At 36.0% G+C, this 144,179-nt stretch overlaps 1 long non-coding RNA gene across 1 annotated transcript; it reads right to left on the reverse strand.

Annotated features, from left to right (window-relative positions):
• Window positions 1-21,446: 21,446 nt before the first annotated feature.
• LOC107651463 (uncharacterized) lies at window positions 21,447-81,679 on the reverse strand. The gene is made up of 3 exons (XR_001628402.2): window positions 81,448-81,679; window positions 75,549-75,656; window positions 21,447-21,655 (listed from the first exon to the last, which is right to left on the reverse strand). It is a non-coding gene; the product is annotated as an uncharacterized LOC107651463 (long non-coding RNA).
• Between the last annotated feature and the right edge of the window lie 62,500 nt (window positions 81,680-144,179).

Here is a 144,179-nt window from a genome sequence, read left to right on the forward strand (position 1 = left end):
TAATTCAAATTTAAACTGGTGCCTTCTTTAGGGAGTTTCTGAGTTACCGATTTGTGTAATTGATTCACTAAGGCATACTGAAACTTGATGTACTTGTACTTATTGTAAGGGCCTCTATGATTGATTTGTATGCTGGTTTCATGAGAATAAGTCTCTGTGAGTGGGAAAGTTTTTTGGGCTTGGCCTGTAGCTGCAGTTTTGCTGAGAATTATGTACCTAAATAAAAGTTAACCCATGATAGTCTTTTTGGGTTTGGGTTTAAGGGTCTGATCTTTTGGTGATGTTTTAGAAAATTAGGGTACAGGTGTTTTGCTCTTGCATTATTTCTTTTGAGACTAGGGGTAATAATAATCATGTCAATTCATAGGTAAAGGGCATTGATGAAAGAGGTCATGCAAGGGGGATAGAGTGGGCAGTCACATCTCACCAAGGACCACTCTGTGGTATCCCCAGCTACCACAAGTGACTCTGTCAAGGCGTCGTGGTCTGATGGCTTCCAGCAATATATTACAGTATAAATAACTCCCAAATCAGTATCTCTAGTGCTGACCTCTCTTCTGAGCTTCAGATGTGTATCTTCTCTTATGAAATATCATTAGTTAAATGTTCCTCAAGCATCACTAGTTCAACATGTGCCAACTAAATGACATAGTGGGTGAAAGTAAGAATTGGAACTGAAGATCTGAGTTAAAAATCTCTCTTGGATATTTATTAGCTGTGTGACCTTGAGAAGTATTTCTTTGATTCCTGCTAAGGAGTAACCTGGGCTTGCAGAAAAATTTGATTCTGACTCATCTGCTTTTTTTCTCTTAAAGTTGCTATTCCATTCCCCCCCCCCCCCCCGTCCCCCCAAGGGAACTACTTGGGCATTAGGGAAAGTAAAGCTCAGTGTTGTTATCTGGGCCCCACTGGTCTCCTGTCCACAGCCTTGGGGGATGAATAATTTTATAAAGAAGAGGATGAAGAATTCCTTAGAGTGCTAGACAGTCTGTAAACTCCTAAGGTCATTTGATAATAGATTTAGAGTTTTAAGGGATCCCTTATATCTTCTTGGGATGGAGGTGCCAATTTAGTAGATCCTTCAATTTGTTTCAACATACTTTCAAGAACCCACTGTGTGCAAAGCACTCTGTTTGGCATGATAGAGGATACAAAAGTGAATGAGATATAGTACTTCCTTTAGGAAGTTTCAATAAAGTAGGAATGGCAAAAAAAAAAAATCTTAGAGTTAAAAGGAATTTTAGAGGTCATCTAGTCCAGTCTCCCTTAAAGGATTTTTTTTTTTACAAGATCACTAACAAAGAGTTTCCAGCCTCTGCATATTTTCCGTGATAGAAAGATCAATACTTTTCAAGACAGCTCATTTAATTGTTATTAACTTCTTTGCTACTTTGATGAAACTGTGGACTGTTCTAATTGCTCCACAAGTCTTCCTTATGTTGAAAGTTACCAAAGATCTCTTAATTGCCAAATCTAATGACCTTTTAAAAGTCTCATCCTTCTTGACTTCTCTATAGCCTTTTATACTGCTACCAAATCCTCTGTTCCTGGATACTTTTTACTGGCCATACTGGCCAGTATCCAGTTGACCATTCATGTCACTGTTCTCCCCTAATACTTCTTTTATATTTCTGATTATTTCTGTGTCTTTGTGATTTCATGTCATTCCCTTTGGGGAATGACCTGAGAATATTCCAGAACTCTGTCCCAGACAGTCCCCCCCCTTTTACTTTCTCTCTCTCTCCATTCTCTTCCTCATGACTTAATCAGCACCTATGTATCCAATTACCACCTTTATATGGATGACTCAAGACCTATACATTCATCTTTGTCTTTTTCATGAGTTCCTTTACCTTATCACCAACTGCCCACTGAACAATTCTAATACTGTGTCTTTCAGGCATCTCAAATTCAATGCAGGGAGTTTCAAAACAGAACTTATTATCTCCTTCCCCTTTGTCCCACCAATCTTCTTTTCAGAACTGCCCTGTGGGCAACTGGATGGCTCAGTGGATTGAGAGTCAGGCCTAGAGATGGGAGGTCCTGGGTTCAAATCTGACCTCAGACACTTCCCAGCTGTGTGACCCTGGGCAAGTCACTTGACCCCCATTGCCTAGCCCTTACCACTCTTCTGCCTTGGAACCAACACACAGTATTGACTCCAATTGCCCTGTTACTTTTATGGAAAACACTATTATCCGAATCACTGTGGTTCATGACCTCAGTGTTATTCTTGACTCTCCCTTCTTTCTCTCCACATATCCAATCATTTGCCGAATCTTGTTTCCACCTCTGCATTTCCGCTATATATTCTCCCTTTATACAGCCTCTACCCTAGGTCAGATTCTTACCTGAACTACTCTGATTTTTTCTCCCTACTTCAAGACTCTCTCTAACTCTAATCCACAGAGCCACTAGAGTGACTGTCTAAAAGCACAGGTCTGACTATGTAACCTCCTACTCAGTAAACAACAGAAGTTTTCTATTATCTCTGAGATTAACTATAAATTCTATTTGGCATTTAAATCTCATTATCTTCCTTCTCAGTAATACTCTAAAATGCTAAAGTCTCTCTTAGAGAGAGCACAAATCATAGCTATTGTCTAACCATTGCAGAAGAATTTTACCAGAAGGAAGGAAGGCTCTACTACCTTTGTGAAACTGGTCTCTGGCTCTATATTTCTTTTAATGTCACCCAAGATTACATTAGGTATTTTTTTTTTTTGAATTTACATTGGATTATGGCTCTAGGTGGAGGTCCATTTAAATGCCCAAACTTTTCCACACAAATGGTTGCGTTATTAATGTTACCTGCCACTTGCAAGTGTTAATGATAGGAAGTAAGCTTTGAATACATGAATGAGGTCTTTTTAGTCATCAAACCATACTAGTCATAGTGGTAGTCTCTCGGTGATCGAGAATGACTATTATCTTTGTGCAGTTTCATCTACGGTGTACCCTCATGTGGCTTTGGAGTCCATAGACTGAGGCGCACAGTTTGTGGCACATGGGACATGGGACACCAGTTGTTACGGGAGGTGCAGTTGTGGCCTGGTGTCGGCGTTCATGCGCAGCGGCAAGACGTCGACGTCGCTCATCTTCACAGGTGGTGGCGGCATGGTGAATGTGGGTTCACCAGCTGCTTCTGTCAGAGGCAGCAAATTCTAGTTGCTTTGGTGTAATGCCAGCCCACTTCAAGTTGAACTTTAGCTGATCCTTGTATCTTTTCTTTGGTCGGCCTTGTTTCCTGAGTCCAGCTGACAGTTCACCATAGAATACCTGTCCTGGTATTCGCTGTGGGTCCGTGTGGATGACGTGTCCAGACCATCGTAGCTGGGTTTGGAGGACCAGGACTTCGATGCTGGTGGAGTTGGCTCTGTCGAGGACTTCCTGGTTGGTGATTCGGTCCTGCCATCGGATCCTCATGATTGACCGGAGAGAGCATTGGTGGAATTGTTCCAGCTATTTCATGTGCTGTCAGTACAGTGTCCATGTCTCACAACCGTAGAGGAGCGAGCTGAGGACCACTGAGTTGTACACTTTGAGCTTCGTCGCAGTGCTTACACCTCTGTGTTGGAGGACTTTGCAGCGCAGCCACCCAAGTGCCTGGCTGGCCTTTTGGATCCTGGCATTGATCTCGTGGTCTAGGGACCCGTCGTTGGTGATGGTGCTGCCCAGGTACTTGAAAGTGTTGATGTTAGAAAGCTGCGTGCCGTCAATTGTAATGCACGGCTGGTTAGTTGGCCTCCCTGGTGCAGGTTGGAACAGCACCTCTGTTTTGCTGAGGCTGATAGTCAGGCCAAACAGTTTTGTTGCGGTGGAGAACCTGTCCACAATGGTTTGGAGATGATTTTCTTGGTGGGCCATGAGAGCACAGTCATCTGCAAAGAGAGCTTCCGGGATGAGTCTCTCTGTTGTCTTTGTTTTTGCAGTCAGGCGGCGAAGGTCGAATAGTGAGTCATTCAGTCGGTATTTGATGTAGATGCCCAGGTCTAGATCCATCACAGCATGTCGTAATACTTGGGTGAAAAATAGGTTGAATAGTACTGGAGTGAGGACACAGCCTTGTTTCACACCATTGGAGAAGTTGAAGCGGTAGGAAGTCTCTCCACCAGATAGGACTTCCCCTGTCATGTCGACATGAAAGAGCTGGATCAGTTTGACGAATTTTGCTGGGCAACCGAGCTTGCTGAGGATCATCCACAATGCGTCCCTGTTCACTGTGTTGAATGCCTTTGTCAGGTCTATGAAGACAATGTAGAGACTCAGGTTCTGCTCAAGGCATTTTTCCTGCATTTGCCTCATTGTGAAGACCATGTCGATGGTACTGCGATATGGTCGGAAGCCACATTGTGATTCAGGCAGGTTCTGCTCTGAAACAGATGACAGGAGTCTGTTGAGTATAACATGGGCAAGGATCTTTCCGGCAGTGGAGGGTAGTGAGATGCCTCTGTAGTTGTCACAGGCTGCTCGTGAGTCTTTGTTCTTGTATAGGGCTACGATGGAGGCATCTCTGAGTTCTGTGGCCATGTCTTCCTCTTCCCATATGCTGGTCAGCACTATGTGGAATGCCTGGAGTGCCTTTCCATTTAAGGCCTTGTACACCTCGGTTGGGATCCCATCTTTACCGGGTGCCTTGCCTGCACTCATTTGTTTAATGGCTTTTTGGACTTCCTCTATTGAAGGAGGGATGTCAAGTTGTTCAATGGAGCGGTTTTGGGGGATCTGGTCAAGGGCACTTTGGTTGACTGAAGAGGGTCGGTTGAGAAGCTGACTGAAGTGTTCTTTCCACCTGTTGCTGATGCCTTTTTTATATTTTATGAGAGTGTCACCATCAGAGGATAGCAAGGGAGTGGTGGTGGGTTTTAATGGCCCATAGACAGTCTTGAGGGCACTGAAAAATTGTTTGTAGTTTTTCATATCAGCAAACCGCTGGATTACTTCTGCCTTTTTTTCCCCACCATCAGTCTTGCATCTTCCTGATCTCATGCTGTGCCGTGGCTTGGAGAGACTTGAATCTGTCCATTTTAGGAGCAGAGTTTGGGTTATTTTGCCACTCCATAAAGGCTTTGTTCTTCTTGCTCAATAGGTCTTCAATAGCAGTGTTTTTCTCTTTGAACCAGTCCTGGTGGTTGTGTTATTTTGGCCCTAGGACTGCCTTTGATGTTTCCTTCACTGCGTCTCTGAACTGGTTCCATTTCTGGGTTGAGCTTCCAGTGAGTGGTCCCTTGGCAGACAGCTTGTTGTCCAGGCAGGACTGGAATGTTTGCAAATAAGATGGATCTCTAAGACGACTCACGTTGTAAAATGCGTGAACTGTCTGGACGCGTTTTGGATGTTGAGGCGCAATGTGCATTTGAAGAATGGCTTTAACCAATCGGTGGTCTGTCCAGCATTCAGCTCCTCTCATGGCTCTGGTGATCTTTACATCCTGGATGTCTCGCCGGCGTACAATGATGTAGTCAATGAGATGCCACTGTTTTGATCTTGGGTGCATTCACGTTGTTTTATATTTGTTCGCCATTCTGAACACAGTGTTTGTGATGGTGAGTTCAAACTCTGAGAATTTGCTGAGTAGCAGTAGGCTGTTGTTGTTCATTTTGCCTGCACCGTGTTTGCCGAGCACTCCTTTCCATCTTTCATGGTCCTGGCCAACGCGGGCGTTGAAGTCTCCCAGTAGTATCAGCTTGTCTTTCGTGGGCACTGAGTGCAGCACGGCACTCAGGTCAGAGTAGAACTGCTCGATGGTCTCCTCTGTGCTGGTCAGTGTTGGGGCATATGAGCTGATGATTGTGGCATACTGGTCTTTGCTGAGAGGCAAACGGGTCTTCATGAGCCTCTCGCTGATGCCCACAGGCAAGTCTGGCAGCTGTTTGAGCAAACTGGTCTTGATGGCCAGGACAACACCGTGAATTCTGTCTTCATTTGTGGCTCTACCTTTCCAGAAGAAGGTGTATCCAGTGGAGGGTTCACTGAGTGATCCCTCTTCTGGTAAGCGAATTTTGCTTAAGGCTGCGATGTCAATGTTATATAGCGCCAGTTCTTTACCGTTTAGAGCTGTTCTTCTCTCAGGTCTTGGGGTATTCTCTCTATCAAGTAATGTCCTGATGTTCCATGCTCCTAGTAGGAGTTTCTTTGTATTTTTTCTTTGATTTCGACCACTTAAAGGGGATGACCCACCAGCTGCGGTATGCTGACCGGGTGTTTGTAGGGCAGGCAATGTTTGGGACACCTTTTCTAGTCACCTCCCTTGATTAGGGTGAGCAGTGCTGTCCTAGAGAGGGCTGCTCAGTAGCCCAGGATGCTGCCGAACGTCCCTGCTGCCCACAGGGCCAAGAGACCACTGATCTGTGGGCCGCCTACGTGCAGGATCGTGGCTACAACTGCCAGTGGTCACCTCCACCTGTTTCGTCATCACTCCCCCATCGCCGCAGGTCTTGAAGAGGGTGGACAGGGTTAGGATAGATGAGTGTGCATAAAGACACTTGTTTGTAAAGGAGATTTAAGTGGAAAAGTCGATGCACAGAGACAGTCCCACTCTCTTGGCATTGGAAGCCTGGGTCCAGTGGCACGAAAAATTGTTACACCTGGAGACTTCCTCAGCTGCATTGGATGGCCATGTTGTCCTTTGTGCTCCAACATGCCCTAAGCACTCCACAGTGCTTTGCTGCGTCATCCTCTCAGCCGTTGAACCTTCTTATTGGTTTCTTCTGTCTGTTCAGCCAAAGCAGTCTTCACATGCTGGGTGAGCAAAGCCCTGGTTCACCAGGAGTCAATGACCCGATGGCTACCCTCACAAGGTTTGGCCGGCCTGTCAAAGCCATTACCCGGGGTGTGGCCGCTGCCGCATGCTAGCAGCTACTGGGAGCCACAAGTGAGAGCTGGGTGTCAGGTGGGGGTCAGAGGCTAGAGAGCTGCCCTGGGAGGGCATGACAAGCCCTCCATACCAGAGATACTACCCCTCCCTGAGCACCCCATACACCCCATATTGAGACCCCATCAAACCATACTACCAAGATGGTAATAGGACAGGCTCAAATTCTTGAGACATTTTCAGGACAACTTTAGATTGCTAGAGCAAGGTAGTGTCAACATAGAATCTAGAAGCCCACAAACTTGTAGCCTAGAAAGATTTAATGATTCCCCCTCCCCCCCAATTTACTTATCTTAAAGGTGAAAGCCCCAAGTTTGACCTTGTCACAGTAGAGTTTCTCCCTGAGGGAAAGTCCAGCTTCACTAGTTTCTGGCTAACAATAGACCTTAAAGTAGATTAAGTGGGGATGGCTAATCCCATTAGGTTTTAAGTGTCTCTTTTGCCCCAGTAGTTTCTACCCTTTGGCAAAAGTCCTTTATCTAGCTGGCCCAGCCTTTGGCTGGATCTTTCCCTTTTGTGACCATTGTAAAGCATCAACCCCTCACTGTTATTCCTGCCTGGAACTTATTTTCCTTTGTTACCATTGTAAAACCAATAAATTATCTCTCTCAACCACAGTCCCTATGTTCCACTAGAAAGATATTTAAGCTTCCCAACTTTAATGGCTCCTTGGAATTGTCCCATCTAGGGCAGTTTGCCTTCCCAGGGGTCAGTGACCAGACTAATCAGAGTTCAGTCCTTGGACTCTGCATGGGTTTGTGTTGCACAGCTCTCTGAGGAGGCTTAATTTAGCACTGTACCCCTTTCCTTAGTTAAACAGTGGTTTTTCTGACCATTTAATAGTTCTGTGTTTTTTTTTTCCAGTCAACAGTAGGAAGGTAGCTAGATGAAGAGAAAGGGAAAACATTATTAAGCACTTATTATGTTGCAGGCACTGTTCTAAGCAATGGAGATACAAATAACATAGAGACAGAGACACTGGCAAGATAAGGCAAAAACTCATTTAGACCCAGGGGAACCAAGGCAAGGATGATGGCCAGGGTGCAGAAAGCATGACGAGGACATGGCTGGCATGGTGGAAAGGACATTGGGCCAAGGATCAGATATTTCCATTTTTATTTCAATAAACATATAGTAAGTGCATATTATATTCTGAGCACTGTGCGGTATAGGGTAGGAATAAATCAAAGTTCATACAAGACGGGAGCCTTGCCTCTTGCCATTTAAAGTCTCGCTTTGAGTTTAGCACACAGTCAGCACTAATTCATAGAGAAGGTTAGTACATGAGATAAGTGTGGACAAAGTGCTGTGTAATATCTAAGGGACAATGCTTTGTTAATCTCTCATGAACTATGGAAGGCTTCATGGTGTAGGTGGCATGGGAGTTAAGTTTTAAAGCCCTGATGGCGAACCTGTGACACACGTGTCAGCACTGACATGCATAGCCATTTTCGATGATCAGCAGCTGCATGAGGCCTTATACAGAGACGTACGGGGCTGCATGCCAAGAAGGACGTTTCATCCTCAGCTCCTGCACAGCCAGGACAAAACAATAGAACTCTGGCACAGAGTATCTAGTCCTGGGACTTCAGGTTAGGCCATTAAGGGATCTTTGACTTCACTTCCAGCCAGTGGAGCAGGGAGCAGCAGAATGCTGCAGGGGACGCATCTCTGGGGGTCCTTGGATCACCATTACCACGAAACACATAACCACAGCAATCATCATCTAACCTACTGTTCTGGGGTGTCGTGTATTTCTGATTGACCATCATTACTGAGATAATTGAAGGGGAGGCTGGGAGAGGTGAGGGCCTGTGCTATGGGTACCTTTTATCCATCAGGAGGCTTTATGTGCCAAGGCAAGATTCACCTATTTAAACAACTTAATGTCAGTTATTACAAAAATAGTTAATTTAATACCTGCTCGCCCCCTTCACAAGCAAGAATTTTATGCACTTTTACTGGAGGTTGATTCCACCTATAGTGGACTGCTGATGTACAATAATGTAAGATGGCTGAGCTGAGGCTAAGTTCTTGAGCGCTTTGTGGAGTGCTTTGAAGAAATTAAGTTTTTTCTTGAGGATAAGGATCTGGGAAACTTTCCTCAGCTCAATGATGATAAGCCAGTCAACACCCTGATGTTTTTTTACAGACATGCATATTCTGTTCATATTAATAAATTGAACTTAAAGTTACAAGGTTTTGGCAAAAGTATTGATTGACATTATGTTTGGATACATAAAAGCTTTTGAAAGTAAACTTAAAATTTTCAAGCAATATGTAGAAACTAAAACTTTTAAGTATTTTCCTCAAGTAACTAAGTATTTTTAAAAGGCCAGTGCAGCTGTACAAAATGAAATTGACCCTTGCATATAAAGTACCAGCATGTTTTAGATTTGTTACTTGACCAGTTCAGTGATAGATTTAATCAATTTAGAAGCCTAGAATAGACCATGAAAATAATTAAGTATCCTGATGCAGTAGTCTACAGTAGTTTGGAATTAAATAGTTTCCAATAGATGCAAATTGATGATTTGGAGATGCAACATGCAGAATTTCAAGATAGCATCTGGGCTCAGATGTTTGTGGACTTGAAGTCAAAGCTTGAGAATCTGGAAAGGTGTGGCTTGGAGAATCAAAAGGAATGCCACTATGAACAGGAAATTTGGAGTGCCTGGAATCAATTACCAGACACTTTTAGCACCCTGAAAAATATAGCAATGACTTTATTCACAATTTTTCTCTCTACATACTTTTGTGAGATCTTATTCTCAGTGTTAAATAGTATCAAAACCAACAAAAGAAAGAGATTGACAGATGAAGTTAGTAGCTCTTGCTTGGACTTGAAGTATACAAAATACCAACCTTCAATTGAAGATTTAGCCAATGAAATTCAGCAACAAAAATATCACTAATAGGCAGGTTAGTTAAAGAATTCTCCCTCCTCCTCACTTATCTTAGTTCAGGGCACCCCACAAAAGTTAAATAATATAAAGAACAACAAAACAAACCGACAGATGAACAAAGAAGTCACTAAGCAGGTAAGTTAAATAATTAGTTTTTGATTTATTAAATACAGTTATATATTACAATTATACATTTTTGTTATTTAAACTATATATATTGCAAAATTATGTTTGTTTTTTTCTTGAAGTGACACACCACCCAAGTTATGCTCATTTTGGGGGTGAATTTGGACACCCCAATAAGTCTGAGTCTGAGAAGTAAAAACAAAAAATGAGGACATTCTCAGAATAGTACCTTGGAATACAGTAGACAATCAACATATTTTTGTTGAATTAAATAGAATTGTAGGCAAGGGAGCATCCTGAGTGAAGAGGTGGGGGAATAAATCCCAGCAATGTTAAAAGGAAAGGAAACATTCTAGCCTGGATGAATCATAAAGCATACATTCAGAAGTAAGTAGTATGAAATAAGATTGGCAAGGGCAAGTGGTTAAAAATTCTGAAGAGCCTTGAATGTCAAACAAAGGAGTCTAAACTTAGCTTGGTAGGCTTTGAAGAGGCAATGAATATTTTTGAGCAGAGGAGTGCTACAATATAAGCATAATAAATATTAGTCTAATGTATATATGAATGATGGATTTGAGGAGGGAAAGAATGGAAGCAGAAGAGCAATTAGGGCACTATTAATAATCCATAAGGGAAAATTTGAGGACCCCTACTATAGTTATAGTGATGATAATAAAAATGAAGAGAATGATGTGAAAGGCAATGTAGAAGTTCAATCTTATAAATATAGTCATTTAAAAATGGCTTCACAAAGGAGAAAGTTCAGAATGATGACAATCTTAAGGACACAAAAAAGTTTATTGTTGTTTTTTTTTAAATTATCATTTGTTATGGAGATAGAGGCTATACCTGTGTTATTCAATTGTTACCAGGAAGTTTCAGATGAAGAAATTCTATCAATGCACACTTTTATCTTCTCTTTAGCTAGCAGTCTTAAGAGAGTTGCCTAGAGCAATGAGAGATTAAATGACTTTTCTATAGCAGCAGGTAACATATACAGTGTATGCCAGAGGGAAGACTTGAACTGAGATTTTCCTGACAACAAGAATAGTTCTGTATTCACTCTTCTATAATGCCTTTCATATTTTTTCCCCCTACATTGAGTAAAAAAAGAGACTCAAAAAAAGAGATAAAAACTCTATTCAGTTGGATTGGGTAATGATAATGGATTACAAAGAGAAAACTAAATTACTCAACTCTTACTTTGTTTCTGTTCTCTTTTAATAGCAGATTAATCTTTAGACTAGAAAGAACAGGATAAACTGAAAAACCAAAATAGTAAGAGAACACCTATCTCTCTTTGGTAAATCCAATTTACTGGGGTCAGATGAACTATATATTTATGTATTGAAAGAATTGGTAAATGTGATTGCTTAGCTACTCTTTCAGTGACATTTGAATGAAGGATTGTGGAGAATGGGAGAGGTTCTACCAGATTAGAGAAGGAAAATGTTATCCTGATTTAAAAAAAAAGGATGAGAAAGAGATCTATCTGTAAACCATAGCCAATGAGCATGACTTAGTTTTCTGATTAATTTCTCAGTCTTTTTAATGTTATATTATTATTTAGTAGAATTTGAAAGATTTCTTTAAAATCAAGAGAAACCTCAGTGACTCTAGAACATTGTTAAGAGATAGTTGGTAAGAATTTAAATAATGAAATAATGATTCCATATGTGACTTCATCACAAACAGGTTAGGGGCCAAATTAACCTCCTTTTTTTAAAAAACAAGATTATATATACACTTTCAGACTAGAGGAATATTGTCAAGTCAATAAGTCTATAATCATTTATTAATTAATCAGTTAATTAAAACTTTTAAATGCCTACTATGTGCTAGGCATTGAGCTAAGTATTGGTAATATGAATAAGAGCAAAAAGAACACTGTCTCTGCCCTCAGGAAGCATACATTCTAGGGAGGGGGGCGATAATATATAAAAAAGAAACCGAAAAGAGAAAGGGAAAAGAGAGGGTAATCACAGGGGAATGGCTTAGAAAATCTGGAGAGTCAGAAGTGGTTCCTGGAGAGGAATAAAGATGAGGCTGGTTTGGGCACTTTGCTTAACATGGAGTTTCTGGGAAGAACAATAGAAGAAAGGAATTATGGAAGCAGAGTTTATTTCCATGGTAAGAAGGCCTTGGAGTCAGAGTGAACTTCCAGGGTAAGAATAACTGTGATATGGTAGAGAAAAACAAGAGAATTAGGAATGTGGCTTGGAGAGGAAAGTGGATGTTTATATTTAAGAAATCATTTGACAGAGTCTCTCAGCAGTGTAAAAAGGAAAATATGGAGAGATATGAATTAGATAAAAGTGTAGATGAGTGGATTTTGAGGTGTTGAATGCTGAGTTCCAATGAAGAGTCATTAATCTTTCAGTGTCAATTTGGGAGGAAGATTGTAGTGGAATAAATGGAGAAACTGTGTGTGACTGTGTTTTTCAGTTTTTTTTTCTTTTTATCAGTGCCTTGGATAGTCATTGGATAAAGGCTTACCAAATTTTCAGATGGCACAAAGCTGGTAGTAATAGTTAACACATTGGATTATAAAATCAAATTCCATAAAGATCTCAACATACCAGAATGTTGGCCTGAACTAAGTAAAATGGATTTTAATAGGAATAAATATAAAGTCTTACACTTAGGTTAAAAAAATCCAATTCCAAAAATCCAGTATGGGGAAGATGTGGCTTGATATCAATTGATCTGAAAAAGAACTGTTTTTAGTGGATTTCAAGCTCATTATGAGTCAAGAGTGTTATCCTAGTCAAGAAAACTGATGCAACTTTAGGCTACATTAAGAGATATTTAGAATTCTGGAATATAGAAGTGATAAAGAGGCAATATGGTACAGTGGATGGGATGCAGTATCTGCAGTCAGAAGACCTAGGTTCAAAACTTGACTCTGATACTAACTACCTTTGTGATGTTTGGTAAGTCATTTAGCCTCTCTCTGTCACAGTTTCACAATAAAAAAAAGGAGGCTATTGGACTAGATGGCTCTTACAACTCCAAATCTGTGATCCTTTTTTTCTGTTGGCCTACTATACTCTGCTCTGGTCAGGCTACTTCTGTAGTATTGTGCTCAGTTCTGTGTTCTACCTCTTAGAAAGGATACTGGTAAGCTGGATAATATTTAGAGGACAACTGTAATGATTAAGACATTGAATCCATTCCAGGTGAAGAATACTTGAAAGAACATGGAGTATATAGTTTACAGAAGAAAAGGTAATTACAAATTCATGTATCTGGAAGACTGTTATATATAGAAGAAATTAGATTTTTTACTTTTTTTTGGCCTGGAAGAAATTATTTACATTATTGGGTGGAAGTTGTAGAGGAAGACTTCAGCTCAATGTAGGGAAAATCAACAACTGGAGCTCTCCAAATTAGAATTGGTTTCCCTATAACCAGGGGTGTCCAAGCAAAGATTGGAAGACAACTTTATAGCAAGGGTTCTTGTTCAGGTTTGCATCTATTTCTTCTTATTCTAAGAGTTTGTGACTATTTTTCAGGTTGAATTAATAGGATTTGACAATCATTCAGGTGGTAGAAGATGAGGGAGAAGGGAAGAGTCAAAGACTAGTTTGAGTGAAGTTTTGAATGGGAGAACTTGAGTGAATGGAATGACCTTTCAAAAACAATTAATTATACTGTGCCCAACTTCATTCTTCTTCCAAATTTTCCTTTTTCTATGAAAGACATCACCATTTGCCTAATCTCCAAGATTCACATCCTTGATGTTATTCTTGATTTCTCATTCTCTTTAATCTCACAACTGATTTGGCAATCAGTTGCCAAATCTTTACAATCTTTCTCATTTTTCTCTTTATGAATACAGCAAAAAATCTTAGTCCAGTCCTTTTGCCTCTTTTACCTAGGTTATTGCAATGGCCTCCCTACCTCAAGGCTTATCCATTTTGGTCTATCCTCTACTTTCTGCCAAAGTGATTTTCTTGAAGCATAATTCTTTAACTCCTCACTCCCTCAAATCAGTCAACTCTAGTGGTTTTCTTCACCTCTGAGATAAAATATAAACTCCTCTGTTTAGCTTTAAAAACCCTATCCACAGGTCTCCAACCCATCCTTTCTAAACTCATTGGCATTCCTCTCCTTCTTACACTTTGTGATCCAACCAAACTGACCTCTCTGCTTTCTTTCTTTTTTTAATATATAACATTCTATCTTCTATTTTTGTGTCTTTGCACTAGTTGTCTGTCATGCCTGGAATACATTCTTTTTTCACCCGTATTTCATTGAAATCCTTTCTTTCTTCAAGATACAATTCAAGTACCAGCTTCTACATATATCCTTTTCTAGTCCTCCCAACTGCTAGAATACTCTCTGGCAAACACTCTAGTATTTAACTTTGTATTATTTCCTTCATATTTATTCTGCATATGCTTTCCTTTCACATAGGGATTATTTTGCTCATTGTAATTGTATTTGCAAAGCCTAGTATAGTGTTTACCACATAGTAGGTACTTAATGCATACTTGTTGATTGGTTAATATGTAGTCAAGTAAAAAAAGATCTGGTTGAAGGAGAAAGATAGTGAAGTCAGTTTTAGACATGTTGGTTTTGAGCTGCTTGTAGGGGGATCTATGTGAGTGATAGCCTTTCAGTAGTCTTCTGAAACTGAAAATTAGGGAATTAGACAGAAATCAAGTGTAGATTAACATATTATATCATATATAACAAGAAGCTCAAAATAGATATTTAACTAGAAAATTGAAAAGGATGCTACTCATAAAATTAGAAAATAATCAGATTAAGTATCATTCATAGCTATGGTTGGAAGGAGAATTACTAATGAAAGGAGGGAAAGAGGTAATGACAAAAGATGTTTCCTTCTCCCCATTCCCCTTTCCTTGATCTTTATCTTTGTAGTCTGGATCCAAAGCTTCTTTTGTGTAGAGAACTTTAAAAAAAGTCCTTTTCTTTCCATCTTAGAATCAATACCATGTATCAGTTTGAAGGCAGAAGAGAGGTAAAGACTAGGCAATTGATAGTGACTTTCTCAGGGTCACATAGCTAGGAAGTATCTGAAGCCTGATTTGAACCCAGGACTACCATCTCCAGACCTGGCTCTCTATCCAGTGAGCCACCTACTTGCCTCCTGGATAACTCTTTAAAGAGGCATGGAAAGGGGCTATTGCTTTAAGTAACAGAGAAAAAAATGACAGGGGAAAATAGAATTGGTTTCTATAACACAGGATGCAAAAGAAGGTAAGAGAAAGCATAGATTTGGGAGACAAACCAAAGAAAAAACCTTTCTTTGTTATGCCCCATTTCTTGGGTCACTTTTGATCCTTCTGTTTGTTACATGACTAACTTACAAAACTTGGCAAATATTTCCTCAGCCTCTGGAACAGAAGAAGCCATGACCACACTAGCATTTCTCACCCACGCTAGATGTCACTGTTGCATCCTACTAATTCCAGTCCTCTCCCAACCTGTGCTGTTGTACAGTAACTGTCAAATGTCGTCCTGACATTAAAATCCTACTCTTTCCTTTCCTCACTCTAGATCCTACCCCACATCAAAAGGAATGGCAGCATTCCAAAACCATTAGGGTGTAATGACTTAAGTTTAGACATACTCATTGTGCACATGGGCCAATATCTGTTAAGCAACTCGTGGGGATGCAGAACTCTGGCAAAACTCATTATTTATATATTTCTATGATTAGGAAAGGAAAAGGCCTCTCAGATAAGAGGTCTTCAGAAAAAAATCTCTAGTATTCTCCTTGATAATTTATAACTTCGCATTTAAATTCATTCTTTATTAATTCTTCTCCTCACTTTTCAAATCCACCCTTTTCCCATTCCAACTACCCTTGTGAGAATCAGATTGCTTAATGGGAAACTCACTGGTATATATGGAAACCTAGTGCTAGAGTCAGAAGAATTTTTAGGGGTCCTGTAGCTAAAACCTCTCATTTTACAGATAAGAAAGTTGAGGCCCAGAGAGGATGACTGACTGGCCTAATCTCAGAAATATAAAATAGTAGGAATAGGATTTGAAAGTTCCTCTGAAATACTTTATCTTTAAATTGGTCTAGGCAAGTTTAAGGTAGAAGTTCAAGGGTAGAAGGAATTTAAATGCTGAGGTTTTTCCTTCTCTGCTTTGGATAAAGTACAGAGACTAGGAAGGTTCAGTAACCAGAGGAAGAACCTTCTAGAACCTAGGAACTCCAAGGTCCTCATTCTGCTCCCTCAGTTACATAGTCTGCAAATCTGGTAAGCATACCATCTATTTTTTCCAAGTCAGTGACAAAAACAATAAATAATATAAAGTTGAGTTTATTTTTCTGGTATACTCTACTAGAGGTTCCCTCCCAGGTTAATATTGAAATATCAATGACTATTCTCTGGGACTGAAAATTCAACCAACTCAAAATCCACTCATCTACATTTTTTCTAGTCCACATTTCTCTCCCTCTCTGGTCCAAAAGGACAGCATGAAAGACTCTATTATTTACTTTGCTAAGATTAAAACTATATCTACAATATTCCTGGAACCAACCAGGCAAGTAATAGTGTCAAAAATAAAAATAAGATTAATCTAATATGACCTGTTCCTGTTCAAGCTGCTTTTGTGATCATTGTTTTCTTTTCTGCTTTCTCTGATTGCAGTTTAGAGTTATTTATGTTTCTCTTGATTTTGAATACATATTTCACCTTTTACTAAATAACATGTTCTAGAAATTTATCAAGAATGTAGGCCAGTACGATTTGCTGGAATTTACAGACTTCATTTTCTTCTACTTTTTGAAAATTAAGGAAATATTTATTGTCCTCCAGTCCCATTTTGTATTTCTCATTTTCTATAATCACTCAACAGTTACCAAGGATACAAGAGCAATTCCATCTATCAGTTTATTCATTATGTAAGGCTATAGTTCATCTTGTCTCCCTGACTTAAACTTATTGAAGGTATCTATGGACTTTCTATTATTGTTGTTGATCAGTTGTGTTCTATTATTTGTGACCCCATTTGGGATTTTCTTGGCAAAGATACTAGAGTGGTTTGCCATTTCCTTCTCAGCTCATTTTAGAGATGAGGAAATGAAGGCAAATAAGGTTAAATGATTTTACCAAGGTCACACAGCTAGTAAATGTCTTGGGTCAGATTTGAGCTCAGTAAAAGGGAGCATTCAGTAAGTATAGAAGAAAAAATAGGAATAAATAAAGAACCATGAAAATTCAGAGAAAGAAATCACTTCAGGTTGAAGAAGTCAGGAAAGTGCCATGGGGAAGATAATATTTAAGCTGGGTTTTGAAGGGGGTGACTAGGATTTCAATAGTTGGAGAAAGGCATTATAGGTTTAGACGAAAATACACCCAGTGTATTCTGGAAAATGGCAAATGATCAGGATTGTTAAGAGGTAGTGATTCAGAGACACCAACACACAAAATAATTGACCAATCTTGATCAGAGGTCAATTCAAAACAGGATCTTGAAAAATGCTAGGTGATGGATTCCATTAGAGCTATTCATTCCATTGCTCTTTACAGGCACTCAAACCAACTATCCCACCTTATGTTTTTTTATGTCTCTAACTTTCTATTCCTTTTAGCAAGTCTTTGCAAAGGAGACTAGCATGAAAGAAAGCTGGTAACTTGGGCTGGAGTTAGACCATGAAGAGTACTGAATTCTAGGCTAAAAGTTTGCAGTTTGTTATATAATTAAACGAAGTCTCTGAGGTTTTTGGAATTAGGGACTAGTTGATTAGACCTTTCCTTTAGGAAGATTAATCAGCCAACAACTTGTGGAATGGCCTGATAGAGGGCGGTTATAGTCAAAACAGAAAGGAAGGAATGTGAGAGAACTTAAAGAATAAAAAGAAAGGGGATAGAATAGATAACATAGGTGGAGAACTTAGCTTTGGAAAAGGGAAACAAAATTTTCTGTACTATCGTAGGGAAGAAGTAGCAGATGGGTGAATGTACAGTGAGTATCTGAAGTGTGGATATCAGTACTGTCAGTTCTGCTATCACTGGACATATGCGTTTCTACAAATCACCATATTACACAAAAACTAGTAATTTAAAAAATCACAAGACTTATGGGAAAATGGGGGTATGGATATAAAACTTAAAAATAACAGTGATGTATATTTAAAAAATTGGAACCTAATAAAAAATGGCATGATTTTTTATAGGTTAAATAGTTAAGCAATACATAAACACTATAATGTTCACAGTTAGACTGTGGCTCCATTTGTGCTAGTATCCCAGTTTCAAGTTGGTGAAGTTGATAGCTAAGGGGGAGAGGGCAGTCTTGACTGTGGGGATAGATCAGCTCTCCTCTGCCTACAGCTTCTGTTGTCCCAGAAGATACACAATAAATGATACCACCTGGCTTGAAAAGATCTTGAGGTGGTTTGTGGAAGTGGGCCTGGCAGACCTTGTGAGTTATTATAAAGAGATGTTAAACAAAAGTGAACAGAAGTAGCTGGTGAATGCTTTAACTATGAGAACGTGTGTTTTGTGTGTGTGTGTGTGTGTGTGTGTTTTTTGGTTAGGTGTAGCTGTCTGTTTCTCCTTGATGAACTCACACATAAGTAAGTGTGAAAAATTGAAGTATGCTGAAATTGTTATCTAAAATATCAACTGTATTGGAATAAAGTCCCATTCTCAAAACTAACATTATAGCATAATTGACTGAACATATTTATTCAGGATCAAATGAAATGCTATTTATCCAAATGCTTTGAAAATGAAAAAAAAAACCTTATTATTCTTAATAATAACATGACATTATTATTAACTAAATGACAGCCTCTTTTTGTAAGGGAATTATAATCTACTGGGGGTTGATAAGATATGTAACAATTAAAGAACAAAGACAATCAGAGCATAGTTATTATTATATTATTTCTGTGCTCGTTTAGAAATCTGCTTCTTATTACTGGAACTTACCTTGTACTTTTCCATCCCTGTGCCACTACTCAAAGTATTGTTGCTTTGCTGAAGTCTACTTATCCCAACTCTCTTCTGTTGTAATTTTCCTTGACTATTATGGCCAAGCATAAATGCTACATGTTGCTTGACACTTTCTCTGAACTTCCTCCTCAAATGGTGGGTATAGTCAGGTTACCAGTTTTTTAGACAATGAGATTAATTAATATCAAACTAGAATAAGAAGAATGAGAAGATATGGATTACAGTAGATCCATCTCCAGCCTAACATATTTAAATAAGCTGTTGACATTAAAACAGAAACAAACAAAATAAACTAACACAGACTATTATCTTTTCCTAAGGAAGATTAGTTGATGTAAAATGATCACCATATTGAAGGGCCCAAAAGAATCTAGATGCTTCATTGATTTCCTTCCTGTGAAGAGGGATATGGCAGCCAAGGGTATCAGCAGTTTGGATTTTTAATTCATTTGTAAGATATTATAGGGAAGGAGAATAGGATGTTATGAAAAATATTACCACATAAAATGTAAAGAAACTGTTTAAGGAAAAACAAGTTGCAAAAGGCATAGGAAAAAATTCAATTAAGCAAATTATTCTCCAGGGTACTAGATAAAATTAAAAGGATGAGAAATAAACATGGAAAAGATCTGTAAACATTTTTTCTCATTTACTCTTTTATCCTTTAATTTCAATAAAGGTACAACTTGGGTCTAAAGACTGACCTCCACATGAGATCTGTAATAAAATCCCAAAGAAATTCAACTATGAACCAATGATAAATCAAATAGGCAGGAAATTATTATTGTCAATCAACAAATGTTAAGCACCTACTCTAGATTGTGTACTTTGCTAAGCACCAAGGATATATGTACAAAGACTGAAACTATCTTTAATTGCAGTCCTTTTTTGCCATATTCTAATTGGGGGGACGAGTACATATAAAAATACATACTGCAGGGAGACAGAAAATTTCTTTTACAGGATAGGAAAAGGAAAATAAAGGTTTTTTTGGTCCCAGATATCATAATGACCAATGTTTGAAACTGGATAGTGGAATGACTCCCACTTAAACTTTGCCAGGTGAACTCCTTTATTTGAAACCAGTTGCTTCTGAGGTCACATAGTGGTCCTTTCGGCTACAAAATCAAGGGCAATTTGAATAAAAGGAATTAATCTAGTTGTCTCATTGTTGTTGTATACATCCAGATCAAGCCAATTATGTCAGAAATATCCCAAATATATGATGTCCCACTAGGATTTTGCCTGGAACCAGGAGTCCCACAACTTTTGAAAAAAAACCTCTTGCACTGCATATTTATCACCACCAAGGAAAGTTCTTTCTGCTATCATATTGTGTTTATCTATTGTTGGGCTTTTTATTGTCCGGTGCTCTTATGGTTTGAATATAGAATTTCACAAATCTCTATGCCACCTATTCATATATTAATTTACATTAAAAAGTCCATTAATTCTTATTCGTTTTTGAATGAAAGCTTCACAAGTTTCAAAATTCTCTTTCATCCTTGTCTCTTTTTTACTCTCTTCTTATTCCCTTTTTTCTTTCTTCCTAATTACCTTCCTATGTACCCTTTTATTTGACATGCTTTTCACTGATTATTGCTCTTTTGATTTGCCAAATTGTAAATAAAATGCAACATAATTATCACTATTTAAAATGATGCCATCAAACCATTCTAATCCCAATAAATATTTAAAACAATTCTCCACAAAAGTTGCTTAGGATTCCTTGGTCCCATGAGGAGAAGTGGCAAAGTTGCTAATATAATACTAGATGTAGAATATTGTAGATATATCCTTTTTTACCCACCACTAATTTCTTACCTACAGGTATAGATTAAAATATCTTTAATCCAGTATTTCCCCAATGCCTCATTCTGTTGTGGTAGTGATCCAGAGGTTATCTCAGTACATAGCACAATATATGACATATAGTAAGAGCTTAATAAATGTTTATTGACTGACCAAATTCTATATTAAAGTACAAGCTCTGGCAAGTCTTACCAACCAAGAAAACCTTTGTTCATGAGGTAAATCATGACCATTTCCCCACTACCAAATTAAGTAGTAGTAGGAAGTCTCACAAAAACTTGGCCTTAGATGATGAATATTTTTGGTCATAACCACCAAGAGGCCCTCTACTAAGATGCTGAAATATGTATCAGTATAATGGGTGCCCACATCTACAAAAATCACCGCAGCATCTTTGGAAATATTGAAGGGTGAAACAAAAGTAGGCAATGACAGTATTTGAAACAAAGTTTAAAATTTCAGGTAGCCATGCTAATGCTAAAAACTAATTATACTTACTGAAAGAGAAGTATTTTTAGACCCCAAGGCTTAGTATGTGGTGTTCACATGGAGCTCATAAAAGATTTTGAAAAGGTTACAGAGTTCTTAAAAAGTTAAAAAGCCTTTCTCTCTTTGAAGAGGGGAACAGAACAGATATCACCTCCAAATAACTGTGTGAAAAAAAGAACTTACCTTCCATTTGCATATGGATGAACATGGCAGTCACTCTATTTTGTTTCTAGAATTATGATATTATGATAGTGGCATACAGTAGCTTTGGAAACCAAGACAACAGACTTTGTCTTTTCTTTGCTATTTATTTTGTTCATCTTTGATAGGCTTAGGGAGAACAATTGTCATACATTTTCCTCATTTAAATCAACAAAAACCTTTTACACATTTCTTCTGGAAATGTCCAATTTTCCATGGGCTCAGAGCAATCAGTTTAAGTTGATTTTCTTTATTAGGCTCATTCAACAACTCTTCCTCATTGTTCATCTTCTTACCTGCCCCAAGAAAAAGTTTTTAAAAATTTTATAGTCCTGCTCAGAGATGAGATGTTTGTATCTCCATTATTTGCCCAAACGTTAGAACTATAAAATTTAGTTGATGAAGTTTTAATTCAACCTGTATTTACAGTTCTTACTCAGCTTCAAAGTAAAGGGAATAGAAAGCATGCAAAACATCGAGGGACATTTTTGGTCAAGTGTGTTTACTTTCCCCATGATATATTTTTATTCACATATGAGAGGAGCAAGTTGAATTGGACTTATTAAAATGAGCCAAGTAGCATTATTAAAAAGATGGCCAAAATAAAATTAACAATGGCTAACGTTATAGAAACTGCAACTGTCAGCACAAGGCATTAGACGAATTGTAATAGATTAGAAAAAATAGCTTCTTAAGGCAACCAACCATTAATCTTGTCTTAACAGGGACACTCAGTACAGGTTTGGTACAGTGAGATTTGATTCACAAATCATTTATGCCCCACTTACTTTCAAAATCCAGGCAATTTTTGTGATTAAAAGTGCATTTATACTAGCTGCCACCACCACCTCCCCCCTTACATACAATTACCAAAAAACTTGTTTTTGTCATTGAAAATTGTACTATAAACAGAATGAAAAGAATCAGTTACAAAGACTTTTTTTTTTTTTGGAGGGAAGGGACTGGTGTGTGAAAGGATTAAATTACAGTTTATATTCGATGAAAAGTATATGTTAGTAAAAAATATAAGGAGTAAAGCTTATTAAAAAAAGGAATATTCAGCTATAGACATTTTGGTGAAAAATGCTGTTCTCTTGAAAGAACAAAATGAGTTGAGCCAAAAAAAATTACCCTCTACTTGAACCTACTCATTTCTTGATGTTTCTTACTTTGGCTTTTTTGTCAGCTTCCCATGAATATCCCTAACTTTTTCATAATGAGCTAACGGTTGATATTTCTAGACATTTCATTTAATTTCTTACAGGTATAATTTTTTTCCCGTGTTGTCTTTCTAATTAAAATGTGAACTCCTTGTATTTGCAGAACTTAAATGCTTGATAACAGATAATCTTAGGGGACCCTTTTCTGACTGTAAATATACTGCATCTTCTCTACCATGACTACACTACTACTGATGATCCAGTTCTAATGGAAAACTGGTCCCATTAGTAAAAAGGATGTTTGGAGTTAAATGACTTGAGTTTGAATCTGGTCTGAGATCAAGTAATGTGTGTTCACATATCTAGTAAATAAGTGTCTGAGGTCAGGTTTGAATTCAGATATTACTGATTCCAGGTCTTGTGTTCTATCCATTGTACCACTTAGCTGCCTGGAATTTTAGACAGAATTTTAACTGGAACCTGGTAGAAGTCAGGGGGTAGAAATGGGATGGGAGATCATTTCTGGAATGGAGAATAGTCAGTGAAAAATGCCCAAAGACAAGAGATGAGTATCTTGTTTGAGAATCAAGAAGGAAGCCAAAGTTACTAGAATAAGATGGAAGGGAAGAGAACATGAAAGGGAGCAAGGAGTGAAAATACTGAAAAATTGTAAAGGGGATAATATAGTGTTTATTTTGGGTGAAGGAGATTAGTATCTGGGAAATCGGGAAAGGCCTTATGTAGATCTTGCTTAAGCTGAACTTTCAATGAAATTAGGTTCCAAGAGGTGGAGGAGAAGAGGGAATAAATTCTGGGTGTGGGAAAAGTCCTATATAAAGGAAGAGTTGGAAGATGGAATTTTGTATGTAAGTAACAGCAAGAATGCCAATTTGACTGTATACTAAAATGCTTGAATAGGAATAATATGTTACAAACCTGGAAAGCCAAATGTGATTGAACAGGTCAGTTCAGACACTGAGTCCTTAGGTCCCAAGATCCTTAGTCCTGGGATCTATTGTTCTCCATGGAGGTAAAATTCATATTAATTCTTTTTCAACTCCCACATTCTACTTTAATATGAATGTATAGTTTTCTAAATCTTTTTTAGGAACATTATTGTTTACTGTTTTTTTACCTGTCTTGTATTTGTGATGTTGATCCTTTGGATGTAAGCTTAAAACTACATTTTTCACTATTAAAATTAATTTTTTTCTACATTCAGATAAAAACTCTAATCTGTTAAGATCTCCTTGGATTCTATTTCTTCTGCCTCTTGTATTTAATATCACTCTTAATTCTGTATCATCTGCAAATAAAATATACTTGATATTTGTGCCTTTATTCAAATAATTGATAATAATGTTAGATGACACAATGATGATCATAGATTCCTGGGACCCTGCAGGGGAGAAATTCTTCCAAGTTAACAATGAACCGTTAATGACTATTTTTCTTGTATTTTGTATATCTTTCTTGTTCAGTAATTTTTCACTTGTGTCTGACTCTTCACATCCCCATTTGGAATTCTCTTGGCAAAGATATTGGATTAGTTTGCTATTTCATTCTCCAGCTCATTTTACAAATGAGGAAACTGAAACAGGGTTAAATGAATTGCCCAGGATCATACAGCTAGTAAGTGTCTCAGGCCAGATTTGAACTTGGGAAGAAAAGTCTTCCTCACTCCAGTCTTGGCACTCTCTCCATTTAGCCACCTACCTGCCCCTTTGTGTATCTTTACAAATGTACTGATTATTTTTCCTGATACAATATTGGTCTCTTGAAGAAAGCTTTTTCATTTCCCCCTCCATTTGATTATAAGCTCTTTTGCTAGATTGTAAGCAACTTGAGGGCAAGGCCATCTTTTTATATCCCCATCTCTCAGCACTATGGTTGGTCCAAAGTGGACCTTAATAAATGTTTATCAATTGATTGACTTTGTCTTGACATTTATAGAACTAGCAGAGCACTTGGCATGGGATTGGTGCTTATAATTGTGTGTAATTTGAATGACTGAATGAACTCACTAGACATTTGGGTCCCAATATTTAAACACATCTGAATCCATTAGTCTATATAATTATCTGGAATATATTTATGTAGGAAATAATTTGTCCAATTCCTTCCTAAATCTCAGGGAACTCTATCATCTACATTCCCCTGGTAGCAGTCTAGTAAACTTGCCAAAAAAGTATATAGTATGATTCTAATAAATGATAAACATTTATTAAGGTCCACTATGTGCCATGCATTAATGAAGCCATGCAAAATAACATTATTTACAATTACTACTTCCATTCCCCCCTTAGATGTTAACTAACCCCATCCCATTAATGTATCCTAGAATTTTGTCAGTAATCAAAATTAGCTTCTCCATGGTTTTCAGACTCCATTTTCTTTCTTTTTTTAAAAATCCAGGTTTTTGCCTTTTGCTAACATTGTGACACTTATCTAATTCTCTATAATCTTTCAAGGGTTACTGACAGAATCTTTGCAATTGTTTTGGTAATTTGGTTGAGGAGAATCTCTTCCTACTATAATTGTTCTAATATGGCTGTTTGGAATAAGCAAAGAATGTTTTGTCTTCTATTTCATAGGACCAGGTGAGGTCTTTTTTTCTGGCTAAGTTTAAGAAAGAAAATTATAATACAACTGATAAAAATAAATGAATGTTATTGATTCCAGATTATGTAGGGCTATGCTGTTTTTCAGAGAGAGTGGAATTATTAAAGATTCAACTATATAAAGGCATTTTCTATTATGAAATGAAGCTTATCGGTATGATCTGAGTAACAGAGATACTCTTGCTAAGATGGAGAAGCCTATAGAAAAGCTCAGATTTTAGATTTTGCAGAAAAATTCATACAAAAATACAGGGCATCTTTATCTCTTTTCTTCCAATTATTCCTTACAATGTTAGAGTTCTCCTAAGAAGGATAAATCCATAAACTTGAGCCTACCATTTTTAACCACATCAGGTCTTTGAACATTTGGTCAAGAAGACTGTATTCTGCTTTACTCCTAATAGTAGTAAGTCTAGATTTAGTGAGTGAGATTATGGTTGTATCTTACTGGCTTGAAGTAATATGTCTCTTATAAATAGAGTGATGCAAAGCCAATGTGTGTGCTCTTTTTGTAGTAAGAAAGAACTGGAAACTAAAAGAGATAGCCATGACTTGGAGAATGGTAACAGATTATTGCACATGAACATAATGGAATACTGTTGTGCCAGAAGAAATGAGGAAGGGCATGGTTTTGGAGATACTTGTGAAGATTTGTACAAATTGTTGGACAGTGATGTGAGAAGAACCAGGAGAACAATGTATTGTATAAATGGAGATTTTGAACACTAGACTTCATTCCCCAAAAGTACTTGGTATTTCTCAGAATTCCCTATAATGTCTCCTGCATCTCCACATTGGCAAGATCATGATTGGTATTTAATTGGCAGTAATGTCTCCCACGTTCTCTTCCTTTGTAATGATGCAGCAAGTATGATGGTAAGGTGGAGATGGCTTAAATGGCTATTCAGCCATGGGCACATGGTTTTTATTTTGTATTCCTTGATTTCTAATGATCCTAATAAACTGCATAAAATATAATATTTTTATTATTAGAGATATAATTTAATTTTTACAGTTTTTGGTGACCAGAAGAGAATTACTCTCAAAAAAATTTAAGATAGCCTAGATAATTTTTTTAAAGCCATATTTCTCCTGCCAAGGCTTTTCACCTACCCCACCCACCCACCCACCCTCACAAAGCCACTTCTCCTGATTCAGCTTGCTCCTGCTGCCTGCTCCTGCCTCCAGCCATTCACTCCTGAACTTTTTGACCGAGATCTCTCACCTAGAAGCCCCAGCCCAAGCCTCAGGCCCTAGAAACTCTACTCTTGATCTCCAGCGGAGGGCCTAGATCTCTAATCCAACCCCAGGCCCAGCCCGAGGACCCAGGCTGCTGGTAGCTGCCCCTGTGTCTTCAGAACCACAAACCAACTGGTAAAAAATGGGGTGTTCTTTCCTTAGGCTACAATTAGCCTCCACATGGCTGGGGACCTCAGGGGGGAGGAACGAGGAGAAGGAAGAGATTTTTCGAAACAGGAAGTTGATTACAAGCATGGTGTATTCTATGAGAGAGCAGTGTATTGCCTATTTCAAAGGATGTTTTTTGAGTGCACTGATCCTTTTACTTATCTTACCTGAGATTCAGGGGAGAAATTTATCTCCCTGCAACTCTTTGCCATTTGGGCCTGCCCCATTTGAGATTCCTAAAACCTATGTTCTCCCTCGCTATGGGAGATACCACAGTACTGACAAAAGGAATCTCAACGGATAAAAACAAACAAACAAAAACCCCCGAACTTTAAAGAGACTGGAGGTTATATTTTTAAGACTTTTCAGATTCCAATGTTTTATAAAAGTCTCTGTATTTTTTTGCATTTTGCTGATTGTTTTGTTTAAGATTTAATTTTGTTGGTTTTAAGTTCCTATATTAATGTATTCAATACTATTCTGGAACACTGAATCATTTTAATGTACTAGGTTTTAACTACTGTTCTATTCTGTTGCTTTTCCCCTATAGCTATCCTGAACAAACATTATTGAATATAAAATGCAGGTTTTTTTTTCCATTTTGGCTTTGTAACTGGTCACATAGAGGATGGATGGACTTTATAAAAAACTGGTTACAATTGTATAACAACCTTTGGAAACTTTAATGAGCAAAATACCTCAAATTAATTTTAAGGGGCTTTTAGATGTGATTTTTAGATTTTTTTCAACAACTGATCATTTTGCCTGCCACTAACAAGAGGTAAGGTCCATTTTAGTAGCTAAAGTGAAGTACAATTAAAATCCCCACCTCCCAATGGGACATTACAGTCTCATACCAAAGGACCTGGGAAGTTGATCCCAGGGCAAGGTACCCCTGGATGGCTCCCAAAAAAGGGAACATCTCTCATTTATAACTCTTCATCTCATTTTACCCTTTCACCAGAATGATCTCTAGATACTTGGTGACATTTTTAGACCCAACAACAACAGTGCAGAGATTTTTCCCCCCTAGATGTCTCTGCCACATTTTTGTAATGATGGCAGTAATAGATTTTTAAAAAATATCTCAGCCAATGATAGAAACATTGCTACACCTGAAAAACTTGTGATAAGTATCCATTTTTCTTTAAATATCATACAGCAGATTCATGTAAAATATGATAGTGGGTTTGTTTGCTATTGTTATTAAATGGGCTATTATAACTTTGGTGATTTTGATGCCTTTTGAATGTGCAATCCCTGTTGTACTACTGTTCTTTATAAAAAAAAAAAAAACTGTTACTTTGTGAAAATCATTTGCTTGTATTCACAGTGGATCATGGCCAGGTATGAAGAGGAAATGGATCTCATTTTTGGTGAGAAACCTTTGTATTCTTCATTTCCTTAGCTGACACAGTGTGTCAATGATTATAAGCTATATTTTTTATTTTTACAACTTTTATAATTATTTTTTTGCATATGCAATATACTATTTCAGTTTTTTCTCTCACTTTTATATTTGAAGCAAATGTCACCAGAATTAAGAAGATTTTCTTCGACTTTTTTGATTTTGCAGTAATATACTTTTAAAATATATTTGCTATAATGTCAATGCATACCCCAAAAGCTTTAGACTATAAAAAATGATGCCATTAATTGTTTAAAAAATTATGGGGCTTTGCTTAATGATTCTGTCTGGTTCCAGGACAAGAGAATACAAAAAGAGCCATTGCACAGTGCCAAAGAAGCACAAAGCTAAACTGCATAGTGCTAATCAAGCACAAGGTCAAAGAGACCAACCAATCTTGATGGGGTGATGAAAATTTTGAGCCATGACAAGAGGACTTGAATATGTTTGGGGTTCAAGGTTGTGGCTATTTAACATATGTTAAAGGCAGATCTTCATTGTTCCACATTCTACCAAGTATCTCAAATTTGGCTCCTACCTGGCTCCTAAAAACTAGTCCATATTCTGTCTTTCATAATGTGACAACTTTCTGTAGTCCTGGCTACTGATTGGTTAAATGCTTAATTGCTTATATCATTTTAATTGGGCCCTGATTCAAGGACCTGTTATAGATTTATTTTTCCTTTACTTAGAATTTTTACACATAATACTTTGATAATCTATATTTCATCCAGAAATTATCTTTTTTTATTTGAATTTTTTTGATGTTTTTGATTTCTCTTGCCAATTGATTTATATATCTCATAACTCAGCCATGCATCCCTAAATGATCCCTGTGTTTTTTCATCACACTTCTTCAGGGTAGGGTATGTATAATTATTATTATTTTAAATCGCTAAGTTTAAATTCCTTGAGAGAGTAATTTTAGGTTAAGAAACATGCTACCTCTCTGAATCCAGAAAGTGAACTGTTTGGAGAAGACACCATGAAGATCCAGAGTGAACTTTGGGATGTGGTGATTTGAACTGTGTGGGGTTGAATGCATTTGTTTTATATGTATACTCTTATGCCAAAGGGGACTGCCCCCAAACTGGCTTTTTGTTAATGTGCCTAGCAGTCTTTGGTTTTGTTCTCTATTCCTCTTATCCTCAAATAATTGTAATTTCAGAGCTGGTATGTTTACAAGACCTACTGGAGAGACTAGTAGTCTTCTGTGGGTCTCAGGGGGGGATGTATAAATGGAGATTTTGAACACTAGACTTCATTCTCCAGAAGTCCTTTGTATTTCTCAGAATTCCCTATAATCTCTCCTGCATCTCCACGTTGGCGAGATCACAATTGGCATTTAACTGGCAGTAAGGCCTCCCATATTCTCTTCCTTTGCAATGATTCAGCAAGTATGGTGGTAAGGTGGGGATGGCTGAAATGGCTAATTAGCCATGGGCACATGGTTTTTATTTTGTATCCTCTTTATTCTTTGATTTCTAATGATCCTTAATAAACCTCATAAAATATAATATTTTATTATTAGAGATATAAATTTAATTTTTATAGTATATAATAGCAACATTATAAAGACATACAACTTTGAAAGTCAAAATAACTCTGATTAATGCAACGACCAACCATGATTTCAGAGGACTTATAATGAAGGAACTATGCACCTCCTGACAAAAATGTGATGGACTCTTGGAAAGAGACATTTATATTTGGCACATTGCCAATCTTAGAATTTGTTTTGATTGATTATGCATATTTTGTTCAGTGGTGGGAAGGAGAAAAAATTATTTTGTCAATTGGAAAACTGGAAAGATAAAATTTAAAATTCTAAAAAATAACTTTAATTTCAGTATAATTAGTCTATTAAGGAAGTAAATTTTAACAAATATTGAAGAGACATTGCATATTGCTCTATTTTATAAATTGATGGGTAGAGTTTATATAATGAAAAATGACAACACACAACCTGGAATAATCATGTTAGCCTCTTATTCTCAAACACAAAGCCTGTCTATACTTACTGTCCTGATCAGCTTAGTTCCAGTGCTTCCAGGTTTCAGAAAGTAAGATAATGAAGGAAAAGGGGAGGAGGAATGATATAAATCTGATTTACCTAGACCTCTCATATCCAGACTACCAATTGAAGCCAGGGGATATACCTCAGTTGGGTAGATGAAGACCAAAGAGGAAGGTGTCTAGAGATCTAGAGTCTCAAGGAGCTAGATGAACTAAAAGGCTTTCAACCAAGGGGTCTTCTATTATAAAAATTAAATTACATCTATAATAATAGAATATTATGTTCTGTGAGGTTTATTAAGGATTATTAGAAATCAAGGATACAAAATAGTAACCACGTGCCTAGGGCTGATTAGCCCATTTGAACCTTACTTACTACATCATTGCAATGGCCAAGCAGAGAGAGCTTGGGAGGCAGAGAGCCAGTTAAATACTAATTGTGATCTCACTCAGGTGGAGACTCAGGTGAGATTATAGGGAATTCTGGGAAATACCAAGGACTTCTGGGGATTGAAGTCTAGCGTTCAAGTCTTCATTTTACAATCCTCCCTGAGAGCCGAGGAAAACTAGTCTCTCCGATGGGTCTTGTAAATATACCAACTTTGAAATTGCAATAATTTGAGGATAAGAGGAAAAGAGAACAAAACCAATAATTGCTAGTTGCACTGACAAAAAGCTAGTTAGGGGGCAGTCCCCTTTGGCATAAGAGTTTACATACAAATAAATGTTCAATCAACCACACCCAAAGTTCATTCTTGATCTTCTCATGCAGCTTTTGGTCTGTGGAGGCATCTTCATGGTGTCTTCTCCAAACTGTTCAGTTTCTGGATTCGGAGAGGTAGCATGTTTCTTAACCTAAAATTTCTTTCTCAAGGAATTTAAACTTTGCAATTTAAAATAATAATAATAATAATTTTTACATTTCCCCCTAAAGAAGGTATTTGAAAAACACAGAGATCATTTAGGGATGCATGGCTGAGTTATGAGGTATATGAATCAATAGGCAAGAGAAATTTAAAAAACATCCAAAAAATCCAAATAAAAAAATAATTTCTGGATGAAATGTAGACTATTAAAGTCTTATGTGTAAAAATTCTAAATAAGGAAAAATAAATCTATAGGTCCTTGAATCAGGGCCCAATTAAAATGATATAAGCAATTAAGCATTTACCCAGTCAATAGCCAGGATTACAGAAAGTTGCCACATTATGAAAGACAGAATATGGACTAGTTTTTAGGAGCCAGGTAGGAGCCAAATTTGAGATACTTGTCTATAAGCATTTTCACGAAGAGCGTGGATACAAGGAAGGCCTACTTTTTAACGTATCTTAAGCGTCGCAACCTCGAGTCTCACACTAGGTTCAAATCCTTTGTATTGGCTTAGAATTTTCATCAATCCCACTGGGATTGGTTGGTCTCTGACCTTGTGCTTGATTGGAACTATGCAGTTTAGATTTGTGCTTATTTGGCCCTTTATAATGGCTCTTTTTGTATTGTCTTGTCCTGGAATTATACAGAATCATTAAGCAAAGTCCCATACATTTTCCTTTCAAAGAATTAATGGCATCATTTTTTATAGTCTCAAGCTTTGGGGGTATGTATTGACATTATATCAAATATATTTTAAACTTATATTATTGCAAAATCAAAAAAGGTAAATAACATCTTAATACTGGTGACATGTGCTTCAAATACAAAAGGAGAAAAAATAAAAACTGAAATAGTTTATTGTACATGCAAGCAAAACATAATAAAAGAGTTTTAAAATAAAAAAAAATATAGCTTATAATCATTAACACACTGTGTCAGCTAAGGAAATATAGAATACAAGGTTTCTCACCAAAAATGAGATCCATTTCCTCTTTATACCTAGCCATGATCCACTGTGAGTACAAACAAATGATTTTTTTTTAAAATATATTTTATTTGATCATTTCCAAGCATTATTCGTTAAAGACATAGATCATTTTCTTTTCCTCCCCCCCCCCCACCCCCCATAGCCGACGCGTAAGTCCACTGGGCATTAGATGTTTTCTTGATTTGAACCCATTGCTTTGTTGATAGTATTTGCATTAGAGTGTTCATTTAGAGTCTATCCTCTGTCATGTCCCCTCAACCTCTGTATTCAGGCAGTTGCTTTTTCTCGGTGTTTCCACTCCCATAGTTTATCCTTTGCTTATGAATGGTGTTTTTTTCTCCTGGGTCCCTGCAAGTTGTTCAGGGACATTACACCACCACTAATGGAGAAGTCCATTACGTTCGATGATACCACAGTGTGTTTGTCTCTGTGTACAATGTTCTCCTGGTTCTGCTCCTCTCGCTCTGCATCACTTCCTGGAGATTGTTCCAGTCTCCATGGAACTTCTCCACTTTATTATTCCTTTTAGCACAATAGTACTCCATCACCAACATATACCACAGTTTGTTCAGCCATTCCCCAATTGATGGGCATCCCCTCATTTTCCAGTTTTGGGCCACCACAAAGAGCGCAGCTATGAATATTTTTGTACAAGTCTTTGTGTCCATTATCTCTTTGGGGTACAGACCCAGCAGTGCTATGGCTGGGTCAAAGGGTAGATATTCTTTTAGCACCCTTTGGGCATAGTTCCAAATTGCCCTCCAGAATGGTTGGATCAGTTCACAGCTCCACCAGCAATGAATTAATGTCCCTATTTTGCCACATCCCCTCCAGCATTCATTACTTTCCTTTGCTGTTATGTTAGCCAATCTGCTAGGTGTGAGGTGATACCTCAGAGTTGTTTTGATTCAAACAAATGATTTTTACAAAGTAACAGTTTTTGATAAAGAACAGTAGTTCAAAATCCCCAAATTTTTCAGTAGCCCAATCAATGACAATAGTAAACAAACCCACTATCATATTTTACATAAGTTGCTGTATGGCATTTTAAAAAGCCTATGAACTGATGGATATTTGTTATAATTTTTACAGATGTAGCAAATCTTTACAAACATATTTTTAAACAAAGCAAAACTTATTTTGGTCTAGAACATCATCAAGAAATCTAGATTGTTCTGGTGGAAATAAAGTGAGCTGAAGAGTTATAAATGAGAGGTGCTCCTCTTTTGGGAGCCATCAAGGGGTACCATGCCCTGGGATTAATTTCCCAGCTCCTTTGGTATGAGACTGATGTCCTATACATTCACATTTTTATAAATGTGGGAGGGAGATTATAATTGTATTTCACTTCAGGTACTAAAATGGACCTTACCTCCTGTTAGAGGCAGGCAAAATGACCAGAGTTGTTGGGGAAAAAAATCTAAAAATGTCTAAAGATTTCTTAAAATAAATTTGAGATATTTAGCTAAAACTTATTAAATTTTTCAAAGGTTGTAATACAATTGTAACCAGTTCTGATGAAGTCCATCCATCCATTAGGTGACAATTTACAAATTCAAAACAGAAAAAGGGCTCTTTTTATGTAGGCTTATTCAATAATATTTGTTCAGTATAGTTATAGGAGAAAAGCAATAGAATATAACAGTAGTTAAAACCCAGTACATTAAAATGATTCAATGTAACAGAATAGTATTGAATACATTAATATATGAACTTAAAACGAACAAAATTAAATCTTAAACAAAATAATCAGCAAAATGCAATAAAATACAGAGATATTTATAAAACATTAGAGTCTGAAAAGTCTTAAAAATATAACCTTCAGTCTCTTTAAAGTTCCTTGGTTTTGTTTGTTTGTTTGTTTTGTTTTTATCTGTTGAGGTACTGTTTGTCAGAACTATGGAAATAGTTCCAAGGCAGAAGATTGGTAAGGGGTAGACAATGGGGTTCAAGTGACTTGCCCAGGGTTTCACAGCTAGGAAGTGCCTGAGGCCAAATTAGAACCCAGAACCTCCTGTCTCTAGGCCTGACTCTCAATCCACTGAGCCACTGAGCTGCCCCCCATAGTGAGGGTGGGTTTTAGGAATCTCAAATTTGGCCAAAGAGTTGCACAGAGATGAATTTCTCCCCTGAATCTCAGGTGAGATAAATAACAGAATCAGTGCACTCAAAAGATATCTGTTGAAATATGCCATGTTTGTAATCAACTTTCTGTTTGGAAAAGTCTCTTCATTCTCCTCTCCCCCCCCCCCCCCCCCCCCGCGCCCTCCAGGTCCCCTGCCACGTGGTGGCTAATTGTAGCCTAAGGAAAAATCACCTCCATTTTTACCAGCTGGTTTTTGCTTCCAAAGACACAAGGGGCAGCTACTAGCAGCCTGGGTCCTGGGGCTAGGCCTGGGGTGATGAGTGATCTAGGTCTGAGTTGCTGGGGCTGGGGCTGGTGAGTGAGATGGCTGGAGGCCAGGAGTAGGAGCAGGAGCAGGAGCAGGAGCAGGAGCAGGAGCTGGGTGAGCAGGGTCGGGACCAGGTGAGCGATCTGGGTCAAGCAGGTCTGGAGCAGATGACAGAAAGGAGCTGAATCAGAAACAGCTTTGTGAAGGTAAGTGAAAAGCCTTGGCCAGAGAAATGTGGCTTAAAAAATTATCTAGTCTATCTTAAAAAAAATTGAGAAGTTCTCATCCAATCTTGTGGTTGCCAAAACTGTAAAATTTAAATTATATCTCTAATAATAAAATATTATATTTTGTGAGGTTTATTAAGGATTATTAGAAATAAAGGATATAAAATAATAATCACATGCCTAGGGCTGATTAGCCCTTTCAAAGCTTACTTACTACATCATTGCAATGGCCAAGCAGAGAGAGCTTAGGAGGCAGAGAGCCAGTTAAATACTAATTGTGATCTTGCCTAGGTGGAGACAGGTGAGGTTTTAGGGAATTCTGGGAAATACCAAGGACTTCTGGAGATTGAAGTCTAGGGTTCAAATCTCCATTTTACAATATTCATATGAAATCCTGAGAAGATTTAGAAGAGGTCCTGAGCCTCAGGGTGCCAAAGATAGATAGTCTAGGGTTTAGAGAGATCTTCATTCCTCATCCCCCTCCTATCCTGTGGGATAAAGCTATGAAATTATTTTATGTGTGATCTTCTAGCAAGTACTAAGAATTCAGAAGTTAAATCAAATCAACAATAATTTAAGGACTTACTATGTTCCTGGTACTGTCATAATCTCTGGGGATATGAAGACAGGCACAAAAAGCAAACAAACAAAAACAAATAGTCCTTGAACTCAGGGAATGCACAGTCTAGTGGAGCAAATATTCTAATATGTAAATAGCTATGTACAACCAAAATATTTATTGGATAAAATGGAGACAATCACAAAAATAATGTATTAGCATTAATGGGGATTGGAAAGACTTCTTCCAGATGAAGGTAGAATTTTAGCTGGGACTTGAAGGAAGCCAAGAAAGCCAGAAGATGGAAATGAAGAGGGAGAGAAACCAAGATATGAGGAAAAGTCAGTGTAAATGCATGGAGACTGTAAGAATTTCATTAATAGTTCTACATATATATACATATATATATTATAAAGTTTATTAGAAAGGGTAGAAAATCATAGTTTTAAATTTCATCATTCCTCTAAGTCAGGGATCCCCAAACTTTTTACACAGGGGGACAGATCACTGTCCCTCAGACCATTGGAGGGCTGGACTATGAAAAAAGCTGTGAAGAAATCTGTATACCACTGTCTGGGATAGCGAAGGCTGTAGCACTGCCTGGGATGGGGCTCTGTAAAAATGGAGATCTGAACCCCAGACTTCAATCCCCAGAAGTCCTTGCTCTAGTTCTCGAGATGCCCTCTAATCTCATTGAGTTCCCACCTGAGCAGGATCAAAATTTCTATTTAAACTGGCTATAAAGCCTACTGGGTCTCTCTTCCTACTTCCACTTCAGAGAGCATGTGGCTCTGCACCCTAGCAGGCAAGATGTGAGTGGTTGTGAATGGGCTCTCTGGGCCTAGACACATGCTTTCTTATTTTTGTGTTTTCTTTAATTCTTAATCTTAAATAAACCTCATAAAACTATAATATTTCTAGCAGAAAAAAAGTAATTTAAAATGCTACAGTTTGGCATAACCACTTTGGGAAAATGAAACACCCTCAATCGTCTGATCTATTGTTACTAAGTTCAGTTTTTTATAGCTACTGCCTAGAATTTTTTTTTTAAGCCACGTTTCTCTGGCCAAGTTTTTTACCCTCACAAAGCTGGTCGTTCCAGCCAATAGATAGCTCACAGGTTCCCAGCTCCTGGTCCTGCCTGCCTGAGTTCCTGCCTCTGCTCCAGATCTGTTTGCTGTTTGCCCCTAGCCCACCCCATAAAACTTTAGCCTTGGAGCAGACTGTTTCTGTGCCCCAGCAATCTCCCATCCCTGGCCTGCCCGCCTGCTGCCTGCAAACCCAACCCAGATGAACTGCTTTGCCCAGCAATTCTGACTCATTGCCCCAGACCCAGGACTCATTTCTATCAGCTGGTAAAGATCGGGGGTAATTTTCCCTTAGGCTATGATTAGCTTCCATGTGGACTAGGGGCAGGGGATCACAGGAGGGGAGAAAGAAAGGGAAAGAAGGTAGAGGCTTTTCCAAACAGTAACTTACAAGCATGGGGTATTTAAAAGGATATCTTTTAACTATATTGGTTCTTTCATTTACTTCACAAAAGATTCAGGAAAAAATTTCAGCTCTCTGCAACTCTTTAGCTAACTGTGGAGGGGAAGCTGGGTATCTCAGGGCACTGAGAGCCAGGCCTAGAGACAGGAGGTCTTCAGTTGAAATCTGGCCTCAGATACTTCCCAGCTATGTGGCCCTGGATGGGTCGTTTAAACCCCATTGCTTAAGCATTACCAATCTGTCTTCTGACAATAGGCATCTAAATGGATAAAAATCCAAGGAACTGAAACAAGGAGACTGGAGGTTATATTTTTAAGGCATTTAAGACTCCAATGTTTTATAAAAATCTCTGTATTCTATTGCATTTTGCTAATTGTTTTGTTTAAGATTTAACTTTGTGTTTTTAAGTTCATATATTATTGCATTCTGTACTATTCTGTTACACTGAATCATTTTAATGTACTGAGTTTTAACTACTGTTCAATTCTGTTGCTTTCCCCTATAACAATTCTGAACAAACATTGAATAAGCCCATATAAAAACAGCTTTTCTATTTTTGACTTTGTAAATTGTCACATAGAGGATAGATGGACTTCATCAGAAAATTACAACCTTTGGAAAATTTACTGTGCTAAATATCTTAATCGATTTTAAGGGTTTTTTAGACATGATTTTTAGAATTAAAAAAAAATCTCTGGTCATTTTTGCCTGCCCCTAATATGAGGTAAGGCCCATTCTAGCAGCTGAAGTGAAATACAATTTAACCCCCAACATCCGCATTTCTAAAAATGTGAATGGAAGTTGGGCAGTTAATCTCAGGGCATTTCTACCCCTAAAAAAGCCTCCAAAAAAGGAGCATATCTCATTTATACGCTTCAGCTCATTTTACTTCCACCAGAATGATCTCTAGATTTCTTGATGATGTTCTAAACCCCAAATGAGTTTTACTTTGTTTAAAAATGTATTTGCCAAGGTTGAAAGATTTGCTATGTTTGTAAAAATTGTGACAAATATCCATCAGTTCATAGGCTTTTAAAAATGCCATACAGCAACTTATGTGAAATATGATAGTAGGTTTTTTTAACTATTGCAATTAATTGAGCTATTGAGAATTTTGGGGATACTGATACCTACATATTTGTACTACTGTTCTTTATATATATAAAAAAAAACTGTTACCTTGTGAAATTCACTGTGGATCATGGCCAGATATGAAGAGGAAATGAATCTCATTTTTGGTGAGAAAGCCTTGCATTCTATATTTTCTTAGTTTACACAGTGTGCCAATGATTATAAGCTACATTTTTTAATTTTTTAAACTCTTATTATATTTTTCTTGCATGTGCAATATACTATTTCAGTCTTATTTTTTCTCTCTTTTTATATTTGAAGCACATGTCACCAGCATTAAGATTTTCTTTAACTTTTTGATTTTACAGTACTATAAGTTTAAAATGCATTTGCTATAATGCTAATGCATGCATACCCTAAAAGCTTGAGACTATAAAAATGATGTCACTAATTATTTTTAAAAAATTACTTTGCTTAATAATTTTGTCTGATTCCAGGACAAGATATACACAAAAGAGCCATTACATAGGACCAAAGATAAACCAATCCAGGATGGATTGATCCACTTCCAAGCCAATACAAAGGACTTGAACCTAGTGTGAAGAATCAGGGTTGTGATGTTTAACGTTTGTTAAGACATAGGCCTTCCTTTTGTCCACACTCACTCTGAAAATATAGATGAGTATCCCCAAACTTGGTTCCTTCTTGGCTCCTATAATATGGTCTCTTTTCTGTCTTTCATAGAGTAGGAACTTTCTGTAGTCCTGGCTACTGACTGGGTAAATGCATCATTGCTTAGATCATTTTAATCAGGCCCTGATTCAAGGACCTGTTATAGATTTATTTTTCCTTGACTTGTAATTTTTAAACATAAGACTTTGATAGTCTATATTTTCATCCAGAAATTTTCTTTTTTATTTGGATTTTTCTGATGTTTTTTTAAATTTATCTTACCATTTGATTCATATACCTCAAAACTCAGCCATGCATCCCTAAGTTATCCTGTATTTTTCAATCACCCTTTTAACAGGGAAATGTAAAAAATATTATTATTTTAAATTGCAAAGTTTAAATTCCTTTTGAGAAGAATTTTAGGTAAAGAAACATGATACCTCTCTAAATCCAGAAACTGAACTGTTGGAGAAGACACCATGAAGAAGCCTCAAGACAGCAAGCTGCACAAGAAGATCAAGAATAAACTTTGGGTGTGGTTGATTGAACATTTATTTGTATCTATACTTTCATGCCAAAGGGGACTGCCCCCTAACTGGCTTTTTGTCAATGTGTCCAGCAATTTTTGATTTTGTTCTTTTTTTCCTCTTATCCTTAAATTATTGTGATCTTTAAGCTGGTTATGTTTTCATGATCCTTTTGGGGAAATTTTTTTTTCCCAACAAGGATCATACAGGGAAATGTAAATATGGAGATTTGAATCCCAGACTTCAATCCCCAGAAGTCCTGCTCTAGTTCCCGAGATGCCTTCTAATCTCACTGAGTTCCCACCTGCGTGGGATCAAAATTTCTATTTAAACTGGCTGTAAAGCCTACTGGGTCTCTTTTCCTACTTCCACTTTGGAGCACACGCAGCTCTCCACCTAGCAGGCAAGATATGAGTGGTTGTGAATGGGCTCTCTGGGCCTAGATATGTGCTTTCTTATTTTTGTATTTTCTTTAATTCTTAATCTTAAATAAACCTCATAAAAATATAATACTTCTAGCAGGAAAAAATCTAATTTTAAATGCTACACCTGTCACACCTTGCATAGGCCCATCACTGCCACCACTATACCAGGCAGCGGTATACACAGTGTGGAATCCCCTCCCCCAGATCGCCACTCACCATATTGATGTCTTCCATTGTGCAACCACATAATCCTTTGCCTGGCACCTCGTTCTCTCATCCAGTTATTCTCAGAACAAGGTGACATGCAAAGGATTATGTCACCGGAAGTAGTACTGTACATGAGCAATGCCTTGCTTTGCCTCACCACCACATACAGTGCACCTCTCACTGACCACCAATGAAAGAGGTGTGGTGGGGGCCAGATAAATGGCCTCGGGGGCCTCATGTGGCCCACGGGCCACAGTTTGGCGACCTCTGCTCTATGTAACCTGACCTCAAGTTGTCTAGCCTGCCAGTCCCTTCCTCTTTCCCTCTTACCTGCCTGCTCTATTCCTGCATTCCTTCAAAAAACCCTGGTCAGTCACTTCCCCCTCACTTTTATTGACATACAGCAAGTACATGGACACAAAACTTGGTATAACTGTGTTATGTGAGGAATGTTGATGGGCAGGTTGGTCTACTCAGGAGGGGGAGGGAATGAACTTCCTTGACCCGACATTAAGTGACATGTTTCAGAAAAAAGTAAGGACAGCAGTGCCTCTCCAAAATATAGATGCCAAGTCTCAAGGATCCAGTAATAATCAAGGTACTCAAATTCATTAAGCATCATGAGTCCCAAGGAGTCCAAAGTAACAAAAAGGCTTCAATGAAGAGAGATTAAGTCCATCTAAAATCAGGGACTGGAATCAAAGTATTTGGTCCATTTGTAGAGTAACATTGAACAATATTTCCTTTTTTGAGGTTCTTTCCATCTTTTTATATTACCTGGCCAGACATTTGCTTCCGTTATCCAAAAGCTTTCAAGTCTTTCACCTTCCTTTCTCAGGGAGGAGTTAGGGGAGGGTCATGGTTTCCTTCCACCCCAATATCTGCTCTTATAATTTGGGACTTTATTATATATGTTGATGTTGAAACAAGAATTCTAGCCTCTCACATCATCAGCCTTGTTAGCTCCTATAGCCTATAATTTTACCTTACTTCAACCACCCATAGAAATGGTCATATTTTAGATCTGACCATTGCCTACAATTGTATTATTTCCATGATCTTGAATTCTGAAATTCCTTCCTCTGATCACAAGTTCCTTCTATCATTGTCTTACTTCTCTCTATTCTTTTTCTTTAGTATGTGTCAGTCCTTCCACCTTCCTAATTCTCCCAATCCATTACTCCTGTTCTGCCCTCATTTTCTTCCATTCTGTTTTATACTCTTAGGCTGAGCATTGTTTTTTTCCCCCTTGAATCACTTGCTTCCTTCTTTTGTTGCTGCTCATGATTTGCTAGTCCAAATCTGGATTAGCCTTACCATTGACATTTTTTGCTTCTGATTATGTTGTTGTATACTGATTTAGAAAGTGAATAACCTTGGCAACTGAGTCCACTACAAATTTACTCATTCAAATCTCTATGGGGCCCTCACTGCTGTCTCAGTCATTTTATTCTTCCAAAGCTGACTCTATTCTATTCTCCTTAGAAGAAATACTAGTTTTTCTTTTCTAAAACTCCAATATGCTTCCTGACTCTTTTTGTCTTAGTGAGAGACATTACTGAGAAAATATTACATTTACATTGAACTCCCTCTTTATTTTTTTCATACCACAACTCAAAATCAATCAATATTGTCTTCCATTCTCTTTTCCTTTGGTCAGTCTGTGTGGAAGAAGTGACCCTTATTGTCATGGCCAATATCTATATTCATGCCTTTAATCTTATTCCCCTCTACTCCCTCTGAGAGTTTAGCCATCAATTATTCCCTTTCTTTCTCTCTCATCTTCATGATTTCTATCTACAAGCTCTTTCTCTGTTGTCTAAAACCACACCCAGGTCTTCTCCAATCCTTAAAAAATTTCACCTTAGCCTGACATCCCACTTCCTTTTAAGTTATCCTTCTATAGTCATTCTCACTTGCACACTCAAACTCCTAGAAAAAACACCTACACTCATTACTTCTATTTGCTTGTGTCCAAACCATTTCTCAACTCCTTGCAATTTGACTTGATCTCATAGCTCTATTGAAGCTGATTTTTGTAAGGTTATTAATGATCTCCTCCTAGCTATTAAGTCAATTGGTCTTTCTTTGTTCTACTCAACATTTCTGCAGCATTTGAATTAGTGACTACACCATTCTCCTGGATATACTTTGTTTCTTTGGTGTCTATGGCATTGTTTTTTATTGGTTCTCCTGCCTATGTAACTACATTTTAGTCTCATGTGTTGAATCATTATCCATCTTCCATTCTTGGGTGAGTAGTCTCCAAAGTTCTGTCTGTTTCTCCTCTATTCTTTTGGCAATTTTTTTCAGGTCCTAGGGTTTTAATTATATTGTTGCAGATGACTTTCTAGTCTATATGTTCCATCATAATATTTCTGTTGAACCTCAGTCCCACATTATCAACTACTTGCCGGACATCTCTAACTGGAACTCCTATTAGCACCTTGAACTTAATATGTTCCAAATAAAACACATTCCCTTTCTTGCTACAGATATCTGTTCTTTAAATTGTCTTATTTCTGTTGGGGGTGCCACTATCCTTTTAGTAATCCAAGTTCACAACTTTGGCTCTGATCTTTCACTCATCACACATTCAACTAGTTGCATAGTTTTATGGATTCTACTACCCAAATGTATTTCAAGTTACTACCCTTCTTTCCATTATATATACTCTAACCTATTTCAGGTCCTCATTCTCTCTTTCCTGACTATTGTGTAGCTTCCTAAATGGCCTCTCTAATTCCATTCTGTCCTCTCTATTACACATCCTCCACATACTTGCCAAATTAATTTTTCTTTGTAACACATCTGACTATGTCACATAAATGCTTGGAAAACTTCAGTAGCTCCCTGTTACCTCTAGAATATAGATTGTCCAGTTTGAATGAGAGCTGCCATAGACTGTCTTCTAAATACTTTTCCTAAATACATTTTTATTTCATTTTGCTCTCTTTCATGTTTTCTATATTCTAATTTACCTGTTCCTTGAATTCTAGATTTCTCTTCCCATATCTGTCTAGCTAGAATACATATTCTCTTCTCATCTTAGTCATTTAGAAACCTTTCAAAGTCTTCAAGAGTCTTTTCTATAAGAAATTTTTTCTGCATTGCTACTAGCTATTACTGATTCTCCTTCCTTTTCCAACTATTATGTATATTCTTAGTTATGTACAAATTTAATTACTGACTGTAGGAAAGGAAAAATTCTTGAGGGCAGGGACTGGCCTTTGTCTTTGTGTCTTCAGTAACTACTATAGTGTCTTCCACATACTAGATCCTTTGTTAAGTTAGGTGAGTTAGGTGGTATAATGAAAAAAGGATTGTATTTGGTGCCAGAGGACTTGGGTATAAGCCCCAGCACTGCCAAGTTACTTTGCCTGAAACAAATAAAATCTTCTCTGGGTTTCAGTTCTCTTATCTCTTAGAAAAAAAAGTTAGCATAAATGTTCTTTAAGGGCTCTTCCAGCTCTAAATCTATGATGCTATGATCCTAACTTCTTATTGAATGGATTTGAAAATGAATCTTGAAAACAGTCACCAAAAGAAAAGTCTAGGAAGATGAGATGGGACACTAAGATAATTCTGTTTAGTGATTCTTCCTTTAATTCCCTGCCCTGGCTGAACTATTTTTTGATTCTCTTTGAAATGAGCATATTTCAGGTTTTTTTGTTTGTTTGTTTTTTGTGGTAACACATTAGAATCTCACTCACCTATTACCTCTTAGGTTTTTGGCTCAGTCTCTTTAGTCTTATATTTTCATTGTGGTTTAAATGCTTTTCCACTGTTTTTCTTAGACATCTCTGTCTTTTACTACTTTGATATTTTCCTTGTTCTTCCTCCAACTCTTATTATTTATTCTCCAATCTTAAAGAAATTGGGATAATGATAACTACTTGTTTAAATGTAATTGTAGCTTTCTTGTCTCTAACAAGTGGCTTATTTATTAACTTTTTAAAAGAACTCTTCAAACCTAACCCCAGGTAAATCACATGTTTTAGATGCAGTGTGCTATATAGTTGGGATCTGAAAAAAGTTGTATCTATACTTCAAGGAGTTTAGGGGTATCTAGGTAGCACAGTGAATAAGGCACTGGGCCTGGAGTCATGGAAGACCTGAGTTAAGATGTGGCCTCAGATACTCACTAGTTATGCGATCCTGGACAAGCCACTTTACCTCTATCTGCCTCAGTTTCCTCAACTAATACTGGGATAATAATACCACCTATTTCCTAGGGTTAAAAAGATGAAATGAGATATGTGTAAGGCGTCAAACATTGACCCTGAAATATAGTGGATCCATAATAAATACTAGATTTTCTTCTTTTAAGCAGAAATGCCTTACTTAAATTCTATTTCAAATAAGAAAAATAAGCTTGGATGAATGACTTCTTCAGTTTTAAGTAACATATATACATATATATATATATGTGTGTGTGTGTGTGTGTCTATTATATGTATATATATATATATATCCAGGTAATGCTAATTTACACATACATATACTTCTAAACATGCATGCATGCATACATATACATACATAGGAAGGAAGGATCTGGAGTTTGAATCTGAACTCTGCTACTTCCTATCAGAATATCATCAGGGAGATTATTTTACCCCTCTAGGCCTCACTTTTCTCATCTGTAAAATGAGTGGTTATAGTTAACAATCTCCAAGTTTCTTTTTTACTCCAAATTCAATGGTCCTAAGAGTTGGGCTTTAGTACTAGTTTTGTCATTTACTACTTGAGTGACTGGGCAAATCACTTTCTCTCTCAGATTCTGTTTTCCTCATCTATGAAACATGTATTCTACTTGTTTCAAAGGAGAGTGACATGGACCCAATGAAGGAATTTTTATAAAGTGCTTTGTAATCTTGATGGCCATTTAAATAGTCTTTTAGTTCATGTATTGCTGAATTTGACTATCCTTTTAATTCATATGTGTAAAGCCTCTCTCCTAGACTGTAGCTTTTATTCAAACTACATGTTCACTTTCATTGATTTTAACCCAATATTTACTTAAGTAATTCTTAGATATCTGCTGAAATACTGGGGTGTAATTCCCGAAAGATCCAAACTCCTCATTTCTCCCGATTTTTTTTCTTGTTTTCATGTCTGTTCCTTCTTTAGTAGCATAACTACCTTTTTTTGTCTGTCTGTCTGTCTGTCTCCATTTCTTTGACGAATTTCCAGCCTTGGGGCACTTTGGGCTAAATTGGACTTTCTGGAAACAAGGCTGCATCTGCCAGGAGATGCCACTTTCAGATCTGTGGTCTCAGCATAGCTGACGGGAGCAGGCAGCGCAGCATCAGCAGTAGTAAACCGTAACATCCACAATTTGAAAGTGTCAGGGTAAGTATTTCATGGACCCATCCTGCTCCTCACAAATCAGATCAACTGGGAACATTACTTTGCAGCCAAATTTTGACAGGTGCAGCTATTGCCATGGCTCTGCTGTTCTTTCTCTAATCTGCCCATCTGCTCTTAGGATTCCTCTGATTCTCTTCAGATTGCTCCCTTTCCTACCTCTCTGTCATCTCAGATCCTGACCATTTCTTGTTTAAGGCCAAGTCTTCATAAGCAAATCAAAAGAAGAAGAAGGACCAGGCCTTTTATCCTATAATTGGTGCAATTTTGAGAGTTATTCTGGATAATGTTGGATTTGGAAGGTATTTTATTCAGATACATTGTCCACAGTGAGCTAATTTGCCCAGACTTTTCTGTTTTCCCTTTGGCAAGTCTGTTTATATAGCATTTCATACTGTCAATGTAATTTTTAGTAATGGATAGAAAAACTGCAATGTTTTTCCTCTTGATGTGATAATTATTCACTAAAAACAATTTTGCCAAGAATTATTTAGTTGGATTGTCAACAATGATCAAATGGGTTAAGGTAAAGGCCAAATTGTTGAATTTGAGCTGTGTAAGTATTAAACTGTAAACTCTATGAGGGCAGTGTCTGTGTCTTATCTAACCTTTGTATGTCTTTTGTGCCCCCCAAACAATTCTCTGTATAGTCAGTATCATTAAATAAATATTAGTCAAGTTGAATTCGAACACTTAGACCCATTTCTCAGTAGATGATTCCAGGCTATAATTCTGAGAAAATATTCCACCCTCTTTTTTCCTGTCCCTTTAAGGTGCAGTTGTTCCTTTAGCTATGAGTTAAAGGCAAGAAACATATATAGGAGAGTTAATAGTGTTGAGGAAAATCAGGCAGTCATTCTTTTGGAGAACTATCCAAAACTACTTCTTTATCTGTCTTATTTTTATATACTAAGATTCCAAACCACCATTAGTAACTCCTCAAATGTGTTATTTTAAATCAGACATGTCACCAAATAGGTTAAATTCTAGAACCTGCCCCACATGAAAGTTACATGTCTTTTACATCATTTATATGACACTTTATGAAGAGGCAACACAGGCTAGTGAGCTAGAATCCAACCTATACTTGGCTTTGATACTTCATGTATCAGCTGTTACCTTGGGCAAGTCACAACCTTGTTGAGCTTTATTTTTCTTATTATCAAAATGAGGATAATAATATCTTTACTATTTCTAAGGAAAAATAAGACTCTATATTATATTCACTGTAAACTTTAAAGTCCTACATAAATAATAATAGCTAGCATTTATAGAGCTCCTTAAAGTTTATAAATCTCATTTGATCTTTCAGCTACCTGTGAGATAGATGCTGTCATTCCATGTGAGGAAACTGAGGCTAAGAACATTTTAAATGAAGGTATTTGTCACATATAATTCATTAATTTCCATTTGAAATAGGTGCTTTTCCAAAATAGCAGAGGATTTTAATTTTCAACCTAACTGAAATGTTAGAATCAACAAAGTACTGAATACTGTGATTAATCATGGGCACCTCTCATAAACTACTTGGTTTCTATAAAATTACAGATAATATTAAATTCAGGTATAGATCTACAGATGTTTTTATGGCAGTGCATACAAGATTGTGACTTGCACAGTATCATACAGCTAATCAACTGTCCAAGAAAGAATCTGAACTCAGGTTCTCCTGCCTACAACATTCTGAAATGGTACCTGATTACCATTATTAGTACTGGAACCCTTAGTGTGATTATCTTAGCACCTTAAACTATTCCATGATTGAGTAATACTACAGTTAAAATGAGGCATCTTTGGAAGCCAAGTAAACACTAACAGGCCAGCAGAGCATTGTTTTGCAAGTTATGGTTTCATTACACTAAAGTATTGTGGGAAGATTTGTAAAAGAATTTACTTATCTATTTCATATACATATATTCTATATTTAGTTTTCATTTTTGTGTTGTCATGGTTTCTGACAATGAATGGTACCATGGTTCATCTTTATGTAAAGTAAATATGGGCTCAGGTAGTAATGGCAACACAGGTGTGGTTGGTCTATTCCAGAGACCTCTGTCCAACTACAACCAGAGCAAGACTGGTACAACACAGAAGGGGGGAGCTGGCATTTGATTTACCAAGCTTCCTTTTTCTTCAACTTTCCTTCACTTGGTATCATCAACTATAGTACTTCCTTGAGCTGGCATGTAAAGCAAGAAAACAGAAATTAAGTGAGACCACCAGAGTTAGGGACAGAGAGAGACAGAGAGAGGCAGAGAGACAGACAGAGAGGCAGAGACAGAGACACAAATGGGGACAGAGACAGAGAGATAGGCAGAGATAGAGAGGCAGAGAGACAGACAGAGAGACAGACAGAAAGAGACAGAGACAGAGAAATAGAGGGAGACAGAGACAGAGAGATAGGCAGAGAGACAGACAGATATACAGAGACACAGAGACACTCCAGAAGTAGAGAAAGCCTCATGAGCTGAACAGCTGTTGTTATTTTCAGTTATTGCTTCTCTCCCAGGTAACCAATAGCTAACCAGATGATAAAGTAAGAGGAAAGCAGAGAATTTCATATTTGTCTAACACACAGTAATTATTCTAGTGTAGTTACTGTTTTTTAGGCAAATGTGAAATTCTCTCAGTCATACATCCAGAGAACAGCCAGCTCCTTCAGTAGCCCTGGGAATTCCTCTTTTTGTTAGTTTTACTCATGTATCTGGATTCTTGTGCTCTTCAGTTTAGTCCAGGGCAGGCTTCTTAGTCAATTTGTGAACCTATGGGTATTGGATTCCTGGAGTAGCATCTTAGTCCATATTCATCAGTGTGAAAAAAGAGAAATCCTATGACCCACCAGGGTTGGTCAGATCACAATGGGAGTCAGACAGGTACTTTGGTGAACAAGTATTTCTCTGCCCCCCCCCCCCAATTCTGTTGCTTTGGCTTCTTTAGAGGCAATGTAATCAAATGAAAAGAGCACTGGGATTAAAGTTGAAAGACCTGAGTCTGCATTTCAGTTCTACTCTTACTATTTTTAAGATAGTTGGCAAGTCCCAGAGCCTGTTTCTTTATCTTTAAAAGGAATATACATTAAAAAAAATCTGTCCTGCTTACATCATAGGGGATTATGAGGAACAAATGAAATCATGTGTTTGAAAGTATTATGTAAACTGGAAAAGTTTACAATTAGAAAGTAATATTATAATTATTATTTTACTTTGATAGAAATCATTTTGTTGGCTTTCTGTGCATTTGTTTAGCTCCTTCCTGATTCCCAGGCTAGCTGTCTGAGAGTGTTACAGTAGGTACTACCAAAGGTGATAACAACAAAGTTCAATGAAGCACAGAAGCCTTGAATTTTAATTTTTAGTATTTTTTTTAATTTAGTAAAAAAAATTGCTTTCCATCTTAGAATAAATACTAAGTATTGGTTTCAAGGTAGACTAGTGGTAAGGACTAGGCAGTTGGGGCTAAGTGACTTTCCCAGGGTCACACACCTAGGAAGCATTCACCTAGCTGCCTGTAGTTAATTCTAACAAGCACCTGTTTTATGAAAGGGTCTGGTGATTCAAAAACTAAGTAAAAACAGCCTCAATGTTTCCTAAATTTTTTGTATTATAGACTCCTTTATCAGTCTGGTGCCTGACAAATATTTTAGCTATAGCTATAGATAATAATTATATAAAAATGAAAAAATTTATGGCATCATCATAGTGTAATAGATTCAGAGCTGAAAATGACCTCAGAGATCATCTCATCTAACCATTCATTTTACGAGTGAGCAAACTGAGGGTTATGGAGGTATCTTGCGCAAAGACACACAGTAAGATCTGATACAAGATTTGAGACCAGGTCCTCTCCATAATTCATTAGTACCTTAGTGAGAGTTTCATTTTATAAGATTCTTCAAAAGTTCAGCAAAAAGTAGAAAAAAATGGACAATAAAAAATTCAGTGAACTGAAGAGAAAAATATGCTGATTTTCAGGTGACCCCCAAATATTTTGCCCTGTTCTTTCTTCTAGTTTCAGGAGCCCATGATGGGACTTTTTAAGAGGGATAGCTCCCTCTGCAATTTTTCTGGATTTTTCCTGAGCAACTGTAGTGGCTCAGTCTTACTTCTTAATATATATCACCCTACACAGAAGGACAGGAATGGTGTTATTCAACATTATAAGGGAGAGAAGAGAGCTACGATGGAGATGAATGGGTCCTTAACTGGTGAGAGTTGAAAAGTTTTCAGATGTGTAGTATAGGTTTTGATTTGATTTCAGGAGCAGAGACTTTTTTGTTTAAATCCTCTCTGAGTCCTGAGTCCCTGAGCTATCTCTGCCAAGAGCCTAAGGCTGCCTTGAGCCATTCCTGAAGGCAATAACCCAGCTATAGTTACATGAAAAGCAAAGTGAAGAACTGGTGTCTGGTTCCAATACTCTATATCCTCTTGTGATTCACTTTCCTCCTTTAGATGTCACTTTCCCTCACTGGTAAATTAAAGAGACATATTCTCAATGGTCTCTATCAACTATAATTAAGAATAACAGAGAGAAGTAGTGGAAAGGAAAGTGAAGGTTAAATTTAATCTCTCCCCTGATTGTGAAGATTAAATTAACTCCCCTACCCTTTTTTAGATTTAATCACGAAAAGTATAAGCACCCCATTCACACTTGAGTTGGGGAGGTCTTTGACCCACTTATGCAATAGTGGGTGGTGAATCAGAATCAAACTGACTGCCCCCTGGGCAGTCCTAAGAAAAGCTTCAACTATAATTGGTAGATGTGAAAGTAAAGGAAGGCACAGGAAGTAATGCAAAAGAAAGTGTCTTTAAAAGGGAGTTACAACTTCCTGGGACAACTTTGGCTTCTTCTGGAGTTCTGAGTTCAAGTTGGAGATTGGTGAAGAATCTGCTGACTGGACCTGAGACCCTGTACTAGGTGAGACTGTCCTTAAATCTCTCCCTTTGGACTGACAGGTGGTGAGTGAAAGAGCTGACTCCTTTCCTGGATTTTTGAAGAGACTAGACTCAGGAGAGACTATCCTCTTGAGAGAGGCTCCCTGCATCCTCAGGTCCTTGGCTCAAAGCTGAGGTCTCTTGGGCTAAGTACTAAACTCCCCTGCCTGGGTTGAGTCAAATACTTAGTGTATAGGCTAGATATCTTATCCTATCCTTTCTCTGATTACTTACTTCACTCTTTCTATATTTTGTAAATAAATTGTTAAATAAATCTCTTGGAATTAATTAAAATTCCTAGTGACCCTATTATTAAATAATCCCGTCCAACCTTTTATAAAAAAATCCTTTTCTCCCCCTTACAGGACATTGCAAATCCAGGCTCTGACACTGAAAAGCTCTTTGACTTTGGCAAGTCATAGACTCACACTTTGTAAGGGATCTTAGATGTCATCTAGTCCATCACCAGTATTTGAAAAACAAGGTCCAGAGAAAGTGATTTTCCCAATAGTTAGTAAGAATAGAAGTAGGAATTGACATAGTAATACATTAGGGAATACTTGTGGGAAGAAAATAAATGAGTTTCAGACATTTTAAGAAGCATTATTCAAGTAATGTACTTCTCTACTAACAGCAATGCAATGATCCAGGACAATTCTGAGGGACTTATGAGAAAGAATACTATTCACATCCAGAGGAAGAACAGAGAAGAACAATTGTTTGATCACATGGGGATGTGATTGGGGATGTAGACTCTACAGATCACCCTGGTGCAATTATCAATAATATGGACATAGGTCTTGATTGATGACATAAGTAAAACCCAGTGGAGTTGTGTATCAGCTTTGGGGGGGCCAGGGTGGGGTGAGTAGGAAGGGAGAGAAAGAATATGAATCATGTAACCATGGAAAAATATTCTAAATTAATTGAATACAATTTTTTAATTCAAAGAAAAAAGAAGCATTCAATCTTTATGCTATTTAAGACATATGGGATCATACTTTGGCTAACAAAGCAGACATTAAACCCTAAGTGCATCAGATTCTCACAATAGATAAAAGTATTTCCTGATTTTATTAGTCATGCTTAAATATGGTATTAGATCTTTCTAATTATATATATATATATAAATATATATATATATATATACACATAAATATATGTGTGTGTGTATATATTGCTTTATTTGTAGCTTAAAACATCTTAACCAGGTAGTGAGTGCAGTGATAATACCTAGTTATTATTATTTTGAGTATTCTTTCCCCTACCTATTCTACCTTGTAATACTCCCACCAGAAGTATATTTTTATATATTTACAGAACTCAATTTGCCAAGCTTTGGGTTGGGTTTAAGGAAAACTCAGCATATTTTAGGTGATCCATGAATATTGTAATCAAAGATTCTGAATTTCTGTGATTACTTTGCATTTCTATGTAGAAATTGCCTCAGGAAAATAAACAATAACAGATTCCCTACTGTAGGATGGAGGAGTAGAACAGAGTTTGGAAAGCCAGCATTATAGCTAGCTCACCATGACTGTTTCTGATGCACTTTAAAACCATTTCAAAGAACATAAAAGACAGAAGGAAACATCAGGGAATATTTGTGGAAAACAATCAAGGGAAGATAAATTTGTGTCAGACACTTTAGGCAGCACTGTGGAGCCTATGTGCCTTTTAAAATGCACAGAATCAGACTTTGGCTAATAAAAAATTAGCTCAGCACTGATTGAGCCAGATTCTCATTGTATCAAAAGACATTTTCTGATTATGTTAGATTCATTTAGGAGTTCTGTTAACTCTTTCCAGCTTAGCATATTTTAAAGAATTATGTAATAATATGTTTGTATTGAATTATAATAATATAACATATTATATGTTAATATAATATTATAATAGAATATAATATAAAAGTGAAAGACTTTTGGACTTAGAATCAGAGGAGGTAGACTCTCATCTTGTTGTTATATGGTTCTGGTGAAGCCATTTACTTTCCATATTGGATTCAAGACCTCCCACACATTTATTATGAAAAGACAAGAGTTGAACAGAACATTGGAAATGCAAAAACAAGAGTCAAGAGAAATGTAGAAAGTTGAATAATTCAGAGTACTGCAAAAGGATGATGATGATGAGAATGATGCAGTGCTACTATTTTAATAAAGGGAGAAAAGATGGAATAACTTCATAATCTCAATGCCTTTATTATGTCACTAGGGAAGTTAAATGAGGCAAATCTGGGACTGATTTTTTTCTACTTTTTTTGTTTTAATGGAGGAAAGAACATAGTGGGGAAAGGTATAAGATGGGAAGAAATGAGGAAGAGAGAGAAACTTATTTCACACAAATAGAGTGCAAGAGAAGAAGAATATATAGGCATGGTGAAAGGGGTGGAAGGAGTGGGTATTTTATAATATGACTCATATGAAACAGAAGAAAATTGAATGCACACAGAGTTCTGTGCAGAAATATCTTAAACTCAACAGGGATACAAGTAGCTATGGGGGAAAATGTGGAGAACTATAAGAGAAAGAGTAGAGTTAGGAAGGGAATAGTCACAAGCAAAGAAAAGGAGAATTTAAAGTCAGAAATTGAATAAGCCATTAACAAACTCCTAAAGGATAAGAAAAAGGACAGTTGATTTCTATGGAGCATTCAATGAACAATTAACTCTAATTTTACATAAATTGTTTGCAAAAATAGAAAAAGAGAGAATTTTACCAGATTTGTGACACAAATATTGCCCTGGTACATACAGCTAGGAAAGAAAAATAGGAAAAAATAGACCAACACCATGATCAACATTAATATAAAAATTTTGAATAAATATTAGCAATAAGACTACAGATATATATATATACTACAGATAGGATTTTTACTAGGAACTCAGAGCTGGTTCAGTATTAGGAAAACTATGAACCTAATAAAGTATATTAATTACAAGAACAAAAAATCAAAACTGAATAAAAAAAGCAATGCCTTTCTTGGGTGAAATTATGGTTGAGACTAAAAAAAATCTAAATTAAAGTCCTCGCAAAGGGAAATCCTAGATAATAAAATACCCAAGTCAGCTGGCAAATTTTATGGTGATTTAATTGATATAGTAGAGAAGATTTTAAGAAGAAGGAGGAAGGAAAGGGCTAGTACCAGGCAGGAAGATAGGAGATCTAGAACGTAAGGTTTTGAGTGTGGAGGAAAGAATCAGCCTGACCTCCAAAGAGGTTTAGCTAAGATACCCAAACCTGAAATCAGCTCCAGGGAAAAACTCACCACCCAACACTCCAAGATGTCAGAAAGCTTAGCATGCTGCCAGTTAGAGTCGTCTCTCCAGGGAAAGAGAAAGAGGCAGAAACTGACGTGCCTTATATGGACATTTTTACATCACTTTTCTGCGTCTCATCTGTACCAATGTGGACTTAGCTTAACTTAAGACAACCCAGAGGTCTGTCCTTTTTTTTGCACATGTCTGTTGAAGGCCATCTCCTCAGATAATTAAGTCTTGCGTTTTATGCAGACCTTTCAAAATCTTGTTAAACTGAGTAGGGTGGAGAATGTGAAGTTTTCAAGACCTGATTCTGTTATTCCAAGTATCTCCATTGATCATTGATCAGGAAATAGTTAAATCAGATCTTCTAAAGAATGGTCTGATTAGGGTGGAATAGTTTTAAAATTCACACTATACTATATAAAAGAAAGCTTAGGACTAACTAGAACTTTTTTGATGGCATAAATAGTTAGTCTAAAACAAAGAGCAAAATCTTTTCTAAAGGAGAAATAGAAAATGCTTTTAAAATAAAATCAAGGATAAAGCAGGGATGTTCGATGCCATCATTCTTATTTTTAAAAGTTTTAGAAATATTATTTCAGTAAGACAGAAAAAGAAATTTAAGGAATAAGCAGAGAAGAGTTATAACTATTGTTGAGGCATTGATGGTTTACTTAGAAAGCCTTTACATCAAATAAAACATTAATAGAAACAATTAATATCTTCAGTAAAGTAGTAAGATATAAAGTAAATCCATCAAAGTATCATCCTCACTGTATATCACTAACTAAACTCAGTAAAAGGAGATTGAAATATACATTCCATTCCAAATATTTATAGAATGTAAAAAAAATCAGAGTTTACTTACCAACACACACACACACACACACACACACACACACACACACACAGGAATTTTGTAAACACAACAATAAAACATCCTTTATAGAAATGAAGAAAAATAATTTTAAAATGTTAATTTTTCATGGTTTGGCTTATTATGATAAAAATAAAATGTAAATTAATTTACACATTTGGTGGCATACCAGTCAAACTACTGAAGGGTTAGGTTATTAACTAGAAAAGAATCAACAAAATTAAAATGAAATGCAAAAGATTAAGAATCTTTTGACAAATAATGAAAAACGATAAGAAGGAAGGGAGAGAGGAAACTCACAGTACCAGATCTCGAACTCTATCATGAAAACTATTTGGCACAAGCTAAAGCAAGTTGATCATACAGATATAAAATTTCCAGAAGAAACAGAACACAGAGTCATAATGTTTCATAAGCTCTAAAATACCAACCATTAGGATAAGGTCTTACTGTCAATTACTGTGGAGAAAATTGAAAAGCAGTCTAGGAAAAATTAGTTTTAGAATATCACTTCATACTACTCAACACAATAAGCTCCACAAGACTAAACCATCCCCAACCATTATGGAAAGCAGATTGGAGCTATACCTCCCACCCCATATCACTAAAATGTGCATACCTTTTTTTTTTTCCTAATGATAACACTATTAGGAATGTACACCAAAGAGATAAAAAAAAAAGAGTTCAAGAATCCCTATGTTCAAAGACACTTATAATAACATTTTTCTTGCATTAAAGAATGAAATAAAATAGACACAGATCTTTAGAGCTATGGATGAACAATTTTAGCTAATTAATATAATGAATTACAGTAATATAATTAATAACAATATAACAATTATTGTTTCATAAGAAATTACAAAAATTGATTTAGAAAAATATGGGTGACTTGTATGAACTAATGCAGAGCAAAGTGAGCAGAACCATAAGAATTATTTTTTAAATGATCACAGCATTGGAAAGGAAAACAACTTAGAGATGCAAAAATTCTAAATAAAATTCTAGCTAAGAGACTTCAACAATATATAACAAAGATTATTCATTATGACCAAGCAGGATTTATAACATGAAAAGCAAGGAGGAGTTTATGTAAAGAAAATTATTAACATAGTTGATTATATTAATAACAAATATAATAAAAACCATGTGATTATATCAATATAGAAAAAAATCCTTTGACAAAAGGGACATTGCTCATTCCTATTAAAGAGTTTGGAAAGCAAAGGTATAAATTGATTTTTTTTCTTTAAATGATATGAATATCTACCTAAACCATTAGGAAGTATTATTTATAATAGGCATAAGCTCGAAGCATTCCCAATAAGATCAGGAGTGAAGCAAGGATATTTATTATTAGTAGTAGTAGTATAGTATTAGATGTGTTAGCAATAGCAATAAGAGAACAAGAAATTGAAAGAATCAGAATGGGCAAAGATGCAATAAACTATTTCTTTTGTAGATGATATGATGGTATATGTGGAAAACCCTAGAGATTTAATGAAAAAGTTAGTTAAAACTATCAATAATTTTAGTGAAGTAGTAGGATATAAAATAAACACACATAAATAAGCATTTTTATATATCACTAACAACGTCCTACAAGAAGAGATTGAAAGAGACAATTCATTTAAAATAATTACAGGTAGAATAAAATACCTGGGAGTTTGCCTGATCCCAAACTCCCAGAAATTACATGAACATAATGACTTATTATAAAGTGACTTTTATAGATTTAAGTAATTGGAGAAATATTAATTGTTCTTGGTTAGGCAGAGCAAATATAATTAAAATGACAATCCTACCTAAACTAATGTATTTATGCAATACCATCTCAATTACATTATTCCAAAATGGATAATTTTGATTACATTAGATAAAATACAAATACAAATAAAACTAATATAGACAAATCTAGAAGAAAATTGGGAAAATAATTTTATAGGCAGCTTCTTGGAAAGAGGTCTCACATCTTAAATCTATAGAGAACTTTGTCAAATTTATAAGAATAACAGCCATCCCCCAACTGAAGAATGGGCAGAAGATATGACCACAGTTTTGGATGAAAAAAATCAAAGCCATATATAGGGATGAGGAAAAATGCTCTAAGTCACCACTGATTAGGGAATTGCAAATCAAAACAATTCTGAGATGCCATCTCACATTTTTCAGATTGGCCAAAATGATAAAAAGGCAAAAAGACAAATTTTGGAGGAGATGTGAAAAATGGGGATATTAATATGCTGTTGGAACTGTAAATACAATCATTTTGGGGAGCAATTTGGAATTGTTCCCAGAGAGCTATAAAATTGTGTGTACCCTGAGACCCAGCAACATCATTGCAGGCTTTGTTTCCAAAGTAGATCATGAAAATAGGAAAAGAACCTATATATTCCAAAATAATTAAAATATTTCTCTTTGTGGTGGCAAGAAACTGGATATTAAGAGAATATCCATCAATTAGGGAATGGCTGGACACATTGAGGTATATGATTCTGACGTAATATTGCTACCCCATAAGAAATTATGAGCAGGTTAATTTTAGAAAAAACATGGTAAGATGTACATGAAATAATGAAGAGTGAAATGAGTAGAACCAAGAAAACATTATATACATGTAAGGTATTACTATTTGACGAATAACTTGGGAAAGTTTTCCTCCAGAGAATGAACTGAAAAACAGAAACACTAAAGAAATAATCTCTATATACTTATATTTTGTCAGATGATACCTTCTGTGGTGGAGGGAGGGAGGGGAATTAGGGGCTGAGATACTTTGGAATAAATTCTATTAATTAAAGAAGAAGAGGTACCTTAGAACACTTTACATGCAAGAAGACTTGTGTTATAAAACCTCTTTTTAGACATTTCCTGACTGTGTGACACTGGGCAAGTCACTTAACTTCTTTATGCCTCCATTTTTTTATTTGTAAAATGGGGTGGTTGGGCTTGATGACTTTCAAGGTTGCTTTCAATGCTATATCTATCATACTTTGATTTAATGCTGGTCAATTCAATGACCAATCATGATTTAAGAATAATGATGAAGCATGTTTCTTCTTTGATAGAGGGTTGATAAACTGTAGGCACAGAATTTTTAGACCTGACCATTATAGCATAAGTCATTTTCATTTATTATGATTTTATTACAAGGAAAGATTTTTATTTGGGAGGGAGTTAAATGTTCTTTAAAAATTTGTGTTTTTTTAATGGTTGTTTCCTTTTCACTCTTTCCTCTGTTAATAATGCCAACAAATGAAAAAAAGGATATATAAAGGAAACATTTAAAAAGTAAACAGGAGAACAGATCTGGGTTAAGAGGAAGACACAAACAAGGTAATGCTCATACACAAGCACATTAAATTTTATGTCTATATCTTTACAGATACCTATATACATACATATTTGTGTATAAAACAAATACATAGTAGATTTGGAATTTCATGTACAATACTCATTTTCACCCTTTTAATATGGAAATTTTCATATTTACTAGTCATTTTCTATTTTATAATAAAAATTATTGTTTAGATTGGTTAATACCTCCCAGATGAAAATCCTTTGACATTCTTAGGACAAAGTTGTAGTCGTATTGGAATATCTGGGTATTTAAATTAAGCTCCAGACCTATTACTGATATTTATGCATTTTATCTATGGGTCCTAGTCCAGAACACTCTCCACTCTTTTATTTCTGGGGTGTTTCCGGAGCAGCAGCATTCTTCTGCTGTCCAATACATTGTGTTGAATCAGTGAAGGGGAAGAGAACTGCACATCTAGCATCTTTCACAATTTCTGCAACACCTATTCCTGATTGGCTAAACTGTCAATCAACTCTAGGTCATCCAGTTGTGGTTTGTCTGCCAAATAAAGTTGTTCTTGATTGGACTATTGTTTAATCAACCAGTAACAGTGGTTGAACCGATGGATAGGGAATTGTCTCCCTTTACATTTATAGGTGCTTCTTAGAATCTCTTGGGTGTTAGCATAAAATTATTATGTTTAATCCATATCCCTGGGTTTTATTTGCTTTACCTATAAAATAAAATACTGAGTTTTGAGAGAAAGATTTGAACTCAATAAATTCTAAGATTTTTTCCAACAATAAATTTCTATGATTTTGTGATCACTGAGGTTACAAAGTACATACCTCAATTCCCTTTGAGTGGATTAATGTGCCACTCTAAAGGCACACTCAACAGGGTACAAAGGAGTGTGGTATCATTTAATATAGGAATAAATAACTTGCCACATCTTATTGGTCGCTGATGAGGTGTACATTATTGTTGTTTGTAATTATGACACCGTTATGAATAAAGTTTTATATTATGCTAAGTATATTTTGTTTTCATGGGCAGGAAAGTATACAATACACTTTAGAACTTCATAAAAATGGCTAAAATGTTTTTTAAATGTTTTGGTGCTAAATTTAACCATTTAACTTTGACTATTCCATTTTCCAAGTAGATCTGGCATGCCATGTCTTTTATTACATACAGACCTGGTATTTTTATATTTCTTTTCTATTCTTTATGTAGATAAGACAGAATTATAAAATATTAGGATCAATTTTATGGGGATATCTCATTAATTTATAAATTTATTAAATTAAATTTGATTTTTTCAAATAAAGATTCACCTTTTATTTCTATCATCTCCACTCAACTGAAAAATCATGGAAAACACCTCTCACATGCACACATACCCATTACAAACATATATAATTAAGTAAATAACAAAAATCCAGTGCTGGTTATGTTAAAAATGTTTCAAAATGTACTTGAAGACCATTCCATCTCTATCAGACAGTGGATAATACGTCTTATCATGAATTTTTTTAGATCGTCATTGGTCATTGAGTTGATCATAGTTCCTAAAGTGATTTGTCTTTATGATATTGTTATTGTATAAATTATTCTCTTGGTTCTGTTCATCTTATTCTTCACTAGTATATAGAAGTCTTCCCATGTTTCTCTGAAACTATTCCCTTCCCCATTTCTTAGAATAGTATTATTCACATTATGGTATATAACCATAACTTGATTAGCTATTCTCCATTTTAAGGCAACCTTCCTCTCCCCCAGTTCCAATTCTTTTTTACCACAGTGTTGCTATAAATATTTTGTCCATATGAGTTCTTTTCCTATTTCATATATATACATATATACATAACTTGCATGTACAAAATAGTAGCAGTATTTTTGAGTCAAAGAATATGCATAATTGAATAACTTTTTGGATATTGTTCCAAATTACTTTTCAGATTGGCTGCAGTTTAGTGCTCCATCAACAATGCATTTGTGTGCCTGTTTATATTATATACCTATTTTACTACAACCCCTTCAACATTTCCCATTTTCCTTCTTTTGTCAGTTTTGCCTGTCTAATAGTTGTGGGGTAGTACCTCAGAGTTGCTTTAGTTTGCATTTTTCTAATAGTAATTTAGAAGATTTAAAAAGCATGATTTCGCTAGCTTTGATTTCTTACTCTGAATACTGCTTATTCATATTCTTAGCCATTTATCAGTTTGTGAATGGCTATATAACCACAACCTGTCTTTTTGTGTTTATATACTGCTTTCTACAGTGATTGTGAATGTACACATATCTATCTTCTCATTCTTTTATGCTTTACTAACAATGAATCTTACTCTCTTGGCAATATGCCTCTTATGCTACCTGTCCTTCCCTCTACTGTATGGTATCAAAATTCCAATCTTTGGCCTGGTGGTGGAGTTATAGGAAAAATGTGCAAAAGAAGTGTTGTGAATTGGGGCAGAGGAGAATAGTGATGAAAGTGGGACAGATACACTGGCACATGTATCAGTACAGTCATAGGTTTTTTCTTTGTGGGGCTGACAGCTGGGTCAATCTACAATTTAAAAGGTATGAAAAGTGTAGAGAATTCAGCTTTTACTCAATGCTTCCATCCATCAGGATACAGCCAAAACTACCAGGATGATCACATGATTCCCAGAGCCAGATTCTTTCTTTGTCAATCAGGATCATATGAGTGGCTATCAATGCTAATGGATGATTAACTATTTTATTATGTTTATTATTACTTCTACATTATCACATTTGTTTCCTACCAATAATGACTTACAGTTTTCATACATATTTCTTTCTCTCATTGCTTTCTTTGCATTTTTGATGGTCACTTTCCCAACTTCAAAATGCCAATACTTCTTGCCTTTTCTTAAAACTCTTTAGAAATAGCCTTTTATAATATTTCTCATGTCCTAATTTGTCATTTGGATTCTTTATGCATCATATTAGTTTAATTTGTTTCCATTTGAGTTTTCACTTATGTCCTATAAGAGCATTTTCTTTCAAATTAATCTCTATTTGATTTCCAAATTATTTTTATGCTTACATTTTGTCTTATTCCCCTCAGTGTTTTGCTTAATCTTTTATTCATTTAGACACACAATCATTGATATAAATTTAATGTACTAGGAAGTTAGAGAACTTGATAGCATGGGAGAGAAAAGGAACAAAAGAAGCAGAATTGAATCAATACTGACTGCAATCATTTAAATAAAAACACTGAAATATATAAGAATTTAGATATATGACATGAAATCTTGGTTTCAAAAATCTGGTGATGAAAAACACTTAGTTGTTCTTGATAAGTGATGGATTGTGATTATGAACTATTGACTTTCATATCTAGTAGTTATATTATTTTGATTTGCTTTATCACAGAATTCTATTTGTGGACTTAATCATGGCATTTAGGTGGTATATTAGAAAGAGCATTGGAGTCGGCAAAACTTGAGTTCAAATCCTACATCAAACGTCCTCTGTTCAACCCTAGCCAAGTCATTTACTCTCTGTGTGCCTCAGTTTTTTACATTTGTATAGATGAAGGTGTCAGATTCAGCTCTTTGAAGTCAAAACAAACCAGTTCCTTTTCTTAAGACAGTCTAGCCAAGGAAGGCAATGTTTGTGTATTATATATACATATACAACATAGATACAAGTTGATGTTTGGAGAAAAGCACTTCCCTGATGGTGGAGGTAGGGGCATTGTATTAAGAAACAATGTACATTGAAGGAAGTACTTGAACTGAGCCTTGAAGGAAACTAGAGATTCTGAAAGATGGAGATAAGGAAGAAGTATGTTCCAAGCATAGGAGAATGACAGTATCATAAAACTTCCAAAGTGTTAACAAAATGTTAAAAAAAGAAAAAAGCTATGATTCTTTCTTTAAGCACTTATGAGAGCCTTAGGAGCCTTTCTATGGGATCCACACTGGACATCCTAGCCCTGCAGAAGATACCTATCTATCCAGTTGGAAGGTTATCTAGTCACTCTAGGTACCTGCATTAAGTCATCATTTTCTTGATTTATCTTATATAGAACAAAAGGCAGGCCTTAGAGGACATATGCTCTACAATTCTATTTTTTATAGCTAAAATCCAAAGGGATGAGCTTCTATGTTTAGGAAAATTATTTTTTAATTGACTGGATAAGACTTACCAAATCTTTCATCCTGACATTCAGTAATTACTACTGTTATTGCTATTATGGCAATTCTGCTATTTTTTCTACATAGTACATCAATAGACTACTCCCACAACTTCAGAGATATACAGAAAATAAATGAGAAGGAGAGAAAAAGGTCCAGGTGCTAGCTATAAAAATGTCACCTGGACTTCTGCTCCTCATTGTACTGTTGACATTTTTTTTTGGAATTTACAGATTACGCTTCTGCTCAATTTGCCTTTGGTTAATTTCACCTATATCTAAGTTATATACCTTTACTCATAAGGCATTCTTACCCCATCTTTGTTATGTATTCTTATTCATAAAGACTATTTAAAAGCAGTCCGTTTTCTTTTTTCTGTCATGTGTTCAAGTTCCAAATAAATAGCTCTTTTTGTCTTTCTTTGCAAATCAATCTCTCTGGTCTCTTAATAAGTATGTTACTACCCCCCCCCCCCCCCGCATTCCCATCCATTTTGGGAACCATTTTTGATAATAGCAGTGAAGTAAAATACTAGGTTTAGTGTCAAAGTAGCTTCATAGAAGAGAACAATTACTTTGTTTCAGGTCAGAACTTAGGGCTCAGGTGAACTATTCTCAGGAACCAAGCACAAACAAAATATTTCTCTTTTGTAGACCCAGGCCTCTGGCATCTGGGAAGTCACTAAAGGTCATAATAGAATTCCTCTCTGGGGAGTCACTGCTCCTGATATTCAATTAGGTTATTACAGGAGGCTGCTACACAAAGGGAAAGCTTTGTAGCCCTTTAGTGTAGTACAGGAAAAAGCAAATGAAAACTAGTTTGCTTTAGGCATTTCTTAGTGAATTCAGGAACCACCCTTTTAACCTTTAGAGTGTTGAAGTCCATGGATTTCTTCAGTATAGCAACTAACTAATTTTAAACATGGAATAATCATGTAGTCAGTGAAAACAATTTACCTTCACTTTGCTCCTTACTTGAGAAGACACTTTTTGTACAAGCAGAATATCTGTTTCTAAAAAGTTTTTCTCCAGGCAAATCAACTCTTCTTATCAATATAAAAATTTTATGCTGAGTTCCAGTTTACCTATTATAGATGAGAGGAAGTTGGCTAAGTCTTTCTTTCTGCTTGTGGAAAGGGATATGAAAGAAGAGGAAAGAGAGCTGTCCAACTGCTGATGCTACTTCAGTTATGTTGGTGACTGTATTGGATGAATGTAAATACCAGATTTTGAAAACCTGGGCTCAGGTTACAGGGTCAGAGGGTTTGTAGCAGAGGCCATCTAATCCAAATTCTTCATTTTTCAGAAAGAGAAAACAGACTTAGAGAGGTTAGATGACTTCTATAAGTTCTCACGTGTAATTAGAAGCTGAGCCATGATATTAACTTTGGTCCTCTAACCTGAAAACTACTGCTCTTTTACTGATCTCTGCTGCCTCTCTCTATCATTTACTATTTATGTGGCTGGAAAATTCATATAGAAGAAAAAAGATAGAAATGACATTGGAGATATAGAATAGACCTTGAAGTTGAGAAGATCTGTGTTCAAAATATCTGATATTTGTTGTATGGCACTAACAAGTTACTTGCCCTTTTAGTGCGCCAGGCAATGCTCTAAGATTAAGTTGTATAGTGAATGCTCATGTGTATTGGTAGAGGGAATTTCCTCATTGGGAGTTCTATAGCCTAATAAAATCAAAGTTCTGGTAAAATAGATGGATGTAAATTATTTTTGTACTTACTATGCTGGGTTATGGGGATATGGAGCCAGAACTGAAATATTCTTGTTCTCAAGGAACTTAAATTCTACTGAAAGACAATAACTTGACATTGAATTAAATTTCTGACAGAGATTACCAAATGACATTACAAAAATAATATGTTTATATCTTACTAGCTAGGAGTCAACAGGTTATTGGTGGAACAGCCATTTCCAAATGAGTTGTTAATATAAAGTTATTCCATCAATTTATTAATGGAAAGATACAGACCTAATAATAATCAATTATAAAAACAAGAAATATGAGGTACAAATAACTCTAACTGAAGTATTTGAATTAGCTATTGATACAAAAAATAAAAAAAAATATAAAAATGAAGGCAGCAGAGTACAGTAGAAAGAGCACCAGATTTGAATCAGAGACCTGGAGTTAAACCCTGGTTCTGCTGCTTAGTACCTGTGTGACCTTGAATAAGTCATTATTAATCCTCAGGATTTGACACATAGTAAGTTCTTAATAAAAGCTTATCCATCCATCCATCCAGGGGAGTAATGTGTAATCAGGATATATTGATAGGAGTAACCTTGTGGAGAACTTTAAATGCCAAAGAGAATAGTTGGTATTTTTATCCTAGAGGGAATAGAGAAATTTTGAAGTTTCTCATAGGGGGAAAACATGATCAGGTATGTGTGTCAAGAATATAACTTTGAAAATTTTGTGAAGGGTAGATTAGGGAGAAAAATGCCTGGAGGTGGGAAGAACAATTAGAAGGCTTTTAATAGCTCACTTGAAAGATGATTAGGGTATAACTAAAGTTTGTTTGTTGTTGTTGTTGTTGTTGTTGTTTTGCTTTTTTTTGAGTAGAGGGGATAAAAATGGGACCGATGTGGTAGAAAAATCAACAAGACAACAACTGGTTGGATATAGAAGGTAAGGGAAAACAAATAATTCCAGTTTTTAAACTCAAGTGACTAGAAGGATGGTGCTACTTGACAGAAATGGGGAAGTTAGGGTAAGGGATGTGTTTGAGTCAGGGCAAAGATATTAAATTCTATTTTGGGGCATGTTGCATCTGAATTGATTATGGTAGAGATGCCCAGAAGAGAACTATTGATGAGGGATTGATGTTTGGGAGAGAGATGAAGATTGAATGTGCTATTTTAGGAATTGTTTGCCTGGAGAAGATAATTGAAATCATGGGAGCTGGTTTGATCACTAAGAGAGAGACTGTAGATAGAGAAGGTCCAAGACAAAGTTCCCAAAGGCACTGACAAATAGTAACAGACAGATAGTAGAAGGTCAGAACAATGTTATGAAAATCCAGGAGATGGAAGTTCTCAATCCTGTCAAATGCTATAGTAAGTCTAGGAAAGTACCTATGGTAAAGGTGAGCCCAATCACAGAGAACCTTGAGTCTCTCTCTAATCAACTACATCAAACATTTGTTATGTATATGCTATGTCCAAGATTTCATTCTAAGTCCTAGGGATAGAAAAACAAAGCAAAACAATACTGACCAATGGTTCCCCCATTGCCCCTTTCCCTTATTTCTGTTTGCTCCAACATCACTAAGACCTAACTTGATCTTCCCACTTCCAGACCCTAATTATTGTTGTTGCTTTGCATTATTTAGCATTGCGTGACAGAGATATTAGGTGCTTACTACCTTCTGAATGAATAAATGAATCAACAAGTATTTATCAGACTCAGTGTGCTGTCAGTTAGGTGATCCAATATGAGTACTGGACCTAGCATCAGGAAGACTTATCCTTCAGAGATCAAATCTAGCCTGAAACACTTACTGGATGTGTGATTCTGGGCAAGTCACCTAACACTGCTTGTTTCAGTTTCCTCATCTGTAAAATGAGCTGGGGAAGGAAAGAAAAAACCACTCTAGTATTTTTGCCAAGAAAACCCAAAATAGGGTCACAAACGGTTAGAAATGACTGAAAAATGATGAAATAACTTACTATGAGCTAAGTGAAAGATGTATGGCAAAATAGCCTTGCATTAGAACCAATTAACCTGGCTTCTAATTCAGCTCTGATATTGGCCTGAGGAAGTATTTAAGGTAAAATAGGTAACTTCTCTCATCATAAAATCTGCTCTTGAATTGATCTAGGAAAAATTAAATAACGTAATTAAAGTCTTCTTAAAGACACTATATAAATACAAGATAGATCATGATTATTTTGCATAATGTAAATGCCAGGGTCAAATTAAACCTCCCTGAATTATATCCTTAGAGTGCAATATCTTCATCATGTCATCTTAACTGATTTCGTGCCAAGCAAAAGGATTTCATAATTCTAAATGTTTTATGATGTGTCACATCCATTGTTTGGGTTCCAGTATATAAACCAAGATATTGGCAATTACTGACAACTCTATCATAGTAAATTACTATGAAATCAGAGACATCTAAGAGTGTAAGGCAGGAGATAAAGAAGAAACATGAGTGTAAGGGACGAAGGGAACTCTACCACACAACCACATAAATGGAAATATGAAAATGCTGCCCCAGTTACCTCCGAACACACACTTCATCATTTGCTGAAGTTGAAATACTGGAACCTAATAATCTGGCCTGCTTTTGTAATTCCTGCCCTGCATAGGAAGGCCCATATTTTTTAGCCTCAGCCAATGCAAATAACACTTAGATTTCCATTCAAAATCATTTGTTATGCTTTTAGAGAACATTAGCTATTCACCATGTATTTATTGGTAGTGAATAGTACACCATCTCATTGTATTAAATAATTTACAAAATCCAGAAATTATTGGTAAGTGCCTTGACCCACAATCCAGCTTTAGAAATTGGTGAATACGTAGATCCTTTAGTTCTCACCCCCCCCAGTATATTGTTCTTTTAATCAAATTCCTTCAGTTCCACATAATGCCTTCCTTCAGTAACTTGGGGCACATTACAGATAATTAACATCCACTGCACATCTGTAGAGTAGATAACAGACAAGTTTTATGATCCCCATTATACAGATGACGAAAATGAGGTGCAGAAATGTTAATTGATTTGCTTAACCTTGAGATGCACATGGAGTTACAGAACCCAAGAGGGAAACAAGCATTCAAATAAGACATTTGGGGCTCAGAGTCCTAGAATCTATCAGTCTGTAAGTTGATATGCATTTTGATTGCCTACTGTGCTCAGAGCATAGTGTTCTCCCTTTATGGAAATAAAAGAGTTACTATACTGCCCATCTTTGATATACAAGTAAATGAGTTAAATTTAATTTGACTCAAAAGTGGAAAAATCTGTGGTTTTTAGATCTTTGTTCAGATTTATCCCTTAACCCTTTTTATAGACACACTATGAGCTAGATTTTTATGTTCTTGTATTCACTTCTACTCCCAGATTTTTTTCACTAGCTTCAGAAAAGGTCTTCATCATGCTGAAAGGGCAACATTTTCTCATATTCTTTAAATTCAAAGAATTCTATACTTTTTTTAAGATTGTGTATTGGTTTGTGCTTTATTTTATGATTAAGTGAAAGTGAAGTGGTTAGGATGGAGTAAGGAAACCTTGATATGAATAATTGAAAGAAATAAACTAAAAATGAAAAACAAATCTATATAGATATATCAAAGTTATTTAATGATTAAAACATAAGCAGGGGTGACTTTTTATTAGTTAAAAGTAGAGTTTTTTTTTGGTATTTTTTCCTTTAGAGATAGTAATAGATATATATTTAGGGCCCCTGAATTTATAATCATTGGGATAATTTTCATGATGGTCTAAAGCATTTATTAAGCAGAGTGAATCATTAACACATTAGTACAGGGTGTGTTTTTATATGTAGATATCTATCACTGATTGACACTAACAAGTTCATGATTCAAGCTATACACAGATCCAGTGGTCACCTTATGTTCACCAAGAGTAGAGACAAAAAAAAACCAAAAACCTGACCAAATGAAAAAATAAAAAAAAAATCATCACTTCATTATTATTGCAATTTTTAAAGAGAAAATTCTTCTTCCTTCTCTTACCCCCCCCCCTTTTTTGAGCAATGGACATCAAATACATAAAGGATAAAATACTAGGGGTATAAGATAAAGGCTTTTTCATGTCTTATGTTAGATGATTTAGCCACTGCACACTGGCATGGGATGAGGTGCTTCATAACCAAGAGAGTTCCCGATACCTGGAAAACTTAAAGTAAAGGCTAGATAAGTCCTTTGTTGGCAGTGTTGTAGAGGAGATTCCTGTTGAGGTGCACTTCAGGCTAGATAGCCTCATGGGTCCTTTCCCACTCTGAGATGTTGTAATTTTAAGCAGCCCTTGGGGGACTTCTCTAGAACTCTAATTGTGTTCTGACCTTGGCTACACAGTGTGCATGCCAAGATGGATTGAAGATGTGTTCATTTAGATTCAGTTCAGTTTCACTACTTCTAAGTAATCTTTATTACGATTTGACTGAATAAAAATCAGTTTGTGGTCAGATTCTGTGAGGAACAATAAGAAATGTATTCAGCACCATAAGTATGTTTTCTTCCCTCTAACATATTCATTGAATACTTATTATGTGTAAAATGCTGTGATATGTGATACAATATATACAAAGAAGAGTAATACAAAGCCACTGCCTTTAAGGAATTTTGAATCTTGGAGAAGGACTAAGCTATGCCCATAAATAATTGTAATATGTAATATGTCATAATATGACATGATATAACATGATATTTTTACATCCACTATCACATACTATATAATTTGTTATGCTATTTATGTGACATTACTAAAATGATGTGCAATGTGTAATATATATATATAAAATTATATAAATGATCTACATTATTTCATTATCAGATAGAATATGATACATTTCATTTAATTAATATATTTGCATAGTGAATAGAGAACTGGCCTCAGAGTCAAGAAGACCTAGGTTTAAGCCATTTCTAACATTTCCTGGTTATGTGACTAGAGAAGGAGGGAAGAAAGTGAACATATATTGGTTAAGTGCTTACAATGTGCTAGGTACTGTGCTGTGTTTGACAAATATTATCTCATTTAATCCTCACAACAATTCTGTGTTATGTTTCCCATTTTATAGTTTAGTTAACTGAGGCAGATGGTGGTTAAGTGACTGGTCCAGGATAACACAGCTAGAATCTGAGGCTAGATTTGAACTCAGATCTTCCTGACTCCAGACACAGCACTATCCATTATACCACCTTGCTTTCTTGGGCAAGTAACTTCATTCACTGTACTCCAGGCAATTCTCTAGTTGCAGGGAAATTGGTGACCTACTTTAGTAGAAGGAAATTCTTCATCTGGAAGTTTCTTATACAATTAGGTTCAGTCCCTATATTTATCCTTATCCCTAATCCTAATATTCATATATATGTATACACACCTATATATTTATATTTTATTTATTTTAATATAAATTTAAGCATATATACATATGTAACAATACATATTGTATAATAAATACAATCTACTCTTATGCAATTATCTAAGTGGTGACATAAGTCATATAAACAAACTGCTGAAGCAGTTCAGAGGAAGAAATGAATATTTTTTTTTTATCAGAAGAAAGGAAAGTAGCCTGTTACAATGTAATGAAACCTCAGAGCTATAGTATGGAGAACCTGGATTCAGATCCCCTATTGTTGGGTCTCAGTTTCTTCCGGATGAAGAATTCTCTGACAATATGTATCCTGGGGCAGAATGAGGAAAATTTTAGTTGTTGTTTTTTTTTAAAGGAGTCCTCAGCTCTGCCTTTGGTAACATCAGTGTTGGTAACTGACAGTTTCTAGTTGTTTGATTTTGAGTAGAGGCAGTAAACTTCATAACCAAGCTTCATCCAGCATAAGAAATTTCCCTGAAGGTTCCATTTTGAGGGGACAGTTTTCGATTTTGCACAGTATAGTATCCCCACTGGTGTGGTGATGTGAATTGCTAGGCTGGAAAATCACATGAACCAGATTCAGGGAAATAAGTTTTTGTTTATTTATGGTGTTTAGACACTTTGGTCTAAGCTGAATCCTTTACTGCCAGGTCAGAGATGCTGCCACACCCCTGGTATTTGATTTTTGATGGAGATATAGCCTTGGATCCCACTAGGAAGGGACATAATAATAACTAACATTTATGTAGTGCTTTATTTTTTATAGGAAGCTTTAACTTTGATATCCCATTTAATATCATTTTACCTATACAAAATCCCTTTTTGGTAGATTCTTTTATTTCATAGATGAGGAAACTGAGGCTGAAGGAGCTTAAATGACTAAACGAGTTAACGAATGTGTGGAAGATCAATGAAAGGCCATGTAATAGAAGATTAATATGATCATAGTTCAGTCCTGAAAAATAGTCTCAGGAATGCAAAAGCTCAGAAAGAAGCCATAAATAACAAACAAAAAAAAGATTTTGGTTTCCTTTTTTTAAAGCTCAATTGAGTTTAAAAAAGATCAAAGAAGTAAAGAAGGGACAGGACTTTTGTTTGCCATTATGGTAGCAAAGACACACCAGAGATGCTTATTTTTGTTGCTGTTTTCTCTGCAAAAGAGAATGATCTTTATGGTGTAAATTACAGAGGAAAAATTACTAATACTGAAGAGAAGCAAGTCGATCATATAAGAGCATCTAGTGGTCCTTGATGAATTAATGTTCTATGGTCTTGAAGGAACTGGTGAATATAATTACTGGGTCACTGTCACAGATATTTGAAAAATCATGGAAAATGGTAGAGATTCCAAAAGATCAAAAAAGGACAAATATTCTTATATTCAAAAAAGGAAAGAGAACAAAGTTTGGTAACTATATGTAGGCCAGTGAACTTGTTTTTGAATTCTGGGACAATTCTACGATAATTATTAGAAGTGGCTGACAAACAAATAGAAAGGGAAAATAGTGATTACTAAGGTCACATGTGACTTTATCCACAGTAGGTTGTATCAGCCAAATCTCATTTCTTCTTTGACTATTTTACTAGACTAATATATAAGGAAAATGCTATAGATATACTTTATCTATATTTTAGCAATGTCTTTGATAAAATATCTCATACAATTCTTGTGGAGAAGATAGGGTGATATGCATTAGTGGTTGGTTGGCTGACCAGACTCAAAGACTATTTGTTGGTGTTAGATTTTTTCAACATGGCAGGAGGAATATCTCTGTGGAATACCTTAGTAGTCTGTGTTTTGGCCCAGTGTGACTCACCAAACCAGAGATGGAACACTCATCAAATTTGTAGATGACACAAAGCTTGATGGAATAGCTAATAGTGGATGACAAAGATTTTGCCAGGCTAGATCACTGGGTTGGATTTTATTAAGAAGAAATTCAGTATGGATAAATATGAAGTCTTGCTCCTAGCTACAAAAATTTAGCTTTGCAAATATAAAAGATAGAAATTATGGATTGATAGTTGTCCTGGATAAAATAGATTTAACAACTTTAGTGGGTGACAAGCTTCTCAGCAATATGATGTGGCAGACAAAAGCTAATTCAATGTTGGGTTGCATTAAGGGTGGAGGAGCAAAATTTCTAGGAATTGGGAGGTGTAGTTTGAGAGAGAGAGAGAGAGAGTGGATTAGATAAAAAGTGACAGCACCACACAGATATAATAGTTAATACAGCTTTATTGCTGTTCACAAGGGAAGTAGGAGAACAGGTGCCAATGGAGAACAGTCTTGAGGGTAGAATATAGTGGGATGACTTCAGACATGCAATGTTATTCACATTTTGGTGGAAGACCCAGCCCCTAATCAGGGTTGCAATATATGGAGAGTTTTGAATAAAGAATCAAATTGGTACTAAAAGAAGATTGCCCATTATCCCTGGAGGAAAAGTCTATACCAGTGAAATGTGGGTAATTTCCAAATAGACTTATAAGGAACGAGGTTTAAGGGGCAAAGATCATGAAACTTAAACTGTGACATGCAAGCAAAAGACTGAATGTGGGGTCTCTAGGTTTATTACTCTTATTATACAAGTAACCTGAGAGGTTGAGGCCATATTAGTCAACCCAATTTTTAAATAATATTTTATTTTTTCCCTATTTCAATGTAAAAATGATTTTTTAACATTCATTTTTAATTTTTGAGTTCTACATTCTCTCCCTTTTTCTTCCCCCCTTTACTGCTTTTCACCCCCCTGAGACTGTAAGCAATCTGTTATAGATTTTCCATGTGAAATAATACAAAACATTTTCCCATATTAGACTTTTTGTGGAAGAGATCTCAAATGAAAAAAAAAGAAGAAAATGAAATATAGTATGTTTCAAAATGCATTCACACTCCATCAAGCTCTTTCTCAGAGGTCAGGTGGAATTTTTCATCATGAGTCTTTGGGATTGTCAGGCCTTCTAGGATGTATGCATTTACCCTTTATTGTCTCTTCTAAGTGGCAGTGAAAGAACAGCTTCAAGGTGCTCCTCTAATTTCTTTCTTCTCTTCCTTCTGGATAGTCTGTAGAATGACAGTTCCTTGGTTTCATTCTAAAACTCTTCTCTTCTGGCTAGCCAAGAAAAGGTATTATTGTCTGACCATAATTTTTATCCCCTTGCTGTAGTCACCTAGAGTTATGTTGAGCTTGGATGGAGACCTGGCTCAAAGAGATCTTTGTCTCTTTCCAATGAGTTGGGAAGCCAATATGACCTTGAATCCAGGTATGCAGACTGAAGTCAACTTAGCCACCTCCTTTCCAGGAATAATTATGTTTTTTAGAACTATTGATATAGATTTAGTCATTATTTAGGAATCCTCTTTGGTAGCTTTATGTGACACAATTAATAAAAATTCTCTTAATACTAAATTTTTATGTTTGTATGTTAGCTAGAAAGTTTTACTAATAATCCATATGTTGGTAATTCTCCTTTAATACCTTTCTTTCTTGAGAAGAAGTATTTACTTATTTTGTAGGAGTCAGCTTCCAAGGAGATATGTGTCTAAGAATACCAAAGCTTCTAGGACCCCTACCCTAAAAGAGATATGGCATATATAAAATTCAGTAACAAATGATGGAAATTCCATTTCACCCCTTTTCTATCTGGCTTGCTAAGATAGAATAGAACCTACACAGATATGCCACATCTCACTCTTCTGAACCTGTGATATATATGCTTAGAGTACTTAGCACACACTATCATGTATTGTAATTATTTTGATAGATGCCTTAATTACCTTTATTAGTAGTTTGTTAGATCCTTGAAGGCAGTGTCAATGTTTTATATGTCTTTATATTTATATATACATATATATATTTATATATATACTCTATATTTATATTTCTTGCCATCTTCATTTAAGTGCCTAACACATTGCTTCACACATATTAGGCCTTTAATAAAAGTTTATTGAATGAATGAAGACAAAATGAATATGATGGAACTCAGCATGTAGAAGGAATTAAAAGGCTATATTTCCATCATGCTTAATGATAAATAAGTATTTATATAGTAAAATATTTATATATATAATCAGAGATTTAAGTAAATGGATACAACTCAGAATGAATGTAGAGAATTTGGGGGAAGATTAAAATTGTTGGGAGTGGGTTGGCACAGGTTCTTTGAGAAATGGTATAGGCATTGGAGTTATTTAGCTTGGAAAAGAAAAGGTACAAATGGAGGAAATTGGAAGAGTGGAAAGTAATAGATTTGATAACATAATTTTGATTAGTCCTTTTCCATCAGAAGATGAAAGTGTGTTTCAAAGGTTTGTCACAAATTGAGGTGGGGGAAACTTTACACTTGAGGGACACTGGAGTAAAGTTAGGCACAGAAATCTCCATTTCCTTGAGATTTATGTCTTAGAGTTTGAGTTCTGATGGTTTCCTATGGGTAAAGGTTATGAATCTCTGCAGAATTTTAACTTAATATATTAAATTGATATAGTGTTCTACAGTTTACAAAGCACTTTTATTTGATCTTATTTGATACTTACAAGTAACCCATGAGGTAGGGCAGTTATCATCCTCATTTTAGAGAGAAGGCTACTGAGGCATAGAGATTATGTGTAGTTATGTTTAAAGTCACATAGTTGGAGAGGTGATGGATCCAGGACTCAGATCTAGGTTGCTAGGTCTCCTAGCCTAGTGCTCTTTCCACTATATCATATTCTTTGGAAACAAATAGAGAAATTACTTTGCCTCTTAAGATAGCTTCCAGTCTAGTAACTATTGGTGTTATAGACAGGGAACTGAAATTGGAATCAGGAATCTCCAGGTAAAAGACCCACTTTAGACACTTCTCTAGTGAAATGATATTTATTTATAAGCAAAATAAAAATTTTACCAAAATTAAATACTGTACACTTATTAAAAACCTTGGAAGGTCAAATTTTGTGTAGTCAATCAATTTGAATCCAATTGTTGAGAGTTCCTAGATTTTTAATTCCCCCCCAAAAGACTGACAGTATACATTTCCAGGATTACCAATTTATTCTTCTTACCTAGTGCTTAAATGCCTTAAAATCTCCCAAGAAATGGCCCTATCTCCCCTGGTGTGTTTCTTTACTTCAAAAGAAGATGCAAAGAGGAGTATTGAGTAAGGTGGCCTAACTGCACAGTGTGAGTTGTCCGAACTCTCTGGCAGAAGCTGCCTGGGCAAACAGGAAACTAAGAATTTCAAGTGCTACCAAGGGACTAAAAATGGGATTAATAAGAAACAGATAAAAACTATAGTCTTTAATTATACTCTTTCAAAGGGAGCTCTAGCCGACTTTCCCCTAAGGTTGCCATCAAAAGAGATGTTGCCTGCTATTTAAGTCTATGGGTAAAAGTATAATTTTTTTGCCAGTATATCATCTTTGGCCATTTTGCTTAAAAGAAGAAAAGAAAGATGTGTATGACTGTTTTAATCTTGAAAAAGGTTTCATTTTTCTGGCCTAGATTTTCTCCATCTGTAAAGCTGTCTATACTCTTTCTCATTTCATTCCCTTCCCCTTCAAATCTTCTTCTCTTGACTCCATTTTTCTCCAATTCTGAAGGTTTACAAGGGAAGAGTGGATAAAGTGCAGGCCTTGAGGTCAGGGAGATTTGAATTAGAATCTTCCCTGGAGCTGGAAAATCAACTAGCTGAACCTAAGCAAGAACCCTTTGTTTTTTAGAATTATTTTTGTTTCCTGGGTTACTCTAATACCACGACTGTCCCAATTCCAGAACTATCATTAACTGCCCTTAGGCAGGGAATTAATGTATACTCAGGAGTCCTAGTGTGATCTTAGTATAACAATGTGCAGATCCTGGAAGCAGTTTCTCACAAGACTATTGTGGACTCCCTTATCCTGCTATGGTCTGAAAATCCATCTTGCTTGAGTCTCTAGCTGTAACCCTTCTCTGATCTGAAAATTAAATTTTTAGGGAACCCCAACCCAATCCCAGAAAGCATATCTAATGGGGTGTCACAGAGTCATGTGTCTTAATATGCCATCATGGCAGGTGAGATTCTTGACTAGTGGAAGTCAAAGGATGTGATAACCTGTTGGACTGATAGGAAATCCTGACTAATTAGAAAATCTTAGGGGAAGGGTTTAGACTGAACTTAAAAGACAAGCTCATGAAGCAGGCTGGCTCTCTTGCCATTTTTTGCTTATGGAAGAAGCTATTTCACTGGTGAGGTATCCTGACCCTTATCTATGTAAGTCATCTCTGGTGCAGCAGGGACCAAGTTGGGCTGGGAATCCAGGAACTCAGGGTCTTTGGTTTCTGTTCTTCCAGAACTCAAGCCCACTGCTTGGCTAGTCATAATTTGTTTGGACCAACCATGTGGTTAGCTGGGTCTTCTGGCTACCACTTGTGAAATGGACCAAGGCTCATTGGGAATCTAGGACCCATTGAAGCAGATTGGCCAGAGATTTTGGGTAGTGGTAATATCTTTTTCTGCTTTTTCTGCTTTATGCTTTGGAGGAGGGGTCAGTTCCAGATCCAGTGAAGGCATGAAAGTGAAGTTGGGGGTGGCAGCTGGGTAGCTCAGTGGATTGAGAGTCAGGCCCAGAGTTGGGAGGTCCTGGGTTCAAATCTGGCTTCAGACACTTCCCAACTGTGTGACCCTGGGCAAGTCACTTGACCCCCATTGTCTAGCCCTTACCACTCTTCTGCCTTGGAACCAATACACAGTATTGATTCCAAGATGGAAGGTAAGGGTTTAAAAAAAAGCAAAGTTGGCAGCATACCCTAGTACCCTTCTCTTGTTGCCCTTGTTTTCCCTTCTATACGCTCTGGTTATCTTCTATTAAATTATATAATTTTCTCTTAAATATACTGATCAAAACAGACTATTGATTTCAACATTGACTCTCCTCTCCAATTCTTCTGCAAAACTTCTTTGGACTCAGCAGTGGTTTCCAACAATTAACTTTCTGTTCCTCAAAGCAAGTTATTTTCATAGTTGACAAACCAACCATCCACTTGAGGTGGTTTTAAGTACTCAAAGGCTAGCTTCTTATGGAGGGTTGCTCCTGTCCCCATATTTGGGCATAATTAATCATGAGCCTTTTGAATTTAAACATAGAAAATGCATTACATTCTAACAGGAGTTTCTTACCTATTAGATGCAGGCAAGTAAGGATCTGTCATTGAGCTCACTTTAGGGAGGATCTTCCATAAAAAAATATGAATTACATAATTTCTTCTCCTCATAATGTTTTCCACTCTAGTTTGGGGGGGAGGAGGAGGAAAAAAGAGGAGGATAATTATGCAAAAATATGATACTGATCTTTGAAATTCTCATCCACATTTACTAGAGAATAGTGACTCACTAGAGAATAGTGACTCAAGCTCAAAGTCATTCAATTGCAAAATTAATTAGTCTTTGTTTTTTTTTTAAACTAGAGATTGTTGTTTGGGGCAGCTGGGTGGTACAGTGGATAAAGTGTCAGACCTTGAGTCATAATGACCTGAGTTCAAATTGAACCTCAGACTCTTACTAGATGTATGTCCCTAGACAAGTCACTAAATTTTGTTTACCTCAGTTTTCACAATTGTAAAAAATGAGCTGAAGAAGGAAATGATGAACCACTCTAGTATCTTTGCCAAGAAAACCCCAAATATGGTCACGAAGAGTCAGATGCAACTGAACAGCAATAGCAAAATTTATTTTGTAATCCTAAACCTATTTTTTCTCTGCTAAAGTCCTCCCTCTTGTGACTTTTCCCTTCAAAGTTCAGGCATAGTTCCAAATTACTTTTCAAAATGGTTAGACCAAATTATAGCTCTACCCACAGCATATTAATGTATGAATTTTCCCACGGGCTTTCCAATATATTTCATTTTTCCTATCTTGTCATCTTTGCCAGTTTGGTGAATATGAGGTAGTGTTTCAAAATTGCTTTAATTTTAATTTCTCAAATTAGAATATAAACTCCTTAAGAGCAGGAGTTATCTTTGGCCTCTTTCTGCATCTCCAGTGCTTAGCATGGTGTCTGACTCATAGTAGGCACTTAATAAATGTTAGTTGATTATTTCTGATTTAGAGCATTTTTCATATGGTTATTGTTAAATTGAATTTCTTCATTTGAAAACTGCCTATTTATATTCCCTAGTAATGAACCAAAAACAATTGAAGTGAAAAAAAAAACTTAAAGAAAGATACTCAAAGTAACTTTATCATCCCAAGATACCTCACAGATGAAGCCAAAGGCAAGACAGGTTAAGGAGTACTCACTAAGCACTTACTCAGTGTCCAGCACTGTGCTAAACACTCAGGATACAAATACAATCAAAACTAAAGAAAGCCCTTGCTCTCAAGACATTCTAAGGAGGAATAAAAGGGAGTTGAAAAGTGGTGAGGATGAAGCACCATCAAACAGTATGATGGTGAATTCCAGAGAGTTGGAAGGAAAACAAGGAGGAGAATGAAGAATGACTGGCCTGGTCCCCTCCCCAAAATAGATATTCTGGAGGAACTGGGAGAAAGGGATATGTATAGCAGAAGGATACTCCAGGAAGAGAGAATCACAGGAGCTAGGGGATGTTCCAGGGTGAGAAGGCAATTGTCTTGGGCACAGCAAATAAATCTAAAATGGAACCCATTTTCAGTAACTGTAATCTATTTTCATCCCCAGTAACAGAGGAGAATTTTGACTCTTTTAACAACTCATTCCCTGAAATGCCATCCAAGAAGTAGAAATGGTCGTTATGAATATGAAGTCAAGAAGAGTTGCTAGAAATAGGCCCAGCACAAACTGAGGAAATCTATGTCAGTGATGACACAGTTTTGAAAGCACTGAGGAACTCTATGGCAAGATATTTCTGGGCAGGAAGATACTGAAAGTATAGAGAAATATTCATAGACAACATTAATACCCAAAAGGTATTAAGAGAATCCTGGCTCATCCGTGTACTTATCCATCTTCATAAATTATTAATGATGATCTACTTGGGTACTGATGGCATCCATGATGAAAATATGAGAAGGGAACAGATAGACATTTGCTAACTCTAAAGTAGATTATATCTTTAAAGTCACAACTTTTTTGAAAGGTACAGAGGCTATGAAAATCCTGTTTGTATTTTTTGTTGAGTACAAAAAAACATTTGATTGAATAGAGAACATGAAGCCTTAAATATTCCAAGAAGTGGACTCTAATGCACTTAGTAAGCTCATAATAAATTACCTATAAATAAATTTCCTATAAAATTCCTTGAAAAATGCAAGCCAAGAGATAACTTTGTTTAATATCAATGTCAAGAGACACATAAAATAGCAATTTTTATATTGACCATGATGATTTGCCACTTTCATGAAAGATGACTTGCATGGGGTCCAAAATAAAAGGAGGAGTCCCTGTAGTGGGATAATATTTGTGGGTAATATTATTTTGAATGCATACTATAAAAATTCTAGCTAATTAATTGAATTAAGTGCTAAACTTTAAGGGTCTTCTTAATAAGATCCACAAATATTTATGAGATTAATAAGCATTATATGGGGGGAAAGCAAATGGCAGAAAAATACCAATAGTCCCTATAGACTTTATGACATGTAGTTGGAATGAACAACTCAATGTGTTATTTCAACAGTACATACATTTAGGATAGGACTAAACATCTTTGATGAGTTGGAACACGAAATGAATAGAAATAAGTGATTGGGGATATATATGAGTCAGCAGAAAAGGGACTGAATTTTTAGTCAGTCCATGTGTATAAAAACTGATTTTGAATCATATTAACTATGTGACCATGAACAAGGAATTCAATTTCTCAGTTTCCTCACAAGTAAAATGAATAGTTTGTACCAGATAGTCTTTGAGCTCCCTTGCAGCACTAGACCTGTCATCCTATGACTTGTGTTCAAATCTTGTCTCTGCACTTTTACCTGTGTGACCTTGGGCAAGAGTTACTTTAACCTCTTTCTGTCTTTGTTTCTTCACTTGCAAAATGGAATTGGCTTAAATAATCTCTGAGGTCTTTTTCCTCTCTAAATCTATTGTCCTCCGAGTCTAGCTTTCATTTCAGAAATAGTACAGTGCTTCTAATGACTGTGATCTTTTCAATAATGACCAATGTTTGCAACACAAATTTTTTTGCTGATACCTTTCAATTGTGAATTATGAAACACTGTAGTCTGCAATCTCCAAATTAACTATGCAGTTGACCAAAAAGGCAATGCCTGATGGGAGAATATGAGCTTTTTTATAAGGATTTTTTCTCCATCTTGACAGCTAAATAAAGAACGAGTTAATCATGCCTCTAGCTTCTATCTCATAAAGACTGGGTTCTCATTGTCCAATTTCCAGTTTAAAATTATGTTATAAGTAGGGCAGAAAGTTGACTCAGTGGATAGAGAGCCAGGCCTGGAGAGAAGAAGTCCTGAGTTCCAGTCTGGCCTTGGATACTTCCTAGCTTTTTGACCCTGGGCAAGTCACAACCCTAATTGCCTAGCTCTTCTGATTTGGAGCAAGTACTTAGTATTGATTCTAAGACAGGAGGTAAGGGTATAAAAATTATTTTGTGGGGGGAAGAAATCAGTGTTTAATGATCAGGATTTTTTTTTTAGTTAATACAATTCAACATTTTTTTTGTAGAATAATTTCTTCTGAAATTTTTAGGAGTTTAAAATAAATCACCAAATAATTTTTTCCTTTTTTTTTTTAAAGAATCACTACATTTTATTTGAAAAACTTAATCCCTTTCAAAAGGTTATAAGTCTAATGTCACCAATACAAAAGAATTTCATTCCTAACATATAATTCTTTTTGACTGTTTTGAAGCTAGATTCACAAATTACTGTGCTATAAGGCACAGACTTATGAAGGACATTGTCCTAGGTTCTGAGAGAGATACAAAGATATATAAGATATTAATCCTCCCACAGGGACCTTACAGTTTTGTGAAGGGTATACACAAATATCTATTATAAAACACTATTAAAAAAAAGAGTGACTCTCTACTCTTCCCAGGTTGGAGATGCAGTGGCTTCTTGTAGCCCCAATCCCACTATTAGGCAACATGAGGAATTTGACTTGGGATCATTTGTTCCTCTTAGGCAATCCTGTGTCTGGCCTCTCGCTTTTTTGGAAATCATTATATTTATGCTAGATTTAGCACTGAATGCCCGAATGGATTAGCCCATTGCAACTCAGAGCTCCCAAGAATTAGAAGATAGTTGACTCTTTGGGTAGAACCCTGAGACTAAAGTCAAGAAATCCTGTTGAGTTCGGATCTTGTATCAGATAGTTATAAGCTGTTTGATCATGGGCAAGCTTCTTAACTACTATTTGCCTCAGTTTCCTCAAATGTAAAATGGAGATAATAATAGCATCTACCTAGCAAGGTTGTTGTAAACATCAGATGCAATTTAAGAATATCTTAGCCCAGTGCCTAGCATATAGTAAGGTGCTATGTATATGTTTATTTCCTTCTCCCTTTCTATTCTTCAAACTCAAAAGCTCTGTCAGCCTCTGCTTCCCTGGAAGCAGGAATTATAGATGTCCAATTTAAACTACTCCTTTTGAAATATCTTCTTTGATAGTATCATAAATGATTATGGATTAGAGTAGGCTGGAAAACCATAGAGCATGAGATTGCAGAAGTCTGGGTCAAATATTGGTCTTGGGTTTAGTAAACTGGGTTTTAATCTCTTCTTCATCACTGAATTGTTGGATGAACTTGTTAGGGAAAAGTTTGTGAGATTTTGAAGAAGTTTGAAGGAAATGGCTTCCAGGACAAAGTTACTGCTTTCAAATAAATCACAGGACAAAATAAAAGAGGGCAGAAGGGTTTGAAAACATAAAGTTTTCCAAGCCATTTTCGCTGTTAGCACCTATGCCTACGCAGATACTCGGACTTTGGATGCTTCCACCCATGCTCTGCTCTGGACATGTGGAAATGTGTTTGTGAATCATTGCCAAGGAAAGGCAAGAAAAGCGAACCATCTGGTGTGGGAGGTGCCTGCTGCTTTACTTGTTTGGGAAGCAGGTGGTTTAGCTGCAGGAGGTTACAAGGCTGAGAAGAGAGTGAGAAAGTACAGAATTCTTAGGCTTGATGGACATAGAGGCACTGGAGAACGAGAAAGGAAGCTAAATGAAAAAGGAGACACAATTGCTGGGGGGAGGAGGACTTTCATCTCTTGGCACCTCTTCACAGAGAAAGCTGCAAATAGCATTTATTCCTGGAAGGAAATGAGGTGAAACTTTATGAAGGAGAAGGAAGACTTGAGTGCCATGTAAGATTAATCTGTATGATATTAATAGCTTATATTTTAGTAGCATATTACTGTCTAAAAAGTGATTTTCACATGTGACCTTGCTTGATCTTCACCATCATCTTATGATATATAATTCAAACTTTCAAACTCCAGTAGAATGTAAGCGCCTTGAGGGAAAGGATTCTTTTGTTTTTATCTTGGTACCCTTAGAACTTAGCACTTATATTCCTGTTGAGTGTTGAGATAGGTAATGCAAACATTATGATCCCCATTTTACTGATAAGGAAGCTGAGGCAGAAAGACTTCATAGGATTATAGATTAGGAGTTGGGACTTAAGATGCCAATCTAAACAAATCCTCTAATTTTACTGAGGCCAAGAGAGGCCAAGTGACTTGCTCATGATCACCAGGTTGTAAAGAGCAGAGCCAGGATTCAAATTCAGGCCATTAGACTTAGCCCAATATCTATTGGTTCAGTAACATGCAGCATAACTATGGCCCCAGTTCAGGCCTTCAGTATCTCTTCTTTCCAGGAATGTCATGTTCCAAATCAGAGTAATACAATTCAGGTCCTCCATGAACACAGCTCTTATTGTAAGCACATGCATCATTTTACTGATGACCCTATTTTTCAGAGGCATACCATCAAAAGTATGCAACACAGGTCAAAGGCAAGTATATGTTTGGTAGGAAACCCCCCAAACATTGGAACAGTTTAGAAGCTTTGCCTACTTTCCCCCAAATTCATAGTCCCACCATTTCTTTTCATTTCTCTCTCCTATCTGCCTCTCACCTGTGGCTCCAAGAAGCTGTAGCAGGAGCAGCAGCCACCCCCAGTAAAACCATCTCCACAGTAGGACTAAATGAGGATGAGGGTAACTGACAGATCTCAGACCTGTCAGTGATTTAGGGGATGTCCACTCCAGGCATGTGAAACTTCCCCCAGCAGAATGGGTGAATAAGAACAATTTCTTTCAGCGACTCTGAAGGGAGCTGATGCTGGCACTGTGGAGCACCTATGGCTTGGTCAGGAATGGAAGAAGCCAAGGTCTTCCCCTGCATCCTGGGACATCTCCATTTATGCTGACTTGTATCTTTCCTCTGGACTTTGGTGGCTCTGGGGGAGAGAGGTTGATGACTGAGCAAGTCTGCCTTACTTAAATCTAATGTCCTTCCCGTCAACACATCACCTCAAGAGGTCACTGGCTTGCTTCAAAATGAAGGACAAATAATATATATCTGTCTCTGTTTCTCTCTCTGCTTTTCTTTTTTCTCCATTGGACTGTCAAGTTTCTTCCCTTTTTTCCTTAAAAAAATGCTAAATTCCTATATCTACATAAGAGAGATGAGACAGAATGAAAGATAAGAAGAAGGAAGGTTATAAAGGGAAATCCTGGTTGTTGAGATCTAAAAGAGACCATAGTAACCTTTTTAGTCTCCCTCCTTCATTCTTATGATGAGAAAATAGAAGCCCAGAAAGATTCTGTGAATTGTCTAACATCATACTTCTAGTTAATGCAGAATTGGAATTCGAATCTCAGTCCACTACATTCTTTGTAATGCTTTTCTAACTCTCATAAATATCAGAAATAAAAAAAAAATACGTTGAGGGGCAGGGAGTAAAAGGAAAATATTCTATTTCATAAATACTTTGATTCCCCTCAGTTGCTCTCCCTTAGTATATAGGATCCAGAGCAAGAAGGGACCTCAGAAGTCATCTAGTGCTGTGCTCTCATTTCTTTGACTAGGAATGGTGATCCAAAGAGTTGAAGGGATTTGCTCAAGGTCCTATAGGCCAATGGTATTACACTTGAATAGAAAGAGCTAATAAACTCTACATAAAGCTCCCTGCAGGCCCTGCTGACTTACATACCAAATGCTAATGTTATCTTCATTTTATTATTTTTATTTATTTTACCATTATTTTTCTACTACATTTTTTCTATGTTTTAAAGCACACAAGAATGTTGTAGACAACTCAGGTGGCCCACATACACATGTATGGCACCTGTGACATAAAAGGCATGTCTGGAATTTGAGTCCAGGTCCTCTGATTCCAGTCTCAGTGCTTTACCTACTAGTTTTCTCTTGCAATTGACATCAACCTTTTCTTTTAGGTGAAAACTAGTCAAGTTAGAGAAGTGAATGATGGGTGCTGTGTGTTAAGTTCTATTAGCATATTTAAATGCAAATGTTGAGTAATCCTTCTAACAGTCTAACCTTTGATTTTGTCTTAGGTAGAACACTAAGCTCACAACCGTTTAATGTAAAAAACTTCATATTGGGCTGTCCTTGTGCAATATTCCCTCCCCACCAATTTAATATATCATATATCAGTCATTTCAACTCTTATTCTCTAATGAGATACTAATTATAAGGTGTGAGTTGCCAATGTGGGTTATATATATATATATATATATATATATATATATATATATATATATATATATATATATATATATACATGACTCAGTGAGTGTCAAAATGCAGCTCCTAGGCATATACAGAGATATATCATCTCTGGAATCTTACCCACCCCTCTCCAAGCAAGATTTTTTTTCCCCATGCCTGTAGGGGAGCAGAAGAATGGCGCCATGAGGCTGGTCTATTCTCTTTTTAGAAAGGAGTTATCAGGTTAAGATGTATCTATGTGTTTCTCAATATTGCTAGTCTGGAGGAAATAATGATTAGACACTCTTCTTGGTTGCTTTTCCTTAAGATGGAAGAAGTGCTCCAAGCTATATCTGAAGGCTTGAATCTCTTCCCCCAAAATGGCAGCTACACAAAGTTTATTAGAAATGTTTAATAATGAATAAACCCATTTTATCCAAGCTGAGAGTCAACAGAAATAAAAGAAGATTAGAAAGAAGAAAAAGATATGGGTAAATTAGTTCTCTCATTGGAAGTCATATACCTCAATGGAAAAAATGGAGGAAAATGGAGAAAAAAAGAGAGAGACTAAGACAGACAGGCAGGCAGACAGACCAATCAACTGACCCAGATCTTACCCAAGGAGAAAATCTCCAAAGAGATCAGGGGACTGAAAGTGTCATCTCCAGAAGATGGAAAAAAATTCTCCCTCTCCAAAGGTTACAGAAGTTCTGCCCTTCCCATAGGTAAATGCCAATTCTTTGGAAAAATAGAGTCTATTATATGTGTGTGTGTAAAAATACACACACACACATATATGTATAGATATATATGTGTCTGATATTTTCACATTCTTCCTTTGAACTGAAACTCTTTGAAGTCTTCTGCAAAAGTCAGTCAGGGAAAGTTTGAAACCTGTAATTGTACAATATGACTACAAACATTTCAAGTGCTAATTTGAAAACAAGGGTGTTTAAATTTAAAGAAAATATTAAAAACATATAACATTTAAGAAAGTAGAAATCAGTATTAAATAGGCTACGTATTTGTGTAGCAGAAGGTTACCAGGAAAGAACACAATCTATTTCCCTCACTGAGTCATCCAGTCTCTAACTTCACTACTCATAAATAAATATTTCCCTTTTCCCAGTCAAATTTGTTTTGCTTTGACTCATGCTTGACACTGCTGCTACTATCTCTTTGCCTTTGTTCATACTGCCTCCCATATTCATGGCATGAGTTCCTCTGCATAACCACCTGTGTCCCTCATCTCTGCTTTTGATATCGCTTTTTTTCCCCTTTGGAATGCCATTCAAAAGTCATCTTCTCTACAAATTTGTCCCTTTATTTTTCTCTGCTGTTGTAAGTAATATTCCCTTCCTCAATTTTCTCACAGGACTTTGTCTGGATTTCTGTTTTGTGTTTGTTATAATCTCTATTACATTGTGGTTAATTGTGTACATGTCTCTTTTTTCCATATTATGTTGTGGGAAGGCTCCTGGGAGGGATCAAGCATCCTTACTGAGTAGAAGGGAGTCAAATCTTCTTATGAGGACATGGTTGCTTGATCCCTAGCTAATGATGATTTAAATCTGACAGTATCTGTGGACCCAATAAGATATCAGAAGAAGAGTTTTAGGTGGTGAATTCTTACTCATTGGTAACAAGAGAATGCTTTTTAAGCTTGATAACAGCAACAGAAATGCCCATTATCTTCCCTGGGCATATGCCAAGACTTGTAAAAGTGGATTCCTTTTGTGCTCTTCAACTGGACAAAAAGCAATACTGAGAAAAGAAACCCAGGAAACACTGCTAAAGATTACAAAGTAAGATATGGAAACCCTGAGGTACAGGTGGTAGTACTTCAATGACTGTTTTCAAGGTATATTACTGTTTTGAAGATACAGTCTAGAGAAGAGAAAGGCAGATTTGGGAAGTAAGCAATTGATTATTAAGGAAAGAATGTCTATGAATGAGATTTAGATTTCTTGACCATGGCTTAAAATATAGGAATGGTAAACTCCTAATGGGATTTCACTCACAAGAGCTACCAAGAACTCATTTGCCCAGTCTTGCAAAACTAATCCAGTAGGTTAAATTTAAGAAGAGGGAAAGAGAATGCCACTTATGTGTAGCCACGACAAATATGGTGATAATATATAATCATTACAAAGAAGGAGGAAGTATAACAATAAAAATGCCTACAAATCCAAGAAAAGACAACATTAAAACTGATGACCTCAGATACAAACACTCAAAACATGGGTACCTAGGAAAGTGAACTAGCGAACCAAAATTTGTCTATGTAGCTAACAATTAGACAATGACATGAGACCCAAGACTGGCTAGAGGATCCTTATGCAAAAGAAATACAAAAGATAACAAGAGATTGAGTGTAATAGCATTGTATCTTTATGTACACTGGTGTGACCAAGGCTAGAAGGGAAACAACTGGAAGGAAAATTATAGCAAATCTCTCTGATAAAGGCCTTATGTCTTAAATATATAGAGAACTGAGTCAAATTCATAAGACTATAAGACATTCCCCATTTGACCCAAATCAGGCAGTTTTCAGATGAAGAAATTAAAGCTATCTATAGTCATATGAAAAAAAAAATGTTCTAAATCACTGTTTATTAGAGAAAAGGAAATTAAGACAACCCTAATATACCACCTCATGCCCATTTCACTAGCTAATATGATAGTAAAGGGAAATGATTACTATTTTAGGGGATGTGGCAAAAGTGGGTAGAGTTGTGAATTGATCCAACTATTCTGGAGCTTAATTTGGAACCATGCCAATGGGCTATAAAACAATGCATACCCTTTGATCCAGTAATACCACTACTAAGTCTGTATCCAAAAGAGATTAAAATATGGGTCAAAGACCTGATTGGAGCTTTTTTTGTTGTAGCAAAGAATTGGAAATTAAGAAGGATGTCCATTAATTGAGGTTTAACTGAGCAAATTGTGGCATATGATTTAGATAGAATTTTATTGTGCTATAAGAAATGATGTGCAGGATGATTTCAGAAAAAAATCTGAAAAGACCTACATGAACTGATACAGTGTAAAATAAGCAGAACACATTGTAAATTGTAATAGCAAGATTATATGATGATCAACTGTGAAAGACTTAGTTATTTTCAAAAATACAATAATCCACACTCTATTACAAATATGAATAATATGGAAATGGGTTTTGAGCAATAGCATCCAGTGGAATTGCTTGTCAGCTCCAGGAGGGGAGAGAAAAGAGGGAAGGAAAAGAACAAGAATCATGTAATCATGGAAAAATACTCTAAATCATTCAATTAATAAATTTTTAAAATTAAAAAATATAATAATCTAAGACAGTTTTGAATGACATGACAAAAATGATATCCATCTTTAAAGAAAGAACTGATGGAGTCTGAAGGCAGATTGAAGGATACTATTTTTTTACTTTATTTCATTTGTGTGTGCTTTTATTTTTGTAGGAGTATCCTCTTATAACATGACCAATACAGAAACAGATTTTTCATGATCATACATGTATAACCCAAATAAAAGTGCTTACCATCTCAGGGAGTGGAAAGGTATGAAAGGGAGGGAGAAATTTTGAATCTTATAACTTTGGAAAACATAAGTTAAAGATTGTTATTACATATAATTGAAAAAATAAAATATGAAAAAATTTAAATATTTACTCACATGAGGAATAATAGGGAAAAAATGAGGAAGTATGGTTGAAAGTAAATGGATAAACAATGGAGGCAGAAATGGAAGTTACATAATCATTTCAGTGTACTGACCACCTGACAAAATGAAGTAGATATCTAATAGATTTGAAATATGAATGAGCATGAAATAAGGAGATTTTAATTATCCACATATCTACTGAAGCTCTGTTTCTGTCTCTCTCTCTCTCTCTGTGTGCTGTAGATTCTTTTTCTGTCTGACTGTGTCAATATGTCTTCAAAAAGGTTAGAAACCCACAAAGGAAATAACTTCTTTGCTGGTATTGAATGATGGGAATTTGAGATAAAAGGCTGATTCATTTTGGAATCTATGATAGAGTAAACAAAATTTGGGTGTAGTAGGGTATATATGCATATTAGACTTTGAGTAAGTAAATTTAAATGGTTTCAGAGAAAGGGTAGGTATGATTCCATACTCCACATCCTACAGGGAAAGCCTTCAAAAAGTATGGGAAGCTCTTGTGAATTTTGAAGACATAAAACAAAACAATTCCAGAGAAGTTGTTTAAAGCAGATTTGTATTGAAAGATTTATGTGGCTTAATAAGGAACTCATCAACCAAATTAGATTTTTAAAATCTAATATGCAGAAATTGAAAACAAGTTCAGATGATGAAGATTGGATGCAAAAGTATTACATGGTCCAATAAAAATAGCATCAAGAATATTTAAGCTTAGAATGAACCAAGACTAGTAAGGAAAACTAAAAATAGTAAAAAGAAGATTGAAAAAACCTGTATTGGCAAAAGGGGAGGATCAAAGAAGAGATTGAGACCCAGCTTAGGTTGGATAGGATATTAATAACTAATAATGGAGCAAAGTTGACTGCACAATTTTTCTGTTGCTTCAGTTTTGTCTGGTAAATAAAATGCCTGGAAGGACAAAACAAAAATGTCTAATGGAATATAATTCAAGATAAGTAGGAGAAAACCTGAAAACATCCAGCTGCCTTTGATGAGTTTAGGTCACTAGGTCCAGATGAACCACATCTTCAAGTATTAAAAGACCTTGAAAAAGTGATTGCTGAACCACTTTCAGGGATCTTTGAAGGGCCTCAGAGAATAAGAGAGGTACTGTATGATTGAAGGAGGGAAAATGTGCTGATGATTATAAAAGGAAAAATAACAGAGTTTAAAAACTATAGGCCAGTGATCTAGATTTCTTCTGAAAATATTCTAGAAAATATTACTAAAGGGATGATTAATGACTTTTGTTGTTGTTCAGTTGTTTCAATCATGTATGGGGTATTCTTGCCAAAGATACTGGAGTTATTTGACATTTGGCTCCCCAGTTTATTTTATAAATGAGAAAACTGAGGCAAACAGAGTTAAATGACTTGTCCAGTAAGCTAGTAAGTGTCTGAGCCCAGATTTGAGTTCAGGAAGAAGAATCTCCCTGACTTCAGGTCGAGTACTCTATCTGCTTTGCCACTTAGCAGTTCAAAATTAATGGATGCCTTAAAAATTCAGTGATCCAAAAGATCCATTATAAATTCATCAAGAATGAATAATTTTCTTTTTTTGGACAGGTTTACTAATCTGAAAAATCAGTGAAATGTAGGTATCATGGACATGGGTTTTTAGCAATTCATTTAACTCAATATCTTATATGATTCTTATGGAAAATATAGACATGTGGGGGTTAGACGATATTATAGTTAGATACATTTTAAATTGGTAAAAAAATGGGGACTGAATGATACTTTAGTGTCTTCAGTGGACTGACCTAGGGATCTGTGCTTGATCCAATGATATTTTAATTTTTAACTTAATCACTTGGATGAAAGGCATGTACTTTAGGCTTATCAAATATTCAGATAATTAAAAAGTTGAAAAGGATTAATTAACCAGATGACAGAAATTATCCAGAATTTTTTTGAAAGGCTAGAACACTTGGTCAAATCAAATCAAATGTAATAGGATTAAATGTAAAGTCTTACACTTGGGCTTAAAAAATCATCTTTGCAAGAACAATATGGGACCATATGTCTGGACATCAGTTCATCTGAAAAAAATGAAGATTTTAGTATACTGCAAGGTCATGGGCCAAATAGAATATGACTGACAAGAAAATTGATGAGTTGTTAGATTCTATTACGAGAGACAAAGCCTCTAGAACTAAGGAAGTGATTGTTTTGCTGCTCTAGTCAGACCACATATGAAATGTGTTCAATTCTAGATGCCATATTTTAAGAAGGAAATTGATGCGAAGATCAATTGAAAAAGTTGGGAATTTTAATCTGTAGAATAGAAGAATTAGAGAGTATGTGATAATTTTTTTCAGATATTTGAAGTGAAGTAATAAATAAGAGGGCATAGACATTCTGTTTGGTGACAAAGTGGAGAACTAGGATCCATGGGTAGAAGTTACATAGAGAGATATTTAGGTTTAATATTAGGAAGAAATTCCAAATAATAGTAATAATAAGAGCTGACATTTTTTAAAAATCTGCAAGTATTTTTCAAATCTCATTTGAGTCTCACAACAACTTTGAGAGATCGGTACAAAAAGTAGCAATAATTAGAGTGCTTGTAGATTCTCCTCAGCAAGGAAAGCAAAGAAGGCAGAATTTGTTCCATTGTATGGCCAAAAGCAATACAAAAATTCAACTTAATGACATTAGTTATCTTCACTTTTAGTGTTTATGTAGTAAACTTAAGCAAAAAGACCATCATCTGTCAAGGGATGAAGAGGGAGAGAAATTTAACAAAGATCATATTAAGATGATTCTCCACACCAAATCATCATATACTTTGTGACAAAACTACAATATTGAGCAAAGGGAAAGATAGATAGGAAAAATGCATTGGAAAATAGAATCAAATGAAAAACAAAGATGCCAAATGAGCTGTAGAGAGCACTGATAGACAAAATGAATAGAGAAACAAACAGAATAAAATGCAGCACAATTTTATTTTTTATATTGATCATTATTATCAATGACAGAAAAGTAATACATTTAAACTAATGCTTTACTCTTTTATTTTGTTTCTATTTATTTTTAATTTTATTTAATTAGTTAATTTAAAATATTTTTACATGGCAACAAGATTCATGTTCTTTCCCTCCCCTCCACCAATCCCCTCCAATTCCACTGGGTTCTACATGTGTCATTGATCAAGACCTATTTCCATATTATTGATATTTGAACTAGGGTGATCATTTAGAGTCTATATCCCCAATCATATCCTCATCAACCCATGTGATCAAGCAGTTGTTTTTCTTCTGCTTTTCTGCTCCCACAGTTCTTCCACTGAATGTGAATAGCATTCTTTCTCATAAGACCCTCCAAATTGTTCTGGATCATTGCATTGCTACTTAATGCTTTACTCTTAAAGTAATACTATACAAGGCAGACATTGTGATTAAAAAAACAAAGTTGAAAAAGCCAGCTAACCTATACCAAATACTTACACTTCAAATATCTCTGCAGAGATATTTGGTAGATGATTTAAAATGCACCTAAAAGCATTAAAGAATTGCTTTGTTAAATATCTCAGGGGTGAAAAATAATGGAAAAATTGAGTGATATTAATGACCAGAAGGTAGTGATTAAGAGAAAAATCAATAATTACTGATCACCTTGCCTACTTTCACACCTTCATAAAATCCTCATACATCTCTCCAAACATAGCAAGATTTTTCTTGCTAAAAATATGGAAAAGAACAGTTAGGCTTTCAGCTAGGGGGTACAGTGTTGAGCCTAATCAGGAAGACTTGAGCTTAAAACTAGCCTCAGACACTAATTAGCTTTGTGATCTAAAAAAAATCACCCAACTGATATATGCCTCAATTTTTTCAACCATAAAAAGGGGATAATAAAAGAAGTAAATCACAGGATTGTTGTGAGGATCAAATGAGAAAATATTTGTAAAGCACTTAGCACAGTGTCTGGCAAGTGGTAGGTGCCATATAAATATATATATTCCCTTCCCTTTCCATTTCCCTTTTCTTTTTAAAACATATCTAAGCAGAGAACATTTTTTATAGTCACACAATTGATGAAAACATACAAAGAATATAAGATCCTATTTTGTTCTTTATTAATTGACCAAAAAAAGGCATTTAAGTCAGCCGAGTCAATTACAATAAGGAGTCTTCCATGTATCCATTAAAATCATACAAAATTCCTCAACAAATGCAAGCACAGAAATAATTCTATTATTGACTTGATTCTTAATCTTTTTTTTTTTAAATATATTTTATTTGATCATTTCCAAGCATTATTCGTTAAAGACATAGATCATTTTCTTTTCCTCCCCCCCACCCCCCATAGCCGACGCGTAAGTCCATTGGGCATTAGATGTTTTCTTGATTTGAACCCATTGCTTTGTTGATAGTATTTGCATTAGAGTGTTCATTTAAAGTCTATCCTCTGTCATGTCCCCTCAACCTCTGTATTCAGGCAGTTGCTTTTTCTCGGTGTTTCCACTCCCATAGTTTATCCTTTGCTTATGAATGGTGTTTTTTTTTTTCTCCTGGATCCCTGAAAGTTGTTCAGGGACATTACACCGCCCCTAATGGAGAAGTCCATTACGTTCGATTATACCACAGTGTATTAGTCTCTGTGTACAATGTTCTCCTGGTTCTGCTCCTCTCGCTCTGCATCACTTCCTGGAGGTTGTTCCAGTCTCCATGGAACTTCTCCACTTTATTATTCCTTTGAGCACAATAGTATTCCATCACCAACATATACCACAGTTTGTTCAGCCATTCCCCAATTGATGGGCATCCCCTCGTTTTCCAGTTTTGGGCCACCACAAAGAGCGCAGCTATGAATATTTTTGTACAAGTCTTTGTGTCCATTATCTCTTTGGGGTACAGACCCAGCAGTGCTATGGCTGGGTCAAAGGGTAGATATTCTTTTGTCGCCCTTTGGGCATAGTTCCAAATTGCCCTCCAGAATGGTTGGATCAGTTCACAACTCCACCAGCAATGAATTAATGTCCCTACTTTGCCACATCCCCTCCAGCATTCATTACTTTCCTCTGCTGTTATGTTAGCCAATCTGCTAGGTGTGAGGTGATACCTCAGAGTTGTTTTGATTTGCATCTCTCTGATTATAAGAGATGTGGAACACTTCTTCATGTGCTTGTTAATAGTTTTGATTTCTTTATCTGAGAACTGCCTATCCATTTCCCTTGCCCATTTATCAATTGGAGAATGGCTTGATTTTTTGTACAATTGATTTAGCTCATTATAAATATGAGTAATTAAACCTTTGTCAGAGGTTTCTATGAAGATTTTTTCCCAATTTGTTGTTTCCCTTCTGATTTTAGTTATATTGGTTTTGTTTGTACAAAAGCTTTTTAGTTTGATGTAGTCAAAATTATTTATTTTACATTTTGTGATTCTTTCTATATCTTGCTTGGTTTTAAAGCCTTTCCCCTCCCAAAGGTCTGACATGTATACTATTCTGTGTTTACCCAATTTACTTATGGTTTCCTTCTTTATGTTTAAGTCACTCACCCATTTTGAATTTATCTTGGTGTAGGGTGTGAGGTGTTGATCTATTCCTAGTCTCTCCCACACTGTCTTCCAATTTTCCCAGCAGTTTTTATCGAATAGTGGATTTTTGTCCCAAAAGCTGGGATCTTTGGGTTTATCGTATACTGTCTTGCTGAGGTCGTTTTCCCCCAGTCTATTCCACTGATCTTCCTTTCTGTTTCTTAGCCAGTACCAAATTGTTTTGATGACTGCTGCTTTGTAATATAGTTTGAGGTCTGGGACTGCAAGGCCCCCATCATATGTGTTTTTTTTCATTATTTCCCTGGATATCCTTGATCTTTTGTTCTTCCAAATGAACTTTGTTATGGTTTTTTCTAAATCAGTGAAGAAGTATTTTGGTAGTTCAATGGGTATGGCACTAAATAGATAAATAAGTTTGGGTAGGATGGTCATTTTTATTATATTGGCTCGTCCTATCCATGAGCAGTTAATGTTTTTCCAATTGTTCAAGTCTAGTTTTAGTTGTGTGGCGAGTGTTTTGTAGTTGTGTTCATATAGTTCCTGTGTTTGTCTTGGGAGATAGATTCCTAGGTATTTTATTTTGTCTAAGGTGATTTTGAATGGGATTTCTCTTTCTAGTTCTTGCTGCTGAGCTGTGTTGGAGATATATAGAAAAGCTGATGATTTATGTGGGTTTATTTTGTATCCTGCAACTTTGCTAAAGTTGTTGATTATTTCAATTAGCTTTTTGGTTGAATCTCTAGGATTCTTTAAGTAGACCATCATGTCATCCGCAAAGAGTGATAACTTGGTCTCCTCCTTGCCTATTCTGATGCCTTCAATTTCTTTATCTTCTCTAATTGCTACTGCTAGTGTTTCTAGTACAATGTCAAATAGTAGAGGTGATAATGGGCATCCTTGTTTCACTCCTGATCTTATTGGGAATGCATCTAGTTTATCCCCATTGCAGATGATATTAGCTGTTGGTTTTAGATATATACTGTTTATTATTTTTAGGAATGACCCTTCTATTCCTATGCTTTCTAGTGTTTTTAATAGGAATGGGTGTTGTATTTTATCAAAGGCTTTTTCTGCATCTATTGAAATAATCATGTGGTTCTTGCTAGTTTGCTTGTTGATGTGGTCAATTATGTGGATGGTTTTCCTAATGTTGAACCAGCCCTGCATCCCTGGTATGAATCCTACTTGATCATGGTGAATGATCCTTCTGATCACTTGCTGGAGTCTTTTTGCTAGTATCCTATTTAAAATTTTTGCATCTATATTCATTAGGGAGATTGGTCTATAGTTTTCTTTCTCTGTTTTTGACCTGCCTGGTTTTGGAATCAGTACCATGTTTGTGTCGTAAAAGGAGTTTGGTAGAACTCCCTCTTTGCTTATTATGTCAAATAGTTTGTATAGTATTGGGGTTAACTGTTCTCTGAATGTTTGATAGAATTCACAGGTGAATCCATCAGGCCCTGGGGATTTTTTCTTAGGAAGTTCTTTGATGGCTTGATGGATTTCAATTTCTGATATGGGATTATTTAAGAATTCTATTTCCTCTTCTGTTAGTCTAGGCAGTTTGTATTTTTGTATATATTCATCCATTTCTCCTAAATTGGTGTATTTATTGCCATATAATTGGGCAAAGTAATTTCTAATGATTGCCTTAATTTCCTCCTCATTGGAGGTGCTGTCCCCCTTTTCATCTTTAATGCTGTGAATTTGCTTTTCTTCCTTCCTTTTTTAAATTAGATTGACCAGTACTTTGTCTATTTTGTTTGTTTTTTCAAAGTACCAGCTTCTTGTCTTATTTATTAAATCAATAGTTCTATCACTTTCGATTTTATTAATTTCTCCCTTAATTTTTAGGATTTCTAATTTGGTTTTCTGCTGGGGGTTTTTAATTTGATCGCTTTCGAGTTTTTTCAATTGCATTTCCAATTGATTGATCTCTGCTCTCCCTTGTTTGTTAATATGAGCTTTCAGGGATATGAATTTGCCTCTGATTACCGCTTTGGCTGCATCCCAAAAGGTTTGAAAGGATGTTTCGCCATTGTCATTTTCCTTGATGAAATTATTAATTGTTTCTATGATTTCTTCTTTAGCTAAACGGTTTTGGAGTATCATATTGTTTAATTTCCAATTGGTTTTAGATTTGGTTTTCCATGTACCATTACTAATCATTATTTTTATTGCCTTGTGATCTGAGAAGGCTGCATTCATTATTTCTGCTTTTTTGCATTTGTGTGCTATGTTTCTGTGACCTAATGTATGGTCAATTTTTGTGAATGTGCCATGTGGTGCTGAGAAGAAGGTGTATTCCTTTTTATCCCTATTTATTTTTCTCCATATGTCTATTAATTCTAATTTTTCTAAGATTTCATTCACTTCTTTTACCTCTTTCTTATTTATTTTTTGATTTGATTTATCTAAATTTGATAATGGTTGGTTTAAGTCTCCCACTAGTATGGTTTTATTGTCTATTTCTTCCTTCAATTCTCCTAGTTTCTCCATTAGAAATTTGGGTGCTATATTATTTGGTGCATACATGTTGATTAATGATATTTCCTCATTGTCTAGAGTCCCTTTTAACAAAATATAATTACCTTCCCTATCCCTTTTGATCAGGTCTATTTTTGCATTGGCTTTATCAGATATCATGATTACCACTCCTGCCTTCTTTCTATCAGTTGAGGCCCAGAAGGTCTTACTCCATCCTTTAATTCTGACCTTGTGGGTGTCAACCCGCCTCATGTGTGTTTCTTGAAGACAACATATGGTAGGGTTTTGGATTCTAATCCATTCAGCTATTCATCTACGTTTTATGGGTGAGTTCATCCCATTCACGTTCAAAGTTATGATTGTCATTTGTGGACTCCCTGGCATTTTGATTGCCTTCCCTAATTCTAACCTTTTCTTCTTCGGCTCTACCTTTTAGTCCAGTGATTTACTTTGAATCAGTCCCCCTTGTCCCCTCCCTTGATGTTTCCCTTTTTAGTCCCTCCCTTTTTGTTCCCTCCCCCTCCCCCCTCTCTTTCCCTCCCTTTTTGTTCTCCCTCTCCCCCTCCCCCCCTTGGTTTTCCCTTCTCCTTACCCTTGTTGGGTAAGATAGAATTCAAGATCCCAATGGATCTGGATGTTTTTCCCTCTCAGAGTTGATTTCCCTGAGATTGAGGTTTAAGTACCCCCCCCCCTCTCTTCCTCTCCTTCTTATAGGAGTTTTCTTCCCCTCCCCTTCCCCTGTGAATCTTTGTGTGAGAACCATTATTCTATTTGGTCTTTCTTTACCCCCTATTTATACATTACATTTTCCCCACATATTAGTATACATAGGTTGATATAAATGTAGTCCTTATAGAAGAGAGTTTGAGTAAAAGAAGATAACATTTTTCCCCTTTCCTTAATATTTACCTTTTCAGGTATTCCTTGCTCTTTGATTTTCGGTATCAAACTTTCCACAGAGCTCTGGTCTTTTCTTTGCAAAAAGTTGGAAGTCTTCTATTTTGTTGAATGCCCATACTCTCCCTTGGAAGTATATAGTCAGTTTTGCTGGGTAGCTGATTCTTGGTTGGAGACCCAGCTCTCTTGCCTTTCTGAAGATCATGTTCCATGCCTTACGATCATTCAGCGTAGAACTTGCAAGGTCTTGTGTGATCCTGATTGGCATTCCTTTATATCTAAATTGTCTTTTTCTGGCTTCCTGTAGGATTTTTTCTTTTGTTTGATAGCTTTGGAATTTGGCAATTACATTCCTGGGAGTTGTCTTTTGGGGGTTTAGTGTAGAAGGTGTTCTGTGAGCTCTGTCAGTGGATGTATTGCCCCCTTGTTCTAGAATCTCTGGGCAATTTTCTTTGATTATATCTTGTATCACCATGTCCAGTTTGGTGTTTATTTCTGGCTTTTCTGGGAGTCCAATTATTCTTAAATTTTCTCTTCTCCCCCTGTTTTCCAGATCTATCACCTTGTCGGTGAGATATTTTATGTTCTCTTCTAATTTCTTGGTGTTTTGGCTTTGCTTTATTAGTTCTTGCTTTAAAGCCTGGTTTTCTTTTACAGTTTGGTCAAACTGGTTTTGTAGATGCATGAATTTCTTTTGCATCATTTCCCACTTTTCCTCCCAGAGGGCTTCCATCTTTTTGGTCCTTTCTGATTCAAATTCTTCATGGGTTTGTGGAGAGTTTCTATTTCCTTTGGAAGATTTTGGAGAATTTTCTTGTATATCTTCTTCTATCTGCTCTGTATTTTGTATTTTGGCTCCATAGAATGTGTCCAGAGTCGCCCCTTTCTTCTTATTTTTCTTGGTATTTTGGGGCTTCTGTGCTTCTGTGGAATTTGTCATCTCTGAACGTGGAGGATTGGCTTTTCTTGTCTTTGTCTGGTGATCAGTGGCTTTAGTCCTGGGCAGATGTTGGTTCTATGAGCGTTCCCTGGGTTAAACTGAATATGCCTCACTGGAACTGGAATGGAAGGGTCAGACCACGAGGCCACACTCTCCCCCTGGCTCGATTTCCGGAAGTTGCCTTCAGAATCCCTGGCCGTGAGGCTGTTTCGTCGGCCTGCGGGGGGATGGGCTGCCGCTTCCCCAAGCTCCGAGAGCACAGACTTTCACTGAGACTTGGATAGCAGGATCCAGCCCGTGAGGCTGTCTTGCCCGCCCTGAGGGTTGCTGTTGTTTTGACCAGCTCTCTGCAGCGGAGGCCCCAGGCAGTAACTTTCACCCGGACCTACCGGCTCTCTGCAGCGGAAGCCCCAGGCAGTAACTTTCACCCGGACTGGGACTTGGGTAGAAGACCCTGAGGGTTGTTGTTCCTCAGACCCTGCTCTCTGAGCCCGGCGCGGCTGCCGCTTCCGGGAGCCTTGGACTCTGCGCTCCTACCCCTGAGGTCCGAGGGATCTCGGGTTCTGGCTTTTAAGGGGAGCCGTACCTTTTGAACCGGGTCCAGGTCCAGGAGGAGGGTTCCCAGGGTCTGTGCTGTTGATCGTTTTGAATTTCGGCGCCTTAGGAGCTTCTAGTTTGAGATCGGTTGGGAAGGGTTTTCCGGAGATCTGAACTTCAGCTTTCTCTAAGCCGCCATCTTAACCGCTTGATTCTTAATCTTAACAGAGACAAAAATAGAATATTTCTAAATCCTCACTGTACAGACAGCTCACCACTGCCCATACAGCTCTTAAAGAATTTGTGATTCTGATAGAAGGCAGATTCCCTTTAAAGAGTGAAGACTTCATATCCTGTCTGATGATATTGGGCTGAATGCATCAAAATCCAGAATCTTGCTGGAAATTCTTAATGTGATTTATGATGATTCAGAAGAGATCATTTTCCACATACAAAAAAAATATTTAATGGAAATGCCTATTGGCCAAATGATGACATGCAGTTGTATGGCCAACATAGTAAGTCATACATCATTAGTACCTCAATTTGGGATGATCACTATAAGTAAATAATGAAATAGGGTTAGAATTGAATATGAGAAAGTTAGGAACCCTACATTGGAGCACTAATTTTAGGTGCTTGAGTATAACACATTTAGAAAACTCTATCTGCTCTTCAATGGAAAGATGCATCTTTTCACCCCAAATGTTCTTGTGATTTGTAACTCTTGTAATATCAATGTCTTGGAGAAATGAATGTCTTCTAAACATTGCTGAAAAAGTAATGGAAAGATGAAGGGTGTGCTCAGTTGTGACATAACCAAAAAAAAAACAAACAAACTATGCTCAAAAATAGGACAAGAGATAACATGAAATAAATGAGTGGTTAGAAAATAAGGTAGGCTGATCCCATATCATGGATGAGGGATAAAATGCATTATCTGAGTTTTTCAGAGATAGATTCCTGAACTAGAAAGATCCTAGAGAAAAGCACTGAAGTTGTGGATATTTTATTGAGGAAAATAAATGAGCATCACACAGGATGATGTTGCCAGACATGATGGGTCATGATCCTAATCAATGGGAGAAACATTCATGTAAATTTGAGCACAGATTCTTTGAAGTATCACTTAAATATACTGTTATTTTAGTTGTGCTATCTCTTTTCTATTATATGTGCATATTTGTATGAGTGTGTGTATACATACTGTATTTATTATAGATGTCCATTGATCTTCCTTTTTCTCCTGTTTAGTAGATTTGCTTGACTTTCACTAGCAGTATTTATCTTCTTTGGAGTAGGAGCAGAGAAAGTAAAAAGTAGTTGGAATTCAAGGTTTAAAGATGTATATAGTAGCATCAGGTCTATAGGAGAGGACAATGCAAAGTTAAACTAATTAACCCATATACACATTGGACTCATCCCTTAGCATCTAGGCCTTCTTTTCCTCTGTGTTGAAAATATGGTTTCTTTCTCCAATGTCTTGTACTGCTTTGCCTTTGTCCTTGTGTTATTTTTCCTATAGATGACTTTTTCACCTATGGCTCAATCCACATAAGGGCATTCCAAGAGACCTAAGCTGGTACCAAGACTCCATGCCACCCCAAATATCCATTTTGTTTCTGCCCTCAGTCTCCATATATGAGGAGGATGAAATCAGCAGGACACTGGAGCACCTAGTCTAGTGCCACTTGTACAATGGATAATTTCATTCTTTTGTGGATAATATTGAGACTAGTTGAATGAAATTTCCATGGACAAGGGCCATTAACCAAAGCTTAAGTTGATTCAATGGTGATCAATCAATCTTTTCATTTTCTAGAGCAATTAATAAGGTTATGGGTTAATTTCATTCTTTTGGGAAGATCTTTTGAGAAAGAAAATCAGTCCTCAAAGTAAATTATTGAAATGAATGGAATTTATCTTTGGCATCCTTCCATATAACTTCCCTAAGTCTTCATGTCCCTGGCTGGTACTTATGTGCTAATCACCACCAATCACCTACCCTGTCTTGTTCCCTTACTGGGAGGCAAAACAGCTAGTTCCAGCAAAAGTGTTAACTGATCTGATAGATTTAACTCTCCCAACTGGAAATAATGTGAGCCTTCTGAGATTTTTTTTAAGCAGGGCAGTGAAGCAATCACTGCTATGCACTGGAAAGCTTGGAAGAAGGAGAAACTGGACATGGAGAGAACTGAAAGAGATTAAGTGAATTGCACAGCATCACAATAGTGTGAATGAGCAGAGTCAAGATTTTAACTAAAATTCTCTGACAACAACTCTAGTACTTTTCCCACCTCACCCAGTTATCTCACATTTTCCTATTTATAGCCTTTACTTAAACCAATCCCTGACTGCCCACAAATCTTTTAATTTGTCAAGAATCCTGCCTCATTTTAAGGCCTACCACAAATGTTCCATCTTACATTTCCCATTCAACAGAACAAATATTTGCCAAGTGCTTATTATATGTAAGGTCCTATGCTTGGCACTGGGGATTCCTTTTACTTGCAACTTCCTTTGGACTCTGGTTTTGGTGCATAAGTAATTCTATAGAAGTGGTTCAGTTATTTCAATTGTATGTCATTTCATTCATCATTGAAAAAAAAAGACCTCATATTTAAAGCACCTAAAATTAATGTTCCAAACACCAAAGTATTTTTACTATATTTATATGCCACATTTTGTTAAAACATTCCCTGGTTGATTGACACATACTATTTAAAAAATTATTTTGTTATTGCAAAAAAAAAAGCTTCAATAAATATATATTTTTTGATATATTGAGGATCTTTTAGTCTTGGGTTTTCTGGTGAATATGCCTAACAGTGGGATGGATCACTGGGTCAAAAAATTAGAACAGCTTAATGACTTTTCTACCAGAATTCTGAATTGATTTCTAAAATGGTTACATTACTTCATGGCTCCACCAACAATTTATTCATGTATCTGTTTTTCCAATGTCCTTCCATCGATGAATAATTCCAACTTTAAAAATACAATTATTTCTCTCTCCCCAACTAAATGTGAAAACGACTTTTAACATTCATTTTTTTTTTACAATTCCCAGGTTTCATCATTTCTACCCAAGATTATTGTGAAGATGAAATTATATTTGTGAAGCATTTAGCTCAGTGCTTGACACATAGTAGGTGCTATGTAAATGATACCTATTATAATTATTTATTTCTATTGTTCATGCAATGAAAGAACAATGTATCTGTGATCAAAGGATATAGGTTCAAACCCAGAATGGTTCTTTCCTCCTTAATTATATGACTTTAAATAGATTACTTTTACTTTTGGAGGTCTCAGTTTCCACCTTTGTAAAATGAAGGGTTATACTGGATAACCCTCTCAGGTCCCTTCCAATTCTTAGTTCAAGATCTTATGTTGAAGAGGATTATGATTCTCCCAGGCATGCACTGGATAACTCCTTCCAAGTTTAATTCAATTATTAATGACTAGATGTTGGTTCCAGACATTGAACTATTTTCAAATCCATATAAATGATATTAACATTAAATCTACTTCTTGCTACCTTTTCCACAAAGGATAGTATGGCAAACTTTGTCAGTTGTCTTTTAAAATTCAGGTAAACCATACATTACCTTAATTTGTATGTTTAGTAACTGTTTTTTAAAGGTTAATGGAGACAACTAGGTGGCTTGATAGATAGAAATAGGAGGCCCTGGGTTTAAGTTTGGCCTCAAACACTTCCTAGCTGTGTGACCCTGGAAAAGTCACTTAATCCCCATTGCCTATCCCTTATTGCTCTTCTGCCTTGGAACTAATTTACAGTATTGATTCTAAGACAGAAGGTAAAGGTTTAAAAAAAAAAAAAAGGTTATGAGAAGCCTATGGAATGATTTGTGCCAACTCTCTGTGATCACTGCTTCATTTTCTAGAAATCCATTCACCAATCCCTTTATTATATATTCTTGAAATTTACTGGAAATCAATGTGAAACTAATTTGCCTGCATTTTGCAGTTCATTTTCTTCTCTTTTCTGAAAATGGAGACATTTGCCATTCACCCATATTGCTATTTTCATTAATATTTCCAAAGTCACTGATAGTAACTTAATCAACTACATATACAAGTTCCTTTATTATACTAGGATCTAGTTCATTGGGACCAGGTGATTTGAATGAATCAAAGAAAGGTTCTCTCTTAGTGTCTCCCTATTTATTTGGTACTTTAATCACATATCAGTAATTTTTGTCCTTTTCAGCCTAAATTGCATTATCTTTGGCAGACAAAAGAAAAGAAAAATAAGAGTAGACCTGCTTTTTCTTCTCCTCTATCATATTATTATCATTCAATCCACCAAGTATAATAGTCCTGTCTCTTCTTTGAGCCTCATTTTTTGGTAATATAGCCCCTTTGTTGTCTGGCTTTCCTTGCCCATTTCACCTCATTCTTCTTAATATAAGGATATGTTCATTTTGTCTCAATTAGTTAACAAATATTTAATTGGATCTTATTATATGCAGAATATTATAGATAGATGACTGGACTTTCTGAGAGTACAGTCAGTTTTCCAAACTCTTAACTGGTATATTTGTAGCCAAAGTTTATTACAGTTGTTTAGAACAAAAGAATGAAGAGGTCATGCATGAACTTTGTTTCTTATTGGGTACAAAATACTTTGTAGTGCTGCTGAACATTCTCCCTTCACTTTGGTCATTCTGAATTTACCCAACTGAAAGAAATATTATGGAGGGTTACAAATGTGATGGTGGGTTTGAAATATGCACTACCAGATTTTAGTTCTGATACCTTAACTAAATGAAAACTGTCTTAATAAATTATTCAGAAAAAAACAACCCTTGTAGACTAACCATTAAAAGTCTTTGAAAGCCATTGGATAAAGTAAAAATTATGCTAGAGAGGGAATCTATTCCAAGAGGCTAAGAAACTAGGTCCCACCTTCTGCTTTCATTTATAAATTATCAAGTGAATTGAGATAGGAAAGTGAATTACAGGAATTGGAGCATGTAGCTTTCCAATACACTTGATAGTAAACCATCAGGGATAAAAGAGAGAGAATGGTAGAATGGTAGAAGGGTATCCTGATATATTATATACCACATTTTTTCTATCCCACCATCACATTTATTGCCCTCCATGATATTTCTGTCAGTTGGGCAAATTCTGAAGGGCCAAAATGAATGGAGAATAGTTTTGTTCAGCAGCTCAACAAAGTGTTTTTAATATTCTGGAGGGAGGGGGATTCTAGAGACAAATGTAATAAGTAGTTTACATTTTCTTTTTACTTTTCTTTCAATCTCTTATAAATTCTTTAGTCTTATGTATTTTCTGTCATAGGTGACATAAAGGCTGTCTTATATAGTATGAAGTCTATAAGTAGTCTATAAGTCTACTCTCAAACTCAGGAACCCTTAAATTTTGGAAGTCTTGAATCCATTATTTCCAATGAGCCAATTTCCTGATACTATAAATGTTCAATTTCAGGGATTGTAGTCTCTGACATATGCACAAACAAAAAGGCAAAATAAGGAAACCAAGGGCTGAAGATCCAAGGATTCCCCTCTCAGACTTGTCTAGGAAAGCATAGTAGGGTCAATAAATACTTCTCTTTGTTGCCATTTCCCCCTTCCTTATTATATACTGGTCTGAAAGTCCAAAGGAGAGAAAGACATAAGAAAAGTGCAGAGCAGGGGAAAAAGTGGAATCATTTTTCATTTCACTGTTAAAGATGGGGGAAAGTCTTACTCTGATAAGAGTTCATCCTCCTCTGAGTCCTGGTCACTAGTCAGTCATATTGAAGACATTCCAAGTCTCTGAAGCCCACTCAAATGAGTCCCTTGTGCCATATCAGCAAGGTCCTAAGGCACATTTCTACCTGAATCAGAGGTAAGCTTTTTTTTTTTTAATAAAAAAAAAAACCTTATCCTCTGTCTTGGTAACAACTATAAAATAGAAGGGCAAGGGCTAGGCAAATAGGGTTATGTGATTTATCCAAGGTCACACACCTAGGAAATGTCTGAGTTTGCATTTGAACCTAGACCCTCCCAACTCTGCTGAGCCACCTAGTTGCCTCTGAGGTAATGTTTTGACAAGAGTGTATGTCTTATTCCACAGAGGTAGTCTCCAGATCACCATGGTTAGAGATAAAACATAACCCTCTCTTTAAAGTCCTTCATAACCTGATTCCAATCTATTTGATGTTACTCCTTTTCATACTCTGAAAAGTACAGAGAAACTAGACTATTTATTTGGCTGTACCCTGTATATAACAGTCTATTTCTGCTTCTAAACAGATTAATCCACATTCTGAGAGTTTCAGGAACTAGGTGGTACAGGGAAGAGGGTACTGGATTTGGAATCAAGATCACCTCGGTTTGAATCTAGTCTAAGACACATTGATTGTCTTAGTTCACAAACGCTCTTAGATTCAGTCTCCTCGTTTGTAAAGTGAGAATAATAATACCACCTATTTCATGAGATTGTGAGAATAAAATGTGATCATTTATGTCAAGCACTTGGAAAACCTTAAGGTGCTATTATTATGCTATAATAAATGATAGAGAATTCAGAAAAACCTGGGAATACTTTTATGAACTGGTAATGAGTAAAGTTAACAGAATCAAGAGAATAATTTATACATTGACCAAAATGGTGTAAGGAAAATACCATTGAAAGACATCCAAACTCTGATAAATTCAGTGACCAGCTGTCAGTTCAGAAGACTGATGGTAAAGCATGTCCACCCTCCCCCTGGCAGAGAGAGGGATGGTGGAAGATTGATGCATAGTGAAGCAAACATTGTCACATTTAGTCAGTGTGATGATTTGCATTGCTTTACTACCTCACCGTTACAAGGGAGGATTCTATAGAAGTGAGAGAGAATAATTTATAAGTGACAGCAATTTTTAAAAGGGCTTCAATAAAACATTTGATTTTTAAAAAATGTTTAGATGAACACAAATGATACTCTTTCTTCTCTTAAAAGAAATATATTTCATGTTAGCCCTTTGTTTTATTATGCATCTTTTCATTGCACCAATCTCAAGGTTCTTCATTGTATAGTCATGGGAAGTCAATGTTTGTCATCACCCCCTCTTGGATTGAAAGAAAAGGGGTAGAAAGATCAGAGAGGGTCACTGTCATGAAGAAACAAAATATATGTTATCCCAGCCAAGACTTGAAGCACAGAAGGTCTATTGGAGTTGGTATAGTAGGGTAGACTTAGGAAGAATGAATCTTTTACAAATCCCTCTGTTGATATTTCAGAAGGTTTTACAATGGACAGAGGTGTTTCTTCCTGTTCTTGTGATTTTAGTGATCTTTTTTGGTTCATTTTTTGTTGTTTTGAGGTGGGAGTGGAATGATTGTTTTGTTGAGAAGCAATCAAAATTGTATATTGGAAAGAGAACTGGTTCTGGAGATAGAGGACCTGTGTTCAAATTTGTCTCTCATATGTAACCTGTGGGAAGTCACTTACCCTTTCTAAGCCTCAGTTTCCTAATTTATAACATTAAATTTCTTTTGGGGTCTCTTCTACCTCTAGATCTGGAATTTATTATGACCTTTTTCTTAGACAGTGGATTGGATGCCCTTCTTAGCATTCTGCTACAGCTTACTTGTTCCCATTATTCATTCTTCCATTACTTTTGATACTTGGAATTTCAGTTCTTCTGAGATAATCATTTTCCAAGAATCCTCACCATATAATGCAACATGCACAACATTGATATGAAAAAGATTGGCATTTGTGGCATAGAACAATATGATATCCTTGAGAATCTTATCCCACTTAATGTGATCCCACTTAATCTCCTCTACCTAGATAGAGTTGCCTAAATGGGAAATGTCTAGAGGTTGGGGGAATGGGAGAGGACTCTTATAAAAGGTTGGAGTTGATATAAGCCTTGAAGAAAGCCCAAAAGTTAGTGTTGCTGCGCCATAGGGTAAATGGATGGGAGTAAAGTATAAGAAGTCTGGAAAGAGAGGAGGGAGGCCAGGTTATGAAAGCAAACAGAATATTTTCTATTTGATCCTGGACATAATAGGGAGCTACTGGAATTTATTAAATGAATGGGGGTGACATGTTCAGACCTGAGCTTTAAAGAAATCAAATTGACAGATGAATGGAGGATTTCCTAGAGTAGGGAGAGACTCAAAGCAGGGAGATTAATCAGAAGGCTATTTTAATGGCAAAGCTGTGAGGAGATGAGGGTCTTTGCTAGGATAAGAAGATTCTATGACAGGAGAGACAAAGGAGATGTATGTGAGAGATATCTTGAATGCAGAAGCAAGATGAGGCAACAGAGTATGTGGAGTAAGTGCTCATGAGGAGATGAGGATTACCAAGGTTTCTGCCACAAACACTATAGGCAGAAGACCTGACTCACAGTTTCCAAGGAAGTCTCTGGGGCAAAGACAGAGGCCAAAGTTAGGTGAACTGGACTTAGATCTTAGACTGGCCTGAGACAATCACAACTGAACACAATTATCCAGATGAGGTCTGGTGAGGTGTTTGGTTTGTTTGTTTTTTTTGGCTGCCAAATCACATTGCTGACTCCTAGATTTTTTCCCCAAAATAAGTTCCGTCTAAGCACAAGTCCTCTAGCTTGTTCTTATTAAGTTTTTCTTCCCTGAGGATGACTTTAAATGTAAAGGTTGTAAACTATATTCTCTTTCCTTTTTTGAAAATTAGAATATTTACCCTCCTCTAATCTTGTGGCACCTCTCCCATTTCCCACAATATTTAAAATCTGATTTAGCAATCAGATCTGACAGTTATTTCAGGACCTGGATATGTACAATAGTTGATCTTTGTCAAATGATTTAATTTCCTTAAGGTTTTAAGATCTAAGTCTTCATATTTTTTTTGTTTATCAATTCTCTGTTATTTTTGTTTTGTCAATTCTTGTGTAAAGGACATTCTTCTTGGAAAAGAAGTCATATATAAAATAAAAGTTGAGTGCTTTTAAATTCTCCTTTATAGATTGGTAGCATTCTGCCCAACTCAAAGATGCTATTACTTCTTTGATCCTTATTTCTCCTTCAATATATTTATAAATGAGCTTAAAATACTTATAATCAGAGAAATGAAAATCAAAACAACTCTGAGGTATCTCCTCACACCTAGCAGATTGGCTAACATGACAGCAGCGGAAAGTAATGAATGCTGGAGGGGATGAGGCAAAGTTGGGATATTAATGCCTTGCTGGTGGAGTTGTGAATTGATCCAAACATTCTGGAGGGCAATTTGGAACTATGCCCAAAGGGTGCTAAAGACTGCCTGCTCTTTGATCCAGCCATAGTACTGCTGGGTTTGTACCCCAAAGAGATAATGGACAAAAAGACTTGTACAAAAATATTCATAGCTTGGCTCTTTGTGGTGGCAAAAAATTGGAAAATGAAGGGATGCCCTTCAATTGGGGAATGGCTGAACAAATTGTAGTATATGTTGGTGATGGAATATTATTGTGCTAAAAGGAATAATAAGGTGGAGGAATTCCATGGGGACTGGAACAGCCTCCAGGAATTGATGCAGAGCTAAAGGAGCAGAACCAGGAAAACATTGTACACAGAGATTGATACACTGTGGTACAATCAATTTCTCCATTAGTGGCAATGCAGTGATCCTGAACAACTTTGAAGGACTTATGAGAAGGAATGCTATCCACATTCAGAGAAAGATCTCTGGGAGTAGAAACACAAAAGAAAAACAACTGCTTGTTCACATGTGTCAATGGGGATATGATTGGAGTTATAAACCCTAAATGATCATCCAAGTGCAAATATCAATAATATGGAAATAGGTCTTGACTAATGACAGATGTAAAACCCAGTGGAATTGTGTGTTGGTTATAGGAGGGAGTTCAAGGGAGGGGAGGAAAAGAACATGATTTTGGTAATCCTGTAAAAATGCTCTAAATTAATCAATTAAATAAAAATTAAAAAAAAGGCAACTTTATTGGACAACCTAAACTCATGCTAAACTTTAGCATTCCAAAAAGTATTTTTAGAGGAGCATACAATTCTCTCAGGGCAACTATGTGATACAGTGAATAGAAAACTAGACCTGATATCAGACTCATCTTCATGAGGTCAAATCTGGCCTCAGACATGTACTAGCTGTGTGATCCTGGGCAAAGTCACTTAGCTTGCTTGCCTCAGTTCTTCATCTGTAAGATGAGTTGGAAAAGAAAATGGGAAACCACTCCAGGATCTTTGCCAAGAAAATGTCAAATGAGGTCACTGAGAGTGGGATGTGACTGAAACAACTGAACAACAATGCAATACTCACATTCATGTTTGCTTCCCAGCCTTATTTCCATCTTCTGTAAGTTTTTAAAATCTTAATTGGTTGGTGTGTTACATGTCCATTTGTATCAGCCCTTTAAGAGAAATCTCATTATCTATACCAATTAAACTACCAAAAATATTTTATTGAACTAGAAAAAATAATTACAAAATTCATTTGGAAGAACAAAAGGTCAAGAATATTAATGAGATTAATGAAAAATGTGAAGGAAGGTACTGTATGGAAGAGCAGTAATCATCAAAACAATCTGATTTTGGCTAAGAAATAGAAGGGTGGACAAATGGAATAGATTAAATACATAATATACAGAAGTGAATGACCTTAGCAATCTAGAATGTGATGAACCTGAAGACCCCAGTTTTGGGGGTAAGAACTCACTATTTGACAAGATCTACAGGGAAACCTGGAATACAGTATGGCAGAAACTAGGTGTAAGGGGGCAGCTGGGTGGCTCAGTGGATTGAGAGCCAGGCCTAGAGACAGGAGGTCCTAGGTTCAAATCTGGCCTCAGTCAATTCCCAGATGTGTGACAATACACAGTATTGACTCCAAGATGGAAGGTAAGGGTTTAAAAAAAAAAAGAAAAAGAAACTAGGTGTAGACCAGTATCTCATACCCTATACTGATAAGGTCAAAATGAGTATATAATTTAGACATAAAGAATGATACATATGTACTTTAGAGGAGCATAGAATAGTTTATATGTCATATATATATAGAAGAGAAGAATTTATAACCAAACAAGAGAGAGAATATTATAAGATATTTTATTATATTGATTTAAAAATTTTATAACAAATTTATCTGATAGAGGGTTAATTTATCAAATTTATGGAGAAATAATTCAAATATATAAGAATACAAATCATACCCCAATTGACAATCAAAGTATATGAATAAGCATTTTTCCAGATAAAGAAATCAAAGTTATCACATAATCATATGAAAAAATGTTCTGAATCACTCTTGATAAGAGAAATACAACTTAAAACAACTCTGAGATACCATCTCATACCTGTCAGGAGATATGGCAAATTTGGTACATTAATGCATGTTTGTAAAGTTATGAACTGATCCAGCTGTTCTGGAGGACAGTTTTGAGCAATGAAGTTATAAAACTGTGCATACCCTTTGATCCTGTGATACCATTACTGGCGCTGTATCCCAAAGAGATCATAAAAAAGGGAAAAGGACCTACTTATATAATACAAAGATATTTATAGCAGCCTTTTTTTGTGTGGTGGCAGAGAATTGGAAGTTGAGAGAATGACCATCAATTGGAATTTGGCTTAACAAGTTATGGTACATGACGGTGATGGAATAATATTGTGCTATAGGAAACAATGAGCAGGATGATTTCAGAAAAAAAAAACAACACTAGAATTCCACAAACTGATGCAGAGTAAAATAAGTGTAACTAGGAGAACATTGCACATAGTAAGTATAATATTGTATGACCTCCTGTAAAAGAATTTGCTGTTTTCAACAACACAATGATCCAGGACATTTCTGAAGGACTTATAACAAGGAATGCGATCTAACTCCAGAGAAAGAACTGATGAAGTCAGAATGCAGATCAAAGAATACTATTTTTCACTTCAGTTGGATTTTTATTTCGCGGTTTTGTTTTATATGAGTATTCTCTTACAACAGTGACTAATATGGAAGCATGTTTTGCATAAAAATACATGTATCACCCATATCAAATTGCTTACTATTTCCAAGGGGGGGAGGGAAGGGAGGAAGGGAGACAATTTGGATCCTGTAATTTGAGAAAGCATACGTTGAAAATTATCATATCATAGCATGCAATTTGGGAAACAAAATATCTTTAAAAATAATAAAATAACAAAGAAATTTCATTTTACTTCTTATTGCAATTATTTCCTTTTTGTTTTCAGAATTTCATTCTTGAGCATCTCTCTTCCCTTTTAGGCTCATTTCCAATATAATTTTAGTGCATGAGATCTCTTAACCCTTGAAAACTACTTTCCCTATATCTAGAGTGACAAGTTATATTATGCCTGGATTCCCTCTCCCTATTCCAAACTTTAGGAGAGAATGGTTACTTCTACCCACAGTTAGCATCATTTTCACCATAGTAACTTTTTATTTATAGTCAGATGCAGACTAGAATTTATCTTTCTTGGTTCCTTTATCTCTTAAAAGGAGGTAAGAACCAAGGAAGGAAAAAAAGTAGAAAGAAATGGAAGAGGAGAGAAAAGAACAAAGGGGAACAAAGAAAAGAAGAAAGAAAGAAGGAAGGAAAAAAGAAAGAAGAAAGAAAGAATCTTTTGGTACTTTTTTTGGTTTTCTTCTGCAAGTATGTGTGTGTAGCAGGGTTAAAGGTGTGATGACAATTTGTGAAGACACTTCTGATTCCCTAATCTCTTCATCCTGGACCTCAGTTGAAGAAATCAGAGAAAAGGAAGGTAACAGAGATAACAAGATGTTAATGTATTAAATGAAATTCAGATATGTCTATACTTGGTCACCCCTTTATTAAGTATAAAGAAATTCTCATGGAATTAGAGAATAAGTAGCTATTATATAAAGATTTACCAAAACCCTCTTTCTTCCTAGGCCTTCCTAAAGCAGAAAATCCTCCCTAGAACAATAACCTCCCTAACTGTTTCAGGGATCTCCTCCTTGGTAGGAATGGATCTAGGAGACCGAAAGTATTTTCATAATAACATTGATATTAAATTCCAATATGGAAAATATTAACAGACATAACCCCATAAATAAAAACATTGATGGAGAAGCCCTCAATAATTTTAAGGAATATAAAAGGGTCCCAAGACCAAAAAGCCTGAAATGCTCTGCTCTTGAGAGACAATTGTGGCAGGAAGCAGTTCAAGGACTGTGGAGAGAGAACCATAGAAGAGAACCGGTTATGGACAAATAGCCGGTATGGACAAATAGCCCAGCTCTTGAGAAGAGATTGATCTTTGCCCTTTGTCTTGTCCCTTCGCCATAGGGCAGCACATAAGTGAGGGCTTTTCTCTCTTCTCCACTGCTGGCCATGGAGCTTTGCATCCTAGCTACTTGCCTAGACACTGCACCCAGGAAAGACTAGACAGTCAATGGAAGCAGTTTTGAGAAGCTCGACCTCTCTCAGCAGAGAAGCGAGCCCACCATGGAATCAAGAGAGAATCCTGGCAGTCTCTTATTGAGCTATAGAGAGGAGCAAGCCCAGGGAGCTCAGTTGGGGAATAGGACTGCTAGAGATGGTATACCATGCAAAGTATCTGGCACCTGTGTAATGAGGAAGAATCTTCTATTTGGTTGTTGAAATGGAAGAGCTGATGACTGAGAGAAGTTTTTATTTTTTATTTTATTTTATTTTTTAAAAAACCCTTACCTTCCATTTTGGAGTCAATACTGTGTATTGGCTTCAAGACAGAAGAGCAGTAAGGGCTAGGCAATGGAGATTAAGTGACTTGCCCAGGGTCATACAGCTGGGAAGTGTCTGAGGCCAAATTTGAACCCAGGACCTCCCATATCTAGTCCTAGCTCTCAATCCACTGAACTACCCAGCTGCCCCTTGAGATGAGTTTTTTTAAAAGAGTAGATAGATTCAGATTATGTTGGCCACAGCTATCTAGGTGATGAGATGATGCTCCAATGAAAGGCAAAGAAGTTTGGTTCCCTATTCCAATATATTGGTGATTCTCCAACAACCACTATTAACCTAGTTGATGCAGGTGATCCTTGACAGACTATGCCCTATTGTATTTGTTCTCAAATGAAAAGTAAATATCCTGAGAAAGAAATGTCCCAGAGATCTTGCAAAAAAAATCTAGAAAAGATTCCAAGGAGCCTGTGGGAAATCCTTACGTCATTCTAGATTGGTGTTTGGAACGGAACCGGAAACAACAGTATGTCTACCAGAAATGAAGGAACTGATGGCAGAAGAAACATTTTCCTTGGAGAGGGAAGCCATTAGCAAAAAAAGATTAAGCTTGGCAATTGATTGGATAGTATCTAATGTTGAAGTAAAATGTGAAATGTCTAACGAGCAGTATTGTCTAACATCTTTGGTTTGGTATCCACTGATCATAATGGAGTTATAAAATAAACCACTGAATGCTATTCTAATTATTCTGTCAAAAAGCACTGTTATGGTTTCCCTTTGTGCCCAAGTAAACTACTTGTATCATACTTAAGTTATGTCTGCACACTGAGAACTTTTACTCCTACTCCTTCTTTCAGAGGAGGCCTTAGATTTGAAAAATAAGGATTAATGAGTTTAATTAATAATTAATTAATTTTAATTAATTAATTAAGTTTAATTATTAAGTTTAATGAGCCAATGAGCATGACAGTGGGGGAGACAAATACTGTTTCCCTGACTTGAACTTTATACAGAATCATACATCCAAGTATAGAACAGGAAGGACTGGATACTCTAGCTCCTGTCCACCCAGAAGGAATACCTCTAATTTGGAAGTTCCATAGATTCTGGCAAATGAATGGTATCCTGGGCATTTCATAGAACCTGGGAAATTTAAAAGTTTCATGGCAGCATGAAGGTATGAAATTCCTAGAAATGTAACAGGACTCCAGGTTACTCCCCTTGAGGGAAAATGGAAATATAAAGCACATCATAAAAGTTTATTCATTCATCAAATATTTATTGAATGTATGTGTCAAATACCTACTACCACCAGGTACTGTTTTAGGTACGTTATTTAACATTTTATTTAGCTTGGAGCAGATAATTTTTGACAATTGACTTAATGAAAGTTCAAATACATAAACCTTCAAAGATGATGATTCCCAAATGTTAGAGGGTTAGAATAATTATATTTATAGCTACTACTTATGATATAAACAAAATTAACTTTTTTTTTCTTTGTTACATTAGTTTTAGATTTTTCTTCAGGTATGTGTGCATTTATGAAATTTCTTTGATTTTGAGATTCACTTTCCATTCTGCTACTTAGGAAAATGTTTTGTAGTTAACTCATCCTGGCAGGTCCATCAGGATGCAGTTTTCTTTTAAATTAGATATTCCAGGGAGGCCATGCTAAGGTTCTTTTATGGTCAAAACAACCAATTGGTAACACCTGCCCTGATCATTTTTCAAGCCAAAATTGTTTCTTCCATGCTTTATGGCACAGCACTATAGGGTTTCCACTGAGTACTAGTTGAAGTGCTTGAGCAGATTCTAAAGCTCCTTTTGGAGAACAATTTTGGCCCTATGGTGGGGGCCCGCCTCCCCACAGAAGTGAGATGGCCCTCCATCTGGGCGAGAATACAAGTCAGCCTCCTAAATTTTCACAACAGAATGTCAACTCTGCCTCCCACACGTCTGGTATCTAAAGCATATGGATCCTACTTTAATCAACAACACAGAATATCAGCTCTTCAGGCACTCATCAGAGACGTTCGCCAAGAATTGGCCATGTTCCAGCCCTTGCTGAAAGCTTACTTGAGACATTTGATGTTTGAAAGGGGCTGCCTAATGGGTGTGATTACTATCCCATTCTCTATATTCTGTAAAGTCTGTCTCCATATTAATTTAGATAATTAGAAACTATGTACCTGGACCACATTATCTTAGCTCCCTGCAGATACACCTTTCCTAAGCTATTTAATATTATGAAAGAAGCATTTATGTGAAGTCAACATAATAAACATTCATTCGAAGAATATTTCTCTACTTTTGGCAGAGCTGAGTTAGAGACATTGTCTGTTATGTTACCCCAAATCCCTCTTACAAGGATTTACACAATAAATTTCTTTTAGAATTCAGTGCTAGGAAAGTTGTCCCTCTAGAACTCATATCAGACAATAAGAATTACATAGCTGAACATGTTTCCATTTATATCCTAGTTGCCAGGAAGCTCAGAGCTAAATGCAGCATTCAACTACAGTTGCTAATTCATCCTAAGTGCCTAGTTCAACGATTTCTCTGTTCTATTTGACATGTTTTCATTCTGTTTTCATTTTAGGCATTGTTATTTTCTGTTTTACATATTTTACATTTTTTTAACTTTGTGAGTCACCCCTGATCTTTTTGGGAAGAAATTAGGGTGCAATTTCAGTTACTTCAGACCTTTGGAAAATTTATTAATTTGTGGATGAGCCAATTGTTTCTACCCAAACAAGTTACAATTTTTTATGTCTCAAAAACTGATCTTTCTGTTGTTGTAGCTAAATAAATTCATCACCTGGTGGCCAACCATTTGGGAATGAGGGTTTCTCAACTGAGACTAATTCCCAGATCATATAGGTAGAACTTGGACAGAAGTCTTTCTTGCTTAGATGTCATGGTTGCATAATAGGCATATATTTTAAGATAATCAACAAGATATATATTTTGAAACAGATTGAAGACTTTTCCACCTTGGGAACTCCTAGTGAGAAAACTCCCTTTATCAGTATAGACTCACATATATTTAGTAATTTGAAATCTTAAAGAATTGTCAGGAGCATTTACAGCCTGAAGAACCTGCCCCTGGTGCCATATTCAATGTGAGTCAGAGGTGGTTCTTAGAACCAGGTCTTTCTAACTCTGAGGCCAACTGTCTATCCATGATGCTACAACTCTTGCTCATAATAAAATTTAATTTTCAACTCAAATTTACTCACATTTTGAAAAATTGAATTTTATTTTCAATTTTAATATTTTTCCTCCTACCTCCTCTCTCATTTATTGAAAAAAAAACACCAAATATGTATACAAATAAATATAGTTGAGGAAAATAAATTCGTTCATTAGCCATGCCCAAAAAACCATGTTTTCATCTGCACTCTATGTCCATCACATTTGTTTCAGAAGGTGGATAATTCATTTCATCATGACTCCTCTGGAACTGTGGTTGGTTTGAATGGATTCACATAGTTTTGATGATCATTTCTTTAATTCAGCTCAAATGAGTACATATTTATTAAGCACTTGCTATGTTCCAGGGACTATATGATAGAGACAAACATGAAATAGCCTCTTTTCTTAAGGAACTTACATTCTCCTGGAGTTGAATATAAAAAGTAAATACAAAGTAATTTCAGAACAGGGAAAGCAATAATAATAATTGGTAGGTTCAGAAAAGCATTTGCATGAGGAGTATATCTGAGTTCATTTAGAGACCAGGAAATTTGTTTTGAGATTTAGAAATTCTACACATTTATAAAACATAATGCTATGCCAATTGGTACACATTTCACTCCATCTATTGCAATATCCCGCTGTTGAGTCTACCTACCTCAAATTTTTCCCTATTCCAGTTCATCCTCCATTTAACCACAAAAGCAAAAGTGGCTTTTGTAAGGCATAGGGCCAACCATGTCACACCCTTACTCAGTAAACTCCAATGCTTACCAATTGCCTCTAGGATTGTAAACCTTAAAATTTCTTAGACTTATAAATGTTGGAAATTTCACCATTGGGAAATTTCATACTTGGAAAATTTCTTACTGATAGTCTATTGGAATGTGAACCCCATTGGCATGGGAGGTTCCTTCTCCTCCCTACTTAAGATTACTTTAGGACAGAAACCTTTTGCTGAACAATGGAAAGGGCTTTGACCTATGCTTAAGCATAGAACAGGAAGTTCTTTGAGTCATGATTGATTTTAGAATTGATACAATAGAGTTACTTGGAATGACAGAACCAGGTCTTGGAAAATACAATTTCCACCCTACTCAGTCCTAACAGGATTTAGGAAGGGCTGCAGCAAAGGATCAAGATTTAATTATTTGAGAATATGACCTTCAACAGACATGTGCAAAGCCACAGACCTCTGGGCGGTCCTGGGTTAAGCTAGAGCCACCATTGGCACAGGGAAGACATGGACAGTGATTGGTAGATGTGAGAACTGAGGGGAGGGAACTTGGATGGTTTCCTTAAAGATAGAGGGGTCTGAGGACTGAGGGGGTTTGGTTGGAGAGGTTTTTGGTCTGAGAGGTGGTGCTTTGAGAGTTGGCTCTGAAGGAAGCTGGAGGTAAAGGCCCCTGAGGCTGTTTCTCCATTTTGGTCATGTGAGTAATAGGGACTGATCTCCTTTCTTTGCCTCAGCTATCTAAGGGCTTGGGCCTTTTGGCCCAGCCTAAACAGAAGGGGTATTTAAGCCCTATTCCCTTCTCTCCCTTTTCTCTCTCCCTCTCTCTCTCTATCTCTAATTCCTTTCTTCCTCCTGTTTGTAATTAAACTCTATAAAAGGTTGACTGCTGACTTGAGTTTTCATTTAGGAATTACATAGCTGAATTCCTTGGCGACCTTAAATTAATATATATCAGTCTTTTAAAGTGATTTCCTTGTCACAGGATCAAATACAAAATCCTCTGTTTGATGTGCAATGCCCTTTACAATCTGGCTTCCTGGTCCCTTTCCAATCTTGTGCCATCTTATTCCCCAGACGTATACTTTTTGATCTAGTCACACTGGCCTCCTTATTATTCCCAGAGCAAGATAATCCACCTTTAGACTCAGGAATTCTCTCTGGCTCTCCTCAGTGCCTGGAATGTTCTTTCTCCTTATCTCCACTCAATATTTCCATTTTTAAAAAAGTTTCAACTATAATACCATCTTTTGAAGGAATTCTCCTAATCACTCCCAATCACTATGAATTATAGTGTTCTCCCTCTCTTATTTATTTTTTATTTATCCTCTATCCAGTCTCATTGTACAAATTTGTTTGGTTGTTGTCTCCCTGTTGGATTGTGGATTTCTTGAGGGCAAGGATTGACTTTTGTCTTTTTTTTTTTAATATCCTTGGTTCTTAGCAGAGTGCCTGGCAAATAGTAAAAATTTAGTGAATGATTATTGACTAACTCTTCTTAACTGTGATTCTGTGTCCAATGGTATAGAATTAAGATCTACAAGAAGATTATCTGATCTACTATTATGCCATAGATAACATGATGGAGAAACAATAATAATGTCTTAGCAATGAGAAGAGATTCATATCAATCATATTATATCTCTTAGGATGTGAAGTGATTCACTATAAGGGTAAGAAAAAAATTCTTTGGTGGTTTTAGAACATTGTTGTTCTGGGTAGTTATGTTCTGACTTTCACATAAGTTGCATAGGAGAAACCCTGCCTTGTACTCATGCCACTACTGGCCTTGAAATACCTCCTTCCTCTAGTTCTTTACTGATTCCTAGAATGCCACTATTAGAGATTAATTCTTTTAGCAACTATCTTTTATTAAAATAAAAAATCTTCTAGAAGGGGTAACATATGTAGTAACTTACATTTACATAGTTGGTTATATTTTGCTTTCAGGCTTATGAAATTCTTCACTCAAAGCATCACTGTCAGATTGGTCTTGTGGAAAAGAAGCTGCCCTTGTTAGCAAACCAAGTTCAAGAGTTTTGGAACTCATCCTTGCTGAGAGAGAAATCAAGTAAAGTCAAGAGGCATTTATTAAGCACCAGGTAATATGCTAAATTCTAATGGGGGAAGAAAATATTCAAATATTTAGCTATGAGTAGATACAGTTAGGATAAATTGGGGATAATCAAATGGCAGAAGGCACCAGTATTATAGTTTTAGAAAAGATTTCTTGTAGAAGAGGGAAGGAAGGAAACAAGCATGTAAGTACTTACAATGTACCAGGCAGTTTTCCAAGGTTTTTTTTTTTTTTAAGATAAGTGCTATTATTATTGCCTCTTTTTAGGGTTCAGGAAGCTGTGGTGAACAAAGATTAAGTGAATTATCCACAACCACACCATAAATTGTTTTTTTAACCCTTACCTTCCATCTTAGAGTCAATACTGTGCATTGGCTCCAAGGCAGAAGAGTGGTAAGGGCTAGGCAATGGAGGTCAAGTGACTTTCCCAGGGTCACACAGTGAGGAAATGTCTGAGACCAGATTTAAAACAAGGACTTCCTATCTCTAGGACTGACTCTCAATCCACTGAGCTACCCAGCTGCCCCCCCCCCTAAGTTTTTAAGACTAGATTCTTCCTGACTCCAGGTCCAGTGCTCTATACTCTGTCTCACTTAACTGACTGATATTTTAATTGGGACTTGACAGAAAATAGGGAAGCAAGGAGAAGGATGAAGAGGAAGATAATTCCAAATTTTGGGAATAGTCAATGAAAATGCCCAGATTTGGGAGATGAAGTAGCTAGATCAAGGAACACCAAGGTCAGTATTACTGGATTTCAAAGTTTATGGAACTGAGTAAAGTGTTAGAAGACTAGAAAGGTAGGAAAAGGTCAGGTTACAAAGGATTTTAAAAGTCAAACTGAGGATTTGATATTTGATCATGGAGGTATTAAGGAGCTGATGGAGTTTTTTTTAGATGGACCAATGATGTATTCAGACCTGTATTTTAGGAAGATCACTTTGATAGCTGAGTGGAAGATGGATTCTAGTTGGGAGATACTCTCTAGCAATTCCATGTTCATTTCCTTTTGGGTAGGAACCAAAGTAAGACTCAGTATAAAGGAGAAGAAAATTGTGCCAACTGTTTATGGGCTCTGATGAGTCCTTTGGTTTCTGTATTTTCTTCAAAGTGAAAAAAAAAGCCTGTTTCCTTTAATACCTGGCATCTGGGGATGTTTTAAGTCTCCTCAGTGTAGATATAGAAATAAGTTATCTCCTAATGTTTCTATTTGGGTGAAGGGTTATGAGACCAAGAGATGATTTGGGATACTACTGCCAAGATTGAATACAGTCATACCAGAGCCTGAGTAACTGATCCACACATATGGATTAGGAAACTGAGGCTCAGAGAAGTTAGGTACTTGACACCTTGCTGTGAATTGGCATGCCACTTTATCCCATGGACAGCTAATTCTATATTTCATCCAACCTGACTTTTTCCTGTTTTTATTCTCTGTAGTGCCATTTCTACTTCTTCATAAGCAAACCTGGGATTGAGATGTAAGGGTCTAAGTTTAGGGATTCTATTGTCCTGATTAGAGATAATGGTTTATTATAATGATTTTCACACACCTTTTCAGTTTCCTTCTTTTTGTAGTCTTCGTTCCATTTCCATTTCAGAATGCCTTTATAATACTTTATTGATTAACTGTCTTGACAAAAGGTTTTTCTTTAACCTGGTTTTTCTTTTCAATGCTTTTCTCTCATTTATGAAACTAAACTACTCCTAATTTTGTCAATCATTGTGGTTTTTTAAATAGATTTTACAAATTAGTCTGTATTTTATGGTAGCCCTATATTATCTTTGGTAATTATCTCACTGAAGTTTAGCAGGTTATTTAGGTGTTTGCAATAAAAGTGATTTTCAGACTCATTCTGTATCCTTTCTGTGATAATGAATTATATTAGCTTAACTTCTGACTAAAACAATTTTAGTTGTTTTTGGTATTTCGATGATCCATTTCCTATTTTTCCTTTTAGTTAGTTGTTGAAATAGTTCAGAATTATGTTTTTGCAATTATACACCATCATTTTCTCATTATTATTTTCTTTTCCTTTTTCAAGGAGTATCATTATTGTTTAGTCCTAACTTATTCTTAAATTATCTCTCCTCTACATGTTATCCAAGTCACTTGTTTCTAATATCAAGTAACTTATATTTCCTTCTATTTAAAAAAAAATCTCGGTTTTGTTCTGATATTTCTTGCTGTCTTGCAGAGTCACTGATTTCTGTTTCATCTAGGATAATTTTCAAAGAGCCTTTTTTCTTGGGTAAAGTCTGATACTTTCGTTTCTATTTCTTTCCTCAGAAGCTCTTATTTTATTTTATTCATTACTTCCTTATGGGTAGTCATGTAGTCCTCTGGAAAATACATTATTTTTTTTCCTTTGAGTTACTGCTTGTAGTTATAGATTTACTTACTCCTTTTGGGGATCTCTAAGTTTACTGTAATTCTTTTTTCTAAATGGAGTTTTCTTTGATTCACTGATCTGTTCAGCTTCAGTTCCTTGGTTGGGATTTCATGCAAGAGCAAGCTCTGCCTTCCCTGCTTTATTTGAGTAGTATAGTCTGTTCTTTTCAACCTTATCCTGCTTTCCTATGTTCCTGGGCTGATCTGCATCTCCTAGATTTTTTTTTTTTGGATTTTTAAGATTTGAAGCTGTTGTTTATCAGGGTGCTTCACAGAATCTCAGGATAGAGTCCTGGGAACTTTAGAGCCCTTGATCACCTGGGATGTCCAAACCTAATCACTGCCACTCTTATCACTCTTACAATAGTTTCCAAGATACCCAATTTGTGGTTTTCTAACCTTTTTAGCCTCCCTGAAATTTGGATCAGGGGAAGGGGAAGGCCTCTGCTCTTGCTGCCTTCAAACATAGAGCCTTCCAGAATATGTATGTTTCTGGTCCATCTCTGGTGGGACTAGGAGGCTGATGACTTATGTGTCTGTACCTGTGTTAGATTTATTAGAGGACCCCCTTTCCTATTTCCCATTGGCTTCTGGTTGGCTTTATGTTAAATTCTCTGTTAGAAGAAATTACTCTAGTTTTTTGTTGAAATTTTTTCATCATCATTCTTCTTTGGGCAAATTTCAGGCTTTGCTGGAAAACATAGCAGCTAGGAATACTAACCTCCCATTCAGGTAACCATCTTGGCCAGAAATTTTCTCATTCATTTATAACAAGAATATGAAGTTTGATAAGATTTATCCATTCCAGCAACATATCCACTTATTTATTGGTCATTAGATAGAGATCTCATATTTAGTGTACCAATAGTAAAATTAAAGTTCATTGGTATTCTAAAAACTGGATGATTCTGAGAACCCTCTAACCTCTGTAGTGAGGAAATTAGGATATTGATTAAGTATTGATTAAAATAAGATATTTGATAAAGAGATCTCTGAGGGTGCAGGCAAGGCAAAAGGCTGAGCATGAGACCAGAACTTAGAAGGAGGAACACAAAAAAGTTCTGTCAGTTGGTGAGATCTTCTCACTGGGTCACTGACTGAGTTGGGGTCTCCAACTGACTCACTCACTGGGCTTCAGTGGGTGAGCTGACTTTCTTTGGCTGCTGGTGGAGACAAGCATTTGTGACTTTACTTTTGACTGGTGGAAGGGAAGAGAGACCTTTGAATCCCATCTGAAAAGGGTTTCCACTTTCCTGATTAAGAAGAAGCTGACATCTGCTTTGCTGGATAACAGTTTTGGAGAAGGAGAAAGATTGAAGCTGTTTGTCTGATCTTTGGGCAATACCAGGGTGACTGAATTGTCAGTTAGCATCTGCCATCTTAGCTGACTGAATTTATATGTGGTTGGAGACTCTCTTTATCAAATTATGTTAATTAAATAAGGATTTATAAGTAGATTTATCATCAGATAGCATTTTTGTTATTTTATTTTTTTAGTAAATACTAGGCAGTTTTAGTGCAGCCAGAAGAAATGAAGGTTCTGTCCTGAGACAGATGATGAAAATGGATGGAAAGTTACTTCCCTGTTAGTTTAAGGCTTTCCTTATTTCCATATAATCAAACATAACTAACTAAATAAATAAATACATACCTTCAATACTGATCCAGGGAAGGAAAGCCATTCTTGGCTTTCCTTCAGAGAGGAGAGTTAAAAGATATTTTGTGAACACCAAAGTATCTTATCACATCATCCTCCCAACTCCAATTTATCAACATTATTTCTTCACCTCTTTCCCATCACTTTGGGACCATCTCTGCAGAAATAGAAGAGGGTCATATAGGATTGAGAGACAATTTCTCTTCTCTTCTTTTTTATGGATTCTCAAAGACATATATTATTTTGGAAGTATATACTTATAAATATATACACTCATATATTTTCACATATACATACACATGTGTGCTTGTGTATACATGTGAACACATGTATGTGTATAATCTTAGATGGAATTATAGTTCATGTCTTTCTTATTCTTTCACACACAGATTCATTTGTGGCACATATGTAGACACATACCTAGAAAGACATAAAATTCTATACAGGAACACACAGACATGAAAGCACAATTCACATCATCTTTATAGGGATTTAATCAAGGTTTACATGATTAGATGACTACATTGCCAGATGGCCAGGCTACTTATTGATGATGTGACTCCTTGTAGTTAACTCAGTTGACCCTTGGAAAGCTATTGGGTTCACCCACACCTCATGGTAACATATTGGAATAGAACTTTGGGGAGAAGACTATTTATTTGAACATTATTAAAAAAGTTTTATTAATGTCTTTATTTTTATACCAGTCATTTCCTGGTTTCAGTCCCCTAGCATGAAAACTTCCTTTGTACAAAACAAAAGCAATTAAGCAAAACTAATGAACAAAATGACATCTTATATCAGAGGCAACATTTCACTCCTGTGGTCTCTCACCATTTTCTGAGTGAAGGGAAGTGTGTTCTGTCATCTATGTTCTTTATGACCAAGATTGGATATTGTAATTAATATGAGTGTGGCTGCTTTTCGGTGTTGTTTCTGTTATATTATTAGAGACATTTTGTACCTGGATGTTCCAGTTTTGCATATTTTCTTTATGTTAGTCCACACAAATTTTCCTATTTTTCCCTGCCTCCCATTCATCATTTCTTATGGAAAAGTAAAAGTACATTATCAAGATACTGGGATTTAGAAATTATATTTGTGACTTGGGGGCCATAACAATTGTCTGGATGAGGAAATTCCTTTTGCCAGTGTAAGTTGATATCTTCTCTGTGACTTACAGTCTTAAAAATTAAATAAAGTAAAGATATGAAACACCCAGTCCTCTGGTTTCATTGCAGATCACAATAATCCCTAGTGCTGCCCAAATCTTATTAAAATGAAGTTGGGAGAAATTTAACAATATAAATAAAAGAACAATATAACATAAATAATACTAATATCTGATTTTCTAAGTCATTATGTGCTCACAGGGATCCTTATATAAGACTTAACAGCCCCAATTTTATTTGAGTTTGACACCACCAGTATAGAGAGCACTGAGAAAATAAATGACTTTTTCAGGGTCAGAGTCATTTATATGTCAGAAGTAGGATCAGAACCCAGTTCTTTTTGGCTTTAGGTTTGGCTCTGTATTAACATACCATGCTACTTCTCCATTATTATATTCAAATACCATAATTTGTTTTCAGCTGTTTTCCAATTAATTTACTCCCACTTCCTCCCTGAGTCTTTGGCTAACAAAAAAGTGTTATAGTAAGTGTTTTGATGTGCAGAGAAATATTTCTGTTATTGACTTTCTTGAGGCAAATGTCTATGCTATTCAACCAGTTGGAATAGGAGATAAAGTTCTGGACATAGTCAGCAAGACCTGGGTTTCAATTATTACCTGTATGATGTTGGGCAAGTATTTTTATTTACAGCTTTAGTTTTCTCATCTCTAAAATGGGAATAATAATATCATCTACCTATTCATTTGTTTTGAGGATCAAAGGAGCTAACCTGTGAAACATTTTTTAGACATTAAAGGGCTAGATATATACCAATTACTATTATAAGAAGGACAAAGAAAAGCTAGAGGATGTACATAGAAGGGCAATGAGAATAAGAAGACCTGAAGCCTTGCCATTTGAGCCCGTGTTGAAATAAATTATTTTATTTCACCTATAGCAGGGGTTGGAGAACTATGTCCTGCATGCCAAATTTGTCCTATGGTCCATTTTTGTATAGTCTATGAGCTAAGAATAGTTTTTACATTTTTTAAATTAAGGCATATTTAAAAATATAAAATCAATTATTAGGTCTTACAAAAACAGATTCCCAACTTGGCCCTCAAGTCCTAGTTTATTGATCCCTAGGCTAGGAAATCAGGATTTAGGGGAATGTGGCATAATGACTATCTTCACATATCTAAAGATATATCTGCTAAAAGATAGGTTATTTATTCTTGGTTGCAGAGAGCAGAATCAGAACCAATAGGTGAAAGTCTCAGGGAAACATTCAGATCAATATAAAGGAAATTTTTTGAATAATGAAACCTTCCCAAATAAAATGGATTGATTGCCTTGGGAAGTAGAAAATTCCTTATTACTTGGGGTCTTCAAACAAAGAGTGGTAGACAATTTATAGGAATGTTGTATGGAACATTTGTTCCATATTGCTGTTCCTAATGGTTACATCAGGGCACAGTTCTACCAACAGTGTATTAGTGTCCTGGTTTTATAACATCCTTTCCAACATTTATCATTTTCTTTTTTTGTCATTAATGGCAATGATATGAGGTGATATCTTACAGTTTTTAAAATTTGTATTTCTCTAATCAATAGTGATTTGGAATATTTCCTCATATGACCATAGTTTTGATTTCTTCTTCTGAACATTGCCTCTTCATTTCCTTTGACTATTAATCAACTGGAGAATACTTTGTATTCTTATAAATTTGACTCATTTCTCCATATATTTGGAAATGAGGTCTTTGTCAGAGACCCCCCTTGTAAATTTCCCCCCAAAGTTGTTTTCCTTTGTAATCTTGGTTGATTTTTTTTGTTTGTACAGAAACTTTAAAATTTTATGCAATCAAAATTTTCCATTTCATTTTTCATAATGCCATCTACGTCTTGTTTGTTCATAAATTCTTCCCTTATCCATAAGTCTGAAAGGTAAACTTTTCAATGTGCCCTCAATTTGGAAACCTATTCTATATATGGTTTCATCCTATATTTTGAGATCAAATAGTCATTCTGAGTGTATCCTGATATACGGTGTGAGAGGTTGTTTTCTACCTAGTGTTTACCATACTTGTAATGGTAGTGTTTACCATACTTCCTAGTAATTCTTTTCAAATAGTGAATTCTTTTCCCCAAAGCTTAGGTCTTTAGTTTTTTGAATACAAAGTTGCTATGGACATTAACTAACAAGTTCTGATTACCTACTCTGTTTCTTAGCCAGTACCAAATTGTTTTGATGATGACCACTTTATACTATAATTTGAGATCCGTTATAGCTAGGCTTCCTTCCTTCATATTTTTCATTAATTCTTTTTATATTCTTGACTTTTTGTTCTTCCAGATAAATTCTGTTATTATTTTCCTAGTATTATGAATAATTTTTGAGTAGTTTGGTGTGGCACTGAAAAGGTAAATAAATTTAGTAGGTAATGAAATAAAATAGTAAAATGTGAGGAAACTACTACTGATTAATAGAGAATGGTAAACTGAGGGGAAACTGCTGTTTTCTGGCTATGACTAGAGAGGGCTGCTACAGGAACCTGAACCTGAACCTGCTTATTGGTAATGGAGGTAGAAATGAGAAATGCTGAGGGATGCCACCACACAGAAATCTGGTACACAGGGACACTGCTCTGGGGTTCACTCTCAGGTTTGCCTATTGATCCCTACTGATTGCTGATGGATCAATCTATTTCCTAACCCCCTTCCTCCCTTCCTTCCTCCCTTAACCAACCTCTCCCTTTTGCCTTTCTCACCTCCCAAATCTTCTTGAAGCTTTTGCTTCTTCCCTCCCTCCAGAGTGAACTATGAAGATACTCCAGTTGCTTTCTGAATCAGGGATAACATTGGGATAACAGGATGGGAAACTGAGGTAAGAGGGATGAGGAATTTCCCTAATCTAAATGAGATAAAATTGAGGGTTTGGGGAAGTCACAAGTTTGACTCTTAGACAGTTAGGAAGATGGAGAACAGCAGCCCTTTCAAAATCTTCTTTCTTCTTCTTCACAAATTAGTCAGATCTCTCTGCTTAACCCCAGAAAGAAACAAAGTCCAAAGTCTCTCCCTTTCTCCTGGCCAGCTCAGCTCTCCTATAGACCACCAACTCAAAGCTTCTCCCCTGATCAGCTCCCACTGCTCAGAGCCAGAGAAACAGAGACCAAGTCCCAAAAGCCAAGTTTTTCTTCTCAGTGTCAACTTTAACTGCTCAGAGTCAGAGAAAACAACAACAACAAAAAAATCAAATCAGCCTCACAAAAGTCTTTCAGCCAGTTTCAAACCTCAGGGGAGAGAGGGTGTCAACTCCCAGTCAGAGACAAAGTCCAAAAACCCCTCCCCCCGTCAGCTCAAGCTACCACCAACTGGGGACATTCCATTGGAATCTTCTCTTGCATCTTGGTCCAAAAGTCCTGCAAAACCTCTCTCACGTCTCTATCACAATGGATTGTCATTTTTATTGGCTTGACCTTTCCATGAACAATTAACATTTCCCCAAATTTTTCGGTCTGACTTTATTTATGTGAAAAGTGTTTGGTAACTGTGTTCATATAGTTGCTGGGTTTGTTTTGTAAGTATACTTTTAGGTATTTTATATTGTCTATAGTTATTTGACTGCTGTTTGCTCATTTTCCTGCTCAAGGATTGGGAGATCTGCAAGGTGCTGGCCATTTTTGTCTTATTTTCTGGCTCATGGGGTTTTGTCCTGGGGATATCTTCATTGCCACTGCAGAGGCTTGAGAGTTCCCAGTGTTATGGAGTTCTGAACTTCACTTCCAGAGCCTGGGACTTCCCAGGGGTAGGCCTGTGGTGTTTTTTTTTTTGTTTTGTTTTGTTTTGTTTTTGGTATAGCCCGAGTCCTGGGATCCCGAAGTTGCCCAGGTCCTGGTTCTGTGTCTGGCTTGTGTGGTGGTGGTGGTGGTGGGGTTTGACCTGCAATTTTCCTTGTGCAATTTTGCCTCTAGTTTCTCCTTATACAGTAGAAACCCACTTTCTCTACCTACATTTCACATTGTGTATACTGGGAGAGCCCTTTTGCTCATCCTGCTTTGATTCCTGTCTTTTTGAGGCACTTTCTAAAGATTGATTTGGAGGGATATTCAGGAGAGTTTCAGGATTTTGCTGCTACTCAACTACCATCTTGGCTCTGGCCCCTACAGTTCTTTTAAATGGAATTTCCTTTTTTATCTCTGGCTGTTGAACTTTGTTCATAGTAAATAAAAATGCTGATGATTTTTGTGAATTTATTCTGTATCCTGCAACTTTGCTAAATTTTTAATTATTTCTATTAGTTTTTTGGTTGATTCTCTGGAGTTTTCTATGTATACCATCATATCATCTGCAAAGTGTGATATCTTTGTTTCCTCATTGTCTATTCCAATTCCTTCAATGTCTTTTTCTGTTCTTATTGCTAAAGCTAGCATTTCTACTATAATGTTAAATAGTAGTGGTGATAATTGGAAAAAAATTCTAATTTATTCCCATTACAGATAATGCTGCTTAATGGTTGAATTTGGATGTCCTTAATCACTTTAAGGAAAGCTCCTTCTATTCCAATATTTTCTAATGTTTTTATAAGGTATGGGTGTTGTATTTTGTCAAAAGCCTTTTCTGTATCTATTGAGATAATCATATGAGTTCTGTGGATTTTGTTATTGATGTGGACAATTATATTGATAGTTTTCCTAATATTGGATCATCCCTGCATTCCTGACATAAAACTTACCTGATCATGGTGTATGATCCTGATGATATAATGTTGTAATCTCCTTACTAATATTTTATTTAAAAAATTTGCCTTGGGGGCAGCTGGGTAGCTCAGTGGATTAAGAGCCAGTCCTAGAGACCAGAGGTCCTAGGTTCAAATCTGACCTCAGCCACTTCCCAGCTGTGTGACCCTGGGCAAGTCACTTGACCCCCATTGTCTAGCCCTTACCACTCTTCTGCCTTGGAGCCAATACACAGTATTGACTCCAAGATGGAAGGTAAGGGTTTTAATTAAAAAAAAATTTGCCTCAATATTCATTGGGGGGATTGGTTTGCAGTTTCTTTTTCTTTTTAGCTCTTCCTGATTTATGTATCAATATCATATTTGTGTCATAAAAGAAATTTGAAAGAATTCCTTCTTTTTCTCTTTTCCCAAATAGCCTATGTAATATTGCAATTAATTGTTCTTTGAATGTTTGGTAGAATTCACTTGTGAATCCCTCTGTCTCTGGAATCTTTTTCTTAGGGAATTCTTTGTTCAATTTCTTTTTCTATTATAGGGGTGTTAAGTATCCCATTTCTTCCTTTATTAATCTGGATAGTTTATATTTATCTTTTTCACTTAGGTTTTCATATTTATTGGCATATAGTGGGGCAAAAATAGCTTCCAATAATTGTTTTAATTTCTTTTTCATTGGTTTTTATTTCATCTTTTTAATTTCTGATAGTGACAATTTGTTTTTCTTCTTTCCTTTTTAAAAAATTGTTAACTAATGACATCTATTTAATTTTTCTTCATGAAGCAAGTTTGTCTTATTTATTGGTTCAGTGGTCTTACTTTAAATTTTATTTACCAATCCTTTGATTTTCAGGATTTATACTTTGGTCTTCAATTGGAGATTTTTAATGTTCTTTTTCTAGTTTTTTAAGTGGCATGCCCAATTTGTTGATCTGCTCTTTCTCTATTTCGTTGACATAAGCATTTATAGATATGAATTTCCTCCTAAGTACCACTTTGCATCTCATAAATTTTGTTATGTTGACTCCTTGTAGTAAACTTCTTTAATTAAATTATTTATTATTTATTTAATTTGTTCTTTGACCTATTATTCTTTAGAATAAGATTACTTAATTTCCAATAATTTTTTATCTTTCTTTTTGCTGCTTTTTGTTGAAGGAATTTGCAAACAATGAATTTTATATTTTTGTTTTTCTACATTTGGTTTGTAAGGTTTTTGTACTCTATTATATGGTCAATTTTTGCGAGAGTGTCATGTACTGTTAAGAAAGTTTTGATTTCTTTCTATTCCCATTTAGCTTTCTCCAGAGGTCTATCATAGCTAACTTTTCTAAAATTTTATTTATTTCATGGACTTTTTTTTTTTGCTTGGATTTATCTACTTCTAAGAGGGGGGTGGTTGAGTCCCCAACTAGCAATGTTTTGTTATTTCCTTTTGTAACTCATGTAACTTCTCCTTTATGAATCTGGGTGCTATGCCATTTGGTGCATATATGTTTAATTCTAATACTGTTTCATTGTATATGGTACCTTTTATCAAGATGTAATTTTTTTCCTCATCTCTTTTGATTTGATGGGTTTTTACTTTTGCTTTGTCTGAGATCATGATTGTTACTCCTGCTTTTTCACTGCTGCTGAAGCATAATTAATTCTGCTTCAGCCCTTTACTTTTACACTATGTATGTGTTCCTGTTTTAAATTTGTTTCTTATAGTCAGTGTATTGTCAATTTTGGGTTTTTAATTCACTCTATCATTTTCCATTTTATGGGTAAGTTCATCCCATTCACCTTCATAGTTATGATTTCTAATTGTGTGTTTGCCTCCATCTAATTTTTCCCATTTACCCTTTTCTCTTATTAGCCATTACCTGTTCAGAAATGCTTTGCTTCTGACCACTACCTCTCCCAATTCACCCTTCTTTTGGTCCATTCTCCACTTCTATTATTCACCTATTCCTTCTATTTCTCCATAGGATAAGATAGATGTCTATAGCTTGCTGAGTATGCGTGTTATTCTCACTCTGAGCTAATTCTGATGAGAGTAAAGTTCAAGCATTGCCATTCCCCCATATTTTCCACTGTACTGACTCTTAGGTACTTCTTTAGGTGAGATAATTTAAATCTTTGCTTTTCTCTTCTTTCTGTGTTCCTCTTTCCCATTCCTGGAATTATTTTTTTTTTAATATACATCCATCCTATTCATGTTACTGCCTTTTTATTGTTGTATACTCCTTTTCTTTTTGCCCTCCTAGCTATAAAGTTCTTAATTAACTATCTAAAGTACAAGATACTTTAAGTATCTTGAATAATTTAAGTATCTTATATGATCCACGTATTATATATGCATATATCTAATTATCAGCTTCTCAAGTATGAATGTAATCATTTAAAATGTATTGAAACCCATACATTTTCACTTTTCTATTTACCTTTTTATGCTTATCTTACATGTCAAATTTGCTCAGTGAATTTTCTTTTCAGCTCTGCTTTTTTCCCCTCAGGTATACCTGGAAATTCTCTATTTCATTTGACATAACTTTTTGCCTCTGGAGGCTTTTACATGCTCGGTTTTACTGGGTTTATGATTCTTGGTGGTAGGCATAGATCCTTTGACTTTCAGAATATCATATTCCATGCCTACAAGTTCTTTAATGTGGAATCTTCTAGGTCTTGTGTAATCCTGACTATAGCTACATGATAGCTCAATTATTTTCTTCTGGCTACTTACAGTACTTTTTCCTTGGTCTAGGAATTTTTGAATTTTTAATGCTTTATGGAGTAAGTAGCTTCCATTTGCTTAATTCTAGTTTTTAGGGAGTTGTTTTCTTTCCTTTCCTTTTTCTATTTAACCCTTTCTTGGCATTAATATGTTGCTTTCTTCAGTAGTTTTTTTTTTAATTTTGTTTGTTGCTCCTGTTCCACTTGACCCATTCTGGGATTATAGGGATTTTTTTTCTTATGTGATTTTTTGGCCTGTTCTAGTTTCCAAATTGTTGAATATCTCTACCATTTCTTTTATTCTTTTCTTTTTAATTCTTTTGAAATTCTTTCAAAAGAAGTTTTTGGGATCTGTCCTCCTTTCTCAGTTTTTCCTTTGAGGCTTCACATGTTTCCTTTTTGCCATTTTGTCTTCTAAGTTTACATTTTGATCTTTCCTGTTAGTAAATTTCTAAGATTAGGTTTTTTCTTTGTCTTCTTTTTCTAGATATTATATTTTCTCTCCTCATTACTTTATCCATTGTGGTCCTACTCTTTTCCTCAGGTAGAGGGAATATTGTTATAAGCTTGGAGTGTAGCCTTCTCTAATGCTTAGGATAGATTGGACTATCTTTGGGGCTCTCAATGTGCACTTCCAGGGAGTGAGCCAATTGGCTTCTTGTGGGGAGACTTACAGAAAATTTTCCTAGCTGGATTCCACTCCCCCTACTTTTTGTTTCCCTGTTGTCTTCTGTGTTGGACTGATCCCCACTCTGCCCTTTTGTTATTTCAAGCTATGTGGACTCTGGTAGGCATAGCATTAGACTGCTCCTTGACTTTGCATTCTTGCTGCCCTATTCTGTTTGTCAGCAAGTTGGCCTGCTCCTTGTTCTCCTGATTTGATTGCCTGAGGCTACACATAGGGGTATTTGTGTCTCTGAAACTTCCTTACTTCAGACCTCTGTAGGACTAGTCTTGGGCTGGGGATGTTTTGTTGAGTCAGGCTTCTTGGGAGCAAGTAGGGCTGTGCTATGTGCACTCTGCAAGCTCTTCTCCACGTATGCTCTGCAAGCTCCCTCCTAATGCAATGCTCACTAGTTTACTCTCCCTTCTAACTTCTGTGAGACATGTCCTTCTTGCTTTCCTTTATTTTAAAACACTTTATTTTCTATTTTTGTGTGTTTGAAGGATTTGAGTGAGCTGAGAATTCCTTACTTTGTCATCTTAGCCCCTAGCATTGAGCATTCATTGTTTAAGTAAGGATTTGACTTCTGAAGTCTGTTTTCAATCCTAGAACTCCGGGATTCTATGAAGAATAAATCACATAATTCTTCAATTCTATTAATGAGATTTAACCACACTTTTGTAGTCATATAATACATCTACAAATATTAACTGCTGATACATTAAAATGGCACTGATTTTTGTTTACTCATAATTATTGATGCATTAATTATTAAACTATTGCCACTATGCTTTGTGAGAATGATTTTTCTGGTCCTTTGTAAATAGCATAGTTGAGAACAATTCTTGACTATCTTCACAATAAAACATAATAAAATAGGTTTGTTTAGAGAGGGTAAGAATGGGGAGACAGAAATACAGAGGTAAGAGAGAATTTAAGGAAGGTGGGATAGTATGGAGTGCCACAGTGAGGATTTCTGGGAGGTGGAGGAGATGGTATGAAAGAGTGAGAGATGTCAAGAGGAAGAAGGATGCTAAAAGTCAAATTGGACACAGAAACTTGATCCTACTTCATAACTTTCCTAAGGGTCAGGAAGGCATTGTGGGATTGGGTGGGCTATAAGGAACAAGCAGGGTTTCTATTGACAGGGGAAATGGGTACTTTGGACAGAAATAAAAGCAAAGTTGTGGCTGTAGGAGGAAATAACATGATAGTGATGGAATTAGAGGCCATATAAAGAGAGAATTATTAGGAACCACCCCAATGAGAAAGTGTCCTACAATCCAAGCCCTCACAGCAGTCAGTGTGTCTACACTAGCACTAGTACATGTATGGGTCTGTAGCTACTACTAAGCTAAGAACTCTAGTCATGCAAATGAAGGGAGGGTTTCAGTATATATTATTCTGGTGCATATGAGAGCCAGTGTGGTACAGATTTATATATGGAAAGGACCTTGGATTCTGTACTGTGCAAACTGCTCATTATCTATTTTTAAGCCCTTACCTTCTATCTAAACCCTTACCAGATTGATACTAAAAAGTGGTCCCAAGGCAGAAGAGTGGTAAAGACTAGGCAATTGGGGTTAAGTGACTTGCCAAGGTCACACAGCTAAACCTTTCATTTCTGTAGAAAATGAAAATTAATCTAGAGAGCATAAATTGCTCAAGGTCACACAGGGAGTAAGTTTCAGATAGCTCACTTCAAACTTCAGACTTATAATACCAAGTTCAAAGTAGTTTCAATTGCACCATCTGCCTCTCTGAAAAAGATCTATATTTAGACTTGAAGGACCTGAGTTTGAGTAAAGCTCTGTCATTTACTGATTGCATGAATTAAAAAAAATATTTATCTAATTAGTTAATTTAGAATATTTTTCCATGGTTACATGATTCATGTTCTTTCCATCCCTTCCTCCCTCCCCCTCCTGGAGCTGACAAGCAATTCCACTGGGTTTTACACGTATCATTGTTCAAAAACTATTTCCATATTATTAATATTTGTAATAGAGTGATCAATTAAAGTCAACATCCCTAATCATATCCCCATTAAGACATGTGATCAAGCAAATGTTTTTCTTCTGTATTTCCATCTCCATAGTTCTTTCTCTGGATAAGGATAGCGTTCTTTTTCTTAAGTTCCTCTAGATTGTCCTGGATCATTGTATTGCCTCTAGTAGAGAAGTCCATTACATTCGACTGTACCACAATGTATGTACAATGTTTTGATTCTGCTCCTTTTACTCTCCATCAATTTTTAGAGGTCATTCCAGTTCATGTGGAATTTCTCTAGTTCATCATTCCTTTCAGCACAATAATATTCCATTGCCATCAGAAACCACAATTTGTTTAGCCATTCCCCAATGAAGGGCATCCCCTCATTTTCAGGCTTTTTGCAACCACAAAGAGCATGGCTATAAATATTTTTGTTCAAGTCTTTTTCCTTATTATCTCTTTGGGGTATAAACCCAGCAGTGGTATGACTGGGTCAAAGGGTAAGCACTCTTTTAAAGCCCTTTGGGCAGAGTTCCAAATTGCCATTCAGAATGATTGGACCAATTCACAACTCCACCAGCAATGCATTAGTGTCTCAATTTTGCCACAACCCCTCCAAAATTTATTACTTTCCTTTGTGGTCATATTGGCCAACCTACTGGTTTTGATTGCATTTCTCCAATTATGAGAGACTTAGAACACTTGGTTGCATGATCTTGAGTGAATTACAATTTCTATAAGACTCAGTTTCCTCATCTGAGAAATAGAAATGGTAGTTATCCCACTTATTTCACTGAGTTATGGTGAGGACAGTTTGTTAACCTTTATATAGTGTTACTTACTTCATGTCAGCTAAACACTTTAAAATCATTTAATCCTCACAACACTAGGAAATAGGTGCTAGTGTTTTCCCCATTTATAGAAAAGAGCACTGAGATAAATAGAAGTTAAGTGATTTTCCCAAGATCACACAGATTGTAAGTGTCAGAGGTCAGATTTCCTTAGCTCTTGCTGGCTTTGCTCAAGTCTGCTGCTCGATTTGGTCCACTGTGCTACTTAGTTGCCTATAGAATATTATAAAGCTTCAAGTTATTGTGTTTTGATCATTTTAGGGAGGTCGGGATATTTTTTTGACCTAATGTCTGCTCACAGATTTCCTGGGACAACTTAGTAGCCCAATGAAGAGGGAATATTTTCATTCTGAAACTTTGTGTTTCCTATGAAACCTCTGATATTCCTCTGTAGTATAACCATGTGTTTCTCCAAGACTGACAACTGGATAGAAAGTCTTTGAGTGAACCTGAGACTTCTCTGAGTTTCTCTAGCAGTTAAAGTAAGGGCCAGGTAAGCCTATATTAAGGGATGTTCCAAAAGTCTTGTAATTTTAAGCTTTAATAATGGCAGGTGCATAAAGACTACAAATTATTACTTTTGTAAAAAAAGTTAATTATTGATCTTTTAAAAATATTGATATATTTCTTATTAGAATTTAATTTAAACACATTCCATGCTATGTATCATTCTAGTTGATTCTTGAAATTTAACAACTTTTTTCAGGTATTGCTCAGTGACAGAAAGGACTGAATTTGTAATTGTGGTTTTATGATCATCCAATGAATGAAGTTTTGAATCACATTCAATAGTTTTGTGGTTATTCATAAGAAAAAAACATAATGGTGTGTTGAGGGAAATTCATTCCCTCCCCTTCCTGGGTTGCTGACCAGTTCATCAATATTCTTCACATGCTAGAGTCACATCCATTAATGTCAATAAAAGAGAGTGGGCAAAGCCCACCTGAGTCTTTGGCATGGAAACTGAGCTGGAGGAGAAGATGAGGGAAAGATTCTTGCAGGTTAGGTGACGTGGTCTGAAGTTAGACTAAGGAAAATACTTTAAATTTATGCTTCTCTACCTTTTCTATCTCAAGTGATTATTACTAAACCTTATGAAAAATAATAACAGGTAGATATATTAATTTTAAATATAACAATGGAGATTGATCAGGTAACTGAGAGGGGTCAATAAAGACAACCTCCTCTACTGAATCACAGGTCTGAGAAAGTATCATCCAGAAACTGTGACTCATTCAAAGTATGATGTCAAATGCATAATGTCTTGTCTTTGTTAAAAATTAAAATGTTAAAAATCCATTATTCAAAATTCATGATCAAATCGTCCTATGATGTTTTTATAAATTTGCAGCATTTATATTTCTGAAGTTATTAAAAGTTACAACTGAACTAAGATTTTTGGGACATGCTATAGTTCCACAGCACTATAAGTTTTTCCCTTTGTTTCTAGGGACAGCCAAACTCATGAGTGAAAATTGATATATCTCTGGGTTCTCCAATGAATACTGCCAAGCATTGGCCAAAGAATTTTGTATCATGCTTTTAGTGGAATCTCTTTTTGGTATGTTTGCCAAGTAAGTTTACTGTGAGAATCGTTGAGAGAAAATAGGAATTCACAAGACCATTTTAACAGTCAATTTCAAGTGTAACTGTGCTTTAAGAAATGACTTACAGTTTTGTTGGTTCAAAATTAGTGTTTGGGGACATAAAAAATCACATACAAATAGCTTTCTACTTTGTGTAAAAAGCTAAAATGATTTATCTTTTCACATTGGGATATAAGCCAATATTTTTCTTAATTATAAACATAAAATATGACTAGAATATATCCCTGAGCTACGATGCAAACAAACAAGGGCAATGAATTTGATAGTGATGGAAGTAAATAAAGTAAATGAGATTTTGGATATATGTATCTATGGCAGAGAAATAAGCAGGATGAATATAGTTCCAGGACTCATAACATAGTAAACATCCATGTTTGAAATTTGTTGTCTTTAGTTGTATTGTAGAAGGGAATAGTCACATAAGGAGTGTTTTAGGTGGCAATAATGAATATAATTTTTGCTAGTCAAAAATATAATCAACATGATAGGAAAAACATGCTGGTATAATGAGTTTTCTCCTGATACTTCTTTCCCATTTTAAAGAGAATTCTTGTTAACATGAGAGTGCTGAATTTCTATGTAAAGGAAAAGTTTGTTATAACTTTTCACCAAATTCATGTAGATGAAATCTAGATAACATGATTCCTACTTCTGCCTTTATCCAGTGTGAGTTCTGAAATGTTAAATGGCATTCTTAATTATAGATCAATAACATTCTCAAAGCTAATAGTATTTAGAGTGAAGGTGAGGTAGAGAGACAGCAAGAGGTGGATATTATCCTACATTCATTTTCCATACAACTGGGATGCTATTTCTGTGGCCACTCTATATAATGGAACAATGTCCACTTGGTTTCCAGACTACCTTAGGGCTTTAAAGGGATGCTAGGACTTCCCTCCTCCCCACAAAGACCATTATTCTCTCACCCCCAGTCCAACTGATTTGCCCTTTAAGAAACATTGGTACTGTAAATAAAAGTACTTGCAAATGTTTTCCAAAGGACAGTGATAAAGGTGCCTTTGTGGAAGCAGTTCATGGTAGAATCCAACATGGAAAGATGCATTAGTCAGGGACTATGACACTAGGAAATATTCACACTGAAGACTTTAGCTTGATATAATTTCTTTCTTGTGGAATATATGCTAGGCATATATGTATATACTTATTTTTCCTATTCTGTTCCAGGCAGGAGATGTCTTGTTGATTTCAGTTAGCTCATTAAGTTGAATCTAAGATGAAAGAATTTATATATACAAATATAAAACTCTGCATTTGGGTTAAAAATGAACTGGTGGGTGACAGTATGTCTAGGATGAAAAAGGGACTAAAAACCAAGCAACAGTTGGTTGTAGAAAATGAAGTTGTTGTGCCTACATAAAATGAGACTTAAGGGAGGAGGAAGTTTACATAATGGCATGCTTTCATGAGCTCCTAACAATGTGAGTAATCCTTAAAATTATAGATTTAGAACTGGAAAGAACCTTAGAGATCAAAAACTCTTACTCCCTCCTTTTATAGAGGAGAAAAACTGAAGTCCAGAATGGTTAAATTATGTCCACAATCATATAAGACATAAATGCCAGAGCTGAGCTTTGAACCTGGGCATCATCCTTCACCATCATTCCCACCACTAACTCTCCACTCCAAATTCAGATCTCGTCACCAGGCCATACTACATACACTACCTCTCAGCCTTCTAACATCATCTTCCATTTGTATAGAGCATGAGCCATTGATGGTTTCATATTTTCCTATAAATCCTCTGTAGTTGTCTATTTCATAAGCTCACTTAACATTTCACAGAAACTAGATGATCACATGGACAGTCCATTGCCTTGCTTTCTCCAGACCATTGTGCCATCTTTTTTTTTTTTCCTGGGCATGTATCTCTAATGACCCTCCACATTTTTTTTGTCACTTCTCATTTGTGATTTTTTTTATTAGTAAAGCACTGTAGCCCTTTCATATCCACCATGCACCTCGTCATTGCCCTTTTGATAGAGAGCTATCTTAAAGTATTTGAAGAGCTGTTATATGAATTAGACACTTTTTGTCTTACTTTCAAAGAGAAGAATTAGAATAGATGAATGGGAGATGCAAAGAGGAAGAATTAAGTTTCATGTAATGAAAAACTTCCCAATATTAGGTCTATGTGAAGGCTGAATGAACTATTTCAGAAGAGTACAAATTCATCAAAAGTCAAGTGGAACTTGTATGGCCTCTTGTTAGAGATGTTATTAAATGTTCCTGCTCAGAGATGGGTTCTATGTGACTGGAGAGATCCCTCCAACTCTGAAGTTCTGATTGATTGATCTGGGTGTGTTTTTTTTTTTCTCCTGATCTGTGTCCTGGTCATTCTTCTTCAGCCATTGAAGACTTCCATAGTTCTTCCTGGACAACCTAGGTAACACTGGGTTCCTCTCCCAATCTGACTAGTAGTTGCAGCTCTCCTAGAAATTCAACTGCTTTAATCATTAGATGACAGAAAAGGAATTTCCCCTCTTGGAGCTCCATCTTTCATTTTACAACTCAGATTTTCATGCATGTTAAAAATCAGTCATGGCTTTTGTTCCTTGTCACAATGAAATATATTCCTTCTAAAGACCAGCTTCTTCCCTGAGCTACAAGAGAACTAGCAACACTATTTGAAGATGGGGTAAACTGACTTCCATCTTGATGTCTTGCCTATATACTAGCATTAAAACTGAACATCCCTTTTGTTACTGGTCCATAGGTTGGCAAGATATTCTACTTGTTCTTAAATAACCTTGGACTCTTAGAAATGCTCTCATGAAAGCATTTCTTTATATATATATTATTTCTTTATATTTGTGGATCATGTTCAATTGGCAGTGTACATTCTGAGGAATAATGTTTTATTTGGAGTCAAAGGACATGGGTTCAGAACCTGGATCTGCCACTCATTAATTGTGGAACCTTGGAAAGGCATTTAATCTTTGGTTTTCTTATCAGTAAATTGAGGGAATTGGAGTCAGAGAGAATAAATGTCAGCATGTCAGCAAACAGTAAGCACCTACTATGTGCCTATATCCTGTGTAAAGTGCTGAGATTACAAAGGAAAGCACAAGATAGTCCTTGTTCTCCAGGAGCTCAGTCTAAAGGGTGAGACTATATGCAAACAGATCCACATAAAAAAGACGGAATAAATTGAGGATAATCTCAGAAGGAAGACAAAGAATGGCTTCTTGAAGAAGGTAGTATTTTAACTGTGATTTATGTAAAACCAGGAAAGTCAGGAGGCAGAGATAAGGAGAGAGAATTCTTGGAATGAGAGACAGCTAACAAAAATGCCCTCAGTAGGGAGACAGGAGTGTTGTTTGAGGAAGAGTAAGAAGGCCAAATGATTCTGGATCTCAGAGTACAAACATGGTAGTGCATAAGACATAAGACATCTATAAAGGTAGGAAGGGGCCATATTATTAAGAGCCTTGAATGCCAAACAGAAGATTTTTATATTTTATCTTTGGAGTAATAGGGAGCTACTAGAAAAGGGAGGTGACAAGAGTCAAATCTGGACTTTTGGAAGATCACTTTAACAACTGGAATGAAGAACAGGAAGAGACTAGAGTAAGAAAAAGCAGCCAAAAGGGTATTGAGGAAAAGAATATATTTTCAAAGAAAGTTGTTAGTCCAAGTTAGCTAAATACTTTGGGACTGCATTTTCATATATAAAGAAAAAGCATCTACCATTACAATGAGGGTCTGGAGTAATCTTGACTGTGATCATTCTCATAAGTACCATATTGCAAATTATTACCTATGCATTTTTATTATTGAATTATTAATGAATTATATATGTAACTTCAATATTTAGCTAGTTCTAGCAGATTAAAGGATTTAATATGATTTCTATCTAATAGAGATGAGTGACTATTATTAGGAAAGGAGATTTCTCTAGTTTATTAAATAAATAATATTTGATGAGCTGGAATGAGAGTTCCGAGGGAGCTAAGTTGAAGTTATATTAATAATGAAATATACAAGCATACTCCTGGATTGCCTTAGAATTTGAGATGATAAAATTAATTATGTGGCTAAATTAAGTAGCAGGCAGAGTGGTTGGTGACTTGTATAACCTTGTTACATTTAAGAAGACACCATACTAACTGTCTTATACTAGACCAAAAAGGCAGTTTAGCAATAAGATAATTAAAACTGCTTATTTTACAAATGAGAAAACTGACCTATGGAGAGAATAAAAGAATTGCAAAGGGCCATAAAAATAAGCCTATGATTAAGGTTTTTTTTCAGGTGTGATCAAATGAATCTCAGATATTAATGCATATGATCTAGTCATTTTTTTAACTTTGCTATTCAGAAAGGCATCTTTTTTCAAAGAATTAAATGAATTATATAACTATATTTTCAAGAGTAGAATAGAAATGTGAAATGCAATTAGGAGAGACATTTAAAGAGAGAACATTAAGGTATTATGTAGTTTCTAACTTCTGTAAGTTGTTCAGTATGACATGGCTCATCATTCTGGGCACTTTTTTCAATGGTAGAACTAAAATTTTCCCTTGTTTTTTATCTTATTCAATTCTTTTCCCGTTTCTCCTATGAATCCTTTAAAAAACCTTTTTGACTAAACTTCAGGTTAAAAATTTACTAATGTCAGAGGTTTTCCTGGGCTATGCTAAGATCTCTTATCTGTGGCATCCATTTTTTACCCTTCCATATTTGCTCTAATTGAGAGTTGCAGATAGTACAATGTCTTTCCTCTTTCAACTACTGGATTTGCTTTCTCCAAATAACTCATTTCATGTAAGCCTTCAGCTTACTCCCCACCCCCCACTTCTATTGGTCAATTATTTCTGTTTTAACAGGAAAAAGAGAGAAAATAATTGTGAACTTAAGCCTACCTAAACCCCCCAGTTTCAAATTAGGAACTTATTTTGATAGCTAATCTTTAAATTTGAATAATTTCCCAGTCTTCTTTCCAAGAAAATCCCTTGGTTTGTTTTCCTATTCAACCTCCTAACCCAAACCTATTTATATTTGTATATTTTTATGATACAGTTAGTTTCTGTACTGAAGAAGCAAGCCAGACCTCTATATGACCTTTGACATCTATTCTAACTCAAAAACTTTATGACACTAATTTCAAGGTTTCTTTTAAAACAGACTTTCTTCTCTCGAATTTGGTTTCTAAAAAGTGCTTGGGCCCATTTCCCCTTCTGTTAAACTTTCAAACATACTTTGAATAGGGTCAGAATATTGGACATATGGAATTGGAAGGAAGTAGTCCAGAAAACAGAGTTCTTCATCCCACCTCCTCCTCACCATCAAACATAGGATGAATATAAGGCACGGGGGAAGATGATGTGATTCAGAATAGGAGTTTGGATGTTTATATCTAAACAGGAGTTTACTCCTAAAGAGGAGTTCACACCACCTATTCAATTTGCCATAGTGGTGTAATTGATATCTGACTTCCTGGGTTTCCATTATATTGTCTCTTTTTTATTTAGTATTTTTTAATAATAGAATTTATTTCCAGGTAGCTCAGCCCTTCCCTCTCTATGCAATGGAAGGCATCATCTGGCTAAAAGCTCTCTCTCTCTCTCTCTCTCTCTCTCTCTCTCTCTCTCTCTCTCTCTCTCTCTCTCTCTCTCTTGTCTTTTGTGTTTCCATTTTCAGTACATTTTCTAGAGGTGAACATTTTATTCTCTTAATATTAAATCTGTATCTGTATTTAATATTCTCTTGGAATTATTTGTTTTGTTCTTCATTATCTTATCTAGTTCTTTCAAAGATTTTCAAAAAGACTATTATGCTCATTGTTTCTTATGGCACAGTAGTAGTGTCTCCATTTTCCACATCCCCTCCATATTTGTCAGTTTGCCCTTTTGTCATTTTAACCCATCTAATGGGTGTGAAATACCTCAGAATTGCTTTGGTTTGCATTTCTCTAATCAGTAGTTATTTAGCACATTTTTATGGGTTTGATTTCTTCATATGAGCACTAATTATTTATATCTTTTGCCCATTTATCAATTAGAGGATGATATTGTCTCGCAAATGTTGTGTTTTTCATCTTCTTTCTTTGTTGAAACTTGGCTAATGAAAACATTCCTAAGCCTTCTGGAGCATACTTGGCCAAATTACTTTTTCCCCACTTTGGCCATTACTTAAAGGTTTGGGGGAGAAGGAAGCTTCCTATTATTGTCATCTTAAGCTTCAATGGCTAGTGCATTCATCATTCTATCCTTTAATTGTAATGACCTATGACAAGCTTCTATTGATTATACATCTACTTCTCAAGTACAAATCTTTATTTCTAAGGAATCACCTCTTCCCTATGGAGGCAGTGCCCTTGAACATTAGCCTGTCTAGAAATGGAATGGAAATGCTTTTCCATTAGTTCAGTATCAATATATTGTGTTAATAATGACCATACCTAAAGCCTTAAATAGGATAAATTTGAAGCAAACTTCCTGAAATTATTATTGTAATTTAGAGATTTGTAATCTGATTTCCTTTTATTGCCTCTTGCTACACCTTTGCTAATGGATTACTTTTCTTCTTTTGACACTGGGGCAATTTCTATACTCAGCAATCTATAGATGATATAGCAAGTATCTGAGAAATTATCATTTCCTTTCATATTTTACTCTCCTAATAAAGGTGCAAGTCTTATAGAGTCCCATTAAAAAGAGAAGGAAATACTAAAGAACAAAATGGTATAGTACTTCTATCAAATCATAACCTAAGATTAAAAAAAAGAAACAAATTTTCCTTTATTATTGAAGTTTGTGGACAAGCAATTAAAAATATTCTGTCACTCTAATAATATGCTATTATATCTTTCTCCCCATGGGTGGGAATATTTCAGGCTTAAGAAATAGACTTCTAAATTCAGAGATCCAAAAATACTTCTAGAATGGATAGTCAAAAAAGCATTTTTAAGCATTCCCTCTTGAAACAATTTATGCTATGTAAAAGATGAACAAAGAACATTGGTACATCATTCAAACTCAGATATTTTAAAATTATCTAACATATATTGAGTATTTATCAGTCTAAGAAATATAGTGTTAGATTATTTCAAGTACCTTTTGAGCATGAATTCAGGGGAAAATCTATTTCTAGTAGATGATATTTTCTATTCACTCAGCCTCTTGGAATTGCTCAAGCTAGTTAATTAATATTTTTGCTAATTATGATAACCTTGTGATTCTATAGAATTAAAAGAAATGATGAAGATATATAACTTCAGACAAACAATAGAATTCAGGTACAAAGCTCTGAGTAAGGTCATTTAGCAGAGACTTAAATATAGCTCAAAAGAGTGACTCTTGTCAGCCCCAAGTCCTGTTTATGCAAGGTCTATAGAGAAGATTGCAGGGAAATAAATGTCTATATTAAGAAGCATATGTACACAATCATGACACTATAATATAGTGCACAGAGGGAATCCCAAAAGGCCTGGTAGTATGTGCTTCCTCTAAGACATACTGGATATGTGATTATGGTCAAGTCAACAACTCTCAATGCTGAAGACAACTTTGTAATTTATAAATTACATTTAGGTTGCCAATGTGTCTTCACTGAAGGAGTTTCCACATGAAACATTCCTCACACAATGGAAATCACAAGAATGGATTACAGAGTGGGTAGGTCACCTCAGTGGCCATCCAGTACAACCTATATGTGAAAGGAATCTTTTTTTGACACATTTGAAAGTCATTTGCTTCTTCCTGAAACCCTCCAAAGAGACCAAATCCAACCTCTATTAAGATAGCCAATTCCACATTTAGATAGCTATAATATGAAAGAAAATGTTTCCCATACACATTGGGATACATCTACTTGCTTGTTGCATTCTTCTAGTATTCTCACTATCTAATTCTTCTCTCTTCCATATTATATATAAACAAGTTACCTGACCAAAACCAAAGCTGACTAAAAGTAATTTATTCTTTCCTCCCCTCCATTTAACCTTATGAGTACTATGAATAATACCTTGATTAACTGCAACTCTCTAAGTCCTCTGAGGCATAGATTCAGAAACATAAGGAGGAGATGGAACCTTGTCTCCTCACCTGTTAAATATAGGAGATTGTAAACTGGACACCAAGAAGCAGGGGTTGAGAGAAAATAACCCAGAGGCACACCCTCTAAAATATAAAAGCACAAAGACTGTGGGAACAAATTAGTTTACTTTATTTCCATGGGAAGGTCTTGATGAGTCTAGAAGGCATGGCTTAGAATTAGAAAGTACAAATTGGGACTTCAAGAAAGCTATGCCATTTCATTCTGATCAAGGACTGATTTACTACATTTTCTGTATCATTAATGCATCCTTGAATTGCATTAAACCAAAGAAATATGTATGAATTTATCTCTATTACCATGCTAAAGGGTGAATTTAATTTTTCTAATTGTGTGAAAAATACCAAGGTGTTAATCATCTCACCCAAACTGGTGAAACTGGGTACTTGCTTCCCCCCATTTGGAATGCAATCATTTGGTGCTATCTCAATGCAAAGGGTATGACACAATTTTATTCATCATGAGATTAGGTCACACTTAAATTATCCAGACTCTCTGTGCCTGGAGTTCAGAGTAGCTGCCACCAGATGGTGTTCTGTACAATGGAATAAAGATGTCTTTAGGCAAGGCCATTGACATATAAGAAGGATACCATTTTTAAAAAAGTCAGTTTTCTGAATATCATTTGCTCTTTTTACATCACCTAAATTTCCTATTATCCTTCTTCCTCTCTGCTTCTAGTGAGCTACCTTTTATGACAACAACTTTGAAAAAAAAGAGAAAAAAATTAATTGAGAAAAACCTGACATCATATATAATGTTTGACACCTGTGGATGTCTACCACATTGTGTCCCCAACAGGTCAGTACAAGCACGAAGTTGTCTTCTCATATATGTTCTTTGGCACTATGTTAATTCTTTGTAATTTTATACCATTCCTTTAAAATTATTTTATATTTGTTTTTTTTCTGTTTATATTGTTCTAGTTGTGTACAAATTCTTAAAATTAGAATTAAAATAAACACTAAACTGATCAATTCTATGCTTTAATAAAATGATAAAATTGGAAAACAAAAACATGACATTTGACTAAATAGCAAAGCTCGCCTTGTAATCACTTTCCTTTATATTATCCTCATTTTCCTTGAATTACAAAACAAACAAAGCCCCAAACCTTTGGATTCTCTTGGAACTCAGGTACAAATTTATTCTGAAACTTCTTTCAAAGTCAAAGCCTGCATAAATATCTTTTGTGGGTTTCCTACCTCCTCTCTCCCTCCCTCCCGCCCTCCTCTCTCCCTCCCTCCTTCCCTCCTTCCTTCCCTCCCCCATCTCTGTCTCTCTCTGTCTCTCTGTCTCTCTCTCTGTCTCTCTGTCTCTCTCCTGCCCCCTCCTCTTCTCTCTGAATCTATCTCTGTTCTTTGTTTTTTCCTTTTCCCTGTCTCTTTGCCTTTCCCACCATCCTCTCTCTGTCTCTGTCCCCTCCTTCTTCTCCTCTTTTATCTTCTTTCTCTTTCCTCCATCTCATCATCTTATTAAAGTTGATCATCACTTTAAACTTTTTCTCAAATGGGGAGAGATCATCAATGAATAGCTGAACTTTTATTAAATTCTTAGGAAAGACCTCAAATTGTCTTTTCACTGCTGGGTATTAGAGAAATGTTGCAATGGTG

The sequence above is a fragment of the Monodelphis domestica genome, chromosome 2 (genome assembly GCF_027887165.1).
Source record: "Monodelphis domestica isolate mMonDom1 chromosome 2, mMonDom1.pri, whole genome shotgun sequence".
NCBI lineage: Eukaryota > Metazoa > Chordata > Mammalia > Didelphimorphia > Didelphidae > Monodelphis > Monodelphis domestica.